This window comes from Callospermophilus lateralis, chromosome 10 (genome assembly GCF_048772815.1).
Source record: "Callospermophilus lateralis isolate mCalLat2 chromosome 10, mCalLat2.hap1, whole genome shotgun sequence".
Taxonomy (NCBI): Eukaryota; Metazoa; Chordata; class Mammalia; order Rodentia; family Sciuridae; genus Callospermophilus; species Callospermophilus lateralis.
In genome coordinates, this window is record NC_135314.1 from 23,299,058 (window position 1) to 23,443,236 (window position 144,179).

Sequence of the window (144,179 nt, forward strand, 5' to 3'; positions counted from 1 at the left end):
ACCCCAACTGGGGGTACAATTTAATTCTAACACTCTCTACCCAGTGTCAGCATAAAGCACAGATTTAAGGGCTTGATCTCACAGGAATATCTTCACTTCAGACTCCAGGAGCAAATCCTGGGTCTCAGAATTACTCACACTTCTGTCTGATTTGGTTACTAATCACAGATCTAACAACACACTCCACTTCATATTTATAACATAAAGTCATCAAGTTGCTAACTCTAGCAACTCAAGACAGAACTCGATTTACTATCATTAGCTCATTATAAAAAACACAAATCAGGAACAGCCAAATGAAAGAAATGTATGAAAAAGGTACTGGGGCCTGAGGTGGGAGGATCTGTGTAGCTTTAGTGGCCTCTTTGGCATTTCTACCCTTCCAGTACCTTAATGTGTTCCTCCACCCAGAAAGTCTCAAATTTACTTTATTTAAGTTTTTTTTTTTTTTTTTTTTTTTTAAACAAAGTTTGGCTATGTAGACATGATTGATTATACCGCTGGTTGCTGGTACTTGAACTCAATAGCCAGCCCCTTTCCCTTCCAGAATTTGAGGAGGATCCTGCTGAAAGTGCTAAAAAGTGCTAAGCTTCTACTGAAATTCTGTTCATTGAGGGGATTGACCAGCCCCCATCCTCAAGCTATGTTGAACCTCTAGTTCAAAAATATTTAGGGAATGAAAAAGAGTCACCTTATTAGAACAATGAGGCTCATATCACCTTTAAATACTCAAGAAATTCCCAGGGTTTTAGTAGTTTTATGCCAGGCATTAGGTCAAAGACTTATATACTTATGCTATATCAAAATTGTAAAAATTAATTTTACCTTGCTATTTGTACACTTTAATGTGGCTACTAGATGACTTAAAATTATATGTACATAATTTTATATATGTGAACACATATACATATAAAAATATATATGAATACCATTATATTTTTTACTGAAAAGCACTGTCTTAGATCCTAAAGGAATTTTTTGCTGGACATAAAATCTTATTAAAATTCTATGGTTTCTTCCATTTTATGCAAGTGAGAGCCATACATATGTTATCTTAGAAAAGAGAAAGAAAATGTTTCATTTAAAATATAAAAATATGTTTGAAATTCCTCTGAAAATCCTTGAAATTCATTTTCATTTTTGAAAACTAATATCATGGAATATACTAATCCTACTACATTTTCAAAAATGTAAAGAAAACGAATTCATAAGTATATATATAAAATACATAGATGTTCAATACTACATGTAAATTCTGTAACATCCTGATGGACTAAACAAATTATATAAATTAGTACTGTTAATTGTACTCCAAAGGGCAATGTCAAAATGATCTATGGGTAGGGCTGATTATTGAATGTTCTCTGTCAAGCATATTAGATCAATACAGCCAGAGTGATTTTTTGAAGTACCTAATGTTTTCATCAATATTTTTCTCTGGGTCCTTCCTTCTCTCTTAGTTTACTCCTTATGATAATCATTAAAATAAATAGCTCACTGCATCTGCTGATTGCTCTGCTAAATTTTAGAATAATTATTATTTAAAAGGAATGAAGAAAGTAATATTATCATTAATTAACATCTTATTTATTCTACAATCATTATATATTGTCCTTTGCTTCTTTCATTCATATTTGTCTTTTAAACATTGAAAAAGACTAATAAAATAAATCAATTATGTCTTGGTCTCTGTTAGATAGCTATCAATAAATATCTTCTATCAATATTTTCTGAATGTTGTTCTGCCTATGGAAAAATATTATGATATTTTTGAACAAAATTATAAAACCAATTAATTTATAACAAGTAAATTTCAGAGTTTTTAGGTACCTATCAGGCAGGAAGAGGCTGGTATGTCCTAAGTGACTGAAGAATAAGGAAAATCATGTCCTCTTATTCCTGACTGTGGAATAAACCCAACTCTTGAACTAAGTAATAGAATCCAAAAGTTAAACCCAACATGTGACATATTAAGAAGACAGAAACTGTCCAGAAGTTATACTGGCAAATAAGAGTGATCCATCTAAAAGAAAAATCAATGATGAATAATTGACCCAGTGTAAAATAAGCAAGAGAGAAGATTGGCAATATTCCATTAGATAGCCTTGAAATAGTAATTGGATTACAGAATTCTTTTTTGTATTACAACGTTTTATTTGGGCTGACTTTTACCTGCAGGAGTTAAGCTTCAGTAGCATATTACACTAGATGGTTTAAGAAACTTGGCTAAAATAGACAGGGTTTTAGTGATAGTATTCCAGAGATACAGAGATGAAAGCAAAGGAAGAGAGATATGTGGACATACTGGGAGGACTAGATGGAGCTTGCAATGGACAAATTGTCTATGTCCCCATCCAGTCCATGTGTTGAAATCCCAACACTCTAGGTAATGCTATCAGGAGATGGGGCCTTTGGTGGGTAATTCCTTTACTATTGGGACTAGTGTCTTTATAACAAAAGCCCCAGAATGCTGCCTTTCCCTTTCTACCATGTCTATACAATTTAGCAGTCCCTAGAATTCACTAGAATCTGACAATGGCCAGATCTTTAACTGGTTTTCTTGCTTTTAAAACTTTGATAAATATGTTTTTATTGTATATAAACCACCAAATATATGATAGTTTGTTATAACTGTCTGAAAAGATTAAGACCTGAGAGAAATTAGAGTAGAAGCAGCAATCTCCTTATGCTGTATTAGTATGTATATTGGGGAAGAAAGAGTAAACCATTACAAACACTGAAAAGTAAAAGAAAAGGTTCTCTTTTTTTTAAGGAGAGAGAGAGAGAGAGAGAGAGAGAGAGAGAGAGAGAGAGAGAGAGAGAGAGAGAGAATGAATCTTTTTCTTTTTTGTAGATGGACACAACACAATGCCTTTTATTTTTATGTGGTGCTGAGAATCGAACGCGTCCTGCCCATGCTAAGTGAGCACTCTAACACTGAGCCACGATCCCAGCCCAAGGTTTTTTTATTACTACGTTTTTTACATAATACTTCTATTTTGAATGCACATTTATTTCTTCAAGTCATTCTTATTGACTGTCTATTATTGATGCCCCCACACACTATTCCAAATGTTACAAGGAAAGTTAATTTTGAAATAATGCCTGACCTCTAGGAACATATGTGCTCAGTATACATGCTCAGCTCCTAATTATTCATTTTCCTAAAGTGTGGTAAGCCATTGTTGTAAATTGTGGCCGCCATTAGAAGATGGCGCCGGCTTCCACTGTGGCCTGTGATAAACAAATTCCTTTGTGGAGAGTTGGCACGCTATCTCTTGCAACCCTATAAGAAAGATCCACGCGGCGGCTTAAGATTGGTACGTGGGAGGCTTTATTAGGCTGTGCTTGGGCCCTCGGGAAGAAGAAAGAAAGGGAGTCACTAAAAGATACTTAAATCAAGGCCTGAATAAACTGCTGAAAGAAGATTCCTGAGTTGCGTCTTCCTTGCGGGCAAGGGGTCGCGACACTAAAGTAGGAATTTATGTTTCCATATGTAGTTGAATTAATGTCATGAAGTATTTTTATTGACCACAGTCAGTAAAACACTTTAAAAAGACAAAATATTACACCAAATGAGTCCACATCTCATTCCATTAATGTACCAGTCTTCACTTCTGACTTGGTACTAGCTAATACTTAGTCAGCCCACTGGCTTCAAGAGGACATCAACTAAGCTTAGGTTCATTTCCTGGAAATTGTGAAGCTGTGTTTAGCATTACAAAGGGCTAAAATATGGATGAAGATGTTTTGTTACAGTTTGGATCTGGAATGTTCCTCAAAGGCCCACATGTAAAAGGCTTAATTCCCATTTTAGAGCTATTGGTTGGTAGTGGAAACTATAAGAGGTTGTTCTAGTGGGAGGCTGCAGGTGACAATAGATGTTGCCCAAGAAGGGCATGTTGCTCCTAGTCATGAGACTAAATGGGCCTGTTGTGTTGTTCACTACAACCATCATGTACTGCACCCCCACAGACCCAAAGTGATGGAGCCAGTAGGTAACAGACTAGAAGATTTTAAGCTGTGAGCCAAATAAACTTGTCCTCTTTTTAAGTTTATTTTTCTCTTAGATATTTATTATAGTAATCAAAAGTTAATTAACAGATACTTTTTCTATTTTTCCAAGTTAGGTCATTCTGTCCTTCCTTTCTCCCTCCCTCCATTCATTTCTTCCTTCTTTAGTTCTTTTTTTTTTTCCTTATTTTTTATTTTATTTTATTTTTTTTTTAGTTTTTAAGAACTTTTACCAAAAACTTGGGTAGCAAAATTAATGTGGATGTTTAATAATAAAAGGAACTACAGAAATAACTTAGGTTAATAAGCAGATATATTTTAGTGATGGAGAAGCATAGTTTATTTAGATAATGACATATGTGTTCTCAATTTGTACTGATTTTTCACATAAAGTGTTAGATACAAAAAAGCAAAACAATTAGAAATTAGTTTTATTTTTTTGAATTTTACATATGAAAGTGTTATAGATCTGGATGGGGAGGCAAAGAGAGGGAGTATCAAATGAAAGCACGATAAATGCATATATAGAAATGTCATCATGAAACCTATTAATTTGTACAACTAATATGTGTTAATAATTAACCTAATAGATAGGTATGAAGAACTCTTTAAAAATATAGAAATGAAAACTTAAGTGATCAAAAATTACTTCTGAAATCAGATGACAATGTTATCTTGAATTTCAGACATACAATACTCTGCTAAAACTCTCTCTGCCTCTGCTTCTCCCTCCCCCCTCACCCTCTCTCTCTCTCTTAGATGCCTTCAGGAAATTCTGTTCCATTCTCTGAGTACTGAAAAACTAAATGATTTATAAACTCACTTTTTGAGGAGTGTGCTTTTTCCTTTGGGCCCCTACAGCGATGAAAAACATTTTCCAAAAAAAAAAAAAAAAAAAAAAAAATTAGGATTAAAGTTTAAGATTGCTAACAAAATGTTGGAGATTTTAAAGTCATTTCGACAAATATTAAGCTCTTTTATATAACATTACAGTATGAGTAAATCCATTTGACTATTTGAAAGAATATTTCCTCCAAATACTGCAATATTGCATGCTTCTTTAGAGAAACAGAAATATTCTTTTACCCTATATGATCTTTTGGAGAATATTCTCTGAGGTCCAATTGATTTCTTGAGATCCTTTCTTTTTTTAGAAGAATATGTCAACTCTCAAGTGTCCAGTAGTTCCTTTTTATCTGATGTGGCCTCTTTAAAACCTGCAAGCATGTCTGGGTTATCAGATTTGCTTTAAAACGCTGTCATTCATCTGTTCAATTTAATGCTAGCTCAGAAGGGAGTTGCTGTATTGACGAAAGGCTATGCCACACTGCAGCTTGGAAAATGAGAAAAGAAAGAAAGGCAGGCCCAAGCTAAATATACTATTAACTCTCCCTGAGACTGTGATACATCAATAGCACATTAGACCTAATCATGTTTTATATAGTTAGTCAAGCACAGAAAAGAATAATCTGTGATATTTATTCAAAATGGAACATCGTTTAGTCTTTAGACCATCTGCTCTTCTTTTCTCCCTTAAAAATGATGTGTAGTGATACGTTTTTATCAGAACAGGCATTTTTTTCTACTCTGAAAAATTAAAACATACCCTACTATGAAGAGTAGAATTCTAAAAGAAAGAAAAAGGTTTTAGCCTGTTCAATGTTAAGTGGATGCTATTACAATATAAATAGACTAAAGCCATTCTTGCTGGCAGATAATATTTTTGTGTTATATGTATTGATTGAAGAGGAATGAAAATGTGGTCCCTTTTCAATGTTCTATTAAATAGACCTACTTTGTACTCATTAATACCTAGTTGTATCTCAGGGTAGTAAAGCTGGATTTTAATTTAAGTCACCTCAATAAACTACTACTGTTATTCTGTTTGTGTTAGACACTTTTTCAACTTTCTTTAAAGGAGAGTAAGTCAAATTAATTTTTTTTTAAAGAAAGAAACTAAAGAGAGGAAGGAAGAGAACGTGGGATGGAGAGACAGAGAAGCATGGAATGTGCTTTTTCTGTGAAACTGGTTTAATAGACACATATTGAAATCTGTCTGCCAGGTCTGAGCAATTGCTTTACTTCTTTTAGGAAAGACAATCTGGGTTAAGCCATTTTCTATTAGTGTGTCATTCTATAATATCAGGGATTAAAGTTATAATAATTATTTTTATCAGATTGTTTTGAAGACTATGAGATTTTATATATGTATTATGTATGCATATATGATGCCTATATTATATACACAGGCATATATAGTTTATAGTTCATGAGATATAAATTGCTCTGCAGCACTTCTCAATCACTGCCTTCAAAAAAAGAGCAAACATACCATGAACTAAAGTGAGTTGTCCATCTCACTAAAATAGTCGAAGAAGAAAATTTTCTCAATTATCAGAAATAATCAATTGATGTAATGTTTTCCATTTTAACCTTTTAAGTTACTTTTTCTTATATAGTAGACAATTGTTACTTCTACAGAATAAATGCATAAAAACTAATAGAATGTTTTGAACTTGACAGTCTGAGAACACACTTGCATTTCTCCTTTCCTTTGTCAATTACAAACTAGGAACAACACAAAAAAACTGTTCAACACATCCTTGATTTAATATCAATGCAATGCTGACTCGGAAATACCCCCATCTGCTTAATGCAAAGACACAACCAATACATATATTCATGTGTACATTTGCACTCATTTTAAGTAATTATAAAGTCAAAATTTATTCTTTTTCTAATATAAACTATCCAAAAAATTAAAAGCATTTAGTTTTATCTTCGTTTTCCTGAGAAATATATAGAATGATTAAGTTGACATAAGGTAAAAAGACTGTTTAGAACTTTGTGGAAATAGTTTTTGGGGTTTGCCACATAGAATAAATGCTGCAATGTTTAATTCTTCAGAGATTTCTTTTACTTATAATTTTTATGAAAAGTGGCTACTAAATTATGTCAAACATCTTTTTAGCATTAATATGTACAGTCTTTTGATTTCCCACTTTATTTTCATACATTGTATAATAGTAATAAATGCATTGTTGTGAAACAAGACTCATCTTACGCAAAGTCCCTGCTTGCTCAAGTAAATAATTTTGGGGTGGTGAATGATGGTTGATTTTACTTTTCCATATTTAATTTTTTAAATAAGTTCTCATAGATAAGATTAGTCAGTATGTATATTTTTTATGGTAATACTGCTCTCTTGGAGATCAGGAGATTAAACACCTAGAGACACCAAGGCAAGAATAGAAAGGAAGATTTATTTAAGAATGTGATAGAGACAGGCCTTTCTGAAGAAAAGTGGGGCCTTGGAACCAGAAGCTTGGGGTTTTGACTTCCCTTTTTATAGGCCTCAGAACTTCCTTCTCTAATTATTGTCTCCTCTTTCTTCCCCATGTATGGGACTGAGCACAGGAAGGAGCAAAAGCATAGAGGTTAATTGTTAGCAATCCAGAGTACCAAAGAGCACAATCTCAGAGGTTGACCATTAGCAACCAATTGTTCTCTCTTTGATAACCAGTTTTCATACTCTCTCCACTCCTATCACTCATTGCCTGCATTGACTGCCTGACATTTACCCCTGCCTCAGTTTTCTGAGGAGTGTGACATATTCTGTACACACATTGATTTTGGGCAAAGAAAGCATGTGGGGTCAGCACAGTGAGCCCATTTTACAGAATTATTTCTTAACATCATGAACCTACCATCCTCATCTGTCTGTCCCTTCACAATAGTATGTCATAGGCTGAATTGTACTTTTTCCAACTGACAGAAGACATGATGAAGGAGAAAAATTGCAGCCTTAACTTATTATTTTAATGAAGTTGGAAACATTTTTAACAATTGTGCCTGGAAGAATGGAGTAGTATTTATGGAGGTAGCAAAAGAAAAACTGGGCAAGGAATAAGTTTGAAGAGGAACCTAAAGGGTTTGATTTGCAAATTTTCACATTTAGAAAGCCCATTCAATATCTGAGTTAGTTGTCTCAGAGTTTGTCAATGGGTGCTTTATTGGGCATTTAGGATCAGATATTGCTTCTTTGGGTGGTGTATTGTGATTGACAGTTGGATTTATGTGTCTGAGTTTCAAGGACAGGGTCAGGAGAAATGTAATAGTTACAACTCCTCTGATGGCCTTTAAAGCTGTGAAACTTGAGAGACCAATTAGTGGATGTAAATATAAAAGAATTCTAAAGGCTGAGCTCTGAAGTGCTTCAGTATCCTGAAATTGGACCAAAAGAAAGAGTAGGCACACTTTGTGAAGGGGGAAAACCAAGGTAGCGATTTTGCCACTTCCTGTAGGTACAATGATAGGATTAACCACAGAAGTATTCTTTTGGATAAAATAAATAAATAAATAAATAAATAGAACTTCTAAGATTTCTGATATGCATACATTTAAGTCAAATTTCAGTCAGTATCATCAGGTAATTTTATATACATATCTATAGATAGATAAATCTATATAAATCTATCTATATACCTGGAAGGATGCATTTCTTATTTAATTTTCTTGAACAGAGCATACCTTTAAAAGCAACAGTTCTTATTTAAATTCTTAGTAAAAGCTATGTATAATTTAAGAAATAAGTATGAAATACAAGCATCAATTTTTAATGAGAGAGCACAAATACAATTTCATGGATTAGTTGCTCACATTTAACAAGGTACTATCCCATATGGAGATATCACACACTCATTTGACAGTGAAACATGTCTTTTTTTTTCTTCTCTTTTTTATGGTTCTGGGGATCAAATGTAGGTTTTCATAATGTCTAACACAATGAATCAGTAAATATCAACAAGGTATTCTTTGCATTTGGATTTGAGCAATAATTCTTGTATAAGACTGTGTATTTCAAGGGGTTAATGTTTCTGATCTCTACTCAGTAGATACAGTAGACTCCTCCAAATCTCTAGGATGATCACCAATGTCCCTGTGCACTGTCAATTTTATGCCTTACTATTATTAATTGGGAACTTTTGAAGTGTACACTCAACTTTTCTTCTAGTGAGTTATTTAGTAACCAATATACTTATTAAGTTTAATTAATAAATCCTATGAAATAAGAAATTACACTGAGAATGTGTATTTTTAAATAGATATCCAATTTTGAACAAATATAAAATAATTTTAAAATATTTTAGGTTCCTAGAAAGAGGTATATAGGATAATTCATTCACAATTAAGTGGAACTGCATTACATTGAAAGAATATGCAAATAGCTTTAATGATGAAGAAATGGAAGGTCATTGATAACAATTGTTATTTAAATTATTTAATTAGCCATTGAAATAGTTTGGATCGGAAGTGTCCCCCAAAGGCTCAGGTGTTGAAAGCTGGTCTCTAATGCAGCAATGTTCATGGATGGGGCTCTTGGAAAGTGATTGGGTCATAAGGACACTTACCTTATCAGTGGATTAACTCAGTGAGAATTGAAGGCACTTCTCCTACCAAGGTCCACCTGTCTATGGTGGAAACTATAGGTAGGTGGGCCTTAGTAGGAGAAGTAGATAACTGGGGAGTGCCCAGGACAAATATTTGTTTTCTGTGGCACTTTCCCTGTGCCTGTCTCTCTCTGTCCTTCTCTCCTTCCTGGCTTCCACGAGTGGATCAATTTTCTTGTGCCATGTGCTTCTACCACTATGTCCTATCTTACCTCAGGCCCAAAGCAATGGAGCCAGCGAACCATGGACTGAAAACTCTGAAGCCATGAGATTGTCAAATATAAATCTTTCCTGTAAGTGTTTTATTAGTTATTTGTCACAGTGATGTAAATGTTGATATTTACCTGACAAATAAAGACATGTTAGCATTGATTGTTTTCAACATATTTGAAAATACATTTGGTAAATAGATGATGCATTGCTGATCCCTTTTGTTTTCCCAGATGCTCATATGTGGTCTCAGGGATTACTTTGACTCCGTACACAATTGTATCAGTCACCTTTCCTTCACTATAACCAAAGCACTTGACAAGACCAACTTAGAGAAGGAAAAGTATGTTTTGGATCAAGGTTTCAGATGTCTCAGCCCATGAATGGACAACTCCTTTCTCTGGGCCTGAGGTGAAAGGGAACATCTTGGCACAAGGTCTACTCAGAGAAAAAATGCTCAGCTCATGGCAGCCAGGAATCAAAGCGAAGGAGAAGAAGGAGACAGGGACAAAATAGGTAATACCCAAAGCCATGCATCAGTTACGGGCTTCCTACAATCATGCCCTACCTATCTATAGATATCACCTAGTAGTCTATTTAGATTCTTAATCCTAAATGGATTAATCCAGTGATTAGTTTATGGATCTCATAATGTAATAATTCACCTCTTTCATTAACACAGGATATTGGGGGACACCTTATATACAAACCATATTAAAAGTTAATGAACTGCAACATTAATTTCTGCCTCTATAGGGCATCTTCAGGACTCTGTACTAGTGTCAAGGTTGCTTCATTTCTGATTAGTTGCTTTACACTAGATTAGTTGTTGAATAAGCTCCTTGAATGAGCATCTCATTCTAGTAGGAATATAGAAAACCTAAGAAATTTGTTCATTTCGGCAGACACTTTTTAAAAGCCCATGTGCTTTCACATCTTTCTCAGTGGAAGACCAGGAATCTCTTTGTCCTCTAAGCTCATTGTTCCCTATGGCACCTATGATCCTGATAGATGTTTAAAAGTCTTTTAATAAAACAAACAAACAAACAAACAAAAATTCCTATTTAAAAATGAATAGAAAAACTACACTCTTCCATTGTTATGCACAAAATAACACTTTCTGAACATCAGATGCAGATTTCTCATAAGAACTAATGTGATTTGATAATACGAGATCATGATTTCAGTTTGTTCACCATGCTGAAAGCACACCTATGACAAAGCTATAAAAACACTACATGAATTATAAAAGCCATAGAAAAAATATTTCTAAGTGCATCAAATAATAAATGAAATAATATAATAAAATAAACTGAATAAACTTTGTAAAAATAATCTAGAAACAAAAGAAAATGATAATCAATTGACTGATGAAATTAGATTTGCAGGAAATGTTACTTTTTATACCATAAAATAAGAACAAATAATATTAAATAAAAAAACAATAACACAGGAATGTGGGTAAAATATATGAGCAGGTATTTTGTAGGAAAATACATTAAAATGTCAAAAGCACAGGAAAATAACTACCTTTCAGAGTTTGACTGACATTTTCATTTTATTTTATCACCTTTTATCATTTAATAAAATATAGTCCAATTTATTAATCGTTCTAATTTGTTCTTTTGCCTAATTTAAGAAATTCATATATACTCAAATTCTATTTTCTCTATATCTAGATTTGTCAAAGTGAAATATTATGTTGTGTTATATTAAAATGTATTAAGTGTCCTTCTCCAGATGGACAACATATATATTGGCATAATTTATATCTGAGCTATTTTTATATTGTCTTTGGATATATATATATATTACATACACACACACAAATATCAGATTACTCAAATTACTCACACTTTCTAAGCTTTAATAATTCTTCAATAACAGGAGATAAAACTAATCATACTTTGTTCTTCAAAATTTTCAGTTATTTTTGGCCCTTTTATTGTTCTTAGTAAAATATGACTACCTTGTTTATAGCGTGGAATTTAATTTGCTACATTTATTTTAAAAACAAACATATTTGGAATTATTTCTATCATATTATTTTAGTTTTTTAATTTACTATGTTTGTTTCCTCTTTCCTGGGAGTGACTCCTAGTTAATTTTGTTTTTAATCTTGGTTCTACTACTTCTAGTTATATTCATTTTACTCATCATATTTCTCATCATTTTTAGCTATCTCCAAAGGGATTCATTAATATTGAATTCTTGGTGGACAAGAAAATTTAACATCTGATTCCCTAATATAAAGATTATCGGGACTGAAGATCCTTTTATATTTTGAATAGGCTGAATCTCTTTTAGGACAAAGTGGCAACACTTCAGATGACATAACAACAGGCTATGTGTATACCTATCTATATCTTTATCTATATCTGTGTCTATGCATTTGAGTTCAATCCACACCATGTATCAAATGCCAAATTTACAACACTTATAACAATTAACAATTGAAAGTCATAATTTTCTATGCTAACAGAATTTCAACAAGGTAATATCTTTAAATTAAATGAAAGACACACCACACACAGAGAAACACACACATATACTTCAGAGGGTAGTGATACCAAATTGTACCTTGGAAAGTATAACAAATTGGAAAGATCCTCACAAAACCCCTCATATTTTTAAAACAAGTATATTTCTGATTAGGAAATAATTGTACAATGTAGTCGTCTGTGTTAAAATAGATTGCAGAATGTTCAATGTGTTTGTTATTACACATTTTCAATAGGAGTGGAGTCAATGCTATCTCACAAGTTGATTATATCTCTTCTGACAGGGAAACATAGTAGAGGATATTGATTAGAAGAAGAGCTTGGGGGAGTGACATTTACAGTACAATGGATTAAGTTTAATAAGAGGGCTTACTACATGTCAATAGAAAGCTTAACCTATTCCCACATCAGTTAGGCATTATTGTCCAAAATAATTTAAAGTAGATTAAATGATTTATTGACTGTACATAAAAGTCTGGAAGAAGATAAACATTAGTTTCCTCCTGATACAGAATTGTGTTCAGGGTCCTGAACACATTTCTCTCTGCTCTTACTTCTAATACATCATAGGGAATAAAATCAATTTTACTATTAAAATAAAACTCAATTTTAACTTTAGAATAGAGTACATTGTAAACTACAAATTCATTTATTCAATATAATTATAAAAGTTCTTCCACAGGAAGTTTGCAACACAATTTTGAAAAATTTGACATTTAATAAACATACAGTTCATAAAAGTATTTAAATGTTGAGCTATAAAACAAAAATTAAAATATCAAATAAGGTTATTATTTTTCTAAAATGATAATAGTTGCAAACCTTCAAGAGCAGACTAAGATTTGTAAAATCTCAGTATTACATAAAAATAATTAGGACGAATACATTCAAATTTTAAGTAAAATTAATATGCAAATGTCATGAACATCTTTCTTCTACTAACATATTATTTTTTCTTAGCAAGCAAAGTTTACGTTGATTCAAAGTTTATCTTTCAATACTAACTTCTTATTTTCCATATATTTAAGATTTTCTGACTCTTCCCAAGGTGTTAGGATAAAATCATTATTAGCCTTAATTCTCAGTTTTAAATATTAGAGAAAATTGTTCTGAAATTAAAATACAGGCCTCTGTTCTATAAATAACTCTACTTGTTTCAATTCTACTTCCTCAAAATCTCATTTCCTCTTATAACAAGTCTTTCTTATTTATTTTTGTTGAATTAAAATTTATATATAAAAATGTATACAACAAAATTATGAATATTTTTTGGCAAATGTATATACAATTATAACTGTTACCCTAATAAAAGTATAAAGTTTATCTCCATAGAGATTTCTTCATGGCTTCTTCTAGTTTATTCCCATTCCCTGACTTATACCACCTATGTTCTGATTTCTTGCATAGGTTACTTTCATCTGGTTTTTGAAACGTATCAACTGCCTAGTTTATTTCATTCAATATAGTATTTTTTATATTCATTCATACTGCTGATGGAGCCACACATTATATTTTTTATTATCAAGCTGTTTTCAAGTCTACAAAGATAAAAATTGTTCAGAAAAATCTGCTGATAAACTTTTGAGGTTTTTTTCAGTGTTTTTCTATAATGAATAAAAAATGTTATTAAAATGTTTATACAGTTATTTGTAAATATATGACTTAATAACTTTTGGAGTGAAATTGCTGGGCTATAAGGTAGGTAAAAATTTGACTTTGAAAAACAACTTTGAAACCTTTTTTTCCAGTGTAGTTGCATGACAAATTTTCCATAAGCAGTATGGAAGAGCTTCATTGTTCCTTATGTAGAACGAATGTTCATATTGTTAACATCAGAATTATAGCTACTCTATTAAGTGTGTGATGGTATCTCATTGGGTTTACTTTTTCTGATTATGTTTTTAAATTGCATTTTTTGTGATAACTAATAATGCTAGAATTCTGTTTTATATTTTGTTTGCTTTTATATTTCTTTGTAGAATGTTCATTCAATTATTTTTAACCTATTAAAATTTGGATTGTTTTATATTTTTATTATTGATGTATAACACAATTCTTTTTATAAATTTTGAATAGAAGTTCTTTTTCAGGTAGATATTTTGTGGATGTCTTCTTCAAGTCTATCACTTAACAACTCTCTTAATTTCTCTTAATTCATTTTCTCTCTCTCTCCTCTCTCTCTCTCTCTCTCTCTCTCTCTTTTTTTTTTTTTTTTTGTACCAGGGATTGAACCCAAGGGCGCCTAAACACAGAGCCAACTCCCCAGGCCCAATTTTTTTTAATTAAATTTAATTTTTTTTCTAAATTTTGAGACAGGGCCTTAGAGCCTCACTAAGTTGCTGATGCTGGCTTCAAACCTTCAGTCTTCCTGACTCAGAGTCCTGAGCCACTGGGATTATAGGCATGTACCATCATCCCTGTCTAGAAGTTTTAAACGGAGAGAACTGCAATTTAGGAATAGTATTTTAGGCTTATTGATTTCTGTGTATTCTATTAGAAAAGTTTTCAACAACAAAATGTTGAAGATATCCTGCTAATTTTTTTTTGTAGTCATGTATATTTAACTTTTTTTGTTTATCTTATCATCTAGCTTAATTTTATTATATAAGATAATGGTCTTAGCCATTTGTATGTTTACATACATATATACATATAAAATTTACTGTATCATGTATTTTACATTACACACAAATATATACATACCCATATATGGAACTGTTACATGTATTTTCAATTGTTTCATTAACTTTTGTCCAAAAGACTATCTATTCTTCATTAAATTAAATTTGTTGAAGAGTGAATTTGACTATAGAGTTAGTATTAATCTCTGGACCTTCTTTCAATTTTTTTTCCATTTCCTATTACTTAGATATATATGTTAATTCTATTTCTCTTGATCCTTTCATAATTTTCAGTATACAGGCCTGTGTCATCATTTTGTTAAAGATATTCTAAGAATTCCTTATTTTTGTTGCTTTCCTAATTTTATTTTTTACTTATTCTTTGTTTATATGTAGGAAAAGATTTGATTTTTGATAGTGTTAACTTTGTGTACAAATGTTCTTTTTTATTTCTATAGAATTTATCTAGTAACTTTCCTTCACTTTCCTCCATGATGATTCAATGTCAGGATTGCCATTTTTATACCTGAATAATATTTTTTCTTTTTCTTTATCAACATGTAGGTTGTTTCCATATTTTGGCTGTAATAATAATACTTCAGTTAAGTTAGGGTTGCAATGTATATATACAAATCAATCATGATTTCTATGTTTAAATGTAAATGTATTCACATCAATAAACTTTTTTAAAAATAAAATACATCAGGGACTGGGGTTGTGGCTCAGTGGTAATGCACTTGCCTAGCATGTGTGAGGCACTGGGTTCGATTCTCAGTACCACACACAAATAAGTAAAATAAAGGTCCATCAACAACTAAAAAATTTAAAAAAATAAAAATAAAATACATCAAATTTTAACTAAGAATAATGAAATACCAAGGATTATAAATAATAGAATTATTTGTGTTACTGCTGATAGAATGAGAACTGGGCACAAGCATTTTGTATAACAATTTCACAAAATCTGAGAAAATAAAATATCTTCCAGCAGTATGTCTCATCATTTCTGGATGAACCCTAGAAAAATGCTTATTTAATCTCCTTATATACATATAAATTTTAATGAAATCTATGGCCCAGAAACAATGTAAAATTTCATGAACTGAAATTGACCAAATAAATTATAACTTTTTGCTTATTGTAATATCAAACTGATGTGAAAGTAAAGGAACAGAATTCCAAGTGTAAATATTAAAGGCATATATTTAAGAAAAATAAAATTGTCAAAGAATTCACATTGAATACTAGGTACACAGCATAAAAATTTAAGCCATATCATATGATTTAAAGGCAAACATTAAAAGTATGCATGTAACAAAAATCATAAAATTATTTGGTTTTGAGGAAATAATCAGATTGCTTGAACTGTGTTTGATGTACAAGGTGGATTAAACAAAAGTTTTACTATATACATGGATGTTACTACACATAAATATTTTAGAATGAACGATATTGATGGCATGTTTAAGGCAAATCTTAATAAAATAATAAATAAACAATAATAAAGTGTAAAGAATAGATTTTATAGAAAGACTAAAACTGACAATTTTAAAAAGTATTTAGAGTAACATTAAATGACTTGCATGTATCTGGATGTGTCAGGAAAAACTATCATAATTATTAGCATGTAGTCGATAGTGGAGAAGTGTCACAGTCCTGCAACTAGAGGTAAATTTTTAAAAATGTGCACTTATATACTGTAATATTGTTTCATACTAGTGCCTTTGCTCCTATAAATGTAGTTACAATGGCTGTGGAGAGTATGAGTGATGTTGCTCTAATTATCCCATTAAATGCATATCATGTGTGAAAGGGAGCAGAATGCTCATTTTCTAGGTATTAATCCTGCTCAACTAAGAAAAGTGGAGAATAAAGAATTCTTGCACTTCCCTTACAAGTTGAAATTGATGAACTATGCATATGGAAAAACAAGAGTTTTGTGGAATTTCTATTTAATAGTTGTGTCCAGATTATTTATAAGACCAAGGAACAAAGTCAATTTAAAGAAAAGCAATTGCTACAGGCTGAAAAAAACAGGGACATTCTTTTTAAAGAAATCAGGCTGTTAAATAAAAATTTTGGCATATACATCCACAAACTACAGGAAAAAAATAGTGCTGTTATAAATGCTGCAGCCACCAACTTAGCATATCAGAGGAAACTGTTTTAGTTTCCTTAAGACACAGGTGTTTTTATCTGTTCCTTATTCTTTGAAAAGTAAGTTGCCAGCTGATTAACTGTTCCTCATTCCCTGGCTCTCTTCCTATGAGCCCTTTCTTATTCATTTCTGCATTGTAGGATTTCAGTCTGCTTTAGTGTCCTAGTACTTATTTCTAGTTGGTCTGCTTTAAAATATCCAACAAAATTTGGTTGTGGAATAGAAAATAATTACTTTTATATTTTCCTTCCTGTGAACCTTATGATAAGTACCAAAGTTTTGTTTTTTAATGAGAAAAGACAATTATAATATAAATATTACCAATAAAAATGGAAGTATACAGATTAAGGGAATATTAAAGTATCATTACACTCATTTTATTCTTCTGGGTCCCTTTTCATGAGGACCTGGAAAACTCTCTCCAAATAGTCTATAAACTAAGGTAAATGATAAATTTTTTCTTGCTGGCCTCAATTCTTACTTGCTTTTCTTGCAGAAATATGAATTTATTGACACATGCTATGGGTGAAGCATAATACTGTCAACTAAATAATTCTAATTAAATATGCAGTGTTAGGATGAAGGAGGAGAGCAAATAGACACTTGGCTAAAAATCCATCTGCAATCATTACTAAACATTTTTAAAATACCCTTCTTTCATCTTAGTTTTTTCAAAAGCCTTCATTCAAAGTCTGTTTTGCCTGATTAAAAACAATCCTTGAGATTATTGCATTTCTAGTTTAAGAAAAACCTCTAGTTAATGTATCATTTGAATAGTTAAACTATCAGCATATTCAGAGGCTAGTGAATGTGTATTTTCTTATTCAGTTTATCAAAAACAAAATCAAAAACAAAAATATGAAGATAAGACAATCATATATTCTCTTTCATCATAGAATCTTGCTTATGTGAAAAATAAAGCAATATTCTTTGGAAGTTAACCAATCCTAAAAAAAAAAAACTAAGGTTGAATGTTCTTTCTCCCTGATGTGTGGATGCTAACCCACAACAAGGGGTAGGTGGAGGGGAAGAATAGAAGTTCTATGGATTAGACAAAACGGAATGAAGGGAAGTGGGGGTTGATAGGTATGGAATGAATCTGACTTAACATTCCTATGTGCATGTAATAGACCACAGTGACTATCAACACTGTGTACATCCACAAGACTGGGCTACTAATTAGAATAAGATTTATTCCATGTTTGTATAATTATATCAAAATAGATTCTACTGTCAGGTATAACTAAAAGAACAAATGAAAATTTAAAAAATAAAACAAACTCTTATAGTTCTAAGTTAGATAAATGATTAAATATTTAATAAATCATTAAATAATAAATAATTAAATATTAAAAACCCTACCTTGTTACCCAGAACAAAATAGTTATTTAAAATTATGTTTACCAAACTTCTGTTTACTATAAATGCTATGGTTTACAGTATTATTGTCTCATGGGTGAGACAATGCAAGATTCAGAGGAGAAATGATTGGGTTATGATAGTCTTAATCCAATGGATTTAATCCCCTGATAGGGATTAACTGAGTGGTAATTGAAGTTGGGTAGGGTGTGTCTGGAGGAGAGGGGTATTGGGGGGAGTGGTTTGGGGGTATATATTTTGTGTATGGTGAGTTGAGCCTCTGCTTCCTTATCATCATCTAACCTGATTCCCTTATCACAGTCTTCTACAATTGATGTCCTGACTCACTTCGAGCTCAGTGGAATGGAGCCAGTCTTGTATGGACTAAGATCTCTAAATTAACTTTTTTCTCTTCTACAATTATTTCCCCCAAATAAAGTTATCCTCTTCTACAATTGTTCTGTTCAGGTATTTTAGTAACAGCAGCAAAAAAAGTTGACTAAAACAATAACACTGGGCAATTTGGAGGCATAAAATAATTACTATGTCAGAAAAAAGTCACTCTTCTTTGATCTAGTAGAATACAGGCAGACACAGAGATTTAAAATGAATTTGCTTTATCTTTTTTTTTTTTCCCCCAGAAGCATTGACCTATTGCACAATGTTTGCTTTTTCTTGGACCCACACTGTGTTAGTCACCTTTCTGTCACTATGATCAAAATACCTGACAATGTTATGAGCTGGTTCCAAAGTTAAGTCAGGCTAACCCCATTCTGCTCAGAAATCTCATCCTGCATGAAACTGGCCCCCCTTCCTGAAAGAGCCCACTTGCACAGAAGCTGACATCCTCACCTTCTTGCACCCAGACCACAGCTCCTGCAATTCGTAGAACAGTCGTCAGTCTACTCTGAGCATGTACTGAGAATCTTTCTGAGAAAAGTCAACCTGTTTTTTTTTTTTTTTTTTTTCCCACCCTGTGACACATGCTCTATAACAGTATTTGTTCCCCTGCCCCTTTGTGGCTTATAATCAGTCCCCGACAAACGCTCTGTGTCTTGGGCTGCAGAACTGTCTGCTTTCTGCTTCCTTGACCCTGGGTAGAATAAATCCTTTGTCTTTACTTCGAAAAGACCCGGAGTTTTATTTAGGATTTTGGAATAGTGCCTTAACAACAAGAACAACTTAAAGGAGGAAAGATTTATTTTGGCTCATAGTTTCAGAGAATTCAGTTCATCATTTGCCAGCTTCACTGCTGTAGGCATGAGGTGAGGCAAAAAAAATCATGGTGGAAGGACACATCAAAGGAAAGTTGTTCACTTCATGGCAGCCAGGAAGCAGAGAGAGAAAGAGAAAGTGGGACCAAGGGAAGAACATAAACTGTAACAGAACATGCCCTCAGTGACCTTCTTTCTTCAACTAGGTTTTGCCTCCCAGTGATGCATCCAACTATCAACAATGGGTTAATCCTGAAATGAATGGAAGGAAAAAAGAAACAAACATGTTCACTGTTGACAAAATTATGACATAAAAATCCTCTTGAGATATGAAAATTAAGCTGAATTTTGGCTTTTATGGCTAAAAATAAAATGCTTTTGGTTGCTCCAGCATTCAGATACAAAGAAAAGAAGCATATGTTAGATCCGAAATTTGTTAATTCACTGAAGAAGCAAGATCACATATTTTACAACAACCTCAGTTTGATTTACCACGTGTTTAATGAATTATCTTTCTCTAAGACTCATTTGCTCCTTGCATAGGCCAAATGAATAGCAAGTTGAATGGGGATCTGGTAGGTTCCCCTATCTTTCAGTCTTCAAGTTCTTGATTGTGGCATTGATAACTATAATTCTTCCATTAACCAAGGATTGGTTTGGGTTTATTATTTTCCTAGGTCCAGGCAGTTCTACTAGTTTCCACATTACAGGTCAGGAAATCCAGTCTAAGAATTTCACAAGTTTCTGAGTATGCCTAAACCAATTACACATTCCACAAGTGGAGAAATAACCATAGGTAGGGGTCAGGATAATACTGGACAAATTGAAAAATGCTTCTAAGTTAACATTCCGTTTATCACCTGACTTCTGTTAGGCCTACTCTACAATGATCTTTTTGGTCTCTCAGACTTTATATCAGTTCAGATCCAATGTTTTCTACCTTAAAAATGTGAATACTGCCTTATCTCCAGTGTAAAGTCACTAGTTAAAGATGGTAGGTCTCTTCTGGGGAGATTTGGAAACAGATTTGGAGTAAAAACTTGCAGTAGTATAGTAGAATCCTTCCTAAGGGCTTTCAGTCTTTTCATGCAAGAAGTTCTGGATCTATAATTTAGCTCCAGTATGGAAAGTGATAGAGGTGTACTCTCTTGTTTTTTTCACTCAAGTTAAACTTCTCCTTCCAGAGGTCCTCTGCTAAGGAAGATCCAGAAAACATTTGGTCAATGTATTCCACCTTTAAGGACATCAACCTCCTAAGCCTCTGTAGGTCAGACAATTATTGTAGCTTCCATAATGTTGTACACGGCAGTATCCTTTTACATTTTGACTGTTGACATCATGCCACCAGTGGGCCTAGAATGTCCAAGGATTCAATTATCCCCATTGCATTTATATTTGCATATTCAGTGAAAGACATCATTGTATTTTCTTATCTTTAGAAAAGAGTGTCCACAGAGCACCACAAGAATAAAGGGGCTCTCTAACAAATTTATTATTCTTACTTATGGAGAAATGTGTATATTCTGGACTATCTAGGAGATTACTAGATTTTACCTGATAAATCCTCTCTGATATTTCAACCTCCTTAAGAGCTTGAATCGCTATCTATGCAGTACACCAAGGCAGTCCTAGATTTTCCACATCATATATTATTAGTGTAGGCTACATTTTGATGTGTTTCAGCCAACCAGCTAACTCAAGTGTTAGGTCCATTTCTACCCTTCATGTTGCCATGTGACATGAACAATCTCTATTTAGCACACATAAATCAGTAAATTTGGCCTGATTCAACTTTAAGTCCCTTCTGCCAATATCTCACACCTTTCTCTGCATTCCATATATACTCCCATCTTTCTGCATTTCTAAATTGGAAAAATCATGTAGTTCTACTGAAGTGTAGTATATCTTCTCTTGGGTTACAATTTTATTTCATATTTTGGATCTGCTAGGACTTGAGTCTACACAGGATCTCTGATTTAAACTGGTTTGATCTATGATTTTTGAACTTTATGATAATGAAAAAGCAATATGCTTTTAGTAAAAATTATACTTTAAATTTTAAATCTTGGTCTCTTCTTGAACTAACAATATGTATTATGACACTTTCCCCTAAGGCCGGACAGGGACCACAAGCAGAATTCCCAGTCAACCACATGAAATATTCAGCATTTCATTATAAGCTTTGTGTTAGATGTTTCTGCCTAGTTGTTGGCTGATATAAGTACCCTAAATACATATAAAATAGGGTAGGCTAAGCTATGGTGTCCAGTAGATTCAGTGTATCACATGGGTTTCAATTTATCAAATCTTCAAATTTGGGTGGGTTTATTGGGACATAACTCCATCATAAGCCAAGAAACATTTGAAGTTACAAGTCTAGGATAGAGAGCTGGTCAGGATGGGCCCTGTGGAGACTTCACAGCACCACACAAAGCAACTACCTCAGGATAACATTTTCATCATGAAATGCAGATTTAATCTTCTACTGGAGGTGAAACAGATGCTTCTACTGGCAAGAAAGAGCAGTAGAATTTAGGAGTTCAGTGTCCCTTTCTTCATCAGAATCTTTCTAGATCACTCCTTAGAATATCTATTTCTTCTGAAATCTTTTTTCTTAAGGCCTTCCAGATATTGAATGAGACCTGATCACATTATGAAGGAAAATTTTCTTTACTTAAATGTGTTGGTATTGAATATTAATCTCATCAGTCGGAAACATCTAGAAGAATGTTTCACCAAATATCTGAATACTATAGGCAAGACAAGTTGACACAGGGAAAAAAAAACTCACAATGTATGAAGCATTCACACCATGGATGTCTGTTTTATTTTCTCTTATTATGTTTCTAATATTTAGGGACTTTTGTAATTTTACTCTTTAATTGTTTTCTTATTATAAAACATAATTGAAATGAAGTTGTAAAGTTTTCCTTCCTCCTGTTCAATATAACTTCATTCACATTTAGTAAATATTAATATTTCATATATTTGTCTTTATTTCCTACATAGACTTGATATTTCACCCTTTGTTAGCTTTAAATAATATTCTTTGACACCTAGTCATTACAATGAGGTAATAAGAAAACTAATTTTATGTTTTATCTTCTTACCAAAGCCTTCTGCTCCAGTTTAGTGTTAGATAAATGATTTCCAGGTTGTCAGTACATACACAATTTACAATCTATTCTGTCGACTCTATTTTTCATTTTATTTTATTTGTTAGATTACCAATTGCTCTTTTCACCTGTAGTTCATCCTACCATAATGTTCTCAAGAACACTCTTTGAAGCAGTATTCACAAAGTTTCTTGCATGTTCAAAGCATATTTTCATTTTAAACTTCAAAAGATCTGCTATGTATCACTCTTTCCTTCCTGAAGTGTCTTATACATTTGTCTATTTCTGGGTAGAAAGTTGTTGTGCTTCTGGCTATTTTTTGTTATAAAGTAATTATTATATAAATTATCATACAAACTGGAACAGTTTTGAGATTTAAATGTAAAATACAAATGTATACTAATTCTACCTGGATTACAGATCTAAAATCAGTCCTGTACAAATCAGAATGACTGAGATTTTATCCTGAGATTAGTTTGATTTATTATGTCATAGTCCTAATAAAAGTTGGTGGTAAAAGGGAAAATGTAACAAGAAATGAGAAGAGTCCAAAGGGTTATTGGAAAAGACCAACAGAGAGTAGCTTTAGGGCCATGAACTATATATAGAAATTGTGGTCAAACCCACAGAGTTTTCCTGATTAGAGTCAGACCAGAAACTGGGAGTATTCATCTCTCCAGACACATCTCTTATTGTCTAAAAGATATTGACAGGGAGGCAATAATACTGAGGCATTTGTTCTTTACTTGTGTAGACAAATCTGGTTCTAGCCATCTGTGCATAATTTTCTGATAGACAGGAAGGTGCTTACTATTGGGAATGGAACACTTATGGAGACTTTATGCAAAGAATTGTCAAAGGAACCTAATGGGATATAAGTGCAGCACTAAGAGCACAACTTCAATTTATAGGAGACTTATTGTCAGTATCTATTCTTCAGAGTTTGCCTAGTTACATTTCCCTTCAGGAAAACAGATTTATAAGAAAAGACGTAGCAGTAGGAAATATAGTTCCCATTGCTGAAGCAGGGCTCTATTCCTCAATTGATACATTTACCTTCCTTCAATTCCATCTGTTATCGTATTCCTCTCTTTAATCATATGCGTGCATGCTATAAGGTAAATATTCTTTTTCATCCCCAAATATATTCACTTTTGCTCCAGGACAAAATTACTTAGACTATTGTTCCCTTCATTGAATTTCATGGAAGCACTATTTGTGAATTTTCTTTTCCTTTTTCTTACTTATACATCCACTTGTATGCTTATGTTCCTGATACCTAAAACAACATATAGTGAGACTTTAAGTAAAAAGGTATTACTCATCTGACTTTGTTCTTTCTAATAACAGGTCTTTTGAATTTCTGTGTAAAATTTAGTGTCTGCTTAGAAATTCCTATGAAGACTCTGATGTGAGGCTGGATACCTGAGGATTCCAGATTCCAGACCCCGAATCTGGAAATTCTTTGAACTTTAAACCCAGTGAGTGGGAACTTAACAGTTACTCATTGTCCCATATTTTTAGGCTAGACAGAGGTTTTACAAGTTTTTAACAAGAACACGGAGATAGTATCTTTAGCATATGAATAAGCTCTCTTTGAGACAGACTCTATCATACCTTTTGTGTGCAAACCTGGCATTTACAAGGAAAAGGAAACTTCAAACCACACTGAGTTCTCTGCAGAACTCCTGTGAATCCTATTCACACTCTTTTTGGTAACAAGAAGCATAATTATGGGGAGTGTCTTTGGATAAGTTTAATTATGATAAGGGTCTTTTGGGTAGGGATATCTAGTCTGCTTCAACTCTGGTAGGATATTGATTGAGGATGCATAGAATTTTTAAATCACTTTGTATAGTATTAGCTCAGTAACAATATTTTAAGTCTTCTGATCTATAATCATGCTACATGTTTAAATTTATTGATGCCTTTTATTTATTCAAGACAGTTTTGACATCCCATGAGCACAAAATTCTTGTGAACCCACAATACACAAGAATTCAGCAAGACTCCAAATGTGTATAAGATAAGGGCCTTAAGTCTATAAATGAGCAGAGATTGACCACCCCCAGAGGCTGTGCTTCCCATTCAAACCAGAACATGCTCAACTAAAAGAATGCAATGGTTTTCCAATAAATACAAACAAGTAGAACACCTTGTTATAACAGGCTTTTCTTTCCCTCTGTTATTTTCCCATATTAGGCACCTATCTTGAAAATAATGATATAGAAGTTAATCAAAGGGTGATCCATGGTTCCCTTTTCTTGCAGTCTTCCTAACTACTTATTGCACCTATTTTTTGTTATTGTTTATTTTCTTTTTGTCAGACTTTTTGATTTATTGTGTTTGTATTATATTAATAAGCTATGTCTATCATTATGGTTGCCTATGAAACTAGTTTAATTTTACACAATATTGTATTATGTAAACAACACTCCATCATGTTCTAAAAAAAACAATTTTAAAAAATTTAAAGGAAACTTCCATATTGGTAAATTTTACATATACTTGGTTTTCCATCCATTATCAGTCCCCTTTTTTAAAAGAAATTTCATATTTTATCTGTTTCAATTTTTGTTTTCTGGAAAAGTATTACCCATCCTTTGATTCTGATGAATAATTTATTTGATATAAAATTCTAGGTTGCTTTTCTTTCAACATTCCATTGATGGCTGTCTAGCATAGTTTCTAATGAAAGATCTGTGAATATAGTTATCTTTGATCTTCTGTACACTGCAACTGGAACTTCATCCAAGGCCTGTATGGTTTATATTTTACAACAGAATGAAGCAAATGAAAGCTTACAGTCTGTAAATCATACTTTCTTCTGTGCAATTTTTTCATCCAAATCTACCTCTCTGAAAAATTGTTATTATCTTCTCTCACTGATGAGACTGTTGTACTGTGCTTTGGGTACCCCTTCTACTTCAACTTCTCGAAAGGCCTTTTGGATGATAATCATCAATTTCATATCAATTTTCCCTTCTAAAGTTTGTAGGGGTGTGTGTGTGTGTGTGTGTGTGTGTGTGTGTGTGTGTGTAATGTCTGAGAACTCTTTATATCAACATTTTAACCAATTTTGTAATTATTCATGGCAAAAGGACAATTCCATCCTAGTTATTTGATAGTAAGCCAGAGGCATTTTTTTTAACTTTTTGTTAATGCATTTTGTATTTTAAAGTTTCATTCTCATCCTCCCCACACATTTTTTTCCTTTCATGCTCTATATCTTTTTTTTCCTTTCCTTTTTAAGAACATGTGTTGGAATAGAAATTGAGACCAAATATCTTCATATCCCTTTTGTCTCTTCACACTTCTTTAAACATTGAGTCCTCAATTCCTGGCACTAATTTTATCAGTTTACCAATTAATATTCCACTCTTAATCTAATGACTAGAACTTTGTCTTTAACTTGACTTACCAATGGTATTCTTCCAAGCAAGAATTTTTTGCTGTTTAGAAGAATGTCTTCATTTGGATTCTAGTTATTTATTATTGCCTGCTTTCCTTCCTACTTCTCCAATATCTCTTTCACCTTATATGATAGTTCTTCTTAATTTTCTGGCCTGTTACTATTAGATACAATAGAATTCAGTATTCAATGTTTCTCTCTATCTATGTAACCATTTTTTGATGTAACAAAATTTTAAGATTTCTTTAATTGCAATCTGCATGCTAACACCTAACAGGTTGATATGTCTAGTACAGACTTGACCTCTCTGCTGCACTACCGTTCTGGGCTTCAAATGACTAGTGTTTTACAAATTCGATGTGTATTACTACGTAATACATAGGCACTATAAAATGGTGGCTTAACATTTACCTCTGTGTCTAAATTGTCATCTATACTTTATAATATTATTTGTATAATGTTTTATGCAAAGTTTAAATCATTAAAGCTATATTCTGTCTATAAATCAAGATAAATTTCATTGTTTTCACTGAGTTTGTGTATACGTACCAAATTCTAGGATTCTTATTTTCATTTCTTATTTCACATTTTTATTATCTACTAATTTCCAGAATAAGAAGAAATAAATGTTACTGAAATATTTCCTTTCCACTAAAACAACATTGTGGCTAATGACTAAATAAGGAACTTGAGGATATGGGCCCTACTTAAATACAACAATACATAGTATGAATAATAAATATAAAAGAGACCCATTATCTAGAACCATTCCTACTGGTTACAGAGCTTGACATGTCTGTATAGGAACATGAAGCAGAATAAAAAACCCCTCTCAAGAAAGGATTTGAAATATAAGGTTGTCTGTTCTGCTATTAAGAATAGTAGCAAATCAAATGCACATTTACATAATGAAAGTTTTTAATTGTTATAGGCATATCTCACAGAGCAATTAAAACAACTTTGGTTCATAAATTAAATATATTATACTTGAAATAAGCTTCAAAATCTACCTATAATGCTCACAAGTGAAGCTTCATGAGCCAAAAATAGTGATTTGGGTTCTGAAAGAAAAGTGTATTGACTTTAATATAATACACAGCTTTGTCTATCATGTTAAAGAATTTTCAGTGTCTTAGTTATGGAAAGATTTGGCCAACTCATACCTGTTTTATACATAGTGAGAAACAGTGGTATTCTGATAAAATTAGCAGCATTATTCTGAAAGACTGGAAACTGATTTATCACTTACAATTTGGAATGAGAAACTGTCTACATCAATCTTTTCTTTTGATCCTAGAATCATACCCAAAATTTAACAGTGAATTTATTTATAAAATTCATTTTTTACTTTTTCTAGCACAAAAATAATTTTCTTTGGCATTTCTGGAATTCTAAGAAAATTTGACTTTCCAGTGTTACGTTTTTATAAAATGACAGGTTATATCTCTAGACTTAGAACAAAATTAGAAAAAAAAATGATTTCTATGTTAAGAGAAGAAATTACTGTCCTAAATGACAGAAGTATGCTTGGTCAATGATGTACCAAATATGTGATTATGTCCTCATAAGATTATGTCGGTTAGGGACATCAAGTCACCTTACTTAGTGTAAGTACACTCTATAATGTTCACAGTGCAGCAAAATCAAGTGGAGAACACACTTTTTAGAACATGTCCACATCACTAAATGGCACATTACTGTACATTAAAAATTGTGACTTTCTTAAATCTCTTGGGTATTGCATAAATAGTTCTCTAATTAGTTTTAAACGGTGTGTTCAAATGAATAGCTGTGTTACTCCTATACATTAACAGTTGTCTCTTAAAATAATTACTATTTAGGTTTGTAAAGTATTCATTAAATGTCTTCCAAATTACTTAAAAATCATAATAGACATTTAATGGGTGATTTAAATCCGAAATAGAAATTACATTTGATTATAAGTAACTGTAGGTTTATAAAGCTATCATTATATGTCTATTAAGACCATTTAACTTAAGTGTTACATAATTAGAGAAGAGCCAGGATTTTAATTGCACATTTGCAAACTGCTTGCTTGCTTTGCTAAATATTCATTTTATCCTTTGCAGAAAAGTGTGAGTGAGGTATGAAGACTGCATTATTTCTTTCTTAAGCAATTGCCACATTGCATTCTATAACATTCAGTGATCCAACAAATGTATGTCATGTGTGATAATGACACCATATGCAAAGTGTAAGAAGAGATTTATTTGTATTATACATCTTCAAAACTAAGATATATATCACTAATCTCTTCTCCCCCATGCACTCCCCATTTAAAAAAAAATGTAGAAAAGGAAACTCTTCATAGGCCAAGAGTCATTTTCTTTCCAACCTTTCAGGTTACTGATGAATATAGGTGCTACAACGAAACAGCTGAGATAGAAAATAGTTAGTATTGAATTTTGATTCACTGATTATTGCCTCATTCATTGAAAGTACATCCCAAGTTGCCAATAAAAAAAGCACATTTTCCCATTAATTACATTGCTAAGCAGTTGCTTGTTATCACAGAAGTTAAGTGGGGATTAAAAGAGAGTCTAAATTACACTTTTATGCCTTGAAGTGTCAACTCATCTTGAAGTCAAGATTGGTACACAGAATTCAAAGGGAAGAAAGATTGTAATTTGATTGCATGTTCAGTTCTGTAGCTAAATAAAGTGCCTCAGACAGCCGACTCTTAGAGGCACTAAAACTTCTTTCACAAAGGTATCCAGTTTTAGTTCTTCAGTATATCTCCATTAAGACACCTGAGGTTGCCTCTTGAAAACATGAAGAAGAAAACATTCTGCTGAGAGGAAATTTATTTATATATCATTTCTTCTTAGAATGTTTCTTCTTCCTGGGAACATTTGCATTTAAACAAGCTTTTGAATTCTTTGGAATCCATCTGGCTACACTTACCCTATTTTTAACCCCTGAATAAACATCACCTGGCAAGTATATTGTATAACCTGCTATTCTTCCACTTTCTTAATTTTGCACATATCCATTTAAAATCATGATAGAGGCACAGCTTGATCCATTTCACTCGGTACATGGCATCAGCATTTTTATTCTCTTCATGTGTACTTAATCATTCCTAGTCATCTTCTCACTGATACATTGGCATTCAAAACCCACTTAGTATCCTTGGATAGGTTTTTTTAAAAAAACAAAAAACAAAACAGCAAAGATGGAGACAACTTAGATAACAATGCTACAGGCTCAAATTTTCATGGCAACCCATTCAACTTTTCCTGTTTGATCAGAATTCCCTAAATCTAAGATATTTAAGGTCTCACTAGGTCCCTTATCTTTTCTTTTTATATTTCCTTTGTCTACATTCTAGTTTAAACCATTACAAAATGAAACATACAGTGTCAACATTCTACTCACATTTAGCCTCTATGTTTATGTAGGATTAAGCATGGGATCATGGTGGGTGAGTTGGTAAAATTCCTATGTCTTATATTCAAAATAAGGTAATCTTTTAATTTGAATTGGTTCCTAATTTTTGACAGTACTGATCTTTTTTTTTTAAATAAAACTCCAATTTGTTTTAATTTATTCAACAAAGGAAGATTAAGCCACAGTTACCACTGTAGAAGAAATTGCATAGATTTGAACTTTGACTGTTCTCCATTATAGGAAGTAGATTGTTAGTTCCATGGTCCCTGGCTATTATCTCCTTTTCAACAATAAGATTATATGTGGCTATGACTGTCCCACATATTTAATTTCTCTTACTGTCTTGTTTCTTCCTTTTAGGTGACTCCATCCTCTGATATCTACTTCAGGTAATTATCTGGCAGTTCTATGGGTATTGCCTTGAAGAAATAGATTAACCACAAAGTAAATGTTGGAATTTATTTGTATGGGTTTTCAAAAGGGGACTTTAACATTGTATTAACCTAATACAGTGTTTATGAACAATTTATGACAAAAAATATGATTTCACTCCTTGTTTTGAAAGTTCCCTAAAAATTATATAAACCTCGATCTTCACAAAACCTGGAACTTCCAATAGCTGAGTGATAATGATATACTAAATACAGTCACCAACAGAATGAAGTAAAAGTTTCTAAGGCAGCTTTTTTTGTGTTTGATTTTAATACCTCAGAAAACAGTCATTGGTGACTCTAATAACTTAAGGACATGCTATTTTCACAAAAGAATCTGAAGAAATCAAATACCTGCCATTGGCCTATAGAACATATTATTTCTCACCACAGGCATATAGATGTTAGCTTTGACCTCTCTGCCAATATCAGATCAGAAATGTGTTCTTATAGAAATCAATAATTAGATTTTCACAAAACAGAAGTACAATTTAAATGAATCTTGAATGTGTATATTGTTTCCATTTTTATTTGACTTTTATTAGAATTAATTTTTGTATATGCAGTTTGATGCATGAGAGTATTGAAAGCAGATATATATATATATTAACATTATTTTTCAAATGATAAGAAGAAATGAGAGAAAAGGGTATACTCATATGAAGCCAAATAGAATATTTTGTCTAGTAATTTTAGAAAGAATTTCCTAGAAGTTACTAATATTCCCTCCTATAATCATTCAATGAGACCCATTCCTTTGGAAGAGTACATTGATGTTCTTGGGTGTAGAAAAAAAATCAAGAAAGAACTAAAGATAACTTTCAATAACTTAAAACTTGTTTTTTATGCTTTTAATTTTTTTGTGATGGTCTATAGAAAGAAGAACATAAAAATATTACAACTTACTTTATTACTAAGTTAGCATCTCCATGTAACAAGCATACAGTTCACACACTGGAACCTTAATAGACCCTTTCCTGCCCACTTTCAGTTCACTTCTATTTTCTTGCCCATGGTGACCACAACACCAATTTCAGTATTATAGAGTTGGCTTTGCCTATTTTAAATATCATCAAAGATTTAGGTATGAGTGTGGCAAGTATTTTTAGCAAATATATATTACACATGCAATTGTTGTATACATGTGAGCATTATTGTAAATAATATGCGTACTATAACTTAATTTATTCTATGTGTATGTATGGAAATTCATTAAATAATTTACAGTGATAATATATGTTCAAAAAAGTTATTTTAGGTGCTAGAGATCAAACCCAGGGCCTCACACTTTCCAGGTAAGCACTGGACCCCTGCGTCACATCCCCAGCCCCAAATGTTCAAATTTAATAGATAAGTACAAGCAAGTTTTCCAAAGCAATTGTTCCAGTTTACACTCCAAGCAACAATCTGCAAGAATTTCAATTGCTTCACACCTTCATCTCAACTTCATACTATTTTATTATTTTTATTTTGGATATTCATCTGTAGATATAGTGGCACTCCACTGAATTTCCATAATTACTATAAAACTTGAATACATGTGCATGTTTATTAGCTATTTGCATATATGTTTTTGATTGTTCTTTTTTAAAAGCCCATTTTTATTTGAGCTTGTCTATTTTTAAGCATTTATTTTGAAATAATTTTAAAGTTACAAAGAAAATTCAAAGAAAGAACAGAATACATAATTTCATGAACCTATTCTTCAGCTGACCCCAATATTAACATTTTATACATAGTACATTTATCAGAACTAAAAAATTACCATGGATGTGATAATGTTAATGATATTTCTAAGTTTGATCAAATGTCACCAGATTTTTTTCTGTTCTTTCATGTATGTATTTTTAATTGGTGCATTACAATTATTTGTAAAATTGAAATTCATTGTGATATTTTCATACATGTACATAGACTGCCCAATTTTTTACTCTGCCCAATATTTTACTTGAGAACAGGTACTAGTCCCTTTTCTGGATAAGGACTGGGTACTTTTCTCTGTAATACGTCTATATATTTTTTTCTCCCTCCAAGCTCCAAACCTTGAGCAGTCCTCTTAAGGTTAACACTCTTCTGAATCATACCGGGGGTCTTTTTCCCCCTCCCCTCCCCTCCCCTCCCCTCCCCTCCCCTCTCCTCTCCTCTCCTCTATGAATGCTACGCACTGTAGTCTCCTTGCTTTCTCAATTCTGTGTCCAAAATTTAAAATATCTAAGTTCCATCTTAATTCTTCCCTCTTCACAATAGCCTGAAGTCTCTATTAAGGCAGTAACAAAAAAATCCCATCATTTGTTTCCTGTCTTTTAGGATCTCTGTGCTAGGTGTACAGAAGCCCAATATCTTAAAAACTGTTCTAGCTCAAATTTGGTAATGTACTCAGGACAGAAGTGTAAATCCATTCCCTGCTTTTTTATCTTGGCTATAAGAAAAATACCATTATCCCTTTACTAAGATTAATTTATTATAGTAATAGTCAATTGTATGATTATTTTAGAATATCAAACTATTTTTTCTGGAAACGACAATTGAAATAATTCAGTTCTTATTCTGAATAAATTAAGACAATAAAGATTTACAAATCGATTATTGATTGTCATCTAGCATTCCTTTTATTTGTTAAGCACAATTTTCTATCAAAATATGAAGGAGCGGTTTTAAGACACACTAAGAATTGCAGAAAGGCTTCCTGAAAATTGTGACGCTTTGGCTAGATTCTGAAGGATATTTAGAAGTAAACTAGATAAAAAAGAGCAATAATTTTGAGAAAATAGCACACAGTGTTTATACACTGCATTTGATCAGAGGGTACTACAAGTTGTTGTTAGTGGTGCAATGACAAATATAGAGAAAGAGCCAGCAGAAAGGCCCCATGTAAATAAATCAGTTCATTAAAAAAAATTAGAACAGGAAATAAACTCAGTGTTAGAGAGCATATATGCATTAAATTCTCATTCAATTTTGTGTCTCTCCCTTCACATGGAATGGTATTTACTGAATTTAAGCATGCTGACAACTAGCTATGAAATATTGTGACTTACGTAGTTTAATGTATGAGCTAACGTGGGTGTGTTTGTGTGTTGTAGATAGAGAGCTACAAAGATAGGTACTGGTCTAAGAAGTGCTTCTTGGTGTTATGTAGCTGCAGAAAAAGTCTAGTTATATTCTTACTGAAGAACATAAAAAGGCCCATAATTTTGCTGAATATTAGGGGCCTGTGTGAGGAAGGTTAGCATATATGGAAAATTTTAGTTTTAATGTCTATGGGTGTATCATTCATTTCAATTTATGATTTACCTATTTGACTCTTTCAAAACAAAATGGGCAGAAGACTGTAATAAATGAACAGTTTTTATTATAAACTAATTTTTTTTAAAAATGAAATCTTTATGCTGACTTCTAGTAATGAAATGCTTTATTGTAAACTACTTACAATATGATTTTATTTGTTGCTATAGATGTACATTGATTACACTATTTTGAAATTATTTTCCATGATATGCTTAGTTTATGTGTCATGATAGTAGTTTTTATAAGTTCCGTAAAGACATGTAGGTTAGGAACATGACTTCTCATAGTCATACTTGAATGGATACAAGAAAGACTAGAAATTTCCTAATAGAATGTATTGCACAATATTTCCTGTTAGCATATTGAGTCTTTAATGTTCAAATTTATATATCAATAGCAAAGTAGAGTTTTATGATTCACTTGTTGAATACGTTTATATTATTTTCAAGAACACTGACAGAACACAGATTGGAAAATAAATTTAAAAGTCACTACTAAATAGTGATAGTTGTTGGTAAAGCAGTAATGTGCATGCGTGTGTGTGTGTGTGTGTGTGTGTGTGTTGCTATTATTGTTGTTTTGCCTTTCTTTCCTGAATCTGCATCATGGATATTTGAAATATTGCTACCAATTGAAATATTATGGCTAAAAAAAAACCCAGAAAGACACTGTGGAAAATATTTGAATTGATTTTTGAACCATGAAAGTTCTCAAGTTTTTAAATAAGATATACTGTGATTTTGGTATTAAATCATTCAGGAATAATTTTATAGAAGGAATGACAACCATGCCATCCCTTAACATAAATTTTTGTTGCATACCTTTTGGGATTCTATATATTCCCTTATAATACTTCTCTGTGTCCACTTTTCTACTCTTAAGCTTTTATTTTATTTTTTTTTTATTATTTTTTTTTTTTAGAGAGAGTGAGAGAAGGGGAGAGAGAGAGAGAATCTTAATATTTATTTTCTTTTTAGTTATCGGCAGACACAACATCTCTGTTTGTATGTGGCGCTGAGGATCGAACCCGGGCCGCACGCACACCAGGCGAGCGCGCCACCGCTTGAGCCACATCCCCAGCCCTCTACTCTTAAGCTTTTAAATTAAAAATGCAAACTTACATTCGGATTATTTTTTTAAAGTCCCTATTGGTGAAACTATATACTGTTAAGCTACTCAGCTTTGCTGGGATAACAAATCGACTCCAAAATCTCAGAGTCTAATAAATATTATTTTTAATTATGTAATTTAAGAATCGTTGACCAATTCTTGCTGTCCTTCATCTTATGAATCAATAGCGTTTCGGTTCTATGCAACTTTTGATCATGAGATTAAAGATTTAGCAGCAGCTGTTAGGAGATAATACAAAGGAAACAATGCCAAATCAAAATCATAAAACTGAGAGATATAAGTGTCAAGTTTTATTAATGGTTTTAAGGTGATTAGTTTAGTTTCAGGTGAAGAAGAAAGTGTTCCAGGACATGGATAGTAATACATGAATATTATTAAATGACTAATACATGTAATATTATTAACTCAGTGAGATTCATGTCTCTCCACTCCAGGTCTCACTTATGTTGAAGTTGTGAACCAACTCTGTTTTATATCACAAGTCATTTTCTAAAAAGTCATATATCATAAATCCATAAAGTCAGAGTTTATTTATGATTAATATTCTTATACCTACTAGCCTGCTAAAGGTTTTTAGTCTGCTAAAGACATCAAAAATCTCCTTGCAAATATATCAGCTCATTATCCACATGATCCACTGACAGAACAGTAAAAAGAGAGAACCTGCCATTTTATTTCATTTATTTATCTACATTCATGCTGGTATCATCCCATAGGGATTACTTTTTTGCATTTAAGGATTATTTTCCCTTATGTTTTTTCTTTATATATTTATACAATTTAAAAAAATAAGATCATTATTTCTATCACCCCCTTCAAAACAAAACAAACAAACAAAAAACCCTCAAAAGATATCCACAAAGGTTTGGTTTGAGATTGCACTGATTCTAAAAGTTCATTAGGAATTATTGATACTTTCACAATAGCTGGTCTTCTAAGAATATGGTATATTTTTCTCCATATTTTTATCCTTCAATTTAGGCAGCATCAGTCCTGAGCTGCTACCTTGTGATCAAAAGTGACTGCTCTAATATTACTCATTCCAACAGTTTGCCAGTTTCCAGGAAGAAACGTTAGAAAACAATATGGATTCCTTATAGATACTTCTTGAAAAACATTTTTTCATGTTCTATTGGCCAAAATTTATAGGCCAAGAGCCATAACCAAGGTTATCTGAGAAGTGCGACCTAAAATAGAATGGGTTTCAGCAGGTGAATTCTAAGTTTATAAAAACTTCTGAATAGATAGCAAAAAATATGTAACTTATCTAAGTAACCTTTACATTATGCAAATTTACATAAAATCCATAACAAAATATTAGGCAATAGTCCTTTTGTACAAAACAATAACAAAAAAATATTCTCAATACTGAGAGTGTTTCAATTTTTATCCTTCTCAAAATTTAAAACTCTGCTTAAGGTGTTCATTCACTTAAATTATGGATTAGTAAGAACATTAGAAAAGAAGTATTGCATCCCATTATTATAAAAGTTAACAGTCCCAGGGAAAGAAAACTGTTTTAAAAACTATAATCATATTTGATGGTTCAGTGTTTCCAAATTTCATTGTGTTGAACAAATTTATTAGGAAATCTTATTTGCAGAGTATTGTACACTTATCCTATTTTTCCTATCCTATCATCTCCTGGACAACTTCACAGTAGGTGCTATATCTACATAAGTCATTATAGACTTTAATTTCATGCCTTTTATGGCTGCTGTTAATACAAGAGCAAAAAGATTAATCACTTCTGCACTTAGTGAACATACTAGGGCCTTTTAAAGATTCTGTTCATTTTTCCTAAAAGGTTCATTGGGATGCCCAGAAATACATTTTCATTGACTACCTCTCCTCCTATTTCAGTGGTAACAACTAAAAGCCAGTAAATTCGTAAGAAAAAAAAAAAAAAAAACTAAGCATACAATATACTTGAGATTAGCAACACTAAGTAAAACCAGCTGCTATAGTTGAAAAATTTTTGCATTGTTTTAAATGAAATGGCAAAGAAATAACCTATATCAAGTGAGGTAAATATCCATATTTTTTTAAATGAGACAGTTATATATGTTTAGAAACAAAAGGTCTTAGGTCATGAGAAGATACATTGTTTTCTAAGGATACCCTTGATCCAAAGCACAAGCAGTTGCTCTATCAAAAGATTACAGGTACAATAAGCAGAACTTTTTGTAGATTATTCTTTTACTGTGTTCAATTCCGTGCTTGCATCTCTGACCTCTGGTTACTTTCTATACTTTTTTTGGCTTTCTTCTGGGACATATTTTATTGTGCTACTCAAAGTATTTTCAGTTACTATGGAGGAAAATAAAGTATTACCAAATGAAAAGTTCACTCATGATGCTCCTTCCTTCCAGATTCTTAGTGAAAGTGTACTACCTAATCTTTGACTCTTAATATTTAAAATAGATTCTTGCATTTCATTTTTGCTGTGTTCAATTGTCCCAAGCCATATTTATTTTTAGATTGCTGAAAGGAAGTACATATAATTATGTAGAACATTGATTGACCTAAGAATGGAAAATTCTACCTGTGAACAGAGAAAACAATCCAAGATGAAGAAAGTCACTGTAGACAGTGAATTAAAGCACCATGAATCCATTTCATACCACACTCACCCTGGCTTGATACCACTTCGTTTTTCTTGAAAAATTCAACATTGATATAAGTTCCAAAAACTTCTTACCTGATGGAAAGGGGCTATAAAAATCTTAAGGAGCTCCTCAGATTATCCTGTATCTATCCACAATACAGGTATGGCTTAACCATAGATCACAGATGAAAATTCCCTGTTATAACACTTGAGAAGGATATACTCTCCTTGAATGAGGATGGCAAATTTTAAGTGAAAGAAAAAAAGAACAGTCATTAGAAATGTGGTCTGAGAGTTCATTGGCATATCAATAAATCATCACCTGATAATAATTAATTGTTTTAGCCAGTGAGGGAATTAACCCAAATTGTGAACAGAATCTCTTTACCTCCTGCTGTATTATACCATGCTTATGTTCTTAAGAATTCAGATAAATTTTATGAAACTTCTCTCAGTCTACATCTACTATTAACTTCATGAACAAAGAAATTTTCCTCATGCCCTGAGGTAACCTTGTTTCTGTATATTAAATCTCCGTCATTCTGACTGACAGACAGTATTATTTTACAATCTTCATGGCTACTTGTTCAATTTGCATTGCTAGAAGCTGGAACACACAAAATCTCTCTTAGCTAACTTTCATTAAAAGAGTAATTAATGACTCCCAATAATTTCCCACATATTGTTTGGATCTCTAATGCCCCCTAGGGCCAGGTCTTAGGCTTGGTTCCCAGTTTTGTGGTGCTATTGGGATATAATGGAAGCTTTAGGAGTCATGGTCTAGTGCAAGGAAATTAGGTCTGGGGTGTGGCCTTGAAGGATATACTGGGAATCCTACTACTTCCTTTCTCTTTTTCGGCTTCTTTGGCTTCCTGTCTTCTGTGAGGTGAGCAACTTTGTGCCAGCACACACTCCCTACCTTAATGTCCTTCCTCATCACATACCCGAAAGCAATCTCCCATGGAGTGCAACCTCTGAAACCATTTTCAATAACAAATCTGTACTCCTTATAAGTTATTTATCTCAGGTATTTTGTTTCAGTAAGGGAAAGCTGAATGACACATAAGAAAAACATTCATAACAGCACCTTACTTAATGATGCTAGATAATATTCTATTTCTTTCAAAGACTGGAAGAGCTACCACATGTCTACAAGGTGGCATTATTATACAGGTCAATTAGAAATAAGTAGAACAATTGAATTTTCTTTTTTTTTTCCTACTTTAATGAGCTTTTCGGAGTCATGGATTCTGACAAAATTATGTATCCAATGCCCACATATCTGCCATTGAAGAGTTTTAGAATGTATATCCATCATCCCGAAAAAAAAAAAAAAATTTTTTGGTCCCCCAGCCAAAAGAAGAAAGAAAAAAGTAATCCGTGGGAAGTTTGGTCTTTTTTAGCAGCACCTTATCATATGCCTCAATTTTTCAAGGTCATACATTTGAAGACTGTCTTAATGAGTCATTGCATTTTCTGTCAAACCAGTATTTTATGAACACAATTTTATTTACATTTTGGGTCCCCCATTATGGCCATTTATAATCTGTGTTCACTATTTTTTGGGGGGGTGGGTACCGAGGATTGAATTCAGGGGCACTGAGTCACAACCCCAGTTGTCAGCGCACCCAGCCTGTGTTCACTATTTTACATACAATGTATAATAACACTAGATAATCCACTAACCAACTCAGTATTTTGATGCATTCGAAACTGGACTGGTAAAAGAACATCAGAACAACACTGAACATAGTTTTGAACCACAATACAGACAATCACTTGCAATTAGTGACCACATTGAATAGAGATGGCTCTGAGGAGCATAGTAAGATCATTCTATGATGAATGCAATTGGAGTATAAATAGAAATTTAATATGATCCAGGAATCCCATTTTGTATAAAATGAACAAATTACCATCACACATTTTTTTACAAATAGATGACCAGTGTGTTTTGGAAATCCTGCCTCTTGGAAAAGACAAACTATTCATTGTTGTAACCAAATAATAAAAAAATCATAAATATATAAAATGAATATTCTATCATTATAAAACCAAGGACACAAAACAGCCAGACCATTAGGTGAAAATATTTTTGAGCCGAGTTTTTTTTTTTTAATAAGTATCACTTTTGTTGTGCTCTTATTATAAATAAGACATTTTCTTTCTAGTTTATATACTACTGTACCTTTTAAATCTATATATAGAGAGAGATTCTTTGTAAATGAATAGCAACAACTATTTTTTTCAAAACTATTATAATGCATTTGCCTTTTGCAGTGTTATGTATCTATAACATTTAATGAACAGTGCATATTACTCTACCACAAAATTCTACCATCTATTACTCATTATCTATTTTTCTCCCTTTATTTCTACTATTCTACAGAGCAGACCAATAACAAATAGTTATATCTGATCACCTTGTTCAGAATCATGCAGCATCACTGAACAGTAGGTAGAGTTTTAGATCGTACTTATAAAATATTTAGCAAAGCAAAGTTTGCATCTTTGTTTTCCTAATTCTCCACAGGGTAAACAGACAACTGTATAAATTACATAGTATTGTTTTAGGTAGTAAAAAAAAATATGGCAATAAAAGATGCAATAAAAGATTCTTATCTTGAAAGCAAGATAAAAATCAAATCTTGCAGTGCTAACTTTGAAAATGAGAGAAGGTGATGGCTATGTTTTGAAGGTTTCCCACCAAATTGTGTGTGTAAGAAACTGGATCCCAGATGCAAATGTGTTTGGAGGTAAGACCTTAAGAGGTATTGGGTCATAGAGAAAATGCCTTCATAAATAAATTCATGCCATTATCATGGTAGTAGGTTTACTACTGTTGGAGTGGATTTCTTATGAAAGGTTGAATTGACCCCTGCTTGTGCATTCTCTCTCCCTTTCTCTTTTCTTCCATGAGAAATGTAGCATGAAGGATCTCCCCAGATATCATCCCCTTAATTTTAAACTTTCTAATCTCCAGAAGCATAAGGCAATAAATTTGCCAATCTGTGGTATTTTTTAATAGCACAATATGGAATAACTCAGTGGTGAAGAGCCATGTGATGATGTGTATGGTCTAGAAGCTGAGAGGAACAAACAAACAAACAAACAAACAAAGTGCTACCTGGAACATTCAGTTTGTAAGACTTTTAGCAGAGACCCAGTGGAGCAAGGCTATTCCTGGGCTTTTCTACTCATGAAAATTATAGATGAAAATGGAGCTTTTTTGATAGATTAAATTTGTGATAATTTGTTATAGCACCAATATAGTATAAAAATTTTCAACTTTTACCCTTTATTGTTAATGGACAACTAAGAAATAATGATACAGATATCTTTCTTAAATTATTCTCTAATATTATTAAGCTCCTACATTGAAAAGGAAATCCCATCAATTTGGGGTGAGAAAACATGAATTTATTTGTAGTAATAATTCAATTATATGAAACTAGATTAAATATATTTGTATATAAACTTTTATTACTAATAATAAATTACCACAAACGCAGTGGGCTAAAATAACACAAATTTATTGTCTTATATTTATATGGGTCAGAAATCTAAAACAATAGGTTAAAACCAGCATGTTATCAGATTTATTTTTTTTCCTGTATGTTCAACATGAATATCTACTTCCTTGACTTCCATATTCTAGAGGCTTCCTGCATTCCTTTGGTCATAGTCCTGTTCTACCACCTTCAAAGTCAGAAAACTAGAAAGTCTATCATCATTTTTCCATAGTCACACCTCCTCAGACCACAGTTGAGAAACATCTATTTTTTAAATGATATAGGTTGATCCCACCCACCTGGTCCAGGACAATCTATACAACTCAAAGTCCATGTTCATAATGAAATCTGAAAAGACCCTTATGCCAAGTAAGGTAACACAGTCACAGGTTTTAGAAACTAGGATGTGGCTACTATGGATGAAGACCTTTTTTTTTTTTTTTTTTTTTTTTTTGAGCAGCACAGTAAAATAAATAAATAAAATCATTACACATTCCAGAAAAGCTAATAATCTCTCCAGATTTTTCCCAAAATGCAAATGAGACAACTTGCAAAATATGCTTAAGCAAGAATTGATACATATTCTTCATATTCTTCTTTTATCACTTGTTTTGTGTCTGAAACTTTCTTTATATAATTTTAATCTGTGTGAGTTTTCCAACACTACAGCAAACACCTGAGATAATCAAATCATAAAAAGGAAAGGTTAACTTTGGCTCACAGTTTTTGAAGTTTAAGTCTATGATTGGTTGGATTCATTGCCTTCAGCCTGGTGATGACACACCATGGTAAGAATATGAGTAAGAGCAAAATTACTCACCATGTTGCTGGAAAGCAAAACAGAGAGAAAGTGGAAGGGGTCATTGCCCTGAGTCCTTTTCAAGGACTTACACCAGTGACCTTATTGTGATAAGCCTCTGTTTTATCAGTTCCCAGTAGCACTATTGGACACGGGGAAAAGTGTTATAGTACTTCAAAGAACATTAACTACACAGACACATAAAACGACATTATAAAGGCTTATTATTTCAGTGTCATTACATTGATTAAACAAACTGCCTTTATATACAATCTTTGTTGATAAAGTGCATGGAGAGTTTTGCATACTTGATTACAGGATGAAATAATATACCTTATTTTATTTGTAATAATGACATTAACTCTAACTTATGCACACATTTTCTATTTCTCTTTATAAAACTTACAGACCTGTCTTTCTAGGAATCTAAAATTTGGCTGGTTTTTAACCCTAACCTCTGTTCAGTTTTCTATGTTGCGCTAAACAGTCTAAGCAAAAGTGAGTTCCCTATGAGGACATGTATTTGTAACCATGATGTTCAACAGACTTTTTAAATGCAAGAAATGGAAGAGACAGATTTTTATATCATTATTTTTGGATTCATTCCTTGTACATATGTGTATAAATGTACATCTCTCCACATACAAACAAATCCACATATAAATACAAGAACTTTCCATTGAGATACATATATAGAAAAAGTCAATAAGATATATATATCTTATTGACTTTTCCTCTTTCTTTCTCTCTCTCTCTTTCTCTCTCTTTTTTTTTTTTTTTTTGCATTTCAAAAACTAAGTTACTTCCTCCCAGCACTGTTGCTGTGCTACACATGGCCCTCACACAGTTTATATATTGATTGGTATTATTGAATGTGTATAGTAAAAAATTCACAAGACCCCCTCTCCCCCATCATCTACAGAAAATAATTTAAGTATGCAGTATATTAAATATAGAGTATACTTCTCTGAGGTAATAATTTCTTTCTTTTTATTTTCTAATTTTGTACTGGGGATTGAACCCATAGATGCTTTACCACTGAGTTGTGTCACCAGTACTTTTTATTTTTATTTTGAGACAGGGTCTCTCTGCAAGTTGCTTAGATTGTTGCTAAGTTGCAGAGCCTATCCTTGAACTTGTGATCCTCCTCTTTCCTCATCTTCCTGAGTTGGTCAGATTAGAGATGTATGTCACTGTGCCTGTCTGTGAGGTAATACTGATCTTAGTAATGTTTGATATTTTAATTACTAGTTTATTTTCTATAACTTACTCTGATAATCAAAATCAGCAATGAGGTGAGGTAGAGATTTTCTTTTCTTTTTGATGTACTACATTTGACATATTTTTCATAGTTCTTGTTGAGGAACTATAATTGCACATAATAGTGAGATTTGTTGTTACATATTTGTATATGCAAACAATATGACAATAACATTTGGCCATTTTTAACAAGTAAGGATAAAACATGCTTAAATGAAAAATATGTAATGTCTTGATGGACTTCGTAAAACATTATGTTCCATTTATAGCATACTTTGTACCAAGTAGGTTAAAAATTAATCACAAAAAAAGAAAAAGAATCCTACTCTATGATATTTAAAATTACCAATTTTTAGTATTTTAAAATAACTCCAAACTAGAAAAGTATCATGTTTTCTTCTATAAAATATAATTGGACATAGTCAATTTTATGCACCTCCTAGTTTCAATGGGATATGCTTTGCCCTGTATTTATTCTAACCCTACATTAAAATGATAATAAAAACTTACCTATATAAAAATTTATGGGGAAATTGAGAATGAAATTATTATTATTATTATTATTTAATTCCAAAAGAAGTCCTAGTAACAATTTTGTTTACACACACACACACACACACACACACACACAGGATTTTAAAAAGCACACATTCAGAAAAACAACTCATGATATAAATAAGATTTTCCCAAAGAGATAGAAATCATATAAAATAAGCAATCAGAAAAATTGAAACTAAAAACTTCAATTAATGAAATGAATGATTCAAGAGAAAGCTTCCATAGCAGAGGAGAGTAGTAAAAATAGAGAATTTCTGCACTTGAGGACAGATCTTGTGAATTAGCCTAGTAAGATAGAAATAAAAAATAAATAAATGTTACAAAGAAAACCTATGAAGTTTATGGTACAGCATTAAGCAAACAAATATTCACACAAGAGAAATTTAAGAAGGTGAAGAAAATGGGGGAAAGTATTGAAAGTTTATTTCACAAAATGAAGCCAAACACTCCCAAATTTTCAAAGAGATATGGACATCCAGATTTAAGAATCTCCAAGCACCCCAAGTAGATTCAATAAAAAAGAACTTTGGCAGGGCATACAAGCATCAAAAAATAATACAAAGTAAAAGGAAATCCTAAAAAGAAGAAGAAAAAAGCATCCAATCACATATGACACATTCAAATACTGAGAGAAAATAGAAATGCCAAGCAAGAATACAGAGCCCAGTAAAATTATACCTCAAACTGAAAAGAACTAAAGTCTTTCCCAGATAAATAGAAACTGAAGGAATGAATCACCAGTAGACCAGTACTACAATAAATCACCTTAATTAGGGGCCCTACACTAAAAGTATACTAGTAAATATACTAGAATACTAAAAACACTAAAAATGAAAAGGTGATCACTATCATCATGAAAACTCATGAATACACAAAACTCGCTTGATAGATAGAAAAACAAAAGAAGGGAATAAAAGTAGTATGACAGAAAACTTCCAAATCACAAAAATAAATAATAACAAATATGTAAACAAAAAAATACAAAGAGAGCAGAGTACAACTGTCAACATAGGAGGAGGAAGTTCACAGTAAATAACTTTGAATGTAAATAACTTCGATTAATCAATCAAAAGACATTAACTGGTTGAATGGGGGAAGAAAGATCTAACTCTAATCTGCTTACAAGAAACTCGTTTCACTAGTAAAGACACATAGAACTAAAAGTGAAGGGTTGAGAAAATATATTTTATGAAAGTGAAAACCAAAACTTAACAGGACTAACTATATTCATATAAATCAGACTTTATGTCAAAAATTATAAAAAGAGAGTCATTATATATTGATAAAAGAATCCAGGAAGAAAACATAATAATTGTGTGTGTGTATGTGTGTATATATAAAATGTATATTTCCACCACAGTACCACCCATATGTATTTTAGATCTAAAGGGAGAAATACACTCTCATACAATAATACTGAGGGTCTTCAACACCCCACTTTCCTCAATCATCCAGACAGAAAATCCATAACAACAGCAAAGTCAGAGTTGAAACATTCTATAGAGAAAGTGGACTTAACAGGTAGTTCCAGAATATTTCATTCAACAACAGTAGTTTATGCATTCTTCTTATCAGCCACATGGGAGATTTTTCCAGGACAGTTCATAGGTTATGGACAAACCAGGTCTTAAAAAAAAAAAAAAAAACTTAATGTGGGAATGGTGTGGTTGAGCAAGGCTGCCACCTCATGGCATCTAGAAAGGAGAGTGAGAGGATGGGATCAGGACAAGATATAGCCTTCAAGGAAATGCCCCAAAGAACCTATTTTCCCCAACTAGACCCCACCTCCTAAGTTTCCCACACTTCCCAATGTTTGATTAAATTATGAACCCATCAATGGGTTAACTCATTGATAAGGTTAAAACTCTCATGGCCAAATCACTTTTGAAAGTACCCCACCTTTGAACACTGCTGCTTTGGGGACAAAGTCTTCAACACACAATGTTTTAGGGGACAATTAAGATGCAAATCATAAGATCTATAGTAACAGAAAGCTTAGCAAAGATTCCCTGAGTTTGAGGTGGAATGGAGTACACTTAGGCAGGAGGGATTACTGAACAACACAAAGACACTTTTACAGCTGATGGATATGACATATTCATTATCTCTGTGTTGTTATCTGTCAAATATTTTCGCATGGGCACTTTAAATTATGTACTTCATTAAATGTTAATTGCTTCTTCATCAGGTCAATAAAAAATCTGGTAGTAAATGATAACTAGATATCTCACTTAGTAAGATGTTTCTATATGATCTTAAATGAAATATGAATTGTAAAATGTTTCCCCCCTATGAGAAACATTTTTTTTGCTGTGGAAAATAAGCTTTTTTGTAGGTTTTATTTTGAATATCCATTGACTGTTTTATGATACTACACAGAATTTTAAAATGGTCAGAAGACTGCTGGTGGGACACTAAAAAAACACTCTCATTTCCTTGGATGAAATCTCTAGTGAACAGTGATCGCAGCAGAGAATATTAGAGTGTTCTGTTCTAAAGGCAGTTATATTTTAGTGGTGAGTGAGGGGCATCGTTATAGGGTCTATGGGACACTATAAAATTTTTTCAGCTTAGAGTTTCCATGTAATGAATTAAATTTATTATGCCAAGGAGACATTTGGAATTGTCCATTTCCATGCCCTGGTCATAACTTGGAAATTCATGTTTTTTTGAGTCACAGAGCGAATTAACAGAATATATCATTTTAGAAAGTATGTTCTAGTATTCCAATAGAAAGATTAAATCCATTTTAACTCCCAATTTTAGAGACAACACATTAGCATAGTTTATTTCACATAAACAAATGTTAGTACATAATGTAAAACAACTGTAAATTCAATAATCTTATTTAAGACTAAAATAATTTCTTTAAAGTATCGTATTTCTAAGTTTTAAGCTTTACTAAATTGTGTTGACAAACATTTTCACAAAAAAAGAATGCCAGCCTCTCAGTTGTAAATTATCAGAAATATTGAATATTGGGCATATATGCATATATACTATCTATGCTTTTGTGCCACTGTGTTTGCACACACACATGTATAGCATACATATGCTTTGACTTGGATATCAGGTGTCCCCAAGAGCTTACATGTGACACAATGCAAGAATGTTCAGAGGTGTCATGATTAGGTTATGAGAGCATTAAATTAGTCAATGAACTAATAAAGACTGATAAAGATTAACTGAATAGCAACTATAGGCACGTAGAATGTAGCTGGAGGAAAAACAGATCACTGGGGTCACACTTATGGGATATCTGTATGTATGTATGTACATATTGGTACTGGTGATTTAACACAGGGGCACTTCACTACTGAGCTACATTCCCAGCCCTTATTATATGTATATTTTTGAGATGGGGTCTTGCTATGTTGCTGGGGCTTCACTAAGTTGCTGAGCTGTCTTGAACTTGTGAAACTCCTGCCTGAGGCATTGGAGTCACTGGGATTACAGGTATGTGGACTGTGCCTGACTGGGGTTTATGTTTTGCTCCTGATTAGTGAAATTCTCTTTATTTCCTGGCTGTCCTGACCTGAGCTGCTTTGCTCTGCATATTCTTCTACAATGATTTTCTTCCTTACCTCAGGCTCAGAGCTATGGAGTTGGCCAACCATGGACTGAACCTGTGAAACCATTAGCCATAATAACCTTCTACTCCTCTAAGCTGTTCTTTTCAGGTCTTTAGCCCACAGTCTTTGGCACAAACATTGTTTAAATACAGATGTTCAGTACTGTTAAAAGTAAAGAAGAGAAAATTTGACATGAAGGAGCATAATCTGAGTTACTTTGAACTTTGTAATTATATGTTTTTATTCTCCTTTTAATTTACAGTACAACCATATTTTAATACATGTACATAAAAAGTTTCCTTTAAATCATAATAAATTTTGTTCAACTCAAAAGAGTTTTTGAGAAAAGAATAGTTCATTTTTCAAGTGTTTAAAGTGGATATAAGATTAGATACAAAAAAAGTGTCTAATTCAGTAGTCTATCTATATCATCTACTTTTCTATAAACTTTATATTTCCTGACAGTCCATACTTTTCTTATATCTATTATGATGTGATATTGGAAACATTTGGAGACTCTCTGCAGTTATTGTTACTTACTGCAGAGAGTTACTGTTATTTCAACTGTTGAACAATATGTGAGCTGTTCCTTGTAATCATCACAAGGATTTTAAAAGCAGCAAATCATTACCAACAAAAAGAGAAACAAACAGTGTTTGTTACTTGTATTGTCTATTTTAATTGATCATTGATATTAAATGTATAAAAGAAATTTTAACAATAGTGCTTACAACCTCCTAAGAACACTTTATTTATTTACAAGTTTTTCTATCTACTCATTTTAACCTTAATTGATCCCTCAAATCTGAGAGCTGAGCTAGGTAATAGAATTCATCTTTCAGAGTAACTCCAATAAATTAGTAGAGATTGCCAGCATAGTGTCTTGATAAAGATTCTATAGTCCCAATTGATTTTGTGCTGTGGAGAGGAAGGTGGTGGTCCATGTGATATTAAAAGTCCCTGTTTAAGATCTGCTCACTCTTGACTTAGTCATTTGGTTTGCACTCTTTACATCAGGGAGGATTACGCATCCGGTGAATGGTGTCCCAATTTGTTTACTGTTATATTCTAAAAATTAAATATCATAGTTCTACCATCTGGGAATGCTTCTTTAAAATATCATGAGCTTAGTATTCAATATGAAATACTGGAAGGAACAGCACAAGTGTAAAGGACTTGAAATTCAGAAACCCCAGGGGATTCAGTCACTAAGAAAGGATGACTATTTCTCAAGGGTAGCCAAATTTCTTTCCCAGAGAGTAGGGAAGAGCATTTGTCAACCCATATTCATTTTAAAAAATGAACCAAAATTCTCAGGTCACCACAAACACAATGATATATATTTTGAAATTGCAATTTAGTTTATTTGAATAAGAGGTAAATATGTTTTACTAATTTTACCTTTACTGATACTTATCAATTAAATATTTCCAAAGGTTAATATAAAAATACTCTCTTATTCCCACATAGTACTACTTTGAAGCATAAATTCCTCCCTATTGTATAATATATATGCAATATATATAATATATAACACATATTATATGTATATTATATACATATATTAAATTTAAACTTGTGTAAGATTGAATTGGTTAAAAAGAGTTCGTGGAGGAGAATTCCATAGTTTTACTAATAATTGTCCTATGCAAATATTCAAGAGAATTTTTTCCAGTTTCAAATTTGATTCTTATTTCAGTTGGTTCTAATTAAAATTTGTTTCTGGGGAATACTTCTAAAAATAAACTACTTAGAGAAAGCTTTCCTGATATATGAATATTTGCATTTCATCCTACAGCTTTCTGCTTTCTTATAAAAGCATCTTATGATTTTGTAAATAGTTTTTCTGTATTATTTTAATTTTAAACAATTCATCTCCTAAAATTTTTTATTAATCTGGAAAGATTATCAAAAAGTATTTTTTGTGTTTAACCTCAGTACAAATTTTGTTCTACTGTATAAATATTGCCATTTCACATTAAACTATGAAGAATTCTTCTGAAAGATTCAGTATGATTTTTTGATCATTTTAGGATGTTTACTTTCCATCATTCTAAATGTTTAAAATCTGATGTAAACTGCAAACTGGAGACAGATTTATGGGGACACTTTAAAATACATTTTCCATTTCTCTGAATAACAATTCACTTGGCTTTGCAATATATCAAGTTTTGACATTAAAATGTGGATATGATGTTGCATGTTATGGCAATGTATTGCACTTATCAAAGTCTATTTTTTGAGGGAAAGAAATGAATCATATTTTTAAGTTAAAAAAAAACCTTGAATCCTATTTTAAGGTACATAACTAAGAATGAGTTACAAATATAATACTCAAGAAATTTGAAAGTGTAATAAGTTGAGAATAATATGATCTTAATATCATAGAAACAGGATTATCAGAGGGCAGTAAGACAATAGATTTGAAGAAGGGTGCACTTACCAGCAGTTCCTCATCTCATGATTTTAAAAGCAGGAAGACTGCTGCTCAGCAAGATTAGAAACCAAGGGAACTTACTAAACTTTATGGCTGGACAATAAAAAACAACCAACCCAAACACAGAAAGTCAGAAAATTTGAAGGTAATATAAGAAACAATATGTTACGGGTGAGCCAGTTTGACTGTTGGTGGCAACAGTGGTGACAACACAGACTGTGGCTGCGGAGGTGAGTTGGGGGGGGTGGGGGGAGCACAAGCAGAGACAGAGAACAGCACAGTAGAAAAATATGGCCTTTGGAGATCCTGTAGAATGGAGAGGGAAGATGTTATTAATGGAACCACTTTGAGGAAGGGAGTTGTTGAGTGAAAAGTGATCAAAATAATTTGGCCCAAAGACAGAGAGCCTGGTGGGAACCAAGGTCCGAAACATGGAAACCATTTGAAAGCACCACACAACAGACAGTAGGGGTAGGAGATCAGAAACTCATAAAGTTGCCAGTCTAATGTAGCAGTTGCCTAGGTGGACTCAGAATATTCCAGGATCAGTGTGACTGAAGCAGGCACACTGAGAATTGTGCCTAGTGTGATTCACATCACAACATGCTGAGGACAGAGAGGTTCCTTTGTTGCCAGTGTCCCATAAGATAGATCTACTAGGAAGATGTCAATAGTTGCCAGACAGGAGCATCTGCACTCCAGATCTGATCCTGGGTAATTAACATCCATAGCAGTTAATGTACAACTTGTGGAACTTTAGACTCCATACCCTAAAAATGAAATTTATAAGGGGCCTGGAGATTAAGAAGTCCAGGAGAGATTAGCATCTCCCCGGCAGCAAGAGATGTGGATCAGCAGCAAGGGATGTGGATCAGATTTCAAAGACACATAGAAAAATTCCAAAGGTGAGCTAAGACTAAATCCCAACTACCGGAACTTCCAACTTATAACTCAGCATCAGTCCGGGCTATAGAAATATATACAACTAGTCAACACTTCCCAGTCTATCCCAACCTATACAGCGAGACAGAAAGCCAAAAACTGCTAAACCCAACTTTGGCTCCTGACAACAGTGGTGGGCATTTTGGTGAGACACAAATATGTTCAACTACCCTTGCACTAAGGGATACAGACACCAAAAATGAAAAACAAAGAATGAAAATCCTTTTCAAGTATTTGACTGACTCAGCAAAAACAAGCCTTTTGTAGCTCATTAAGAATTTTTAATTTTTTCCTATTTCCTGTTGGTATTTTTTCCTCTCATTACCCCTTCCTCACTCTCTTCCCCACTAATTGTCAGATTTTACTCTCCCTTCTTCCTCTTTTTTTATTATTATCTCACTTTTAATTAATTTTAGTCCTTTTGCTTTGTAGCTGTCATCTGCTACCTATTTCCTGCCTATCGTTTGTTCACTTTTCAAATATTTGAAACATTTTCTTGCTTCCTACCCTATTTTCACTTTACTTAATAAACTATAATCCTGCTATCTGATAGAGTTCTATAGTTTATGTAATCCCTACCCAATTCATGTGATTATTAATACAGTGGATGATGTAGTAGACAAACAACATTTAATGTCTGATCTAGTTTACAGTTGTTTATTGCTCGTGTTTTCTTTCTTAAATGCTGACCCCACCAATTCCAGACAGGTATTAAATAGTAGTAGAGATTTTAAAGTAGTAATATTACTAACATTATTGCTATTCTTGGCTTCTCCTTCCTCTAAGAGTGGCTAGAAAGTCCTTGGGATACTTCAAGTTCACAGAGTAGAGATCCTACTGCTGAACAATACTAATAACTCTGACAATAACAGCAAACTTCACTCCACATGTGACCTAGTGCCACTCAGCTTTCAATAATATTTCACACATTTAGAATAGGAGAGACAAAAACCACAAACCCCAAATCAGTTCACAAGGAGGAATAATTAGAAGAGATATCAGGTCCCACTCTTGAACATCTACTCATACATCAAAAATACAAGTTCAAGAACAAGAAAGATTGTTTGTCCATGTGAATGATCAAGGCCTTTGAAAACATAAGGAAAAAGTAAGTGACCTCCCATCAATAATTCACAATTCCCCAAGAAATTAATCCACAGATAAGGAAGTGGATAAATGATGAAGACTAAAAAATATCAAAGAATATCTAAAGAATGAAGGAAGAGAAAAAATACAAGAGATAAAAGCCCATCTCAATAAATAAATAGAAAGATTGAATAGACACCAATCATAACTCCTGAAAATGAATCAAATTAAAAATTCATATCAAAACATCACCAAGATATTAGATTTCATAGAAAATGAAACTTCAGACCTTGAAGACAGGGTTATATGAACTTGAATATTCAGTATGAAATAAAGGGAAAAGAATAAAAGATATGAGAATATGCAAGAACTTGTGTCATCATAAAGATAACAAATCTTAGAGTCATTGGGATAGAAGAGAAGATAGGGACATAGGCTAAAAGCACTAAAAACCTCCTCAGTGAGATAGTAGCAGAAAAAATTTCTACATATTAGAAAATGAGATAGACATTCATATGCAGGTGGCATATAGACAAAATAAAAATAACTTCTCTTTTTTTAAAAAAATTTAGTTGTAGATGGACACAATACCTTTATTTTATTAATTTTTATGTGGTGCTGAGGATTGAACCCAGTGCCTCACACATGCTAGACGAGTGCTCTACCACTGAGCCACAGTCTCAGCCCCAAAATAACCTCTCTATGCCACAACATAATCAAAATATCTAATATAGAAATTAAATATTTGATATTAAAAGATGCAATAGAAAAACATTAGGTCAGATTTTGAGGCAAGCCAATAGGGCTTACTTCTTACTTCTCAACTCAGCCCTAAAGCCATAGAGGGCCAGGAATGAGATATTACAATCTCTAAAACAAAACAATTGTCGGCCAATATTGCTATATCCATCAAAGCTACCTTTCAGAATCAATTAAAAATAAAAACTTTATATAATAAGGATAAACTAAAAGAATTTTCATGACCACAAACCAGCACTATAAAGAATACTTAAAGATAAATACTCCACACAGTATTTATCTTTAAAATCTCAAAATCTAGCACCAAACCTCCCACTTAGATGCAGATCACTAGAAGAGCAATCAACTAAATGAAAATGAACACAGACTTGAACAAAACAATACAGTAGAAATAATACACATCTACTGATAATAACACTAAACGTGAAAGGTCTTGACTCCCCAGTTAAAACACATAGATTGGACAAATGAATTTAAAAACAAGATCTACTATATACTATTTTCAAGAGACTAATCTCATACACAAAGACACACATAGGCTGAAAATAAATAATGGGAAAAATATTCCATTCTAATGGAATCTTAAAACAATCAGGAACAACTATTTCCATATATGACAAAGGAGATTTTAAATGAAAATAAAGTTTTATAGAATACTACTACATACTGGTAAAAGGAAAAAAGAGCAAGCAACTATAGTAATAGTAAATATAATTGTCCCAAATGTCAGTGCACCTAATTACATAAAAAGAAAAATACTTCTTAACATTAAATTCCAGATAGACCACAATACAGTTATCACAAATGGACAGATTATCCAAACATAAAACCAATAAAAATATTTTGTACCTAAACAATATTAAAACTGAAATGGACCTAATAGAAATCTAAAGAATATATCAGCCCAAAATAGCTGAATATACTTTCTTCTTAGCAGCTCACAAAACATTTTCCATATTATATTATATTATAGGTCACAATGAAAATCTTAAAAATAATAATATAGATAGATGTAGATATAATCCCATGTGTCATACCAGATCATAATAAAAGGAAACTAGAAATCAACAGCAAGAACAATAATAGAAACAACAAAAACACCTGGACATTGAACAATACCCTTTATTGTTTATAGGAACAAAATTTGCAGTAGCCAAGGTATGAAAAGATGCCTAACAATAGAAGGATGCATTAAGAAAATGTGTTATATATACACAATGTACTTTTACTCTGCCATAAAGAAGAATGAAATTCTGGCATTTGATGGTAAATGGAAAGAACTGGAGAACATCATGCTAGGAGAAAATACCAGACTCAGAAAATCAAAGATTGAATGTTTTCTCTCATTTGCAGATGCTAAAGCAAAATAAGGGGGAAAATGGGGGTGGATGTGGATCATATATAATAATGATATTAAGAAGATCAGTGGAGTAGAAGAAGGAGATTGAAAGGGAGGAAAATGTGGATTTTTAAAAATTAATTTTCAAAAAATCAAACTATGTACATGCATAAATGTTCCATAGTGAATTCTACTTTATACATATCTATAAAGTGTCAATCAAAAAGAAATAAATAAAAGGAAAACCGGGAGCATAGAGGGCGGTGAATAAGGGAAGGTAAGAGGGGAGAAAAAGGAAAATCACCGAGGACTGAAATGGAATAAACCAAATTCTATGTAGGTAAGATTTTTTTGTGAAAATGAACCCAAATAGTATGATAGTATGTCTAAATATAATTGTGTGTGTGTATACATACACACACACACATTCTATTTAGGAGATATATATATATATATATATATATATATATGACTGGGGTGATCTAAAATTTATCAAATTCCAGAACACTTCTAAAAACTACATTCTGCTTCTTCTTTCTTCCCCACTAAGTGTTCATTGGGGATATCATTGATCACCATCAGCTGTACTAAAATCAATGTTTTATCAGACAATCATTGCATTTCAGCACACCCTGGCTGCAACCCCTGGGAAACTTCTAACCCATAGGACCATACAAGTCAAGGCAAAATATATTTCCTCTTCCATCTGAGAACTCAAATATTTAGAAAGCATCTCTGATGAAATATTTTAGCATGTTTTTCTTTGTAAAGAGTGTATTAGAAGCTCTTTCCCAGTAAGTTTCTTTTCCTTTAAATATAACCCAACTAATCTAGATGTCTTTAAACCTATTGTGTATATTACTCAGAGTGTGTTCCCCATGAAGAGTTTAACCAACAGCAATTATAGGTATAAAATTACTAACTATGAATGCCATGTTTCTTCTATGCTCATAGACTAAGATCACATTTAGTCACACAGTGACTGATTATGGTGCCCAGTAAAATCCTTAAGTGTCTTTCACATGTACTTCCAAAATCCTGTATTTCTCACATTGTGAATCTGCATGATTGATATTAGAAAACTGAGAAGAGAAGCAGATATTTTTCATTATTTATGAAGATTACTTAGTAACAAAATTGAGGATTCTATACACAATAATTTCTGATTCAAACCTTGGCTTCAGAGAACATATTTTAGTAAGAATATAGAATCTGAAATTAATCTGCATGAATCTCTAGATTCAGCTTCATCCCCTATAAAGTGAGGATAATATTTCTCCCTGGCCAGAAAAAATACTGTTACATGGATTAAAAAAGATGATTGTCAATAATTTTTTGTATAATGATTGCTATACTGAAATAAAAATCAATCCTAATGAATACTATGGTGATAATGGGGTTTGGTGGAGAAAAGAATCTTATATTCATCATCTAAAGTTATTTAACTATGTGAAAGCTGAATCATCATACTAAGTCTATAATCTCCATAGCAGCAGAAGGAACACACTGTATGTTTATCAAGAGTGATAAACAGACAGTTATAAAATCAAACTTGAAATTTAAAAGAAATGGATGTGCAGTAAATATTTTCAATAAACATGGAACATTGATGTGGTTGTGTTGTTCAGGTTCATCTGGAGAAATCAGGGTCTACTACACAGAGATTATACAGTTTGAATTCAAAACAGAAGATGAAAAGATTTAAAGAAAGTCCGCAAAAATGATATTCTAAGAATAGAGTAATAATTTCTTAGAGCTCTAAGAAAGCCTAGTATTGTCAGGGATGAGGAATTGTGAAGCATAAACGGTGAGGAAAGAAGGGGAGGGGAGCCGACTCTTAAAGGGCTTGCAAATCATGCACAGTGTGTTAAGTTTTCATCCTACATGCCAAAGGTAATTCTGGGAAGAGATGGGGGAGGACAAAACCATATTAATGTCATAACCACATTCAAAAGTTTGCGAGATTAGAGTGGCAAGAATAGAAGATGTAAGATTGGACAAGAGTGCACTCAGTGGTAGGGCAGTCTACATGCCAGAAGTGAAACAATTTTGTTGAGAAAAGATGTGAATATCACACAGGAGAACTGACACCAAGCAACAAAATATTTTGGAATAACAATTGTGGAATCTTAGAACCAGGGATTTATGAAAAAAATTAAGTTTTTTTGGTTTTTGAAACAGAAGAAATGATGGTTTCATTCTGAGAAAAATGGAATGAAGGAGGGAATTTTAATCTACCTGGTACTGCAATAACAGAAACCATAGACCAGGTAATTTATACAGAGTAGAAATTTATTTCTGAGTCTTTGAACATAGGTAGTCCAAGATCAAGGCACCAGTATCTTTGGAAGACCTTCTTACTGTGTGTTCATATGACAGAATGTCGATAGGAGCAAACCCATGCCTTCAATCCTTTTTTATACCAATTTTAATTTATCGATGAAGCCAAAGACCTCACAACCTAAACACCTCCAATTAGGTTACAGCTCTTAACAGTGTTGCATTGATTATTAAGTTTCCAACACACACATTTTGAAGAACATAGTCGTAACATAGCAAAAAGTAGGAAGGAGCTGGCAATTGCTAGATTAGGATCTAAACTAACTCACTTGGAGTATTTGAGTCACAAGTGACAATATGTGAGAATGAGAAAGATTTTGAGAAACAACCCTAATATAACTGAGAGCCCAAGATACCACTACTAAATAAATTGCCCTGATGAAATATTCAGAATAAAAAGATCTATCTCAAGATTTAAGGAATGCCAAAGTCCATGGGAAGTTTATTGTGTATATTTGTATGCCAAGGGAAAGATGCCAGTAGATCCAAAAAACTAAGTTACATTTACAGGGAGAGAGCGGAGAATGGCATTTCAGGACAATGAGTGGTTTTCATTTAGGAAAAATAAGAAAAAATACTTTCTTTTGTCATTTAATGGAAGAAGGCACATTAAGGTGTTAGTACAGATAAATGGGTAGTGAAGTTGGTAGAATTTGATTTAATTCCTGTCTGGTTAACTTCATTCTCCTGTATAAAAAAGAAAAACAAAATGAAAAGCAGAACAATTTGATAAATGTAGAAAAATAATAGAAATTATAAGATTTCAGAACATCAGAGATACAAAATAATTGTTGGGAGCAGTAAGACAGATAATGTTCCATGAACACACCATAGGATGATTCAAGAATGTTGAAGACTCAAGGAAGGTCACAGTCTTTATACATATAATGACTGATGAGAATTTTTTCAGTAGAAATTAAGGACATTTTTTTAACAAGATGTATTTTTTATTTTTTATTTTTTTCAATACCAGGAATTGAACCCAAGGGTACTTAACCATTTATCCACATCCCTAGCCCTTTTTATATATATTTTATTTTGAGATGGGGTTTGGGTAATTTGCTTAGTGCCTTGTTAAGTTGCTGAAGTTGACTCTGAATTTACTATCTTCTTACCTGTTCCTGAACTTCTTGCTATTATCTGAAGTAACACTTATCCCCTGCTACATCTACCCAAAGATGTCTAGCCATAAAAGCACATTACCTCTGTATGAAGTTTTCCTGAAATATGTCAACAATGATCAGAGACTTTCATAAAATTATATTAAATGTATTATCAATACTAAAATGTAATTGTTTTGAATATGTTAGCTTTGTGTCTTTATTTAATGCCCAGTTATTTGTCTTAAATTTGGTGTCTCTCAATGTCCTTGATATTTTTTTTATACATGATCATATAAATAGTTGTTGATCCACTATGATTAACTCAGTACAAACCATTATTTTCTGATGAGTGTTACAGATAAGGGATGAGTAAATATAATCTTACAGAACAATATAGTAAATATTTTCAACTTTCCAATGTAACTATCAATGTCTTATAGAAAGAAAACATCCATAGACAATATGGAAATTAATAGGCATGGCTGTTTCAATATCATTTATGAATACACATTGGCTTTTCAGATTATTTACACCTATGAAAAACATTATTCCTCTTTTGAATTTTTCCAAATCACTGTACAATATAAAACCATTCTTGGTGTATGGGACATACAAAAGTAGTTTGTAGGATATATTTTACCTATGTTGCAGAGTTGAATAATTTATATTACAAAATTTCCAAAATATAAAGTATTGAAGATTGCTAAATAATATATCCTTATATGTGTTTGTACTCCATTTTTTATTTTAAATTTTAAAGCTAGAAGGTAGCTGAAGAAATTGTTTTTTGGTTTTTTTTTGTTTTTTTTGTCTTATGAGGCAGTGTAGCATGTGTGTTTAAGCACATGTTTCTTGTGACAGTATGTACCTGCAAGTCATGAATCCTAAGGCATGTCATGTAATATCTCCAAGTCTCAATATGAAATAAGAAGAAGCTATCTAACAGGATTTTAGAAAGCATTCAATAAATTAAGACCATAATTTTTCTTTGACGAGTGCTTAGTACATAATAAATACTATTATATATATTTAAATATATTACTCTCATTTTTTTTCAGCAAATATGCGATATTAAGCATTAGACACTCATCACTCAATGATAAAACTATTATTTAGGGCATCTTAATTTTATTCACATTCTTTAATAAGAAAGTTTATTTTTAGTTTATCTCCTAATGAAATATTTAGTGGTCATAAAATATAAAATGTCTTTGGTTTAAATGCATTCCAGAAAAATAGTTTGTTTTGGTTTATCTTGAGACATAGCTCATTGTATAAAACCTCCTAGATTCGGTAAATAATTTTAAGAGTAAAAATTTGGAAAGTAGGTTTTCTTGGAGAAAAATGGAAAAAGAAGTGAGAAATTTATTTCTTAGTATTAAATATTAGGAAATCATAACCTTTACAGAATATATTATTAATTATTTATGTTCATTAAAACTAATGCAATAATATAAAGATTAAAAGTACTTGAATTCTATAAAGCTTCTTTTTGACTTAGTTGGATTAATTGAAGCTATTTATAATAAAAGGGTACCTTAAGATGTATTCATTAGAAGGTGATAGAAGAAAGATTGATACAGAGTCCAAAGATATCACCTATGTTAATTCATATATAAGTTGTTGGTATAGTTAACTTTGTACCTAGAACTGTTTTTTAGCTCTTGAAATTCTGAATTCTTACTTATCTGTGAAAAATTTAACCCTTTAAAAATATATTTTGGAAAGAATTATAGACATAAAAGTGGAAGCAAAAACAAAGCAGTCTTGAGAAATATGATACAATATTTAATGCAATACTAATCTCTGTCATTGATTATATCTACCACTGAAATATGAAATGTTAGAAATAATGTCAAGAAATGTGGCAAATAAAATTTTTTATATAAACTACTCAAGACATAAGTATAAATGATGTTTATTCAGTGATGCCAAAAATATACAGCCAGGAGTCTGATACAGTAAACTTAAATTCAAGAAGTGGGAAAAATATGTTCGAGCCTGTAGTTGATTCTTTATAAATAAATCATACTTCTATGAATAATTGTATAAGCAGATCAATTTGTGCAGCATAAAATATAAGGGAACAGCTTCTTGGGTTTGTATCTATTTTATAAAGCACTCTTTTGACCAAACATGTGCAGTTCTTCACTTTTTAAATCATCTGTAGTAATAGATGTGTGACCTTTGAAGAAGTGTTTAAGGTCTAGAAATGTCTTTCCTCAACATAGATGAACAAAAATAAAAAGAATCTGATGGTTATTAAACAGTCAAAATCATGATTTTAACAAAACTGGATAGTAAGCAATATATCTTTCCTTTTGTAATTGCTCAATGTCAGAGTTCAGACTAAAACTCATATCTAATGATTTCAAACTACATTAACTTATTTTTATAAGATTCTGCTTAGTATTAATAAATGTATTGTACATTCCAAGTAGAAGTCACCAAATTATCCACATAAAATTAGTGAGTTTCAGAGAAACCAGGGATTAGGGTAAGCAGGAAAATAAATGATTTTCATAGTAAGACCCATGGCTACAGTGAACCAACTACAAGAAAATGGAGAAATTTTTATGGCAACATATTTTTAAGTGCATAAAAATTGCTGCTTATAAACTAACAATCAATTTTAAAATTTTTCAAATATTTTAAAATTATTCAAAGATGAATCAATGTATGCCATAGGAAAGTCTGACAAAAAGGCAGCTTTTTATCTCCAATAAACTATTTTGATAGATTCCACAGGTACTATCATCAAAGTCATTAAAATAAAAACTTAAAATAGTTAGTATAGAAAGATCTAAAGATCTTTTGACAATGTAGATGACAAGATTTGGTTAGAACACTCCTCCCTTTTGAACCTCTGTATAATGTTATAGTTAATTTACTATATTTAATAACTAATTTTTCAATGAATTCTAGAACTTTACTACAAGTTTACACATGGATTAATGGAACTTTAGAGAACATTATCATTAAGAGTTGTTATTTCTTAAGGTTGATTAGTATACTGCTTTTCTCTAAAGTTATTATCGTAAGTGGTGTTTAGTGTCTTCTCTGTAAGTAGTGCTAATACCACACACAGAACAAAATTATCAATACATGGATATCACCCAGCCTGGGCCTGGGCCTCTTAAGAGAAAGATGCTCACTAAATATTCTTTGCATTAAAGAAGGAAGAAATAACAATTACAATAGATGGCAAGACATACAAGCAGTATGAAAAAAAAAAAAAAAAACAAGGGGAAAGAAGACTCCAAACAGCCAACAACACCTCTACCACTGATCGCTTTGTCAACAGAGTATACAAAATTTCAAAGAGCCAGCACAGTGGCACACACTGCAATTCCAGAGGTTCAGAAAGCTAAAACAGTAGGATCATGAGTTCAAAAGCTAGCCTCAGCAAAAGTTAGGTGCTAAGCAACTCAGTGAGACCTTGTTTCTAATAAAAATACAAAATATGAAAGGATATGTGGTGCAGTGGTCAAGTGCCCCTGAGTTCAATCCCTGGTGACCCCTCACCCCCAAATTTTTTTTCAAAGAATAAATTTAGAAAGTTCACAATCAAAATGTTTAATGAGCTAAAATAAGATATAAGGAATAAATCTAGAGAGAAATTATAGAAAGTCAAAGATCATTTCAATAAAAAGATAAGAGATTCTGAAAAAGAACTAAGTAGAAATCCTGGAAACGAAAGCCTCAATCAATCAAATTAAAAATTCAATGGAAACAATCACCAAAAGATTAGTCCATTTTGAATAGATTTTCAGGCCTTGGAGATAAAGTATATAGTCTTGAAAATAAAGTCAACAATAAGTAAAAAATGTTAAGAGAACACAACAAGAATATTCTAGAAATCTAGAGTAACATTTCTTTTTATGGGTCAGACCATAAAACCAAAAGCAGTAAAACCAAAAATAGAAAAAATAGAATTATATCAACCTAAGAAGCTTCTGCCCAGCAAAGAAAATAATCAAAAGAGGAAAGAGACAACCTAAAGAATGAGATAGTAATATATTTATTTACAAATTATATAAAAAGAATGAATATCTGGACTATATAAATAACTCAAAAACTCAATAAGGACAATCAAATAATAAAATTTAAAACTGAGCAAATGTACTGGGAATGAACCTCATGCTTGCCTAGCATAGTAAAGCCAGGAGTCCATACCAAGCCATAAGAAAAAACAATTCTAATATATATTCCATGAAATGGCTAGATAGATAGATAGATAGATAGAGACACACAGGAACATATATGTGTATACATATATATGTTCCACATCAAATGTCACCAGGAAAATGTAAATAAAAAAACACAATGATCTTCACTTAGAAAGGACTATTATTATTATTTTTTTACAGTTTCAAAAGAATTTTATTTTCATTATTATCTACTTTCTCATACAATTCAAGAAAATCACTCCAATTTACCCCTGATATTATGTTCTGTTGGAAATATTAGAATCATTTTTGTAGGAATATTTATGAGTATCTGATTTGATCTGAAGCAGTTCTAACTCTGTCAAACAATATCCGCTCTAAATGGAGTGGTAGAGACTCAACAGAAGAGCAAGTTCAAACTGAGTGAAAATATTGACACTACGACATTTGCCAAATCCAAGATACTTATAAAAGGAAAAGAATCTTGCTAAAAAGTCCCTTATGTGAAAGTAAAAGAGATAATCATCCCCGTAAATGGGTAGAAAAGCTAATAATATAAAAAGTCCAGGAAACAAGCCACCTGAAATTGTTCACAACATGACATCAATTGACCCATTGACACCACAGTGGAGGAAATGCCAGAAAAATAATTGAGAAAGTTGAAAATTAAAATGATCAATGAAATTACAGAAGATATGAAGAATAAAGGAAGACAGAAACCACAGTAAGTGAAAGATTATTTTTAAAAAGAAGTAGAGATTCTGAAAAAAAAAAAAAAACAGAAATCCTAAAAATTAAAGGTTCAATAAGTCAAGTTAAAAATTCAGTTGAAAGCACAATTAATAGATTAGATCACACATAAAACAGATTCACAGACCTTAAAGACAAATTACAATCTTAAAAATAAGGTTTATGAAAAAGTAAAGATAAAGAGATCATGAAAAGCATATTAAAGAAATTCAGGATCACATTAAGAGACTGAATATAAGAATAATTGTTGTAGAAAAAGTCTCAAAATACAAAAACATAGGTTGGATTTTGTTTTTAGTCTATCCTTCAAATCTATGAATTTGATTGGAGAATATAGCCATTTAATTTCATTGTTATTATAGAGAAATTATTTTATTTCTTCACATTTTGATTTATTTCTAATGTTTAATTCAGACTTGATTCTCCTTTAATTCACTATTTTTCTAGTGAGAGCCTTCTATATGGATGGCTCTGATATTTATTTTTCATTTCTTCTAAATGAAATATTTTATTGAGTATCTTTTATATTGCTAACTTAGTGATTATTAATTAACTTAGTTTCTGCTAATCATGGAAATACTCAATTCTTAATTATACTTTTCTGGATATAGCAATTTTGATTGGAACCTATTATCCTTAAATATTTAATTCATTTATTTATATGTGGTAATGAGAATCGAAACCAGTGCCTCACACATGCTAGGCAAGTGTTCTACCACTGAGCCATAAACCCAGCCCCTATTATCTTTATATATTATTCCAAACCCTCCTCCTGGCTTTTAGGGTGTCTGGTCTAAGAAATTAGTGAAAAGACTAATTGACTTACCTCTAAATGTGATCTCCCATTTTTCTCTTGTGACCTTTAAATTTCTAGCCTTGTTCTATATATTAGACATTTTAAAGGTAGAGTGTCTTAGAGAGGATATTTTTTTAGGAAACTTCTTTTACTTTGTATTTAGAAGGACTATTATTAAGAAAGCAAAAATTAACAGATGTTGAGGATGCAGGAAAAAAAGAGAACATTCAGTGTTATGGATGGAAATATAAATTATCATTGCTATTTTGGTGACCAGTATGGAGGTTCCTCAAAGTTCTAAAAATAAGATGTGTCATATGATTCAACTATTCCACTTCTGGGAATCCTGCACTTGTGTGTTTATTGCAGCACTTTAAGAATATCCAAGAAATGAAAACAACTTAGGTGTTCATTGAGAAATAAATAGATAAAGAAAATGTGGCATATGTATACTATAGAGTATTATTCAGCCATCAAGGAGAATGAACTCCTGTCATCTATGGCAATGTGTACAAATCTATAGAACATGATTCTAAGTGAAACAAGCCAGTCACACAAAGACAAGTAATTCTATGTTCTTTCCATATGTAGATATTAAAAGATATTAATCTCAAAGTAGAGGAGAATAGAATAATAATCGTTAGAAACTAGGAAGGATAAGGGATAGAGGGAGGTTGAATAATTGTCAAAACACAAGAAATCAGTTCTAGAGTTTTGTAGCACAGTAGGGTAGCTAAAGTTAGCAATAACTTATTGTGTATTTTATGAAGCTCTTTTATTATTAAAGGAGAGAAGGTTCTAAATATTTAGCAATTACAAAGAGATGGAAATATTAATTGCCCTGTTTGATTAATACACATTACTTAAATGCACTGAAAATCACACTATAGACCATTATTAATATGCATAATTAAGACATGTTAATCAAAAATAAAATTTTAAAATTGGTTTACAAGAACTGACAGGTTCATTTAATGAGTGTGACATGGCTATTGGATAGCAAACATATAAGAATTCAGCTCAAAAATATTATATTTTCACAATGGAAAAGGATTTGGATCTCAAGGCACAATGAATTGAGGGGAAAGACCTAGGTTAATGGGGAGAATCTAATAGAAAATAAGGGCTAAATTAGCAAGTTTTATTTATGCAGATTTATGCTGTTGCCAACCCTCTATCTTTGATGATAAGAGTGGTCCTTGTTTTCTTTATACCTAAAAGGAGGATACATTCACAGAGAAACTTTGTCACCTTCACAAGGCAAAATTTTGCCTTTCCTAAAAAGAAAAGGCAGAGGATCTCTCTGCATCTAGTGAGTATCAATTGTTCTTGGCTCAAAATAATCCTATTCCAAAATGTCATATTGTGAGTTGGTAGATTCTGGACCCCTTGAGTCCAAACAAACCATCTTGCCTAAATTTTGTGAATCATGAAAAAATTAATCAAGAATATAAATATACATGCTCACACTCACTACAATTTTTATGATTGTTATTCATTTAATGTATAAAACTAAGATTTTTGATTAAGTATGATTGGTTACCCATTGACGCAAGGTCAAAATGATATTTTAAAGATATAGCCAACACACACATTAGCACCTTTCTGAATGAAGTTTGCTCTGAATCACTCCACAATTGATGTGTAAGGCAGTCCCACATTTATGTAGCTCATTGTGAGACAAGCTGTAATGAATCTCAGGGAAAAAAAAAATGTCATTTACATTTTCATTGTATTCTTATCATATTTAGTTTTCATTTATTTCCTCATGAACCCAGCTGTAATTTTTGTTGTTACATGGTTTAAATGCCAGCAACCAGATAAGTGATAAACACATTGACACAAAATTATCATTTCCTCTAGAATGATATACTTTAAAAATATTCCCTAGATGTTTAGGCAGCAGATGGTATCTTATAAGTTAAACTTCTATTGCAGTCATGAGTGAACAATGATTAAATTTTAAATCAAATCATATTCTCAGAAGTATCTTGATATCTCATTTTATTTGATAATCGCAGTATGAATAGTCCAAGTCTTAGAAGTAATCAGTGCAATTCTATGTGCCTTTACATTTGATAAGAAGTATTCATTTATAAGCTTTTACAGATAATCAGCAAGACATAGAATTACACAAATCTGTTTATTATTCACTTAATAACCCCCAAATATATTGAGCTCATAACATGTGTTAGGCTCTAAGGCAGTTGATAGGAATAAATAATAAATATGATTTTGCCTACAAGACATACTTAATCAAGTAAAATAGTCTAAAAAATATGTTTGCTATTAGCATAAGGAATTGAGAATATGAAGAACAAAGAGCTATTATACAGGAAATAATTAAAATATAATTTGGAGGTAGATCAAAGGTTGATCTTGAGAGGTAATTAAAAATTACAGAGCAAAGGAAGATATTTAAGGCCAAGAAAATTCTATAAATTGGATCCAAAATAGAATAGATAAGTTTGAAGCTCAATATATATATTTTTCTTCTTAATGGGAAAAACCTAACATTTATTGCACATTTACTATGAGATCAGAATATGGAGGTACTAGAATTCATACACACAATTGGTGGGGAATGTAAAATGATACAAGAACTATACAAAACAGTCAGTGATTTATCAAGGAGTTAAACAATACCTAAAATGCAATATATGCATTCAACTTCTCAGTATTTATCTGAAAAAATATTATAGGATATGACAAGATCAAGGAGTCTACAAAAAGTTTTACAGCAGCTTTATTATAAAACCTTTCCATAAATAGGTAAGTCCATTCATAAACCTGTCTATGAATAGGTAAGTGGATAAAGGCATTAACTGTCCATTATTAGGTAAGTGAATAAAGAAACTGTGAAATTTTCATAAGGTGGAATACTAGTCAGTAATAAAAAAATGACCTATTAAAGTCTGGGGATGTTGCTCATTGGCATAGCTTTTACTTGCCTAACATGAGAGGTGTCTAAATAAAGACAGAAAACATATTAGTGTTTTTCTGGGAATACTATGAAGGCTGATAAAAAATTCCTTATACTGATTAAATAAATGATTCAATAAAATTTTAACAAACCTTATAATGGTAAAATCCTGAGTCCTTAAGAAAATATGTCTTAAGAAAACATGTCTTTTTTGTTTTTTAATACATTATTATCTTTGAGATTCTATCAAGTTAAAAAAAAGAAAAAAAGAAACAAAAACAATAAAATCAATAATTTTATGTAAGAATTAATTATTTCAATATTATAGATGATAATATATATATAATCCTAATAATCTAATGAACTATGATATTTATAGATTTATATTCTTAGAAAAAAAGGCTTCTCAATATATCATGTTTGATCAATTAGTTTTTCAAATAGAAAAACTAAATATTGTCTCTTTTCTGAGATCACCAGAAATATTTGTTTTGAAGAACTAAACAGTGAAAAATAAATCAGTAAAATATCTAGACCAGAGTACAAAACCATATTTTCATAGCTGTGTGATAGACTGGTAAGCTCTAATAACCATAAAAATATAGTGAAAAAATAGTGACCAATGTTAAAAAAAATAGTCTATTAAGTTAATGACCAGAAAAACTGAGAAATACATTTGCATCACAAGCAATTAGGAAAGGATTATACTGAGAATATAGAACAGATTCTTTAAACATTGTAAGAAAATACAAAGAAATTGAAAAGTAAGTAACAACACCCTTGAAAGGCACTTCACATACAATAGTGGACAATTTGAATATGTTCTCAATATTTTTAAAAATTGAGGATATATGAATTGAAACCACAATGAGACATCACTCCACACTCAACAAGTGATGAAGCTGAAATGATGGGCACTACTGGCTTTTATCAAGGGTGGAATGCAGCTGGAAAACATAATATCCTGTTTTGGGAATGCATATTTTTAGAACCACTTTGGTTCTTTCTAACTCTCTCCCTCTCATTCTCATTATTATCTCTCACCCTCCATTTAACCATCCTGTTATACAATAGCCATCTATATTTCAAGATTAGGGTGGATTGTGTGGGCATATTTTGTTTTTTTATATTTACAAATATAAATATTAAAGATTGGAATACAATGATGAAATTAATCAACAAAAAAATGGATGATTTATTTCCAAAAATATTGTTTAAAAGAACCTATATAAAAAGAGTACATGTTGACATACCGCAGGAGCACAGGCCCAACCCAGATCAGCCCACACCACTCTGAGTGGGACCCAGGATCAAAGTAAGCCTGGGTCTACCCCTTTACCAGCATGGCAGACACCTGCTTGAGCCCAGCCTCCACAACAGGACCATCTCTTCCTACCAGCAGACTATCTTGTGAGCCCAGGCCCAGCCCAGATTCTCCCACACCAACTTGTGCAGGTCCTAGGTCCAGGGTAGGTCAGAGTTCGCGCCCCCTCACCAGAGAACCTAAGCCTAACCCATCTTGGGACACAGCAGTCATTGCCATAGCTTTCCCCATGTAGTAGTACCTAATTTTTTGACAATAGACAGGGCCTAGAAAAAGCTGCATCTCAGAGCAGATTTTCCAAAGAGAGTGTGAGGCCCATCCTTTCAGCCTCATCTCTGTAAGACATTGCTTCCATCTTTGGGCACCTTAACTATATTATCTCGAGTTACCTCTGCTATTGCCACCACCAATCTTACATGCAGTAACTTAGCATACACTGAGGGACACCAGCAGAGTCTGGAAGCCCAAAATGAAGGTGAGGTATAGACAATCTGCATGTGTACTACAAGAATATAAGAAAAAACTCTAATGTCTAAGATGCACACTTCAAGAAAGAAAGACACATGAAAAAACAAGGAAATAAAGTGCCCTAAAGTGCCCTAAACAAAGCCGGACACTATAATAACAGAATCTACAGACAGTGAAGTTGATGAAATGTCAGAGAAGGAGTTCAGAAGGTTCATAATTAAAATAACCTGTGAATTAAACAATGACCTAAATGAGCAAATATAGGCAAAATTGATCGCTCCAACAAACAGATAAGAGAACAAAAACAGTAGCAAAAGATTACTTCAAGAAAGACATAGAGACTGAAAAAAATGTAAGAAATCCTTGAGATGAAGGCTACAATAAACCAAATAAAAATCTTAACAGAAAACATAACCAACAGACTAGATCACGTGGAAGAAAGAACATCAGATAATGAAAAGAAAGTATACAATCTGGAAAATAAAGTTGATCACAGAGTAGATAGTAAGAACCCATAAACAGAACAACCAAGAATTATGGAACAGCATCAAAAAACCAAATCTAAGAGTTATTGGGATAGAGAAAGGCACAGTTTCAAACCAAAGGAATGCACTGTTTTTTCAATGTGATAATATCAGAAAATTTCACAAGCATGAAGAACGAATTGGAAAACCAAATATAAGAGGCTTATAGGATACTAAATGTAAAAAATTACAACATATCTATACCACATCACGTTATAATGAAAGTACCTAGCATACAGAATAAAGATAGAATCTTAAAAAACACAAGAAAGAGGAATCAGATAACATATAGGGAGAGGTCAATTTGTATCTCAGCAGATTTTTCAACTCAGACACTGAAAGCCAGGCAATCATGAAACACCCTATACCAAGCACTGAAAGAAAATGGATGCCAACCAAGAACCTTGTATCCAGCAAAACTAAGCTTTAGACTGATGATGAAATAAAAACCTTACATGATAAACAAAAGTTAAAAGAATTTACAACTAGAAAGCCTGCACTACAGAATATCCTCAGCAAAATATTCCATGAAGAGGAAATGAAAAACAATGATGAAAGTAAGGAAAGGGAGGGATTACACTAAAGGAAAATCTAATCAGAGGAGGCTCACCAAGTCTCTTTAAATACCAAAAATAAACAAAAATGGCTGGGAATTAAAATCATGTCTCAATAATAACTTTGAATGTTAATAACCTAAACAAAAGACATAGACTAGCAGATTGGATTAAAAAAATAAGACCCAACAATATGCTGCCTCTAAGAGATTCATAGGGAAAGACATTCACAGACTGAAAGTGAAAGGTTGGGAAAAATCATACCACTCACATGAACTGCAGAAGCAAGCAGGGGTTTCCATCCTCATGTCAAATAAAGTAGACTTCAATCTAAAGTCAATCAAAAAGGATAAAGAAGAACACTATATACTGAGCAAGGGAACCATACACCAACAAGACTTAACAACTATAAATATATATGTTCTCAACAATGGAACACTTACATTCATCAAACAAACTCTTCTCAAGTTAGTACTCAAAGAGACCAAAACACAATAATTTTGGGTGACTTTAACACACCTTTTTATCACTAGATAGATCTTCCCAAAAAAAAAGGTAAACAAAGAAACTATAGAACTCAAAAATATAATCAATAACAGACTTATCTGACATATAGAAAAGTTTCATCATTCAATGAGAGAATACACTTTCTTCTCAGCAGCACATGAATCCTTCTCTGAAATAGACTATATATTATGCCACAAAGCAACTCTTAGCAAATATAAAAAAATAGAGGTACTACCTGCATTCTATCAGATCATAATGGAATGAAATTAGAAATCAATTATAATATAAGAAATAAAAGCTACTCCAACATCTGGAGACTAAATAATATGCTACTGAATGAACAATGAGTTGCAGAAGACATCAGGAAGGAGATTTAAAAAATTTAGAGGTGAATGAGAACACAAATACAACATATTGAAATCTCTGGGACACTATGAAGGCAGTTCATTGTATGGAGTTCATTCCCCAAAAAAAGAAAAAGTCAACAAATAAATGACTTAATATTACATCTTAAAGCTCTAGAAAGAGAAGAACAAATCTACACCAAAAGCAGTGGAAGATAGGAAATAATTAAAAGCAGAGCTGAAATCAATGAAATTGAAACAAAAGGAACAATTGAAAAAATTGACAGTACAAAAAGAAGCTTCTTTGAAAAAAATAAAATTGATAGACTGTTAGCCATGCTAAAGAACAGAAGGAGACAGAAAACTCAAATTACTAACATAAGTGATAAAAAAGGAAATATCACAACAGACACTACAGAAATCCAGAAGATAATTAGAAATTATTTTGAAAATTTGTACTCCAATAAAATAGAAGACATTGAAAGCATCAACAAATTTCTTAAGTCATATGATTTGCCCAGATTAAATCAGGATGATATACACAATTTAAACAGATCAATTTCAAGTGACGAAATAGAAGACACCATCAAAAATCTACCAACCAAGAAAAGCCCAGGACCAGATGGATACACAGCCAAGTTCTACAAGACCTTTAAGGAAGAACTAATACCAATACTCTTCAATTTATTTCAGGAAATAGACAAAGATACGGCACTCCCAAACTATGAGACCAATGAGAACAATTGTATGGCCAATTCTTTGAGACCAAAACCAGGCAAAGACAAAATCAAAGAAAGAAAACTTCAGACCAATATCTATAATGAACATAGATGCAAACATTCTCAATAAAATTCTGGCAAATCAAACACAAAAACATATCAAAAAGATCGTGCACCACAGTTAAGTGGGATTCATCCCAGGGATGCAAGGTTCATTCAACATATAGAAATCAATAAATGTAATTCATCATATAAGTAGACTTAAAGATAAGCATCATATGATAATCTCAATAGATGCAGAAAAATCATTGATGAAATATAGCACTTCTTCATGTTCAAAACACTAGAAAAATTAGGGATAATAGGAACACATCTTAACATCATAAAGGCTATCTATGCTAAGCCCCAGGTGAACATCATTCTAAATTGATAAAAATTAAAAGCATTCCCTCTAAAAACTGGAATAAGACAGGGATGCCTTCTTTCACCACTTCTAGTTAACATAGTTCTTGAAACACTGGCCAGAGCAATTAGACAGATGAAAAAAATTAAAGGGATACACATAGGCAAAGAAGAACTCAAATTTGCACTATTTGCTGATGACATGATTCTATACCGAGAAGACCCTAAAAATTGCTGCAGTCTGGCTGGGCACAAATCAATAGGCACTGAAGCAGAAACAAACTTTATTTCTGAACTCCACCAGCACACTCCACACATGCTCCCCGGAATTCTTCTGAATGCCACCCATGTGGCTCCTCCAGGAACCACCAACCAGAAAAATCCCTCCTCCGGCACTTCCCCAACCATTGGAAACTCTCCAGGAATCCCTGAGAGAACTCTAAAGTAGCAGGCTGAGGCGGACAGCAGGGGTCTAATATACACAGCTTAACATAACCATTATCATCTCAATGGTTTGCTGGTGTCACCTCTCAACCACTCCATTCTGGCAAAAATGCCATGTGTCATTCGGACTTGGCTATGGCTCTCAGCAAAAAGTTCCACCAGAAAACTTCTAGAACTAGTAAATAAATTCAGCAAAGTAGCAGGATATAAAATTAACACCCATTTGTCAAATGCATTTCTGTCTATTATTAGCAAATCCTGTGAAAGGGAAACGAGGAAAACTACCCCATTTACAATAGCCTCAAAAAATAAAAATAAAATACTTGGAAATACTTAATGAAAGAGGTGAAAGATCTATATAATGATAATTACACAATCCCAAAGAAAGATATCAAAGAAGACCTTAGAAGATGGAAAGATCTACCTTGCTCTTGGATAGGGATAATTAATATTATCAAAATAACCATGCTACCAGAAGCACTATACAGATTTAATGCAATTCCAATCAAAATCCCAACGACATACCTCATAGAAATAGAAAAAAGCAATCATGAAATTCATCAAGAAAAATAAGAGACCCAGGATAGCTAAAGCAATCCTTAGCAGGAAGAGTGAAGCAAGTGGTATCAATGTACCAGACTTTAAACTATATACAGAACAATAGTAACAAAACAGCATGGTATTGGCACCAAAACAGACTGTTAGACCAATAATACAGAATAGAGGACACAGAGACTAACCCACAAAATTACAATTATCTTATATTATACAAAGGCACCAAAAACACACATTGCTGAAAAGATAGTCTTTTATGGTGCTGGGAAAACTGGAAATCCATATGCAACAAAATGAAATTAGACTCCTATCTCTCACTATCCACAAAACTTAACTCAAAATGGTTCAAGGACTTAGGAATACAACCAGAGACCCTGCATCTAGTTGAAGAAAAAGTAGGCCCAAATCTCCATCATGTGAGATTAGGTCCCAACTTCCTTAGTAAGACTCCTTTGGTGCAAGAATTAAAATTAAGAATCAATAAATGGGATGGACTCAAACTAAAAATTTTCTTGTCAGCAAAAGAAACAATCTGTGAGGTGAACAGAGAGACTACATCTTGGGAGCAAATCTTTACTTCTCACACATCAGATAGAATACTAATCTCTGTGGTATCTAAAGAACTCAAAAAGCTAAGCACCATAACAACAAATAACCCAATCAATAAATGGTCCAAGGATCTGAACAGACACTTCTCAGAAGATGATATACAATGATAATTACACAATCAACAAATATATGAAAAAATGTTAATCATCACTAGCAGAGAAATACAAATCAAAACTACTCTAAGATTTCATCTCACTCCAGTCAGAATGGCAGCTTTATGAATACAAACAATAATAAGTATTGGCAAGGATGTTGGGGTGGGGGAAGGTACACTCATACACTGCTGGTGGGACTGTAAATTGGTGCTGCCAATATGGAAAACAGTATTGAGAGTCCTCAGAAAACTGGGAATGAAGCCACTATTTGACCCAGCTATCCCTCTCCTAGGTCTATACCCAAAGACCTTAAAAACAGCATACTACAGAAACACAGCCACATCAATATTTATAGCAGCACAATTCACAATAGCTAAACTGTGGAACCAATCAAGATGCCCTTCAGTAGATGAATGGATAAAAAAAAATGTGGCATATATACATAACAGAATATTATTCAGCAATAAAAGAGAATAAAATCATGTCATTTGCAGGTAAATGGATTGAGTTAGAGAAGATGATGCCAAGTGAAGTTAGACAATCCCAGAAAACCAAATGCTGAATGTTTTCTAAGGAGGCTGATTCATGTTGGGGTAGGGATTGGGAGCATGGGAGGAATAGATGAACTTTAGATAGGGCAGAGGGTGGGAGGGGAAGGCAGGGGGCATGAGGTTAGAAATGATGGTGGAATGTGATGGACACTATTATCCAAAGTACATGTATGAAGACAGGAATTGATGTGAATATATTTTGTATATAATCAGAGATATGAAAAATTGTGCTCTATATGAGTAATAAGAATTGTAATGTGTTCCACTGTCATATATAAATTTAAAAAAATAATTTTAAAAAGGAGTACATGTTTCATCAGTCCAGTAACATGAATTTAAAAAGAAAATAAAATGCTAATTTGGAATTCGTCATTTTATATGTGATGTGAGTGGATGTTATTGTCAAAAGGAAGAGGAACAAGATTCAAGGATGCTAATAATGTTACATTTCTGAATCTCCTTTTAGATAAGTGGGATATTTTTGGTTTTTGCTAATATTCTTGTACTACATATTTTTCAGTGTTCTAAATATCTGATTATTAAATAAAACTTATTTGGCTATGCTAAAGCCCATTTGGGGTTATTTTTCTAAATACAATGAAATAGAAAAAACATAAACAAAGTTGTGAGAGAAAAAATTAAAATTATGAAGACAAAAAGACTGATATTAAGTCTAAGGAATATAGGTATTTTAGAGGCAGAACAGCTAAGGAAGAAATAATAAGTTAAATGATATGTAAAAACTTGCAAAGGTTAAACAACTAAATATCTGATTTCACAAAGCAAATAGCAGGAAAATATGAAGCATGGTTTGTTTCACAAATCCATACCATTCCCTAGCATAATATTGAGCACACAGCATATACTATACCATAACTTATTGCACTGTCAACGTTAATGGTTATGCTAAACATGAAAAACAAATGTTAATCAATCTATACACTCTTGCTTATTATCTGGTTTTGAATGCTTAAGCTGTTCTCATTAGAATGAGTTCAAAACTGCAATTATAATTAGAATTATTTCTTGGGACTTGAACCCAGTATATACTTTGATATAACACTAAACAAATATTTGGTAAAAAAACTAGCAATTGTTCAAAGATTGCACAGTGATCAATAACATGTAGTGCATTCTTATTCATAGTTTTTAAAATTATTGGCAAAGCTCTCAATATTTTTAGAAGCATAGGTTTATATTATAGAATATATGCTCAGGGGAATAAAGCAATACATCAATTTCTGATAATAAATATCAATCGCCACTTTAAATCTCACATTTCTTATTTTTAACACTTTAATACAAGTTATCTTATGTTTGAGGTACCAGTGTATATATAGATCAATTGCTGTCATCTACAAATCCTAAAACTAATTATCCTCTGGGAAATAAGCAGTGTAGGATTTTGGGAAAACCAAAACCAACAGGATTATTTAGGTAAACATATAAAAGATGTGATATAAGTAAACTGTGAAGGATTCTTATACATTAAAATCCTCTCTGTGTAATGAAACCAAAAAGGAATTATATATAATCCCCAAAAACTATTATGGGAACGGATATATATATATATATATATATATATATATATATATATATATATATATATATAATATAAAATCTCTTGTAATCCCTTGTCGGCTTTGTAACACAGATGATATAACTATACTCTCTGTGTAACTAGTTTTATATATGTGCATATATATAAAACACACATATATAACATTCATATACATTATATACTTTCGTATTAATATATGTATATATTTATATATGAACGGCATAATTTTTCTTTAAGTAATGAGTGTTAAATTGTATTTTCTGAAGATCACAATACTTACCACTCATCAAGATAACTTAGAACAGTGCCATAACCCTATAAGCATACTTAATTCCATACTCTTAATTGAGTACACTTGTGACTTGCTTCTGACCAAGAGAACTCAGGGCAGAAGTGCTGCTTGCTCATTGGCTGCCAAGCCTGAGTACTGTCTTGTTCACTGGAACTCCTGACACTGGAGCCGAAATTGTCAACAGAGGAAATCAAATGACTCTATGTCAACTATGCAGAGAGTAAGCCTAGGTCACATGGAGAGTTCACATAAAAGTGTTCACCCTGAGAGTGCAACTGATATCTAGGCTAGCAAAAACAACAATAACCACCAATGTGACACAATCTTTCTGCAGGTAATTCTAGCTGCAAGCAGCCAAACCCACCCACATTTTAAGTCTTTTGAACTAAGGGTCCAGCTTCTCTAGAAAAGGGACAAGCCATATCCGCTGCATTTTCTCTGAATTTTTAGTCTCCGACTAGATTAAGAACAGATGTTTTAATAAGTAACTACGATTTAGAGTATTCTGATTATAACAAAATTCACTAAAACAACAAAACAAAAATTTATTAACTAATCATACATTTGAAAATCAGTCATGAAAAATCACTGAACTCTGACATTTTTCAGAAGGTCCAGTACAAGCTTAAAAGCATTATTGTGTGATATTCTTTGCCAGTGACAACTACCTGTGTGAGGCAGTGCTACCAGCTTCTGGTGAACAGTTCATGTGTTTAAATTATTATAAAAGGGCAATGTGAAGATACTATAAAAATTTAATAACTAAATATAAGGATGGACTTACCTTTGATTGTTTTGTTGTTGTTGTTTTGGAGGGGTACCAGGGACTGAACTCAGGGACACTCAACCACTCAGCTACCGCCCACACCCCACACCAGGACCTAACTGAGTTTCTTAGTTTCTGGCTTTTGCTGAGGATGGCTTTGAATTATAGATCTTCCTGCCTCTACCTCCCAAGATTACAGGCGTGCAGCAGCACAACTGGCCTGGAATTCCCTTTGAAAAGAAACACATAATTTTCAGTTAAGTTTATACATTAAATACCTTTCCAGTCTCAGAGATATGAAAGTAAGCTACCTGATACTTCAAACTAGATAAATGTCACTATAACACATTTTATTAATAATAAATATACCTGAATACTGAAATAAAGTTAAAATAATGTATAAATTTACTTTGTATGATAGAATCCATGCATCTTACTTGGAAGAAAATTATTTTTTTTTCAAACAAAAATCATCATTTGTTTTTGAAATACACACTAAAATTGATTTAACATATACTAAAATTATTTTAGTTCATTTATAATGTTTTCTCTATTTACATATTAGAAAGAATAACATGCAAGAAAATATACTTCATGATGAAGCTTATTATCTTACTTTTCAACAAGATGAATATATACACACACAAACTCAACACACACAATAAGGAAATCTGGTAGTTAAGACAGTGATGTATACTCCAACTTAGCCAATTCTCACAATTTTAGAAATTCAGACATGATGTGTCCAGTTTCTAGCTTCCAAAATAATTTTTAAATCAATAATTCATTATAAAATTGACTATTTTAATTTTGAACCAATTTGTTATTTAGTTCTGTAGTGTGACTCATCGAATATAAGACTAAACATGAGCACTAAGTGTCAAAAGTAATATAATTGCAAAAAAGAAAAAAATAGCATGGTGTGAGGAAGAAGCCCATTTGTTTAGATTCCTATTAATTATTTCATGTGCTTGTTCATTAGTAAAAAGGAAAATTTCCCCATCTTAGCTGAAAAAAAAGGATGGTTGAAAATTAATAAAACATTAATGCAGGTAAACCATTAAAAATGATTTATACCACAAATAAGTAATGATGGCAAAAAGGAAGTAGAGCACAAATGACCTGTCGAATTTGCAATTTAAATTGAGCATGTAGGTAATGAGAAGCAGCATTCTCATTAGGCCAGATATTTAACGTAACTAGTTGCAAAATAAAAGCTGAAGACCCCTGGGTAGTAATGCAATCCTATGCATATTGAACGTCTATGATGCTTTCTACATACCTCTTTAGAAATATGTATAAAATTAGCTTCATAGTCAAGGTAATATCACCTTTGTGTTTATTTTACCTGTATGTGTGTTTGGTGGGAATTTGCAAAATTCATGAGAAAATGGTATTACTTGCACATGAGGATAATGTAGCTCTTCTGTACAGAAACCAAAGAAAAGAAGATTCTTTAATCTCTGCATTTGAGGTGATTATAAATGTGTATTTAGGAGAGTTCTGTGTGTACTCTACATGAACCACCATGAGTTATGATGGAATTTTGCCCTGAAAACATCAAAAAGTGTAAAAAATAAACAAGTAGGGATCATAGTTTCAGTGGCAAGGAAGGAACTAGGAAGTTGTCATTTCATCTTTACAAGACATTTCAAGAAATAAAAACTATAGATTAAAATCTCTCATGAATAGAAATTTTTAAAAAATACTTCAATAAAACATTGGGAAATACATAAAACCACTTATTAAAAGAATTGCAAAAATCAAGTGAGGTTTAAGCCACTATGCAAAACTGGTTCAGCTTTTGAAAATCAATTGACATAATCCACCATCCTCCATATTGATTGACAAAAGAAGTAAGATAATTTGACCATATCAACTGACAGAGAATAAGTAATTGATAAAATTTCAAAACCATTTGTGATAAAAAAGAGAAAGTCTCAGCAATGTAGAAAAATAAGAAATCTTCCTCAGTTGAAAGTATTTACACAATGCTTGAGGTACTATGATAGTTAATGAGAAACTAGACACCTTCACCCTAAGAAAACAAGGAAGTCCCATCTCAACAGTTCTATTAAAGATCACATCAGAACATTTCAGTAGTGCAATAAAAAAGAAAAAGGAAATAAGAAGTATATAGATTGAAAAGAAATTAATATTTTATTATTAATGTAGAAAATTCCAAGACTAAAAAATCTCTTGAAACTAATAAGCAATTACAGCAAAACTGAAGGATAGAAGGTTATATATAAAAGTCAATTACTTTCTATGTCAGCAGAGAGCAATTTTAGTTTTTTTTTTTTTGAAAAAGAATTTATAATAGCACTCCCCACAGCAACACAGTGAGACCCTGTCTCCAAATAAAATATTAAAAAGCTCTGAGCATATGACCCAGTGGCTAAGTGGCTAAGTGCTCTTGGTCCAATCCCCAGTACCCAAAAAAAAAAAAAAAAAAAACCTTAAAAAAAGTAGCACTCTGGCCATTCACCCATGCAGATGGTTATATATATATATATATATATATATATATATATATATATATATATATATAGAGAGAGAGAGAGAGAGAGAGAGAGTCTCAGAGAGAGAGAGAGAGAGAGAGAGAGAGAGTCTCAGAGAGAGAGAGAGAGAGAGAGAGAGAGAGTGTCTCTCTCAGCCACAAGGCTGAGAAGGACCCTGCATCAGAACCCATGCAGGACTCCCAACTACCCACCTGTGCAGGTCCCCAGGCCACAATTCCTGTGTGGACCCCATCTACCAACATGGGGCTCCTCTTCCCCGCCCCCCATACCCCCCCTGCCACCTCCAACTTGGGACACTGCAACCATGGTCTCTTCCATGCAGTATCCTGTACCTGGGGACACACAGACAGGGAGGGTCTAGACACAGCTGTCTACCACAGCACTGCATGCCACTGAGTTGCATCTCTATGCACCCTGCCAATGCCACAGCCTGGCCTGCTCTGATGGGCCTTTTCTGAAAGTAGCCATCTCCATCTGGGGACACATTTGTCACCATCTTGGGTTATCCTCTCTACTAACATTGTCACCTTTAGTTGGGGCAACTACCAGCTTAGACACCAGCTGGAGCCTATAAGCAATATCAAGGTACCTATAGTCCCCCAAATATCCCCTTTTCCCTGCAGCCGCTAACCTAGTACAGTGCTTGCAACTACATTTTTGGTCTGTAGCTCTGGATGCCTGGTTATGCTCTTCAACAAATGGTGCTGGGAGAACTAGAAATCTATAGATAGCAAAATAAAACTAAAATCCTACCTCTTACCATGCACAAAACTCAACTCAAGGTGGATCAAGGACGTAGGAATTAGACCAGAGACCCTGAAGCCTAGTAGAAGAAAAAGTAAGCCCAAATCTTCATCACATCAGATTAGGGTCCTACATTCTTAATAAGATTCCTAAAGCACAAGAAATAAAATCAGGAATCAATAAATGATGGATTCAAACTGAAAAGCGTCTTCTCACCAAAAGAAATAATCAGTGAGGTAAAGATAGAGCCTACAAAATGGGAGCAAATTTTTACCACATGCACGTCAGAGAATTAATCTCCAGAATATATAAAGTACTCAAAAAACTTAACACCAAAAACAATCAAACTAAAAACAAAACAAAAACAACAACAACAACAAAAAACCACAATAAATAAATGGCTAAGGAACTGAACAGACACTTCTCAGAAGAAGATATATGAGAAAATGTTTAAACAAATATATGAGAAAATGTTTAAAATATCTAGAAATTAAATACATGCAAATCAAAACTAAGGTTTCATCTCACTTCAGACCGAATGGCAGTTATTAAGAATAGAAGCAAAAATAAGAATTGAAGCAAAAATAAGTGTTGGCGAGGATGGAGGAAAAGGCACACTCTTACATTGCTGGTGGGACTGCAAATTGGTGCAACTAATCTGGAAAGCAGTATGGAGAATCCTCAGAAAACTTGGAATGGAATCACCATTTGACCCATCTATTACACTCCTTGGTTTATACTCAAAGGACTTAAAAACAGCATTCTACAGGGGCACAGCCACATCAATGTTTATTGCAGCAGAATTCACAATAGCTAAATTGTGGAACCAACCTAGATGCCCTTCAATAGATGAATGGATAAGAAAACTGCCATATGTATATGACAGTTTTATAATATATATAAAATATTACTCAGCATTAAAAGAGAATAAAATCATGGCATTTGCAGATAAATGGATAGAGTTGGAGAATATCATGCTAAGTGTAATAAATCAATACCAAAAGACCAAAACCCAAATGTTTTCTCTGATAAATGTATGCTAGGCTATAATTAGGAGGGGAGCATGGGAGAAATGGAGGAACTTCGGATAGGGTAAAGGTGAGGGAAGGGAAGGGAGGGGGTATGGGGGTAGGAAAGATGATGGAATGATATGGACATCATTACCCCGAGTACATGTATGAAGACAGGAATGGTGTTACTCTATTTTATGTACAAACAGAGAAATGGAAAATTGTGCTCCATTTGTGCACTATGAATCAAAATGCATTCTGCTGTCATGTATAACAAATTAAAACAAACAAATAAATTAATTAATTTAAAAATTAGCATTCCCCCAAATTAAATACTTTCTGATGAGACTAAAACAATATGTGCAGGGAGTACAGTGGAAAAACAAAAATCATGAAAGTAATTTAAATAAATGGAGGAAAATCCAGGTTCATGAACAGGAACACTCAAATTGTTACCTTGGCAATTCTTTCCTACTGTGAGTCAATAAATTCAATGCAATTGTAATCAATATCTGAGCAAACAGCTCAGATAAACATTATTAAAAAGGTAAATATTTTCATGGCACATGCCTATAATCCTAGAAACTTGGGAGGCTGAGACAGGAGGATCATGCCTCAGCCACTTAGTGAGGCCCTAAGCAACTGTCTCAAAATAAAATATTTTTTAAAAGGGTAGGGATATGGCTCAGTGTACAAGCACCCCTATGTTTAATCCTCATACCAAAAATACATATATACATATATATTTATATATATTTATAAACATAGGGTTATACATATTTAACTCATTATAAACTGATGCTAAAACATAGGAAAATACAAGAATAGCTTCATACTAAAAATGAACAACAAAGTTGGAGTGCTGATGTTACCCATTTCAACAGTTCCTATAAAGGTACAGTAAACATGGCCATGTGTTTTTAGTAAATTAATATACAGGAACATCAATGCAATGGAATATAGAGCTCAAAATAGATTCACACAAATATTGTCAAATTAATCTTTGACTAGAGGGCAAAGGTAATTTAATAAAGAAAAACAGCATTTTCAGCTATTAATCGTAGGAAAAGTTGTATCTTCATATGCTTACAAATGAATTTAGGTGAAAATCTTAAAACATTCACAAAAATTAATTCAAAAGAAGTCACACAGCTAAATATAAAACAATTTTTTAAAAAATTAAGAAAAATTCACAAAAAATATTTAGTTTGACTCTGAAGATGATGACTTTTTGGTACAAATACCAAAATTTCATGAAAGAAAATTATTTATAAAGTGGACCTTAATCAAGTAAAACTTCAGTTAAAAGATAAAAATATAAACCACAGACTGAAAATAAATATCTGGTAAAGGACTTATTTTTAAAACATATAAATTAATTTTTGAAGTAAATATTTAAAAAATCATACAAAGTATTCTGAAAATATATAAATATCTGGAAGATTTTTAAGTGGCAAGCAAGTCTATGAAAATATGCTTACACAATTTATCATTAGGAAAACAAGTTATATTAACAATGAGATCCCATTACTTAACTTTTACATTTTGTGCATACCATAAACATAACTTTTGGAATGATTTAACAGAAAAAAAAAATCAACTATACCAATGCTAGACAAAATGCTGACCAATAGAGATGCACTCATTGATTGCTGTTGGGAATACAACAGCTAAATAGTACAGACACTTTGGAAGGACATTTGATAGCTACTACTTAAAAAGTTAAATAGAGATTTGGTGTAAAATCCAAAAAAAAAGTATATAATCCAGAAATTCTATCCCTAGATATTTACCTAAATGATTACAAATTTTATCATTATATAAAAATCTACACACACATATTTATAGTATTAGTATTCATAATCCCCCAAATCTAAAAACTACCAAGATGTTTTTGAAAGAATAGATATATGCATGGTTTTAATATATATTATTCAATGATATTTAAAATATATTATTCAATGATAAATATAAGTGGAATAGCAAATTCTAAAATTCCATCAATGAACTGTAAGTGAATATCACAAAATAAATGAAGTCAGTCTGAAAAAATTATGTAGTATATTATTTCAATTCATATGACATTTTGAAAAGGCAAAATAATAGACACAATAGAAACATCAATGGTTTCTAGGAATTTGAGAGAGGTTTGAACAGGTGAGGCTCAATAGTGTACAGGATAGTGAAATCACTCTCTTTGGTACAATATTTGTGGATATATGACTTATTGATTGCTTTTGGGATTACAACAGCTGAATGGTATAGATACTTTGGAAGGACATTTGATAGCTACTTACAAAGCCAAATAAAGATTTGGTATATTTACCAAAATCCATAGAAATTTACAGCACAAAAAAAGTTAATCTTAATATATGCAGATTGATGATAATAATTTTGGAGGTTGGGGAATCCTTGAAAGGAATATAAACTGTCAAAACTGAATAACTCTATTACAAATACACGGAACCTCAGTGAAGGCGATGGGGGAAATTCAGGATGACAGATTAATTTGCTAATGGATGCAGTAGGGAATGTATTTGGGGTAGAGTAACTACAATGAAAAAAAACCTGAGAAACACTTCAGGTGATTAAGATCAACATCAGTGATGACATGTCATGAGTATGTAATGAAACCTTCATGTGATGTGACAAAAATAGCACTTTACCCTATGGTCTTTCTCCCCCAAGCTGATAAACCCATTCTAATAATGGGAAAAAAAATCAGATAACTTTTTTTTTTTTTTGGTACTGGGGAGTGAATCAAGGGGTGCTTAACCATTGAGCCACATCCTCAGCCCATTTTTTGTATCTTTTTTAGAGACAGGGTCTCACTGGGTTACTTAGGGCCTCAATAAGTTGGTGAGGCTGGCTTTGAACTTGTGATCCTTCTGCCACAGATTCCCAAGCTGCTTGGATAACAGGTGTGCACCACCACTCCTGGCCAAAATTTTCAATAGAGGGACATTCTACAAAATATTTGGTTAATGTTCCTTGAAAGCAGCTAAGTTATTAAAAACAAGAAAAGACTGAGAAACTATTAAAATCTTTACTTGCCTAAAGAGGCATGGAAAGCAAATAAATATGCTACCCTGGATGGAATCTTGGAGCAGAAACAGACATTAGATAGCAACTGGATAAATGTCAATAAACAATGCCCTTCAATTAATAATAATAACTTGTAATGTGGGTTCATTAATTTTAACAAATGTGGCATTTTAATGGAAGATGTTAATAATAAGGTAAACTGGGATTGTAGATATAGAGGAATTCTCTGTTAGCTTCTCAGCTTTTCTGTAAACTTAAACAGTTCTAAAAAGAGTCTGTTTAAGAATATTTTAAGCAATGAATAAATTATAAAATGATTAAATCATTCTCTAAGTGTCACAAAGGTGTCCTTAGGTTACTAAGACACAAAGAAGAGTTTAGCATTTTGCCATATCACCACACTGAGATTTACAGTAAAATAACAAAAAAGTTATCATTATACTATTCAAGTTTGAAATGGGTGATAACTCTCTTTTTACTCCTGAAACATGATGATTATAAATAATCATTTTAATATTACCTACTTCATTCTTTAGCTAAAGAGCATTGATTTTAGTTTTATACTTTATTTTCTTTTTCTTTTTCGTTTGTTTCCATTTCTGTCTGCTTAATTGAGAAATATGTTCCTTACTATAGTTTATTGGCTTTGTGAAATATTTTGTGAGATCAGGGGACAGACCTTGCATAATTCTTGCCTGAGTAATGGTAGTCTCCTTTAGTGGTTTTAATAACTTGTTGGCACAATGTAGTAATTGTGGCAGCTGTTTCTCCTTTTGCTGTTCTGTGTTAAAATAAAGAATACAGTAATTTAATGCATTATGGGAATTACTGAGAAGCAGGAGCAGTAATATACAGTTTCATGGTGGCTTATAAAACATATAAAATGCAAAATTTGTGACAGGTCATCTTCATTCTGATGTAATTGCATCATTGAATTAAGTACAAAACTATTTTGTTCTCTACCAAAATGTGGGAAATTTTTACATTGCCTATAGATGCACAGGAAAACTCTAGGTCACTCATTTGGCAAAGAAAAATGTTAATTCCTAAAGTTATTTTTTTCTCATTAATAACCTTGTTATAGAATCTACAAAAAAAGGAACTGAAATGATTCACATATAAGGAATTAATATTATCTTATATAATATAAAACTGACAAAATTCACTGGTACAAGAAAAGTAACTTCTAGCATTTTAAAAGAAGAAAAGTGCCATGTATATAAAAAATTTAAGTGTAAATAAACAGCAGAATTTTTTAACTGAAGGATGCTTAAAGCTAGATTAAAGTAAATATATTCAGGAAAATAAAAATACATTCTTAGGGACAATTTCAACATAAAGTTGTTAAAATAATTGAAATGTATGAATACAATTTTTAATTTAGAAAATAGATACAATATAATAGATATTATGGGAGGAAAGTATTGAAAATATGTAAAAGGAAATATAAGAATTTTAAAGAATAAAATAAAAGTTTATGGAGAAAAACTTAATTCACACTAACAATTGTTTAAATTGTAGGTACACAGAGAATATTCTGGTGGACATCTGAAAAGTAGTATAATATTGTAAAAAATCTTAACATCAAAAAATTCAGAATACAAACCAATATATTTATGAATATAATTGATTAAATACCACATAAATATTAGAAAGTATGACATATGAGAGCACTCTTAACAAAAATTATTTAATCCAGAAATGAAAAAGCATGCATTATTGATGCACCAATATCTTAAATAAAAATTTAAGTAGGAAAATACCCTCCACCAAAAAGAGTATAAGTAGGAGACATTTTAAAAACTCCAATTTCTTAAATAATATATTTTCTTAATAAGGTATTGAATAAGTATCAGTAATGGAAGAAAATAAAATAAAGAAAAAGTCCATTCTTAAATGAACAAACAGAATCATAACATTGCATTCACAAAAATCAATAATCACCAGTAATCCAAAATTTCTTTAAATATATGTTTATCTCCTTTCTTACATCAGAATAAATTCAAATGAATGAAAGGTGATTATGGATTTTTGTTAATAGTCATAATAGAGTAACAAGAATAAGATTTAACTTTTCACTGAAAACAAAAAACTGTGAAATTATATAAAACAATTGGTTTCAGACAGTGTACACAGCAGCATTGGACTGGGACTCTTGGCAGAAGGAAAACGAATAAGGACAGTCCAATTACTCCAGCATTCTGCCTGCAGGCAATTATTGGTCTGCAAATACAGGGAAATACCACAAAGCTGGGAAAATCACTTCAGTCATAAACATAACAACTCCCAAAGCTTGCACAGTTTGGGATATATTTGAGCTCAGAAAATAAGAGTGGAGAGTGATCACATTAGAGTGCTTTCTTTCGATTGAATGATTTTTCTATTTTCATGTTTTTCTTTTTTTTTTTTCTCTTTCTTTTGTCTGCTAATTAATTTATATTTACTCAGTTAGTGCAACTTGGATTTGACTCCATGACCTGTAGACACAGATAATTTATCTGGTCAGCATTTCTTAAGTAGAAACTGCCTAAAAAGGAAAATAAATCCCAAACTCCTCCCACTACAGCACATTTTTATACTAAACATTTCCTCTCTCTGATGATGACCATCCAGGTCGTTCCTTGGTTACGAGCCTTTATGTAACAAGACAATGGACTAGTTTTATACTCACGTTGAGGTTCAGAAGAAAGTGGGACTTTGTGTAAGCACAGAAGCCTTTCTATGCCAGTGCTGAAACTGGCACTCTTAATACTCAGGAATTTGGTTTTTCAAAAGGACTATGTAGTCATACAAAGTAACTTAAATAAAGATTTAAATGATACTATGAATATTTATTTGCAAAAGTGCCTGAGATTTAAGTTGAAAAAATGAGTTTTAAAACACCATGTTTAGAAGGGTGTGATGGGGCATGTCTGTAATCCTAGTGGCTAATTAAGTGAAACAAATAACTATATCTAACCTACTCTCACCTCATAAGGATCTACTCTAAGGTACTTGCTAGAGGTATTTATGAATTTATAGGTTGGTTTGTTTGTTTTACAAAATATGCAAACTGACAAATCATAGAAAAAAAACTACAAAAACTACAATCATTTTATTGAATAACTCCTTAGGTAATAAGCCAGATTACCTAAATAGTTATGAAATTAATGTTAATATCAGCAAAAGAGTAATAGTTAAAATAATAGCAAGAATGAAAAAGATCCTGTGGGATTGGCAGTATTAGTATAATATTTCTGTAGAGGAAACCAGGGATATGTATCTATGGTAAAGCACATTTATCCCTCTCTTTATAGTAATGTAATTTTATATTTTTGTTTTAAGACAATAAATATCTTGTAAGAACCTACATGTAGAGAACAAATAATTACTTTTTGTGTCCTTGTCTTCTGTTTTTCCTCCTTTTTCTAAATGGCCCATTAGGATTGGGCGGTGGGGAAGAAAACAAAATAACAACAACAAAAACCATATAATTATCTTCAGGACAGCAACCATGTCTTATCACTCTTTTCTTTGATTGGTTTTCATTAAATCTTGTCAAAATCAGTTGGAATTTACTAAACTCCTGTGTTCTAAATATAATATCCGAATAGATTAAAGCTTCTTGACTATTAAGAAACAATGTGTATCAGTTTCCTAAAGCTGTTGGAACAAATTACCAAAAAGTTGGCTTATAACAACAGAAATTTATTTTCTCACTGTTCCAAAGCACTGAAGTCTGAAGTCATGAAATTGGCAGGGTTTCTTCTTTCCAGATGCTCTAAGAAAGAAACTCTCCCATATGTCTCTGTTAGCTTTTTGTGGTTGTAGGCGTTCCTTGGCTTGTGAACACATCACTCAAACCTCTACCTCTATCTGCTCATAGCATCCTTCTCTGTACCTGTATTGTCCCATGGGCTTCTCTGAAGGACAAGAGTGAACAAATTTCAGCCCTAATCTAATCCAATATGACCTTTTCTGAATTAATTACTTTTAGAAAGATTTTATTTCCAGAGAGGGTCACACTCTGAGCTTCTAAGTATACATGAATACTGAGGACAATTATACATTTTCAGATTAGAAATAAATAAGTCATGGCTTATTTTACATCTAAAATGTGACATTAGTGAAGTCACATTGTACTTCAGTATTCTTTTGTTTAGTCTATAAAGTCACATTTTATAAATCTGAAAAAAACTTATAACACATGCTGTTTATAGAGGTCATTCAGCAGATCTAATGTTTAATTTATTGTTGGGCATTTTTAATTATTCAAACTCTAATATGTTGTCTGTCAAACAATTCAGAATATGCCTCCTTCTAGGCAAGATATTACATGATCTATGTATTGTTTGCTGGTGAACATTTATTCTCTTCTCCTTTGAAATCCACATCTGAATACCAAGATCACAAAATAAAGTGGAAAAATAAATTATTTTTATATGTTTTAGGATATGATTTGACTGAGTCCAAAAGTTTAAGAGCAGTTTTAACTTTTAGTCTTGTGTCACATCTACTTTTATACTGTATATTTCTTTCACACTTACTTATGGAGAAAAATGATCTCATTTTTTAAAACATTCATTTAAACTGAATAACTACATGAAATTAGTTTTGTTTTAAACTAATCTTCAGTTGATTTCTGGACACTAGTAAAGTAATGAAGTATCACCATAAATTAACACACAAAGTTTTTTTTTAATTCTCTTGTAATTAGATTCAATTATTTTATCACATTTTCCTTACTTATATATAGATATATGTCATATTTGCAGAGCTTTAACTCTAAAATTATAATCTTTTAAGAGATCTAATCATTCAAAATAATTTCTGTTTTCAAAGTACTATTTATACAATAAATCTGAAAAGTCTGCTATTAAGTCATTTTAAAGTACTCTAATTAAGTATTTCCACAGAGTTGATTATCACTTAAATTCCAGATTCATGTGAGTAGAAAATTAGCCTATTCATTTACCATTCTGACTGAACAGGGAATTATTATAATAGCATTTCTAGTGTATTTGAGATAGAGGAATATTGATTAGCTGGGTGAAGACTTTTTCATGTTTAAATATAATATTTCAGTAGTTGTCAGGAACAATTGTTTAGCTATTAGAAATTATAATAACACTTGCTACCTAAAATGGCCATATGTTCCTATTTGCATTGGGACAATGTTGGTGTATACCCAATATTCTTGGTAACCATTAATCATACTTCCATCCTCACTCCAAAATATGTCTTGGTTTGGGCAATAAATTACATCTTCACCTACTAATACTTCAGACTTTCCTTTACCTATCTATGTATGAAGGACTTGATTGAGTGCCAAGGATGTGCCTTAACAACTGGTGAATTAAATACATAATAAATCTCACTTTTCTGAAAGAATTTTCCAGTATTGGCTGAATATTAACTACATAGTCACCTTTCCCTATTCAGCAGCACTTGCATAGATTCCCAAACTTGTTACATGAAATGAAACTGAAGAATGATGCCTTTTTAACTAAGATTTCAATCTAATTTAATGGGAAATAACAATGTGATTTTAACTGGAATGTCATTGAATCTATATAGTGCTTTGGGTAGTATGGCCATTTTGACAATTTTAACTTTGCCTACCTAAGAGCATGGGAGATCTTTCCATCTTCTACAGTCTTCTTCAATGTCTTTCTTTAGTGTTTTATAGTATTCATTGTAGAGATTGTTCACCTCTTTGGTTAAGTTGATTTCCCAAGTATTTTTTTTAAGCTATTGTGAATGGGGTAGTTTTTCTAATTTCTCTTTCAGAGGATTCATCACTGATGTATAGAAATACATTAAATTTATTGGTATTGATTTTATATCCTGCTACTTTGCTGAATTCATTAATTAATTCTAGAAGTTTTGTGGTGGAGTTTTTTTGGATTGTCTAAGTATAGAATTATATCATTAGCAAATAATGATAGTTTGAGTTCTTTTTTCCCTATTCTTATTCCTTTAATTTCTTTCATCTGTCTAATTGCTCTGGCTAGAATTTTAAGTTGTTTTAGTTTTTACATACAAAATTGTCACTTATTCCTTTAATTTCTTTCATCTGTCTAATTGCTCTGGCTAGATTTTTAAGTTGTTTTAGTTTTTACATACAAAATTATCACCTGTTAAAAACAGAAAAAAGAAAATTACATTATAAATAACTTGTGTTTCTAAATGTTCTGTCTAAATACCTCTGAAATCCATGCCCTGAGACATCTCAGTCTGGTCACCAAAATTTCATCTGAAATTAAGGACTTGTCACTATTTGCTGGACACACACTCTAAGCCTCCTAAAGTTTTTCCTCTCTACTACACTCATGTGATTTAAAATGAAGTCTGGTAGTATTATGTTCTTTCTACCCTAGATCTTAATCACACAATATATCCATTTATTATTATTTATAACCAAGAGTTGAATTTTGGTTGATTCAAGTCCTATATGATTTCATACTTATGTGCACTCTAGCTCTGTGTTCCACACATTTCCACTCTCTTACTCCAGCCCCCAATCTTCTTGCTACTCCTTGAGGTACCCTGCTGTCTTCTACCTTTGCACATCCATTTACTGGCATTTCACTTTACCTAAACATTTTTTTGTTGTTGTTTCAAACCCCATTTCCTCCAAACTTTTGCTCCAACTTTTATCTCAGCTCAGCGCCTTTCCTAAGGGAAGCATTTCTTAACTAGGTAGAATAATTCTAGAAGGACCTGGAGATTCATTTTTCAACCTCTTTTTAGTAGCTTTGCCAAGATCTGGCACAATTTACCTTAAGAGTTTGGATGTTAGTGTGCCCTCTGTAAAGTATGTTTTCTGATATGAAAACTTGGTATTGGTATGCAGACACTGAAACTTAAGGTACTATTTCTTGGCCTGAGAATCTCTTGACTTATGTCTTGAACATAGGTGTTCTTGACTACCCATAACCAGATATCACACACACACACACACACACACACACACATGCACAACTACATAATATGGTATATTTATATGCAATATATAGTTATAATTCAGGATGTGGTTTGTTTCCATACTTAGAGTAATCTTAGTTATACACACAGGCTGTATTTTCTCTACTAGAGCTTTGACCTGAATATATGCAGAGCATCTGTGCTTGTCCTAAGATGTAGAAAAATGAGAGTTCGTGCAAATCTCTATACCTTACTACTTCTACCCATGCAAGATTTCCTTAATATATTCTATGCTACATGTCATACCAGGGATTTCTGTGCTATGTTCAACATTCAGTCCCATCTATTTTACATTTGGCATTTTATGACTGTTATCATTTGGATATGAGTTATATCCCCAAAACTCCTCTGTTAAGGCAGGAATGTTCAGAGGTAAAATGTTTAGATCATGAAAACTATAATCTAACTGGTCCATCCTAGTTTAAATGCACTAACAGGGTGGTAAGTGTAGGCAGGTGGGGCATAGCTGTTGAAGGTATGTCATGGGGTGTGATCTGGAAGGATTCATCTTCCCTGTGGCCCCTTCCCCTTTCTCCTCTGCTTCATGGCTACCATGAGGTAGGTAGTTTCCCAACCACTCCTTCTGTCATTGATGTTCCACCTTATATCAGGCCCAGAGCAATGGAGTCTAATGACCTTGAGGCCCCAAAATATGTTCCTCTTCTAAATTTTTGTTGCCAGATATTTTGGTTGCAGTGACAAAAATCTGTCTAATATAGCAATATTCCTCTTTTATTTTGTTTGTTATCTATGCTTCATGAAGGCATGGGCATATAGATGATTTTGTTTTGTTTTTAATTTCAGTATAAAGTGACCAATTTCTGGCATATTGCCTAGTACATAGGAAAATTTAAACATTCTGGAATGAACAACATATTTGATAAACATTTTAACCCAATGAAATGGATGATGTAATAGATATTTGGGGATATGACATTTCAATCTCTCATGTTATCCCACAATGACAGTGATTAATTATATGATTCTGGCAACAGGAAGGACAGGCTTAAGTATTCGGTGTTATGAACCCTTTCTAATAACCCAATGTTACATAGATCATTCAAATTATGTAATTTATCAGTTGTAGCTATAAAGTAGGAGAGATGATGCAATATTTGTCTTCATTTCAGAGAACAGTGATAATGTGAGTAGAATGTTAATGAAGTATATTAAGATACCTTGAGGAAGGAGGATGAGGGCAACTCATTTCTTAAATATGCCCAAATTTATTTATTAAATATGCCCAAATCACAGGCTCTAGAAATTTCACTTTTCATGGATTCTCTCATTTGTAGGTCCTCAATATTTCTGGTTTTGTCTTAATGAGTAAGGTATATCATGGATGTTTAGGGAGAAGGTTTTAAGAAATATTAAAAAATTAAATTTTAAAAATGTAAAAAAGTTCTCTAAAGTGTTTGTATCTGAATTTAAAATTTTTTCTTCTTTCATCTTTTCATCCAATTATGAATCACTAAAATAGAAAATAGATACTAAAAATCATAAAATAGCTTTTTAATTTGAATCTAATAATTGCTAAAATTATTAATCAAGGAAGTTCTGTCATTATAGAATTTATTGTGGAAGACATAGTATATATTCAGAAAATATTATTTGTATATTGACTATAAAACTCTACAAGTATAAATGTTTATACATTTCTCAAAATGGCTGCTAATATTATTGCTAATATTGTGAAAAGACCATATTCCTCCATATTTATTGTTTTAAATATTCTTGCTACTTTTACCAATCTCCTTTTTAATCAGTGATTATATATGAAATAGTCTTATTCTATTTCATATTTCATTATGTCAATGACAAATAAAGTATGGTACAAAAATTCAGAAATCTGAAGATTTGAAGAACAGTAAAAATGCATGTATTAATTCTCGTTATTTACTTGTGATGTTAAATTCCATCTATAATGTTATTTGTATTGTCTAAGTTTTAAAACAAACATGAATATTTTATTATCTCCCTTTTCTTTTTAGAAGAAAAAGTCTAAATTTTTAATTGCTAAAATATAGGAAAAAGGGACTGTTTGGAATCTTGCCATCCAATTATGAATCACTAAAATAGAATATAGAAAAATAAAAATCATAAAATAGCTTTTTAAATTGAATCCATCCCACTTATTGATCCTTGATTTTACTTGCACTTTAGGGGTCTTGTTAAGGAAGTCAGATCCTAGATTGACATAGTGAAGATTAGGGTCTAGTTTTTTGTTGTTGTTGTTTTTGTTTTTTTGTTCTATTAGGCACAAGGTTTCTGTTCTAGTGCCTAAGTCTTTGATGCACTTCGAGTTGATTTTTTCTGCAGGGTGAGAAATAGAGGTTTAATTTCATTTTGCTACATATGGATTTTCAGTTTTGCCAGCACCATTGTTGAATAGGCTATCTTTTTTCCAGTGAATGTTTTTGGCACCTTTCTCTAGTATGAGATAATCATATTTATGTGGGTTGTCGCTCTGTCCTCTATATTGTACCATTGGCCTACAAGTCTATTTGGTGCCAATACTATGCTGGTTTTGTTACAATAGCTTTGGAGTACAGTTTAAGGGCTGGTATTTGATGCCTCCTGTTTCATTTTTCTTGCTAAGGATTGTTTTGGCTAATGACCTATTTTTATTTTTCCAAATAAATTTCATGATTACTTTTTCTATTTCTATGAAGAATGTCATTGGAATTTTAATAGGAATTGCATTAAATATGTATAATGCTTTTGGTAATATGGCCATTTTGACAATATTAATTCTGCCTATCCAGGAGGATGGGTGATATTTCCATCTTCTGAGGTTTTCTTTAATTTCCTTCTTTAGTGTTCTGTAGTTTTCAGAACACTAAAGAAGGAAGATGTCTTTCACCTCTTTTGTTAGATTGATTCCTAGGTATTTTATTTTATTTGATTTGAGGCTATTGTGAATGGGATAGCTTTCCTAAATTTTCTTTCATGTTTTCATTGCTGATGTATAAGAATGTGTTTGACTTATGGGTGTTGATTTTATATCCTGATACTTTGCTTAATTCATTTATTAGTTCTAGAAGTTTTCTGGTGGAACTTTTTACATCTTCTAGATATAGAATCATGTCATCAGCAAATAGTGTTAGTTGAGCGCCTCCAATATAGCATTAATCTCTAAGATATATAAAGAACTCAAAAAAATTAACACACACACACAAGAAAAAACCAACCCAATCAATAAGTAGGCTTAAGGAACTGAACAGACACTTCACAGAAGAAGAAATACAATTGATCAACAAATATTTAAGAAAGTGTTCAACATCTCTGGCAATAAGAGAAATGCAAACCAAAACTACACTAAAATTTCATCTCATTCCAGTCCGAATGGCAATCATCAAGAATACAGGCAACAATAAATGTTGACAAGGGTGTGGGGAAATAGGTACCCTCATACATTGCTGGTGGGACTGCAAATTGGTACAACCACTATGGAAAGCAGTATGGAGATTCCGCAGAAGTCTTGGAATAGAACCACCATTTGACCAGTTATCACACTCCTTGGTTTATACCCAGCGGACTTAAAATTAGCATATTACAGTAATGCAGCCACATCAGTATTCATAGCAGCTCAATTCACAATAGATAAATTGTGGGACCAGCTTAGATGTCCTTCAATAGATGAATGGGTAAAGAAAATGTGGTATATATATCCAATAGAATATTACTCGACTTTACAGAAAAATGAAATAATCATGCTAAGCAAAATAAGCCAATTCCCAAAAATCCAAAGGCCAAATATTTTCTCTAATATGCAGATGTTAATTCACAATAAGGGGTATAGGGCACTTTAGAAGAATATAATTAGTTAGATTAGGTAGAGGAAGTGAAGGAGGGGAGGAGAGAAAATGTGGGAACAGGATGGATAGTAAAATGAAACAGACATTATCATTTTATGTGTATATGTGACTACAGGTACAATGCGATTCTATAACATGTAGATTCAGAAAAATGAGAAATTATATCCCATCTATGTATGATATATCAAGGTGCATAAATACATTCTACTGTCATGTATAACTAATTAAAATAAATAAAAAATTTTAAAAAATCATAAAACAAATAATTTAAAATAAAAAAATTATTAGACCTAATTTTAAAAGTTTCCTAGAGAATTAAAAAATAAGATCCATAATTATGAAATTTCAGAATGGGAAAATATATCACTAAAACAGAAAAAAAATTCACAGTAGAGTTTCCAGTATCTATATAATTTCAAAAAGGATAAAAATAATATCTATAATAGTATAAATCTTTTTGAACATGGAATAGAATAAATATCAAGCTTTTAAAATCCAAATATTTTACCCATCATTAGTTGAATTAATTTACTTCCCATGAATTATTTCTTGTGATGATGCTTGAGATATGAGAGAGACCGGTCAATCCTGATGTACATCAGGGTTTAAACCAAGAAAAAAGAAAACTTAGAATTAATGAAAAAATAGACACAAAGCTTCAAGAAAAGCTGAAGCTGACACTGGCACAGCAGGTTTGGAGAGAATCCAGCACTAGAGACCCCTTGTTACCTTATGCCAAACACAAGGTCCATTGCAAACAAACAATAGGTCCAATGTGAACATAAAACAGCACCACTTCTAGACAGTCTTGTAGGATGATAACTTTAAACCATTGGTCAGGTCTATTTATTAAATAGGATACAGATGTACAAAATAAAAAACAAATGATAAAATTAACTGTAGTATATTAAAATAAAGAAATAAGCACTTATGAAATGGCATATTTTAAATGAATAAAAATAATCTAGAGAATAAAAGTCTTTTTCAACACACTGGGTAAGTTTATATGGAGGGAGTATTGATTATTAATAATAAAAGTGATAAGCAGCCCAATTTAAAATGTGAATAAAAAACTTAGACACTTTATAGAAAGGTAAATATAGCCAGGCATCATGACACATGCCTGTAATCACAACAGCTCAGGAGGCAGAGGCAGGAGGATTGTCAGTTTGAAGCCAGCCCCAGCAAAAAGCAAGGAACTCAGCAACTCATTGAGATCCTGCCTCTAAATAAAATGCAAAATAGGGCTGGGATGTGGCTCAGTAGCCAAAAGCACCTGTGTTCAATCCTCAGTACCAAATAAATAAATAAATAAATAAATAAAATGTTAAATACGAAAGCCAAGCGTATCAAATGATGTTCAAATATCTACAGAGTATCACAAAAATAAGCCTTATATACCACATTTTTTTATTCATTCAGACTTAGAAAGTCAAAGGTCAAATGTTTTCTCTCATATGAAAAAGATAAGGGGAAAAGGGGGATAACCTATGAAAATAGAAGAGAAATCACTGGAGCAGAGGAAAAGGAGGAAGGAGGAAGGAAGAGGTATGAGAAAAAAAGGAATGGTGGAAAGAAATTGACCAAATTATTCTACATGAATATACCATAGTGAATTTCACCTTTATGTATATTAAAAATCCATGAACAGAAAGAAGACCAGTGGAGTAGAGGCAATGGAGCAGGGAAAGGGAAAAGAGGAGGTAAAGGGGAAGTACTGGGGACCAAATTGGGGAAAATTGTATTCTATGCTTGTATAATTATGTTAAGATTCACCCCAATAATATGTGTAACTATATGCACTAATTAAAATTATACTAATTAAAAACTAAGACATAATATGCTTTATGTTGATGGTGAAGTAGTGCCCTAAAAATTCACTTATAAATTCCTCCACAATAGTGGACTGCTTGAAGTACTGCTAAAGCTAGATCTGGATGTTTACAGCAATATTTATTTTGGAAAAAATCCATTCTTGGACAAAAAGTGGACTAGCATTATATTTGGAAATTAGGGAAGATTACTGTTTTGGCAATTCCTCTTTGTTAAGGCCACTGAGGGAGTTTTTATATCACACAAAATAGATTTAGGAAATTGGAAATATAATGATATAAACTGAAACACTGTAATATAGTTAAACATCAGCAAGGGTATTAAAATTTTTATCAACAAATCAACTTGGCCATCTCCCAGGGTGTCTCATACACAGAAAGCTTTGGGCCTGCAGTAAGGGGTGGGTGGGGAAAGCAGTAATGTAGACTTTTTACTCAATTGGAAATATGTTCCCTGTCCTCATGTGCTAGATAGGTCCAAGGAAAATAAACAGCATTCAATATCATAAATCCTACATAAGACCCTTCTACATAGATTAAATCCTGGATTCTGAAGAAGAGGTGCTATATACAAGGTGCTATTTGCCATGCATTATAACTATTTGCTTGAGGTATTCCTCTAACAACTAGAGATCATCTGCTGTGTTTAGTGCAGCCTGACAATGTTGGGAAATTAATCCCACCTGCCACCAGCCAGTCCTCAAGACCAATGGCAACTGGTGAATAAATCTCACACTGACTTGTTCCTCAAGTCAGAATACTCTGTCTCCTATGTTCTACTGTATCTCCCAGGTTTCCACTGTGGGATTACACTCCAATTGCCCACAGAAGTAACTTGCTTGAAAATAAGTCTTTTTTGTTGATGTTGTTATCTTTTTCTTCCCTTTTTTGATTGACCCTTCTAGCTACCTAATGTTTCTAATGATTACCTGTGAAACAAATAATTTCTATTCAGGGCCTCCTTGTGTAGAGCACAAACTCAGATGAAAGAGGTCATTATGTAAACAAGTTGACAATCTTTGAGAATTCTTAATTTGTAGTATTATGTAGAAGTGCTCTGTGTTCTATGTTTTGTAGAGAAGATGTTAAGTTTTATGGATGAAACCAAAGTTGTATTTTATTTACTTAATTTTTGCTGGTGAGGGATTTTGCTACCCCAGGGGAATCTGTATATACATGTTCCTGGACCTTAGCACAGTATAATAGCAAGAGATTTAAAAATGCCTCTGAACTGATATGCCAGTGTAATGTTAGGATTTTCATAACAGATGTTGCTTACCAAAGTACAGATATAAGGTTAGACTTGGGAATAATTAAAATTTCATAGGAGTTATCAGAGACAGTTACCTTCACTTGTAAATGATAAAGAAAAAAATTAAAGGATAATTAGTGGTTACATTATTTTTTCACTTCTTGCAGATTCATATTGTCTAAGGTAATGAGGCAGAAGCAAGTAATTTCCTGAATTTCTTCGTATATGTATATATTTTCATATATAGACATATAGACACACGTTATATTATATATAAATTTATTTATAACACTCTGTGTTTTTGCTTGTTTTATTTTAGTGTAGTCATTAAGGTGAAAAATCAAGATCGAGATCAATTTTACTAGTTGTTGTAATGTGCTGCATCTGCTTTAAATTCCTTTGAACATTGTTCTTATACTGTGAGGATTATAAGAACAATTATATAGATAGTTTTTAAAAATCACTGATTTGTCTTATCATCTGTCCTGAGGCCCAAAGATGGTACTCTTACTAATAAATAATAAGAAAATTCTGAGGAAAAAAATCAAATGATTTTTAAAACCACTTTGTCAAGCAACCCCACAATGAGAAAAAATATGCAACTGCTTGAACATATTCAGACATTTTCCAAGAGACATGAAAAGAATTCTATTAGAAGAGACCAAAGCCTTTCTCTGTGCCATAATCATTTTATCAGTTCTTCATTGTGATTTCGATAGAGTATCTCATTTCACAGTCATGAGTAATTCTACACAGATTAGGAAAACCATTGCTTCCTAACAGGGTTTATTATTCCTTTCTTCCTTATGTAATAGAGAATAAGTAAGCAAGGTAGAGACAATGAATCTTAGAAGCAAACAGGTGACTACTTGGTGTTCAGCATAGATTTATCTGTAATAACATAAAGCTTAATAGAATAAAATTTAAGATATTTCAAATGCAGAGTTAAATTTTCTAAATTATATTTAATTTTAATAAGCATATGGTCTTAATTAAAATACAAGTTGTGTATTTTTGTGTGTGTGTGTATATGTATGGGTATATGTATGTGTGTGTGTGTGATGGTGGTGTTGTTCCCAGACTAAAATGCCAGTTAATACATGTTTCTTTAGAGATATCACTGGTAATCTTCTTTTATTTATATTTAGTTCAAATATCTGGTAATTTTCACCATACAGATAGAGAAAATCCTATGTTTATTATGGGAGCACAGCATCACTTTACAAGAAAATATATCTCTACAAAGGCTTTATCAGCATGATCCTAGTTAAGAACACAGAATTTGTGAGCTGCAGCCCTTGGAAAATGTCTCATAATCTAAACAAGTCTCTGGGATTATAGAAGGAGATTTTATAATTTAAAATTTCCCAGCTACATAAAGAACTCTGAGGATATCATTACAGATCTTATTTATTCTACACCAGAAAAATATATCCAACATGGAAGGGACACAGTTGCTTTCAATGTTCAGCCTTTGCTTTCCTTCAGCCTCTTGATTGTTTATTTGAAATTTTTAGTGAAACTGATTCATTCTGGAGATCTCTAATTTGTGTGAATCTTACAGGAAAATATGATTCTATATATTAGCTCAGATTTGCATAGATACTAAAATTCTTTTTTAGACCCAAAATAATATGAAGGCTATCATGACTTTGGGCAAGAGAAAGGGAACACAGGAAAATACGGAGGTTCTAATGCTTCACATTGAAAAGGCAAATTATTTGGCATTTATATTATTTTTTTTTTCATTTTAACAAATTTCAATAAGATTCTTCCTAATCTAGCAGGAGGTTGATTTTTTTCCATTCTAGCAGAAAGTCATGATGTACAGGTGCAGAGTTAGCCATGAACCAATTTTCTACTTTGTGGACAAAGTGAAGTACAAAAAGCCAAAAAAAAAAAAAAAATCCAGAAATTGTTAAATGATTGCTTCTCTTTGTGGTAATATAGCTGCAAAAAGAACTCTGGATATTTCCCAAGACACGTTTAAGCATGTCCATATCATTACAAATATTATCTCAGGACAAACTGTACATTTGATTGTCTTCTTCAGAACTCAGCTAGGCAAGAATACCTACCAAAAACTGTCATGCCCACCTCTAACTACCAATCTTAAAAACAAAACTAAATAGCAACCCAAGAAAACTGCATAATAGCTTAGATTTCCAAATGGTGTCTGCATAGGCAGAACTAAAGATATAAGTTTTTAAACTTCATTCTTTTTTACTTTCCATTGCTGTCTTGGATATGTTTAGGGTTCTTCTCTTTTGCCCTCAGAACTAAGTAACTTTGGAGAGCTGAGCACCACACCCAGTTTTAGCCAAAAATTTACCTTGCTCACCCTTTTACCATTGTAAAGCTGAAATAAAAATGAGTTGGATGCATTGACATATATATAAAATTTTATTTGTTTTTTTTTTATGACAGTAGGCTGATTTTTGACATATTATACATACATAGAGTACAACCCCTTTACAATTTTGATCTGATTCTTGTGGCTAAACATGATGTGGAGTTACACTAGTCATGTGTTCGGAAATGAGCAGTGTGAAAATTCTGTCTGATTTATTCTACTCTCTTTCCTATTCCCATCCACCTTCCTTTCCCTTTACTCCCTATTGTCTAATCCAATGAACTTCTATATTTCCCCACCTACCCTCCCTTGATATGAGTTAGTATCCACCTATCAGAGAGAACATTTGGCTTTGTTTTTTGGGGGACTGGTTTATGTCACTTAGTATGATAATCTCCAGTTCCGTCTATTTACCAGCAGTTTCCGTAATTTCATTCTTCTTTATGGCTGAGTAACATTCCATTGTGTATGTATGCCACATTTTTTATCTATTCATCTGCTGAAGAGCACCTAGGTTGGTTCCATAGAGTGGCTATTGTGAATTGAGCTGCTATAAATATTGATGTGGCTGCTTCTATGTAGTATATTGATTTTATGTCATTTGGAGTGGGCTAGCTGGGTCAAATTGTGGTTCCGTTTGAAGTTGTCTAAAGATTCTTCAATAGTTCTCTCCAGAGTGATTGCACAAATTTGATTTCCCACTAGCAATGTATGAGTGAACCTTTTTTCCCACATCCTCAAAAACTTTTATTGTAACTTGTATTCTTGATAATTGTCATTCTAATTGGAGGGAGATGGAATCTTGGTAGAGTTTTAATTTGCATTTCTCTAATTGTTAGAGAATTTGAACACTTTTTCATCTATTTTATGATCATTTGTATTTATTCTTCTATGAATTGCTTGTTCAGTTCCTTTGCCCATATATTAACTGGGTTATTTGTTTTCTATGGTGTTAAGTTTTTTGAGTTCTTTTTATGTCTTGGAGATTAATCCTCTATCCATTTTTTCCCATGATAAAGATTTTTTCCCATTCTGAAGTTCTCTGTTCATTCATGTTTTCAAGTTTTTCTTTTTTGTGAAGAAGCTTTTTAGTTTGATGTCATCCCATTTATTTTTTTCTTGATTTTCTTTCTTGTGTTGTAGGAGTTTTGTTGAGAAAGTCCATTCTTGAGTAAACATGATGGACAGCTGAGCCTACTTTTTCTTGTAGTAGGCACAGATTCTCTGGTCTAGTGACAAGGTTCTTGATCCAATTTGAGGTTAGTTTTGTGCAGGGTGAGGTATAGGAGTTCAATTTCAATCTACTACATATATATTTCCCATTTTCCCAGAAACATTGAAGAGGCTATTTTTTTTCTCCAAAGTATGTTTATGGCACCTTTGTCTACTAGGAGGTAACTGTATTTGTGTGGGTATTTCTCTGTCTTTTTTTTTCTGTTTCATTGGTCTTCAATGCTATTTTGTGCCAATACCATGCCATTTTTTGTTACTATACCACTGTAAAAAAATTTAAGAACTGGTATTGTGATGCCTCCTGCATTACTTTTCTCACAAAGGATGGCTTTAGCTATTTTGGGTCTCTTGTTTCTCCAAATGATTTTCATGACTGATTTTTCTATTTCTATGAATAACATAATTGGAATTTTAATAGGAAGTGCATTAAATCTGTACAGCACTTTGGGTAGTATGGGCATTTTGACAATATTAATTCTGCTTATCCAAGAACATGGGAGGTCTTTCCATTTTCTAAGGTCTTCTTCAATTTTTTCTTCACTCTTCTGTAGTTTTCATTGTCAAGGTCTCCCACCTCTTTTGTTAGATTGATTCCCAAGGTTTGTTTGTTTGTTTTTGTTTATGTTTTGTTTTGTTTGAGGCTATTGTGAGAGGGATAGTTTTCCTGATTTCTCTTTCAGCTTCTTTGTCATCAGTATATAGAAATGCAATTGATTTATGGGTGTTAATTTTATATCCTGCTACGTTGCTGAATTGAATTATGAGTTTAAGAAGCTTTTTGGTGGATTTTCTGGGGTCTTCTAAATATAGACTCATGTCTACAGCAAATAGGGATAGTTTTAGCTCCTCTTTACCTATTCATATCCATTTAATTTCTTTCTTTAGTCAAATTGCTCTGGCTAGGGTTTCAAGGGCTATGTTGAATAGGAGTAGTTAAAGACAGTATCCCTGTCTTGTTCCAGTTTTTACAGGGAATACTTTCAATTTTTCTCAATTTAGAATGATGTTGGCCTTCGGTTTAACACAGATAGCTTTTACAATGTTGAGATATGTTCCCACAATACCTAGTTTATCTAGTGTTTTGAACATAAATGGATGCTAAATTGTGTCAAATGCTTTTTCTGCATCTGTTGAGATAATCAGGTGGTTCTTTTCTTTAAGTCTAGTGATGAATTACTATTATTGATTTCTGTAGGTTGAACCAAACTTACATCCCTGGAATAAACCCAACTTGATCACGGTGCACTATTTTTAAAATATATTTTTTGTGTCCAATTTGCCAGGATTTTATTAAGAATTTTTGCATCAACTTTTATGAGGGATATTAAACTGAAGCTTTTTTTCCTTGATGTCTCTTAATCTGGTTTTGATATCAGAGTGATATTACCTTCATAGAATGATTTTGGAAATTTCCCTTCTTTTTTATTTCATGGAATAATTTGAAGAGTATTGGTGTAAGTTCTTCTTTGAAGATGATGTGTAGAACTTGATTGAGAATCCATCTCTTCCTTGACTTTTTTTTCTTGGTAGGCTTTTGATGGAGTCTTCAATTTTATTTTTTGAAAGAGATTGGTTTAATTGTCTATGTCTTTCTGTTTCAATTTGGGTAGGACATATGTCTCTAGAAATTTGTCAATGTCATCATGATTCTCTATTTTTCACAATACATATTGATCTTAACATGTGGAGTGATTTAAATTTGGGGGTCAAAAATTTATGCAGCCAATGTGACTCTGCACTATGTACAGTCGGAGGAGTGAGAAGTTGTGCTTCATTTGTGTACAATGTGTCAAAATGCATTCTACTGCCATATATAATAAATTAGAACAAATTTTAAAAAAGAAGAGAGGAAAAAACATTTATGCCAGCATTATAAGATAACAGTGTGAGGAGATATAATTTTAACATTTTGATAGTCATCTGACTTTATTTTCAAGTCATTCTAATGAATATTTGACACTATGAATGTTATATACTAATGTTCACCTAATCAAAATTTAAAAAAATCCATCATACTTTATGTTAGAGAATTTTGGAAAATTTTCTCTAACTTTTCCCCTTCATGTGTCTGGAGAAATGTGTTGGGGTCAGTTTTGATGCCTTTGGGTAATAAACTTTTATCTTGTGTGTGATCAGGAACTTTGACAAACCAAAGCAATATATATATATATATAATATATATTATCTAAAGTCAGCTAGAAGAAGTAGATAAGCAAAGACAACAGATAAAAGAAAAGAAATAATCCATATTTTTAAAAAAATTCATCAAGGAATGCATGCACTATCAAATATAATATATATGTATGTGTGTGTGTGTGTGTGTATGTGTGTGTGTATATTCTTCTCCAATAAATATCATTAGTCTCGCTACTGAGAAGTTCAATTACCACCATGCATTGAGAAGTCCAATTACCACCATGCATTCAAAGTTAGATTGAATTGCTTACCTTCTTGTTCTCTTTAAAGTGATCATAAATCCCAGTAGTTAGGAAAGATATAGATTATAGGACAGATATTTTAATTTTTTACTCTTCTAAAGGAAATAATTTGTAATCTCAGTAAACATAGGTGATTTCTTTTTCCCTACTCTCTTCATTAACTTTTTTCCTCAGATACTTTTACAAGTTAATTTATTTTGACTGATAATCATTAACTTTTTAATGCTAACCAATACTTCAAATATAAGATTCAAAAATGTTTGTGTTTTTGAGTGGGTATTTGTAAAAAGGCTACTAGTTTAGGAGGCTCAAATCTATATGGTGTTCAATTTAATTCATTAATAAAGTTATTCAAATCTCAAGATCAGTCTGTACAATTTTCTTTCCTCTCATGCTTGGTCTGTCATGTAGATTATTAGAATCTACCAAAACTGGACATGATAATATTAGGACATTTATCATTCTACAAATACCAGAAGCAACTACTCAAACAGTAAAATGGTTGTGCCAAAGCCCACTTATATTTTAAGGTACATCTAACAGTGATCAATTATCTTTGCTTATCAAACTGAATAAAATTCAATTGTAATTACAGGTAAGAAACAGAAATCTGAAATCTCAATAAGTCTCATGATTAGGTCTATACTCAAAACAGAGACAGCTATTGATATCTCACCATGTGCTTCAAATGGAAGTGAACTGAAATGATTTAAAGAAATATTGATGGGCTGGGGATGTGGCTCAAGTGGTAACTTGCTCACCTGGCATGCGTGGGGCACTGGGTTCGATCATCAGCACTACATAAAATAAAGATGTTGTGTCCATTGAAAACTGAAAAATAAATATTAAAAAATTCTCTCTCTCTCTCCTCTTCTCTCTCTCTCTCTCTCTCTCTCTCTCTCTCTCTCTCTCTCCCCTCTCTCTCTCCTCTCTCTCTCTCTTAAAAAAAAGAAATATTGATGTTTTTATACACTCAAATTGGTGGATCAAAGGAGATTTTCCTTAAGAAACACAAAATTTGAGGAGATAAAGTTGTCTGTGTTCAAACAGAATTAAGTTTTAAGAGAAACACGGGGAAAAAATATTAAATGAAAAGTCCAGAAGTTAAAGGGACTAAGATGAATTTTGGAGTTAAAGAAAAATCCTAGTAAAATCTAAGAATAGAGGATCAAATCCTATCATTCACCTCTATTCGTTATTCAGGATATGGTGGACCACTTAGTGATTTGAAAATATTTAAAAATATCAATAGAAATGTATCAAAAGATAGTAAGAAAATATATCTTGAACCAAGTCATATTCAGTGAAATGTAACTCTAGCTCTTTAGGAAGAAAGAATACAAAGGAATAATGGATATCTTTAGAGCAGATAAGGACAGAGGTAAAATTGGCTTCCAGTGAGATGGTATATTAGTCTATTTTTCACTACTATAACAAAATACCTGAAATATCTTAACTATAAAGAAAAGAGGTTTATTTAGCTCACCTTTTTAAGAGGCTAAAAGCCCCTAAATATGATACATTTCTGATAAGGGTTCCATTGTAGGAGGCAGGGGCAAAGGTGTGAGTAAGAGATCACATTGAAAACAAAAAAGCCATAAAGAGATCTGGGAGTTAGGCTCAAAATTTTATATCAATTTGTTCTCATAGAACTCAGACCAGGAGATCCTTATTCTCTTTCAAGGACAGCACCCCCAATGACCAGAAGACCTCCAACTAGGCCCCAACTCCTAAAGGTTCCATCAGCTCTTACATCCCCAGTGGGGAGGAAACATCCAACATATCAACCCTGGGAGACAAACCATGCCCAAAACACAGGAGGTGATAACTAAATATTCAGTATTAGTTTAAAAAAAAAACAATGTTATAGTAAAATCAAAGCAACAATAACTTCTATTAGGTTATTTTAGTTGTAGCTTCAAGATATGATTTCCAAGTTTCTACAATTAAAGAAGTTGTGATTTTTTTTTTTTACTTAAGACAAAGATGACAGGTAAAACAATGGTATTTCATAATCTGGAAATGCCAAGGTTATTCTGTGAAGCTGAAATCAATGTAAATATAGAAAATAATTTGGAAAAAAAAGGAAAATCAATTATAATTATATTTAAACCAGATAACATGTTGGGTAGTTCAGTGGCATGAGGGAAAACACAAACTATTTTTGAGTAAAACTACACAGGTGTACATCATCTTTTGAATGTGGCAGGTGAAAGTGGGAGCAAATGTCCCCCACATTCTTTTCATTAGAGTGGACATTTAACACACTCATAGCAAAATGGAAAACATGACAGGAGGGGATTAGGTCTGCATGAATGGCCATAAGGAAAAAGGAATGACATCGTAAGCTTATTTTGAGAAAAAATGTTATCTTAAAAAATAAATAGCTTGTGGTACTATAGGTTATTCTTGCTTTTCTTAACCCCATACATTTGCTAGTCAGTGTTCAGTGAATAGGTGGATATAAAGTAAGAGACAGAGAAATGTTGCCACATGGTAATGAAAATTTTTCTTTCCATTATAAAGGAATTGATAACAAAAAATTATTGAATTTACCAAAATAATTAGAACTATTAGTTTCAATGAAAATTACTGGTGTTTGGATTTAATAATAAGCATTAAAACAAAGCAGGGCAGAAATGTCTGCACATTTACTACAAGTGAAGGACAGATTTATAATAATTATATCACATATTATTCATCTATTAGAAACAAGGAAACAGTTTGGGGTTCTGATATGGGAAAACCACATTTAAATATTTTAGGATATTATTCAGAAACAATTCAGAAATTTAATATGAGTTTATATAAAGAACTACTTCTAATAATCATGGAGACTAGCCCTGCAAAAAAAATATACAGTTTTCAAAATTCTATATTTCTTCTATTGAATTAATAAAAATTAATAAAAATACATGTCTTCACTATGTTAGAAGATTGAGAACTGTCAATGAACTCATAATTCTATAATAGAAAGTATTTCTTATTTGATAACATTGTGCCCCAATTTTCTGTATAAGAATATTTCGAAATTTTAGGAATTAAATTTGGTTATTCACCACAATAGTTTTATTTCTGCACACACAAACACACACACAGTTATTATGTAGCTTTTGACTTCCACTACTCACTTTTTTCAGCCATGCAGTCATTGATAATTCTAGGCATGATGCTCTTATATACTTAAGAGTAACAAGCCCCAATTATATGTTCTCCGTATTGCACTATACTAAAAGACATTGATATTTTTTTAATAGAAGCACATTTCATGTCTTATTCAGTAATAGTTAACTTTCATTAAAAGTGAACAATTTTTCAGCTGAATAAATTATCATAAAATCTTTTAAAAATTTAGAATTTTAAAAATATTTAGATGTTTTATTAATATTTTATCATTTTTGAGAAATTAGAAAAGTGGCAACATAGACCAAACTTTATTCACTGATGTTTTATATATTTGAAGGAAATCTGTTAATCACGTTTTCCTAATTTTAGTATTTCAATCATCACTTCCTATCCCTTTGTTGATAATGAGAGGAAAAAATTACAGTACAATTCTACAGCTAACTCAACTCTGCAAACATTTTTCTTAAAAAAGATAAAGAACTAACTTATGCTGTTTTATTTAGTTGTCCATAATCCTTTAACTTATCAAAATACAATGATTTCTTTCAGAAGTCCAAACTAGTTCCTAAATGCTATTTGACATATAAATACACATTTGCCTGAACCCAGCTGCTTACTTGAAAGGAAGGAAAAAAGTCACATGACTTTCTTATCTGCTGATTACACAGACACATTCTCCTTTAAAGGTCAAATGCCTATAAGTGTGTTGGTTTCTGGTCAACATGTTTCTCTGTAGAAAGCAGAAAGGGCATAAGGACTACCTGAAATAAGACCACTGTGACTGCTACCTGTGAAGTGAATATGTGCTGATTGAAAAACAAAAACTGCAGCAGCTCAGCTAATTTTTCTTATTCAGGACCTGCAATTGAGACAGCATCTGTTCGTTATCATACCAATATGTGTATCTTCAGTCTGGATAGAAATTTCATATTGGATATTCAATTATAATGGTGTAAGGGTCAAGAGAAATCTAGTAAGCTTAATAAATGGAATTTGGAGACCTTGAGATGAAGAGTTTTTAGTCCTTTTTAAAAAAATTTTAATGTGATTTTTAAGTACCAATTAAAGATTTTGACAAATTCTAAATAATAACAACATGAACAGGAATATGTCGATTTCATTCACAAAGAACAACTTAATATAAATCTAGCATATTTTGAAATTCAACCAACTGCCAGGGTAAAATATTGAGTGATCAAGAATATACACAAACATTTAGGTCCTTCCCTAAAAATATGTGTTTCTTAATCACTGGATACTCAACTATGGATAAAAACATAAAAGATCGTATTTCCTTTGAAAAATACATCTCAAGCTTCAGTTAGTATTGTACTAAGTAATCATGGATTCATGATTGTGTGAATAGCTCTTTGCAGGATATTTGAGGTTGCTATAAATATAATGCCAAGAAGGAAATGTTTATTAAGTGTCTGGTGTATTTTGTCTACTTGAGGTACTCACTGAATTCTCAAAATAAAATAAAAATTTAAAAGAAGCATCAATAAAAAGAGAGTTTTCTGATTCTACATATTTTCTGGTTAGATCAAAAGGCAAGAAAATATGGAATCAATATCTAAGAATGCACTTTTTCAGAAGTCAAAAAAAGTGAAAGAAAAATGGATATAACAAACTTGGGAAACATTAAAATACTAAACACAATCTCTAATGCATCCCTAAATCAATGTCTATTTCACTACTGCCATCCTTTATATGGAATTCATGCTTGAAATAAAATTTTACATTTGTTTTGTTGTCTCTTAGTAAAGTTTAAAAATTTGTCATTAATATTTAATTTTAGTGGAGGTGTTTTATTTTCCTCAAGTATAATATGTATTTGATTTTTGTTTTGGAGAAAAATCTTTCATATAGCTTTGTTTTTATTCGAGAACCAATTAGGATATTTACCTTTATGTCTTAAGGTAAGGAAACAAGTACAATTCAATACTGAAGTTTCCCAAGGAATGAAATATATATATTATAATAAGAAGAGTACAGAAATACAATTAGAAAAATTTCTTGTATTATTTATTTAACTACTTACATGGATAAAGTTTGTACTTAAAGATGAATCTATGGATACAAGGCACTCTTGCTTTAGAATTAAAATAATGGAATTACACTTAATCTACAACATAAACTGTTTATAAATGCAAACCGTAGTACAGACCAGGTAAATTTCTTTATAGCTGACCATCTTAGAATTTTACTGAAATTCATTGTAAATCTATGAAATAAATATGCGAAAGTTTCTGTAGGCTTGTCTACAACATTTTTCTCTTTGGAGATGCTTTCTAAGCATATGTGAAAAGAAATAAAAATTTATCCAATGTAATATATAAAGAAAAAGTTGAAATTCCTCATTGCTTTAACTTTAAACAGTGTGTTCCTATGATAACTATTTTAAGTAAAACATTATTACAGCAATAAGTTTTCTTAGAATTTATCCTAACTTGGTCAGATATAGCATTCGTGAAATCTTAAAACAGAATGAATATAAAACGATGACATTTTTCTATTATTAAACATGGCACTAAATGTTTTAGCAGATAAATCATTATGCAAGAACTGAGATGAAGCCTAGAAAATAAATTTTCATAAAATATAAATCCTGGAAAGTAGTTTTGAGACCATCCAGTTTCAGACTTGTTCCCTATTTTTAAAAAGAGTTACATATATATAAGATCCAGAAAGTTTGTTTAAGCTGATATGGTAACATATTTATTCTACTGCAGACAAAATATATGGCAGTACTTTTAAAATGAATGCTTTATGAGATTTTAGAAAGGATTGTTACTATAAACCTGAGGTTGAATTTGGCATTAATATTAGGGCAACAGTGTCATTATTTATGTGGAATGAGTTGATGAGAAGGACAGTGCTGATGAAGATACATTTTTCTATGGTTTAATGCCTTTTCCCTCTTAGGAAATGATATTTTGGCAGTTCTATAATAATCAACCTTTCAAGAAACTTCACTGCCATATGAGAAATTTAAAAGGCTTGTACATATTACTGACAAGGTAGCAATTTAGTATCACAGTAGATCTGCAAAAAGCAAAAGATTGAATAGGCAAAAAAATGAGGAGGTGTGAGAGAGCCATAGTACTGGAGACTTGACTAGCTATGAAATGACTCACTGTACTGCAGGGATGAGAGCCTCAGTGAACCCTTCCTAGCGCCTGCTGACATGATGACATGCCTTATTTCATGCTCCATTGAGAGAGGATGCAAGAGCTCAGCGTTAATGTTCATTGTCACTTTCCTCTCTCCTGCTGATATTAAAGCCTTCATTACTGTGTGTAAATGCACTGCAGCATGCAAAGTAATATTCTGTGGGTCATATTCTCTGCTGTCATTATTTGGCCTCTGAAATGGGTGCACAGTTTACTATACAAGCTCACTTCTATATTCCATACTTGAGAAAAAATGGTTATAGACTGATAATAAAAAGTGCAAAATGACTTTTCCAGATGGGAATTGCTTTTTATCAGTAAAGTTTCATCTATATATATACACATATATACGTATGTATACATATAATCCATACAGATTAGACACACATATATATGTATGTATATATATAATCTATATATGTATTTCATAAATATTATACATACACACACACACACACACATATATATATACACACACACACATATATATATATATATATATGTGTGTGTGTGTATGTATATATTGTTGGGAGTCTCCCTGAGAACTCCCTGGGCCTTTCAAACATGGCGGCAGGCAAGTTGCCAGTGGGCGGATAACAGTTGTTTCGAAAACCTTCTAATTGGCCCTCCTGTCTTCCGTACATGTGGACAGTTCGTGCCCCCCATGAATCTTATGCAGGGTGGACGTGGGTGCACCGTAGGTGATGAACTGACCTTTACTATGATTGGCCTCGGGAGTTTCCTGGTTTAAGATAACTGACTCTCACTTTCTATATAAACTAGCTTGCAGTAAAGTGCTTCATCTTTGTCACTGCTGTCTGTGTGTGTGCATTTTAATCTCCGATGACGAACCTTGGCCTTTCATATATACATACATATATGGAGAGAGAGAGAGAGAAGGAACATAGCGGAACACAGGAACACAAATTAGAACTCACAAAGACAAATTGGAGATTTAAACTGACCTATTACCATCTGATGCATTCAGATGCAGACAACCACGCAGGAGAAGATGACACCTTTTGCAATAAAGCTGCAAACCTTTACCTCAAAACTTTGAGAAGACAGAAGAAATGATATGTGCTGGAATCCAAAACCATGTAGGGATGAATGTTCCTAAATTATAGTTCCAACAAGCTGAATTGAGACAAGATAAAATTACTATGATATCACATGATTAGTGTAGAATAAGTGACATTATTCTGTGGAAATCACCACCAGATCAAAAACAACAAAGATTTATTGTACAAAAGTTATATGTTCATAGTGACTCTGAGGTAGCTCTGTCCCATGTAGGAGTTTATTCTGGACTCAATCTGATAGAGCAGCTTCTAGTTAGAACTTGCCACTCATCATGAATGAAGAGGAAAAAAAAAAAGTGTCAGACAATGCACTGCTCACAAAGCTTTTCTGCTGATGTGACCTACAGTACTCTTGCTCTCTACTCATTGCTCCAGAAAGTTCTAGAGCAAGCTCTGATATCAGTGTACCTAAGGAGGGAAAATGTACTTTAGGGTGGGGTAGCAGAAATTCTTAAATGTTAAAACAGTCTTCTGTAGTTGACCCTTCTTGTAAAAAATCCTTCTGAATTACTTCTTCTACATGGAAGTACCCTCGAACAATGCTACGATTTGCTTGTGGTATCAAGAGTGCCAGGTTTTCACATGCTGGAATGATGATATGAGGAGTGATGGAAATTCTAAGTGGTAGGACTTAGTGTAAGATCATTGGGTCATGGAGAAACTGCCCTTGGAATGGATTAATGAGACCCTGCTTCATTCTCAAGAGAAATGTTTGTTTTAAAGGAGAGAGACTAATTAGCCTGAATCCCTTTCTGACTCCTTGTCTATGAAATTCTGTACTGTATTTTTATTGGAGGACAATTTTCCTTGAATCTTTTTTTTTTTTATTTTTATTTTTTGACATCTCTTGCAAGTAAAACACTTGTTTTTGACTTCTTACTTTTCAAGAATATTCATATAATTAATGCTTGCATACTTACTTTCCATGAAAATGAAGATAAATTCCTCCTCTAGAGCAAAGGGCAAATGTATTTACTCCCTTCCCTACAATATTAGCATTTCCTAAGCTTAGAGTTTCTCTATTGTAATGCAATGTAATGCTTGCACAGATGCCATCTGGCCCTCTTCACTCTGATGATAATCATTGCAAAAAAGAATGGCACAAAATGCTGGTACTTTGGTTACTAATATTTCTATCACTGTGTCTCTGATCCAGAAGTCTCATGTGTTCTGCCAGTACCCACCCATGAAATTGTGTTGGGATAATTAGCTTGCAAGTAGTAAACAATCTCAGATCCATCAGAATTTTCAGCATAATACTATTTCTGCAATGCAAAATGGCCATATCTTGAATGAATTTCTCTTCCATCAATGCTCTTCCATGATGGAGCTGAGAAAAACTTGGCACTTCACTAATTTTCGTTTTTCAGTTTCTTAGCCTAAAGATCACCCAGTATATTACTTTCCTTTTAAGTTATCACTAATGTTCTGTCAAGTGAATCACATGGGATTATGTACTTTTTTATCAAATAAATTCCTCATTACATTCTGTCTGACCACACAAGGAATGTTACACTTATTTTTTTTTTTCTTTTTACATTAGAAGCTCATCCCAAGTACAGTTTGCCTGATCTACTGAGTTAATTTCCACTTCATCCTTCACTACTTCCTCCAGAAAATCTTAAAATATAATTCTAACATTCTCTTTATTATTGTGTTTATACCCTACTGAAATATCATTTTCATGGATTTTAATGGGGAATGTTAATTAACGCCTATTTTTTGGTAAAGCTTTGTCTTGATTTATTAGTCTATTAAATATTTCTCTCTTTTTCTATTGCAAAAAATTCAAGTACAAGATCCTTGCTCTTGTTAGCACAGCTGAGTAGAAAATAGGATATATGTCTAATGTATACAAATTATTTTATTTTGATGGTATTTTCCAGCAGAGGTTTGAAATTAAACTCTAATTATAGATAGAACCAAGCTTTTACAAAAACTATGTCAAAAAATTTTAGTAGCAAATAATCTTTGGTGCTTTCACGGTACAATACTCACCTCTCATGGTTACTTGTATTTGTATGTTTATAATTGGGGCTTCATTTTTTTTTTTTTAATTTTCCATTTAGCTTTATTTATTTCATTTATTTAAAGTTTGAACTTCACAATTATTTATGAATTCCAACCTTATGCTGAATGAGGCAATTAAATAAAGGATGTATAATATTTCAACCACTTATAAATATAAATGCATGAAAAAAAGAACTAAGCAAAAGTTTTTAATAGTAATCATGAAACTTTAAGAAACTTAGACTCCCTTATTCTGATTTATTGCTGCCGACCTGGAAACCTCATTCCCAGGTTGTGTCAATCAGGATGAGTCTTACCAGCACCAACACCAGAAACAAAATGTTCTTCTTGTTGACTTTTTAAAATTTTGTGCAGGAAGCAGGTGGGGAAATGTCTCTTTCAAATCTTAAGCTAGAGAAACACAAATTTCCTAAACTTCTGTGAACTTGGTATTGGCTTTTTCAATTCCATCAACCAAAAGATGACTGGACTGGGGTTAGGAGTTTTGACATCTGATCCTGACCTGGAAAGGAAGTTTACAGTGAGGTAGAATAACACTGATAAATATAGCAATGAGGGATTGATAATCGATCATTATGTACTATATATACATGTGGATATATATACATATATGCACATATATATTTACTATTGTGTAAAACTGTGCTCATTTTGTAAACAACTAAATTATAATAATCCATGTATCTTATGTTGCTTAATTGCTTTAGTTCATCAATTAGATTCTTTCAAAATTAAGGAATGATCATTAAAATTTCCATTTCACTTCAGTGGCAGAATATGGCCTGGTTAAATTGAATTATATTAATAATTATTAAAAATATAGAAATAGTATGTAAAATTCACATTCACTTTAAAATTAAAGTTGAAATACATATCAGATATATTTGAAACTAGCTGTCCTTGAATAATGTATAATTTTCTAAAAATGGTATACTGATTTGCAAATTTTTCATTATGAGCTTGGTAATGAAAGAAGTATTTCTATGTTCTTTGTACATATATTATCTGCCATTATTTATTATCATCACCACTTAATTATTCCACTTTCACAAAAACTTCAAGCTGTTTTTCCTTACAAAGAAAAGCAGCTTTCTAAACATCTTTTGAATCTATGTCAAGCTTAGCATTGTATAATACAGAATTTCCTTCTCATCACTACAAAATCTTAGATTCTTATAGCTAAAAGTAAACTTTTAATAATATCTGGCTAGCCCTCCCTTTATAATTCTTTCTAGTATGGCAAAATTATGAAAAATATTTCCCAATTAAAGTGATAGTGCTTTCCACACTCTTACAAGTTTTTCGTCAACTGACAAATTGGCTCTGGGAATATTGTGCTTTTTTTATTCATTATTTAAAACTAAGCATATCAGAGCAGCAACTTTCAGAATGTAAAACACACGGCATCGCACAATCTGACTCTGGTAATTGCTCCTCATAAATAAGATTACTGTTCTCTACCAATTTTATCATAGACTTCCTTTACTCAGGCTTCCTTCCAGGCCTACCTCTAAAAATGTGGAGCAGGAAAAAAGGAGATAAAAAGTCCACTCAAAGGTCCACCTCTCAGAGATATTTCATTTCTGAGAATCCTGTGCACAGAGCACTGAGATAGAATCTGCCTTTTCTTACTCCAGAGCTCCCACTGTGTGTAGAATTTGTAACAATTTGCACATCTATAACAAATATTTTTACTAATATTAACATTTATTAATTGTTCAAGGTAAAGGTTTTCATTGTGACATTTCTATATTGCACATATAGTACCTACGTTTTCTTCTTGTAGTTTCATTGTTTCAGATCCTGCATTCATATATTTCAATAGTACTATACTACAAGTCTATTGTTTATTTGATTTTTTTTTTGTCTGGGTAATGTACCTGTTGATGAGAGTGGGGTGTTGAAGTCACTATTTTCATATTGGGCCCTATCACTCACTCTGTATCTGCTACTGTTGCTCTTATATATTTGAGTACATTTGTAATTACTACAACTTCTTTTTTTTTATTTTCTTTTTTTCATCTTTCATACATTTGATTCAAGTGAGTTATGCACTTCCATTTTTATCCCAAATACAAATTGCAGAATCACATCAGTTACACATTCACAATGTTTACATAATGCCATATTAGTGACTGTTGTATTCTGCTGCCTTTCCTATCCCCTACTATCCCCCCTACCCTCCCCTCCCATCTTCCCTCTCTACCTCATCTGTTGTTGTTCAGTTCTCTCCCTTCCCCCCCCCTTTCCCCTCACAACCTCATATATGTGATTTTGTATAACGATGAGGGTTTCCTTCCGTTTCCATGCAATTTCCCTTCTCTCTCCCTTTCCCTCCCATCACTCATCTCAGTTTAATGTTAATCTTTTCCTCATGCTCTTTCCCCCTGTTCAGTTCTTAGTTGCTCTCCTTAAATCAAAGAAGACATTTGGCATTTGTTTTTTAAGGATTGGCTAGCTTCACTTAGCATAATCTGCTCTAATGCCATCCATTTCCCTGCAAATTCCATGATTTTGTCATTTTTTAGTGCTGCATAATACTCCATTGTGTATAGATGCCACATTTTTTTATCCATTCATCTATTGAAGGGCATCTAGGTTGGTTCCACAGTCTAGCTATTGTGAATTGTGCTGCTATGATCATTGATGTGGCAGTATCCCTATAGTATGCTCTTTTAAGGTCCTCAGGGAATAGTCCGAGGAGGGCGATAGCTGGGTCAAATGGTGGTTCCATTCCCAGTTTTCCCAGGAATCTCCATACTGCTTTCCATATTGGCCGCACCAATTTGCAGTCCCACCAGCAATGTACAAGTGTACCCTTTTCCCCACATCCTCGCCAGCACTTATTGTTGTATGACTTCCTAATGGCTGCCAATCTTACTGGAGTGAGATGGTATCTTAGGGTGGTTTTGATTTGCATTTCTCTGACTGCTAAAGATGGTGAGCATTTTTTCATGTACTTATTGATTGATTGTATGTCCTCTTCTGAGAAGTGTCTGTTCAGGTCCTTGGCCCATTTGTTGATTGGGTTATTTGTTATCTTATTGTTTAATTTTTTGAGTTCTTTGTATATTCTGGAAATTAGGGCTCTATCTGAAGTGTGAGGAGTAAAGATTTGTTCCCAGGATGTAGGCTCCCTATTTACTTCTCTTATTGTTTCTCTTGCTGAGAAAAAACTTTTTAGTTTAAGTAAGTCCCATTTGTTTATTCTTGTTATTAACTCTTGGGCTATGGGCGTCCTATTAAGGAATTTGGAGCCTGACCCCACAATATGTAGATCGGAGCCGACTTTTTCTTCTATCAGGTGCAGGGTCTCTGCTTTGATATCAAGCTCCTTGATCCATTTTGAGTTAACTTTTGTGCATGGCGAGAGAAAGGGATTCAGTTTCATTTTGTTGCATATGGATTTCCAATTTTCCCAGCACCATTTGTTGAAGATGCTATCCTTCCTCCTTTGCATGTTTTTAGCCCCTTTATCAAATATAAGAAATTTGTAATTTTGTGGATTGGTTTCTGTGTCCTCTATTCTGTACCATTGATCCACCTGCCTGTTTTGGTACCAGTACCACGCTGTTTTTGTTACTATTGCTTTGTAGTACAGTTTGAACTCTGGTATCGCTATACCTCCAGATTCACACTTCCTGCTTAGAATTGCATTTGCTATTCTGGGTCTTTTGTTATTCCATATGAATTTCATGATTGCTTTATCTATTTCTACAAGAAATGCCATTGGGATTTTGATTGGCATCGCATTAAACCTGTAGAGAACTTTGGGTAATATCGCCATTTTGATGATGTTAGTTCTGCCTATCCATGAACAGGGTACATTTTTCCATCTTCTAAGATCTTCTTCTATCTTCTTCTATCTCTCTCTTTAGATAGTTTTCATTGTATAAATCTTTCACCTCTTTTGTTAGGTTGATTCCCAAGTATTTTATTTTTTTTGAGGATATTGTGAATGGAGTGGTTTTCCTCATTTCCATTTCAGAAGTTTTGTTGCTGATATACAGGAATGCCTTTGATTTATGCATGTTGATTTTATATCCTGCCACTTTGCTGAATTCATTTATTAACTCTAGCAGTTTCTTTGTAGACCCTTTGGGTCTGTTAAGTACATTATCATGTCATCCGCAAATAGCGATAATTTAAGTCTTCTTTTCCTATTTTTATGCCTTTAATTTCTTTTGTCTGTTTAATTGCTCTGGCTAGTATTTCAAGAACTAAATTGAATAGAAGTGGTGAGAGAGGGCATCCCTGTCTAGCTCCAGATTTTAGAGGGAATGCCTTCAGTTTTTCTCCATTTAGAATGATGCTAGCCTGAGGCTTAGCATATATAGCTTTTACAATGTTGAGGTAAGTTCCTGTTATCCCTAGTTTTTCTTTTTGAACATAAAGGGATGCTGTACTTTGTCAAATGCTTTTTCTGCATCTATCAAGATGATCATATGGTTCTTATCTTTAAGTCTATTGATGTGGTGAATAACATTTATTGATTTCCATATATTGAACCAGCCTTGCATCCCAGGGATGAATCCTACTTGATCATGGTGCACAATTTTTTTGATATGCTTTTGCATTCGATTCGCCAGGATTTTATTGAGAATTTTTGCATCTAAGTTCATTAGAGATATTGGTCTATAGTTTTCTTTCTTTGAAGTGTCTTTGTCTGGTTTGGGGATCAGGGTTATGTTGGCCTCATAGAATGAATTTGGAAGAGCTCCTTCTTTTTCTATTTCTTGAAATAGCTTGAAAAGTATTGGTATTAATTCTTCTTTGAAGGTTTTGTAAAACTCTGCTGTATACCCATCCGGTCCAGGGCTTTTCTTAGTTGGTAGTCTTTTGATGGCCTCTTCAATTTCTCCTTTTGTTATTGGTCTGTTTAAATTGTGTGTGTCTTCCTGACTCAATCTGGGCAGATCATATGACTTGAGAAATTTATCGATATCTTCACTATCTTCTATTTTATTGGAATATAGGGTTTCAAAATACTTTTTAATTATCTTCTGTATTTCTGTAGTGTCTGTTGTGATATTGCCTTTTTCATCCCATATGTTAGTAATTTGAGTTCTCTCTCTTCTTTTCTTTGTTAGCATGGCTAAGGGTCTATCGATCTTATTTATTTTTTCAAAGAACCAACTTTTAGTTTTATCAATTTTTTCAATGGTTTTTTTTTTTTGTTTCAATTTCGTTGATTTCCGCTCTGATTTTAATTATTTCTTGTCTTCTGCTACATTTGCTGTTGTTTTGCTCTTCCGTTTTTAAGGTTTTAAGATATAGTGTGAGTTCATTTATTTGTTGTTTTTTTCTTTTTTTGAGGAATGAACTCCAGGAAATGAATTTCCCTCTTAAAACTGCTTTCATTGTGTCCCATAGATTCCGGTATGTTGTGTCTGTATTGTCGTTTATCTCTAGGAATTTTTTGATTTCCTCCTTTATATCTTCTGTAACCCATTGATCATTCAGTAACATATTGTTCATTTTCCAGGTGATGCAGGATTTTTCCTTCCTTCTTTTATCATTGATTTCCAGCTTCATTCCATTATGGTCAGATATGGTGCATGGTATTATCTCCACACCTTTATATTTACTGAGAGTCGCCCTATGGCATAATATATGGTCTATTTTTGAGTAGGATCCATGTGCTGCTGAGAAGAATGTGTATCCACTTGATGATGGTTGATATATTCTATATATGTCGGTTAAGTCTAGGTTATTGATTGCGTTATTGAGTTTTATAGTTTCTTTCTTCAGCTTTTGTTTAGAGGATCTGTCTAATGGCGAGAGCGGTGTGTTGAAGTCCCCCATAATTATTGTGTTACTACAATTTCTTGATGAACTATTACCTTGACCAATATGTATTGAAATTCTTTGGTTTTTTGTAAATGATTTTGGCTTAAAATCTACTTGTCACATATAAGTATAGCTACTCTTCCTTGTTTTAGATTCCATTTTCGGGGAATATCACTTTTCATCCTTTCAATTTCAGTCTGTACATGTCATTGTAGGTGAGGAGAGTTTGCAAGAAGCACATTTGGGGGCCTTGTTTCTTAATCCAATCAGTCAGTAAGCACCTTTTAATTGGTGAATCAAGACCATTTACAATCAGGGTTATTATCAAAAAGTATGTAGTTGTTCCTGTCACTTTGCTGATTTTCTGTTGGTTGTTTTGAATAGTCTATGTTCATATGTATTTGAAGAGAATATATGCTACTCGTAATGATAAAATGCAAGAAAAAGAAAAACATTCTACATAGGCAAATAAAAAGATATGCTTTTCCTAAATTGAACTGTAAATAATTATTAAGGAAAAAATAGCCTTCTGCCACCAGTTCAAATGAAAATTTCCCTAATTGGGTTATCTTAGTTGAGTTTTTTTATTTATTCAAAATGCCCAGTAACATTGTGAATTCCATGAACTTCTCATTATCTTCATATCTCTTTTGACAGTATCAGGCACATATTTTATAAAGGCAACTGGCACATGTATTTATGCAGTCCTAGTGTTTCTTCTGATGATAGATTCAACCCTACATTTATTTGGAATAATTCATATTACCCAAAGTAAGAGAAATGACACAACGTAAAAACAATTTTAAATGAATTAAGTTGATTATTCATAGAATCACAATGTAATTTAAATAGTTTTAAATGTTATTCATCCATTCAATAAATATCATTGTGCATACTATGTACCAGATTCTGTGGTAGGTGCTAGGGATATGAAGAAAAATTAAATTAGTTTCATGGAGAGTGGATGGTCTAGTACACAAAATAAATCAGAAATTTGAAAAATATAATATGAACTGAGATGGTTAATGTTATAAAAAAGAGTTGTATAAGTGCATTTAAAGAACAACGACATGTGGAGAATTCATGGAAACAGATATGTTGAAATTGCTATTTCATTACACTTTTCTGCACAGGTTCTATAATATTCACATATTAATTTAATTCTTTATAAACATTATTATCATCTCCTATGTGAAGAGGAGGCTACTGCATGCAGCAGGAGCTTTATCTCAGTTTTGTTTAACTGAAATTGGTAAATTCCTGCACTTTTCACCATCTGAATTAATCACTTTCTAAAAGTAGAACACACAAATTCTGTTTTGATTCTTCTTTCCATGAAAATAAATATTTATAAGCTTTTATTTTGTTTCCTATGACCTTCATATTTCTAGTTCAGACTTACTTTTGCTCTTCTTACATTTCATGCTTTCAGTCATTACACACACACACACACACACACACACACACACACAAACCCTCCTTTGTGGATACAAGACCTTATTATATGCCATCATCATGAATAAGGTGTAGACTTTCTATCATTATTTTGAGTCTTCATTTCTACTAACCAGTGTCAAATTAAGTACTCAGACCAGAGATACTGAATGGATCTCATTTACAAATTCACACTTGCACTATGCATGAGTATATGTTTGCAAGGTCTGTGAAATATTTAACTCCTTTGCCTGCAATCATTTAAGAATCCCAAGATCAGAATCATGTATTTTCTCTGTACATTTTCCTTGATGCATCTCTACATTTCCCATACCTAAAGTATTGCTAAGAACCATAAACACTGACTGATACATATTCAATGATGGCTGTGACAGCAAAGTACCAAATGTCCTAAGTAGGCACTTGAACTTCCTAAAGTTACTCTCTTACTGAATCTGGACACATAGAAAGTGTTTTTAAATAGTTCTAAGTTTATGCATTAATATTAGGGTATCATAGAGCTTAGGATCAGGAAATTCTGTACATTTGTGGGACTCTTTATTTGTTTTGCTTCTCACTCCAATAGTCACTGAATTTCATCTATTATATATATTAATTCACAGGTAAGTTTCTTGTAAATCATGTCATATGGTTTCAGGAATATAAGAAAAAGGCATGCAGTAGATGAATCAAATTCCTCAAAAAGTTTGCTTCACTTTTAAAGAAATCCAAATCTACTTTGCCAGTTATAAATTGAGCATTGATATTGTTTGTTTCCTGAGCACATAATAATAAATTATTGGAGCAGGAGTATTTTTTTCAAACATGTATAATAGTTGTGATAATAGTTGTGATAATTGTGGCTGCAGGAAGTAACCTAAATGATTATATATATACAATGTATATACACACTTAGACACATGATTCATAATAGTGTGCTTACCAAATTTTTACAAATACATATCTTCCAAATAATATTTATTTTTGTTTTTCTCAGAAGTTCTTTGAATTATTTCTAGAGGCAGCATCACAGATTTCTAGTGATTAAAAAAGTGGAAACTAACAATAACTAGAGATAATTCGGTGGTTATCATTTGATTAGCAATATTGTAAGAAATAAGTAACATAACAAAAAAATCTTCAATTCATTCAATTTGTTGAATTTCTCTAAGGATTTACTTTTCTGAGAAAATACTCAAGGAATAAATGTTGGAATTGAGGCTCTTTGTTACCTAATAAGTAATATAATTTTAAAAAAGAAATAAAAATATTCTGGGGAAAAAAACTTGTTTAAAAGTATGAGCTAAAGTATAAGAATATTAAAATAGTAAAGTAAATATATTTTGATATCATATATTTTTAAAATATCATTAATTTCCTCAGTATCTTCTTTATAATATCATAAGTTATATATAGAATCCTAAACTCAGAATTTTATTTACATATCTGGAATCCATAAAGCAACAAAATACACAGTATTTAAGTACATTTGTTTCTAATATAATTAAGATTTTAAATAATTTCATTTTATTTTTATAAGAGATGAAATCTTATTGGAAGACCCATGATTAGGGTGCCCACATGCATTGTTTCATGATGCAGTGGGTGTAGGTCTTAAAAACATTCAACCAACAGATGGCCAGCCCTCTGAATAACATTACTCATGTTAAGCAAAATGGCTTTCTGACAGTCATTATGTAGCACCCCCTTTGGTGTTTTTCTTCTAAGGGAAGAGGAAAAATGGGAATGGGTGAGTTTGTCAACTGCACTATAAGGCTGACAGTCTTATAACAAAGGCAATTGCTGATAGTAGCAACTCTTCACTTTATAATGCTTATCATAAAAAATGAATAAAATTTAATTTGTCAAATTGTGCATATATGCTTGTTTATATTGATGAACACAAAGAATTTGTGTATATATTGGTAAATATAAGGGAATATTTTCCCCAGTGTACTAAATAGTCAAATAGAATAAATTACTAGTGATATTTTAAGTGTAAAAAAATACGATGATGCATGTTACTAATTACTAATTATATATTTATTATTAGTTTTCCAATATTATCTCAAATATCTCTTATCATAATACTTTACAATCTACACTGGATGAGTTTTTTACACTGCATGATTTTATGAGTCAAAATTTCTCCAAAATATATTTTAGATTAAATTACTTTTCCATCTGCTTCTTAGATAACTCCATTTCTTATGCATCCTTTCAATTAACAATAACCTTCCCCAAAGAAATATAAACCTGCTTCCTAAGAATTTATTATCAAGAGTCATGAAATATAGTTACTGTATCCATGGTTCACTTCTCGTCACTAATTGGTGCATATTCTGCTATCATATTTTCACAGTTAAATTTCTCCAATTCTTTATTCATTGCCAGTCTGTTCTTGGGCTGGATCTTTGGTCTGTTTCTGACCACTCCTTACTATTTCTCATATATATGGATGTATCATTATCACCAATAACACATATGAAAGAAGAATCAGACACAAGAATTTCTCCAACAAAGGCTAACTCTAAAAAGTCTTCAATTTTGTTTGACTATGAAGTGTGCCCCCCAAAGTCCTATGTTAATGCAGGGGATGAAATGATCAGATTATGGGTGTTATAATGTGATTAGTGGATTAATTTATTTGATAAATTAATAATCTACATGGATTACCATGTGGCTAGAGGAAGTGGGTCACCAAGATAATTCTTTGGGGATTATTTATTTTTTCCTTGGCTTCTTGAGATATGTCTGTTTTCTGGTTGCTATGAGCTAAGCAACTTTTCTCCACCATGCCCTTTTGTCATGATGTTCTGCCTCACCTCAGGCCTAGAACAATAAAGCCCCAGCAGATCATGGACTGAATTTTTGAAACCATGAGTCCAGAATAAACTTTTTCTCTTCTAACTTGTTTTTTCATGTGTCTCAGTCATAGCAATGAAAAGCTGACTGACACAGATGTTGACTTTGTATTTAATACTCCTGCTTACTTCATTAAACCAAAGGTCATCAATAGCACAAATAAATTATATATTTGCTATACTTGATGATTAATGCAAAGTTTATTTCCTGGTATCTTTCCAGACATAAATAAATTCACTGAATTTAAAAAGGTATTTTATTATATGAATGTTTATAGTTTTTTAGCTATAATTCATAGGAATATTTTAAACTAAATTTAATATTTTACATATATGATACTAAAATTATTTTTAAATAATTTTAAAATGATTTTATGTATTATATATGTAAAATATTAAAAGGATAAATGAACTTTCATATAAGTAGAAATTGCCCACATCAATACTACTTAGACATTCTTTAAACTTAATGTCTAATTAAGCTAAACAAAGAAAAACCTTAATTATATATTGGGTTTACCATAGTGGACACACACTAGTTTACTCTCACATTCTGAAAACCTAAGAAAGTAGAGAGTGAGTCATCCATGGAGCCAAGCAGATGGTCGGCATGTATGTGATTGAATGAAAAATTGTTCTCATCAATCTTACTGCTTCTAAGTTTTTACTGTTTGGAAAGATTCTCAACCCATTTCCATACTCACTGGAATTGTTTCCACCTTTGTGTTACTCATTAATGTGTTTTATAAGTAGCAGTGCTGCTAAATTAATCTTAACCTTTGCCTTCTCTCAGAGACCAAGCCGACTCATGCAAGTAAAGCTGCTGACTTTCAATATATCACTTGCCACTTTTCAAGTCGTTAAGCTCAGAGTTGAGAATATTCCATTTGGGTTGGTTTATATCTCCTTTGATTTTTTTTTAATTATTAGCTTATTTGAGATGTCCAATAATCTCAGATCTAAAGCTACCAAAAATAATCTTTATAAGATAGAGGACTTGGACATTAATATTTATCTAAATATATGGGTTGCATAATTGCTTTTTTTTTTTCAAGCATTTTTTTTTTTCAGTCAGCTTGATACCAAAACAAAATAACATATAATGGGTAGTTTAAACAAAGGAGATTTATTTTCTCACATTTCTGGAAATTGGAAATTTGAGATTAGAGTGCCATTATGGTTGGGTTCTTGTGGGGACTCTCTTCCTGGCTTACTGTTGCCTTCTCACTATGTCCTTATATTAAAGACGGCTGTAGTATCTCTTCTTCACCTTTATAAGGGCGCTCATCCCTTATAACCATGGCCTCATCTAAATCTAATATTTTCCCAAAATCATCATGTGCAAATACCATCCCATTGGGGATTAGAGCTTCAACATATGAGTTTTAGGGGGATACAATTCATTCTACAGCAATAATTATGCAAAGAAAAATTTAGAAAAAAGTATAAAATACTTTCCCAATGTACAAATATGTGACAATTGCTTTATTTTTTTCCTTCAGTATTTTTTAAATACATAAACCTTCCAAATTAATCTGTAATGATTATTTATTACATTGGTATTTATACTAATATGTTATTACTATTTAAACATTCATTTTAATATATGCATAGTTTTCTAATAAGAGGAAGAACTTACACAAATATATTTTTGTTGCTATTTTCCCTAATCTATCTGTTTATAATTCTTTCACTATTTTGCCATTGATTCTTCATATTTCAGGAAGGGGTTAAGATGGCTCATCTCCTAATTATTGGATTAGTCAGCTATCATATTTCAAATTTCAAATAATAAGAATTATTACTCCATTTACTTAAAATCAAGAATATTTAATGCTCATAACTGAATTAAAATTTAATTTTAATATATCTATACAAGTTAGAATAAGGGTCTCCCACATATTCCCCCAACAGATTATCTTTCCCATAGGTACTATATTCTTTTCAACTTTCTATATGTCTGCTGTTATAGCCATAGTCCAGATCATGATCACATTTTTCCCCCTAACACACAGAAGTTAATCCTGAGCAGTTAAAACTTTGTTACTTCTTTATTCCAATAATTTTTTTTTCAAATAACATTCAAAATGAGCAGACAAAATACAGCAAAAAGAAAAAAACATGGGTTGAATCAGGTCAATGACCTGCTAAAACTGCTTTCACGATCTTCCTTTCACTCTATTAAGTACATCTCTGGGAACTCACCTTGAGCTACTCTTGCCCACCCCAGTTGTTGCTGCATACCAGCTCTGTTCCAAGAAACTGTGATTATGCATGTTTTTTCTTCTTTTTGCAGGATATTGGACAGATTCTTAGTATTTTTTGTGCCTTACTTACATGGTGTTGGCTGTAGTCCATTTGGCCAGTGGTATAATATTGTGGTTGAAGTGTGAAGACTGAAATCAGACCACCTACACTCTAACCCTATCGGAAATTTTCAGTACCCAGGTGGCCTTAGGCAAGTTACCCCAGCTTTGAACTGCATTTTTTTCACCTATAAAATGAAACTTCCTTTTTCTAAGTCAAAGAATTAAGTAAGTTAATATATGGAAGACATATAAACAAGTGTATAATGTGTTTGAAATCCTCAATAAAGGCTTTTCTCTCTATGAAATATCCTTGTTAATATATTAGTAATTATTATAATAAGAACACCATATAGCTAACACTTCAATAGCTCTTAATAAGTTTCAGGGATTATTCTAATTATATTTTTTCTCTGAGAATGTATCATACAATTCTGATTGGTACCTTTTTTATCATATTAAGATCTTAGTTGCATATATATTTATCTATGTATATCTATAAAATCTATAGAATTTACTAATATATCTTGTCCAGGCAAGTAAATAATACATCTCTTTTGTTCTTATAACATCATAACTGACTAAAGAATAGATCCACAACTATTTTTAATGAATGAACATAATTGCTAGAAGTGAATTTCATTAAGCAACTCAGTGGGGCAAGGATAAAACTTAATAAATAATGTAGATATCTGATCATTTGAGTTCTTTGGTACTGGGTTAGGTTTATCACTCACAAGAGGGAAAGAGGCACCAGGAAACAGTAGGAATAAGTATATGAAGTGAATATTTTGTTTTAAAAGGTGAAATAAAAGCCCATAGCCCTAAATATATTGTGATGGTGACTTAATGCTGACTAACAGGATGAAAAGACTATGATTCCTTAAATAGGAAATTGGAAAAAATTACCTTTAATTTTCTTATATCCTCAGTGAGAGATATTTAAATTTTTTAAAATAAACTATGCTAGACACACTGAAAAGCAAATTAGACAAACTTTCTTTTTGAAATGAGTGAAGTTACGTTAATGTGTATTTTGCATGATGATTTCACTGTGTTTCACTTTGTCTTTGATTTTCCCACTTCACTTAAATCATTGTAGCAATTTTTCTTTGCTCTGCCAAACAGCTGATCTTATTTGAATTAAAAATGCAGCTGCCTTCATCAATCTTTCATGTTATATATGGATTTAAAAAATAAATTTTCAAGTACAAAAACTCATGACATTATTCAGCTCATGAGCTAATTCAAGATGTTTGTCATGATGTAGCTGTTTCCATTCCTATGCAAATTCTGCTTCCTTCTTAATATTGACATTTTCCTCTTTTTCACAGCTGGCAGAATTAAAAAATAAGACTAAACATTACAAGTAAACTCCTCTTATATTAATGCAAAAGCTCAAATTATCCTAATTATAACCATTAATAAAATTAATCCACAAACAAATGCTAATGTCTTTGCTAGTTTATGTGGCATGTTGATCAATTCAATTTATATATCTTCCTTTTTATTTTAGATTTCAGATTTCTGAAATGAGCAAGGTAATGCATAAATATTCCAAAGCTTCTGTGAATAAAGTTCTAAAGATATGATTTAAAGTAATTAAGCTAATACTTAACATTAATTCCTTGATGCATTAAACAGTGATTTTGGAAGATAGAACCTATCCTATGCTTTTGCTTAAAATAAAATGTTTATTCTGTTTCTACTATAGCTAGCTATATAGTGGGGGGAAATAAAATTATTTTGTCTTGTCAGGTAATTATATTTTATATGACTGAAAAATTGTCAAAATAATGCATTTCTAAGTGGAAAATAATTATAATACCCATTTTCAATTTGCCAGTGCTACTGGATCTGTGAAGAAAACCATTCTTGAGACATGTTCTTATTTTCAAACTTTTAAACAAATTAGAATGTCACTTTATAATATCACAGCTCTCTCATCTCTTGCACTCAATCATAGCATTAGTGCATATGAAATTAGTATTAACCTTGTCCCTACCATATATAATTTTATGAAGAATGATATTCTTACATATAAACTAATTATATCAATAGACTTCAGCAATGTAAAATAATTAATAGACTATCATATTTACAAAGGTGACACACTTCTCAATTGTTTTGAACTCTTGACTTAGAATTTGAAAAGGAGAATAAATTACTGATACCAGGATTTTAATCTAGAGTAGTATCTTGTTGGCAGTTAACTGAAATAGCTTTTTTTCCCTCAACAGCAATAAAATAGAAAGGACTAATTGCCCCTTTTTATAGGTGCAATTGGAACTTAAAACTCCAGAGACGGTGTGAGCTGTAAACCACTGTTAGAGTCTATTACACCATCTGCACCTTAAAATTCCAAAAACCAAATCAACAAACACAAGAATCAGTCCTGCTAAGTATCTTGTTCTAAGATTTCTAATTATTTATTAATATTCTCTAGTGAGTCTGAGTAGTTGAAATAAATTTTTATTTAAAAATGATCAGAATTTCAAATAATTTGTACCTTTAGATAACTGGAGCTTTGTAAACTAAATGCCAAAGGAATTCATAAGTATGTTTTAGAATTTTGAAGAATAATTTTTTTGTCTTTCATTGCCTGTTCTAAGAATATTAACTTATATTTTCCAAAATCTGATATCTAGAATATTTCTTAAGTAATTATGATGCAGTGCCCTCTTCAAAATATTGGCCAAACACAATGGTCAAAAAGTGCACTTATGCTGGTGACATTCTCACTGTTTCAAAGATATTCATCCACACCAGAATAAATTTCAAGAAATGCATTTTTACATGAACCAATTGTTATAGAAAAAAAGTGTAGAATCCATAGATTTGGGATAAAAAGACACATGTACTTGTGTTGTTCTAAATAAAAGTAAATCTATGTATGCATGATATAGATTTTCAAAACTGGCAAATTGTACAATGCAATGTGCTATGTAATTATTACATATATTATATATAAAATGACATTCAATATGAAGTCCAACAGGTTTTCAAAATCTAACCTTTGAACACACTAAGTTAAGTTTAAGATACAGTTGTTTGTGTTTTTTTTTTTTTTCCTACTTAACAAAATCTAAAATTTAAGCATAAAGATAGGTTTTGGGAGACTAAACAAACATCTTAAATAGTTCATTTTAAATTTCAAATAAATGTGATATGCTTTTCAAATGTTTAATGAAAATGTCCTTTTAAATTCTGAAGCTACTATTCCCTAGAATCTTTTCATAATTTTGAAAATTACCATAACTTAACCATTTAAAAAGTTAACCATACTATAAAAATTCCCAGAAAGTTCCTTTTCTGAATCCTGTTGAATACTAAAATTCACTCATTATTCAGAGGCAATACAATGACCTATATTTTACTCATGTGAAATTAGATGCAAGTCATTTATTGAAGTAATATTATCAGTGTGCTATGCATATTATAATAATTACCACCTTGGAGGTTGGGGTTGTAGCTCAGTGGTGGAGAGCTTTCCTAGAACATGTAAGGCATTGGGTTCAATCCTCAGCACCACATAAAAATAAATAAAATAAAGTCATTGTGTCCATCTATAACTAAAAAAGAAATTTAAATTACCACCTTATGTAAGTGCTATATTCTCTCTGAGTGAATGTATGGCCTGTCTTTCTTCAAATCACACCATCCTATGAGCAAAGGACAAAGTCAAAATGTTACTTAAGGTGTCTCTGATATGCTGAGGACTTAATTCAGATAATCTGGGCTTCCTATTTGACCAAGTTTTCCATTAAGAATTTTTTTTTTCTCATCTCACTGAAAAGAAATTAAATGCTCTATTTATGCTTTGGTGCCCATTAAATATTAGAGATATGATGTGATGTAATGTTCAGAAGGTGTAGGAAATAGAAAAGAAGTAAAAAAAAAGAAGGATGAGGAGTCTAAAGAGAAGATGTAAGCCTTGACTCTATCTCAGTAATATAAACCAGATCACATTTTACACTGCATTGAAAGATAATATATGGACCTAAACTGAGGGTGCATTTGCATTAAGCAGGAATGAAATTATTTTCAAAGAATATTATGAAAAGAGCACATAACTATTTGAAGTTTTGTTGGTTGGTTTGTTGCTTGGTTACCCTGTGGATTACCTTTTAAGAACATACTATTTTGAGAGCAGGTGAGGGGTTTTGCAACCTCCAACGTATTTGAATGTCTTCAGATGTTTTTGTGCTTGCCTAGCAATCTCTGAAGACTGTCATAATAACTAAGCTTTTAAAAGTTTTTTTGCAAGCCATATTTTAATATTTGGAAGAAACATAGAAGTAAGTGTGCCAAAACATGAATCTAGAGTGTGTTTCCAATTTTTAAATGCAGAAATCAAAACCTCACTAATTACCTCATTTACTGGTCACTCATATTTGAACTCCAGAATACAACATGAATGTTTATTCAGGTACTCCAAAAAGGCTTGATTTGTGATCCTACCACATATTTTACTTTCTTGGTATAAAACAACTCAATAATTTGTAAAACATTATATTGCATTAAAAAATTTTATGCCAAATTATATATTTATATATATAATCTATTGATTAAATTCCTTCTGTTAAAAATGTCTTGTGGCTTATAGTAATTTACTCTTTACCTGACTACTCAAAACTCAGTACCCTGTAAAAAGTATGAGTTTTTAAAGCAATGCTAGAAATTAGAAGAGAGTAAGATAATCGCTTTTAAACTAGTTTTGATCTAGAGAAGTCTAAACATCCAATATATTAAGTCTGAAATAGTAAAATTATTTTCAGACATATAAGTCCTGAAAATATTAACCTTCCAAGCAATTTTTTTCAAGAAGCTTCAGAAGGCTATACTCCAACAAGTAAAGGAGAAAAAATCAAGAAAAAATTAAATATATGATAGTCACTGGTGGTGATACAACATAACAAAGATGCCAAAGAAAATTTCAAGTACGTAGCGAAGAAAATTTCCAGAGTAATAGCAGCATGACCAACCTAGATTTTAGCCAGCTCAGTCTGGGACATGGTGCTGATCAATTTCAGAAGGAAAGTCCTCAAGGAGAGAAGACAATGGGAACCTTGAGACTTCATAGATGTATGTACTGTTTGAAGAGATTTACAGTTCCATTTAAAAGTTTGAAGGTGATTTAGTGATAAGAAAATTGAAATGTAACCAAATGATTAATTTCAAGAAAATAAAATCAGTAAGTAAGAATGAAAGAACCCTAATGATTTGGTCACAGAAATTTTTAGGTAGTCAAAATTATTAAACAATAAATATTGGCCAACATAGTTTATGTATCAGCTGAAGATGTTAGAATATTTCAGTTTCTCTTGGAAATCTTGAATGAATTCCCTTGTTGCCAGACTCAGATACATAAGATTCATGTTTACTTTCTGCTGCTACCTTCTCCAGAACTTGAGATATCTATTTTTTTTAATTAACAAATTATTTAGTCATTTCATTTAAAAGAGCAGAGACTTTCAAATTAAGTTAAAAAATTATCATTTGTCTGAGAAAAGGCAGCTGGGAAGAGGCATGCACAATTTTTCTTTTATATAAACTTTACCCTAATTGCAATTCCCTTTCTCACATCTTGAGCTCATCCTCTGTTATAGATCAGCCAGACATTTCTACTCACAAAGTCTTTAAGTGTTTGAGGAGTATATTCTGTGGGTCTCATAATAGTCCCTTCCTCAGATACTTAGATTTTAACTACCCTTCTGTTAAATGTTTCATCTTTCAAAACTACATTATTTTACTTCTCTTCTCCATTTTTCTTTTCTTCTTTTTTGATCAGATATTTTTAAAAATGTATTTATAATCATTATTGTAGAGTCCAGTAAAGTATGTAGATAATCAGACAAGAAATTTAATAATACATTCTTACAAATTAACATATCCCCTTTGGAAAATTTTCATGGGACCATATTTTTGGTTTGACTCAAACTTAACTTATAAAAATCATCTTCCTCCTGGATATATTTTACGTCTAGAAAACTGAATTAACATCAAGTGACTTTTTATAGAAATGAAACTACATAATTAAACCATATCAGCATTTGATATGAAATTGATAGGTCTCACAATATTTGGGTCAAAGGATCTTAGAAATTATCTACTAAATTTCATGTTTGGGCCCTCCCTCTGTAACTTTCTTTCAGTACTTGTGCTAAGTTTTCTTTTATAAACTAAAGAATTAACAACTTTTTTGCTATATCATATTTTGTTTTCATATACTCCAAATTCTGAGATATATCTTTTTCTTATGGGTTGGAATTTTCTTCTTTGCTGTTTGTTATTTAAATGTATCATTTTAGTCTTAATACAATTAAAATTTAACAAATATAATTATAATTTCCCATGTTGTCTTTATTGTTTATTTTGAAATATGCCCATGAAGTTCATACTTTACCCCATAATTCTTCAAAATAACCAGACTTAATTTCAACTGTTGGTACTAAACATGAAAGATTTCCTATGAATTCATGAATTAGACTGTCCTTCTCTAGTTTGGAGCTATAGTTTGGAGCCTACTGTTGAATTTATGTTCTGATTCTGACATTAGTCTAGGCATCAAACTTTTATTAATATGACTGAATACCAATTTAGAGTTTCTAGTAGCCTTATCATATTGCTGAACAAGGGGAGCTCAACTTTATTCAAAATAAATTAATACATTTTTACATATTCTGCTGTTTAGATGTTTTTTCCCCTACTCATTACTTGTCTTTGGTATTTTTTAATCTTAATTAAAGTATTTGCAATTATTTTTGCTAGATTTTAATGAAATGTTCAGTATACTAAAATTTTTTTCCAAATTACTTATTTTGCCAATTTATTTTTCTATTCTTCCCACCCATTCTTCCCACATTGTTGTTTTGTTTGATTTTAACAAGCATATTACCAGCACCTTCTTTTAAATTATTAATTTAAAAATGTTCAGAATAACAAAGTTGGGGGTGAAACCTTATAATATAAGGTTGAAAACTATCAAAAGATTAAGATTATTAACTTGCTGTTTACTAATTGCTACAGAAACAGTGAGATATTGATATCTCTGATTTTAATCATCTCTTATTTTCCTCTTGCAATAAAAAAAATGACAAATTTGATGAAATGCTTTTGTTGAGACACAATTTTATGCCATTCTATCAGTTTTATACATCATATGCTTTATTGGCACCCAATAAACTGCCCCATAATTAGCTTCATTTTTGGTTAAAACAAGAGAAACCTAACTAAAACTTAAGTGAAACTAAATAGATTTATTAAGAGGGTAGTAGAACTTTTTTATGCAATACCACTAGGGACCTCAAGAATAAAACTAGGTCTTGGAGGGAGAATAGGAGGTCATTTTCTTTCTCATTTTGGGTTGGGGCTGGTTACCAGAGATTGAACCTAGAGGTGCTTAACAGCTGAGCTACATCCCAGCCTGTTTTGTTTTGTTTTGTTTTGAGATAAGTTCTCATTAAGTTAATGAGACTGGTTTGGAACTTGCAGTCCTTCTGCCTCAGCCTCCCAAGCTGTTGGAATTACAGGCATGTGTCAGTCTACCAGGCAAAAGAGTTTATCTTTTTCTTTGTTAACTTGTTTCTGCATATTGGTTCCATTCCTCTCAACTTGGACCTCTTTCTAGATGCTGAAAAGGGGCAGCCCAAAGCACAGAAGAGTATAGATGTTTCAGCTGTTACCTCCCTAAATAATTTTCTCTTACTAATTCCAAGTTTTAAATTAGCAGGAAAGTATCTCTAAGTTAGGATGGGAGCCAATCATTAAGATATCATCATTGATTAGAGGAATAGACTTTCCAAAAGGAAAAATGATTAGCTAAAATTCATGCAGTCTCTCTCCCTAAACCAGTCAGAAAAAAAGTGTACAAGTACTACCTCTCACAGCATCAAACTGAGAATGGCAGAAACTCTAAAAATTAGGAATCAGACACATTTTCCAAAAATGTAACATAAGAAGTTGAGGGGGGGGAAAGGTTAAATAAAGTCAGTCATTTAGTGTTCATGTAGATACTTATTTCTGGTAGTAAAATATCCAAATATTGTCATATGCTAAAATCCAACTATTCAGTATGCAACTGCAAATCCTACAGAATCACAGTTCTTGACTGGGTGTAGCAGCAAGAGACCATGTCATGTATCTATCACTTCAGCTTGCTGAGAAAATGTCCATTTCTCCTCTATTTCACCTTTATATCTGTATTAGTCACAACTCCTTCTTCAGTAAGTGACAGAAACCTAACTCAAACTTGAAACCAGTTGGCACAAATAAATGAAAATTCTAGGAAGAATTACTTAGAAAGAGCTAAAACTAGTTTCTCAAACAATGTTCTCAGTAGTGTGTTTTTCATTACTCTTTAAGATTTACTGATTTGATTAGAAGATGATTCTTCGTATGCAATAGTAAAATGTAGCCACCAGAAAATCCCCAGTTATATTCCACTACCTTGTCATCTTTAGAAGAAAAGTAGTCCTCTCTTTAGAAAATAACAGCCAAAATTATGATATTGATTTTTTTTTGGCCTGTCATAAATCATACAATTTCCTTTGATTGCTTCTCCAACTAGCACAACCCAGAAAATATAGGCTGACATCAAGGACTTGAAGAACACCAAAAGGAATAGTTGTTTTCAGTACCAGAAGAAATGACAGTTAAACTAAAAGTATAGATTCATCCCCCTCTAACCACAAAGTCTGTCATGCTTCTGTGGAAGAGAAAAACCATAGTTGTATACTTTTGATACATCTAGTAGTAGTATCTGGGCCTCTAGCCCAAGTCTTTCTGGTTAATATTCAAACCTCTTTTAAGTTGAGAGTAATGCATCATAACATGCACTATATGATCAACTTAAATATGTCCAAAGCACCTAAAAGGGAAATCTCAAAGTAACATAAATTTCTCATCAGTCTATGACTAAACTTATTAGACCCAGTGTAAACAGTGGGAATCAATTGGTTACTTTCTTTCTTACAAGAAAGTCAATTTTAATTGGTTACTTTTTTTTCTTTCTTAGAAAGAAGCACAAATATTGGAATGTCCCATTGGGTATATACTTCCTTGGAAATGAAAATGGTGAGAAAGAGAGGTAGGTAGAAAGGAGGTAGAGGGGGAGAAAGAAAGACTATGTTTCAAGGACACTGTCCTTGAGAAAAATGGCGAAAAAAGGATTTAGTCCCAAATAGAGGAAGTGTTGATCTTATATAAGCTAAATTATTTTATCAGGGGAATTCAGAGTATGGAAGAATATAATACAAAAGAGTTTTGTTTGTTTGTTTGTTTGTTTGTTTTGAGTAGATGTGTTTTAGTCAGCTTTTGTGGCATTAGGACCCAAAGAACTGACAAGAACAACACAGAGAAGTAAAAGTTTACTTTGGCTCATGGTTTCAGAGGTAGACTGCAGTCAGCCAACTTCATAGCCTAAGTGAAGCAGAATTTCATGGCAGAAGAGTATCTTGGAGGAAAGTAGCTCAGAAAATCACAACACGGGCAAAATATAAACCCCAAAGGTATCTTCCAGTGGTCTCCTTCCTCCACTACATCCCACCTGCCTACAGTTACCACCCAATTAATACATATCAGTGGATGAATCTGGTGAACAACTCATGTATAAACAATAACAATGTGGAGGTGCACATTTATGAAAGTAAGCCATATTTTTCTTACCTCAGTGTAAAAGGAAGCAAAAGCACTAGACATGAGAATTTTGAGTAGGGTTGTGAAGCCAGATTTAAAGATATGTTTTAAACTAGTTAGTGTAGCTAGGTATCTGGTCCTAATGGAGAAAATGAAGTCGGATTTGAGTCCAGGATATTGGAAACAGCCCCTGGGAGAAAGGAATGCTCAGGTCCCCAAAGACCTTTCAGATTCTTCCTCCTAAAAAGCTTGTTAATGAAGCAACTTCTAAGTAGACCAGAAGCTGCTTATCAAGGTCCCCAGGGCTGCCACTCCCTTCCGGGCTACCACTCCACCTAGGCCCTTCCAGCCCACCTGCACACCCCCTGGCCATTCCCCCGGCATCCCCCAGTCACTATGAAGGATGGGGGGAAATGAACAAGATAAGGGAGAAGAATGCAGGAGAACAAGGGAAACTTTACATGAATAAAAGGGACAGGACTTCCTCATCCCATGGATTCTGCTTTGGGTCCCCTTCTTATACCTGGAGAAGTCTATTTTACTATCCTTTAATAAAGCTTCTTACTTTCTACTCTTATGCTTTCCTCAGTGTGCTTCTGTGGTGTTATACTTCAACATTTGAGGAAATAGGACTCATCAAGGTAACCAGTAACCAGTGGTATCTGTTGGAGGTTGGAAAATAATGAACAAAAAAATGAAGATGATGGTTAAGAGAACAAAGAATTACCGGGTCAATGAAATGCAGGACTGTAGCCAGGAGCCACTGTGTGCTTCTTGATGAAAGTAAACTAAGTCCAGACTGCTTTGCTTAGTGTTCTTCACAGCCACACAGAAAAATGAAGTATTTGATTTTTTTTATGCAACAAGTGAAATAAAAGGAATAATAGGAATTCCGTAAAATGTTCCACTTAGGAAGTTGAAAAATAAACTATAGGGTTTAACACATGTGAGAGAACATTGGGGTGTGAGAAGTCTCAATGAAAATATAGCTAGATCATTGAATTGTAGGTGCTAGTGATGTCTGCAAAACGGGATATTATAGAAAATTTCTGGAACATTAAAAGCTGGCATTCAGGGTATAAGTAAATAATTTATTCTGAAGTGGATAAAGAATTGTAGTTATTGTTGATAACAACACCTAGGTCAGTGCAAGAAATGAGGATAGACTGATAGACTGGTTCACTAATGGTGAAAAAAAAAGTCAAAACACCTTCACTTGATTCGGAGGATCATGAATATTGATAATAAGACCAGCATTGTAAAAGCAATGGTATTGACATGACAGTGACTTGGGAACAAAAATCTTCACAAAAGTCAAGGTTTATGTTTGTCAGTAAAGGAAAGGTAGTGCAGGCAGTGGATAGTACCTGGAAAAAGGAGGGTATTATCTGGAATAGTCAGATGTCCTGAAACTCAAAGCAATCAGAAACAAGAAAGGTCAGAATGTATAAGAAAGGACAATAAGAAATGCTTCTTCTGAAGGACCTATGGAATTAAGTATAAAAAGCTGGGTGGGGGAATTAAAAAAAAAAGAGAGAGAGAGAGAGCTTAAAGAGAACCAGTATCCACTTAGAACAAAATTATCTAAGTGCATATAATGCAAGTACATTATATAACATATGTGCAATTATCATTTATTTCTTTTAAAACACTGAGCTTTGAAAATGATATCTTCATTTGAGCTGGCTTGGACGCACTTTATAAAGAAAGAAAAACTATTTTAACAGAGTAGATGCCAAGTTTATCAGAAAGGGAAATGTAGGCGCCTGTATCTAAGCTTATAAAAACATCTCTTTGCAATGATGTGTTTTGACATTTTTGAAATATAAATTGCTTATGAGTCATTAATCAACTATTCTTTAATTAGGAAATTTAAAAAATAACTGAACAGCAAGAGAGAACAGAAATGAGACTCCACATAGATATATCCACAGTCACTTATGGGTAGTAAGGATAGAACTAAAATTCAAATGTTTATGATATGTTGCATCTGGATGTGAACTTAGGATAAACTTTTATGATGGGGGATTCAAAATTTACCTTAATTCTTCCATTGTTCCCTTTGTATTTCACCACTGAATGAAGCTTCCTGAAAATTTATGGTAATCACCATTATTTTCCTTTTTGTCTATTTTTAAATGTATACATTCACTTTCATAAAAGGAGTGTCTCTATATACTCTTCATCACATTGACAAATGGTGATAAATGAAAAAATAATATAGTTAGTAAATACTAATGTTCAGTGAAATAGATTCTTTAATAAATTATTTTTAATAAAATCATTTTAGCTGTCTTAAATTTTTCTAAGAAAACAAAAATAAATAGTATTCAGTGATACATTTACATTTAATTCATTATTTTCCTGTTTTGATTGTTGAACCACACTTATATTTGCTTCTTCTAAAACAAGATTTCTTTTTCAGGTTAAATAAGATAATGCTGCAGGACGTTGACACACAGTTCTCTTTCCTTTAGACTAAGCACTTACTGACCCATATAACCATCTCAAAATTTCTTAAACAACTTGCTATAACAAATAGATAAATAATGAACTTGTGCATTAGCCTTGCAACAGGGTGATGTTAGAGATGAAGCAAATTAGAATTGGAAAAATACAGATCATAATAGCTTCTGCCTGCTGTAAATGGAGGGCAGTACCCACCTGTCTAGGAAGCTGAACCAATCAATCTGAGAGTCTTTGAAATTATGAATGTTATTTTTTTTCAGCATGCACCTCAGCACATTTTCAGCTTTTAGCACTGACATTTCTGCCTCAGAGTTTTTTAGCTATAATTCTTATTCTCAGTAATAAATAAACCCCTGGGATAAAATGACTCCCTGGGCATTCAAATTAATTTGTAGTTATTCTAAATCATTGTGCAAGGGAGACTCTGTTAAATGTTTCTTGTGGCTTTTTTTTTTTTTTTTTTCAGAACAATCCAACATGGGATCAATTCAGCAATTACACACCAAGTGTCAGTTTTTTTCAAGTCACTGGATACAGCAGGGCAGTGAAAATTCTATAAAAACATATGCATACCTTAAAGGAACTGAAAATCTCTTTTTGGAGATAGGAAACACAATTTCTGTCTCAGATTCCCCATGTCACTTATCTGTGTATGTGCTAATCAGTTTATGTCTTTTATAAATATATTTAACTAATCTTTTACCTCAGATCCTTTACTAGTTAGAATTTCTATTTCTTCTTCTGTTTTCCTTTTTTTCCAAAACACATTTAAAAATATGCCTTGCACATAAAGAAGTTAATATTTGCATTACAAATACTTCCATATTTTAAATGAAAAATGAATGACAATACAGTTCACATTCCCCAAGAAGCCCATTAGAAGATAAAGAAAACACATAGAGGATTTTTTTAGGATTGACACCTGTGGAAGAAAGGGGAAGAAGGCTGGGGAAGATCTCTTCTGTGATATAGTTTCTTTGATGGACTGAGAAGCTGGTCTATGAAGATCTTTTAACCTCTGATGACTTCATTTGTCTTCATTTGAAGGAAACTGATTGGGTGTTCATGTGTTCAAGTTGACCAGTCATGGGAACAGGCAGCCCCAAATGGGCTATGCCACTGAGCTAAGCTCCAGTTTCAAATGAAGCAATTCTTAAAGAGCCTTCTGGAGTCTCACTCCCAATAGCTAAAACCTTAAAAGAAAGAATCTGTTATTTATCCTTGACTGGGACTCCCATAGCATCTACATCAGTGAGTAAAATATGGGTTCCTCTTTTCTTTGGCTTTCTCTTTGGGAAAGATCTCCTTCCAGTGTATGAGAACTGACTGCAAAGTTAGAAGATATCACAAGACTGAACAAAGAGGGAGATAGATCCAGGACAGTGCAAACTGCAAATTATTTGGACTTACATACATAAACATGTCTTGGGCACTAGTAGTAAAACCGTAGATTCCCACACCTGTAGCAGAAAAATGGTGCTAGAGTGCTAAGTTAGAAAAAGGATGGCCACAGGCAACCAGAATATACCTATCATTTTCAAAAACTGTTCACTTGCTCAAGTTCAGATAAGAAATAGTCTAAATGTCGGTGACAGGCACAACACATTTGACTGATTATCTGAAGGACTTTGGGATGCATGCCAGGGTCACTAGTCAGGTAAAATGATAATTATAACCAAGATGGCTATGGTCACATCAAACTGAATCCCTACATATAATAACAGATATGCATACAGTTATGCAGAGTCAAGTTAGAGAAAAAAATATGTGGATGGAAAAAAGAAGAAATTTCAGGTAGCCATATTATGTTTCAGATGGCTATTGAATTATAGGAATGAATATAATGGGTGCATACCCCAAAGAGAATTATGATTAAGTAAACAGCATGAGCCAAAGCACAAAAGTTAAAATAAGCAAAAATTGAGAAGATAAAAAGTAGTTTGCTTTAGCAGATGTAGGAAAAATGTTTTATGTGAAAAATTAGTAATTATAGTTATTTTGTGTGATAACTGTGAATTACAAATCTATTCATTTTCTTTTCCTTTTATTATTTTATTATTTTAATGGATAATTGTTATATTATAACTTCACATATGTTGAGGTATAAGTAATAATTCAATAAATTCACTTTAATGAGAATGATGATAATTGGAATAAAAGGAAATAGAAGGGAAATGAGACATTGCAGGGGTGAAACATCTGTTTTAATTGTACATACATATACAAAGCAAGTGTGCATTCAAACAAAGTTTCTAATTTGGGAACTAGAGAACCTTGCCATCATTAGGAAAACAGTAATATCAGAACCCAAGTCCCAGGCCCAATTTCCAGAGGTCACATTCTTACCTGAGGCTATAACTACTTTCAACTCTAATGGGAATCTTGGGAATTGATGGGTCAATTGGGACCCCGCTTGGACCAGAATTTCATTAGTAGCATAATTGCCTAGGTCAAGCCTGACTGCTAAAGGTTTGACTTCTAAAACTCAGAATTTAAAAAATTGCTAAGTCTCAGTATGCCTCCCCTCCGTGTTCTGTTTTGTTCCTGTCCATGGCTAAAAGATTTTTCTCAGTTTTCATTTCCATTCTGTATTACCCTTGCAGACTTTTTTTTATCTTAAATCATTATTGTTTTAGAAGATTCATATGATTTGGTACTCTCTTCTCAGCTGTGATAGAACCTGATCTCAGTATCTAAAAATCTTCTTCAGCAACCCAGGAGGCTGAGTCAGGAGGATCACAATTTTGAGACTAGTCTCAGCAACTTAGGAATACCCTGCCTCAAAATTTTTAAAAATTTAAAAGGCCAAGTAAGAGGCTCAATGGTTAAGTGCCCCTGGGTTCAATTCCTGGTTAATAATAATAATAACAATAATAATATAACTTCTTGTTAAAACAACAAGGTAAGCAGGGGAGTCTATACCCAAAGGACTTAAAGACAGCATACTACAGGGACAAAGCCACATCAATGTTTACAGCACCACAATTCACAATAGCTAAACTGTGGAACCAACCTAAATGCCCTTCAGTAGATGAATGGACAAAGAAAATGTAGTATATATACACAGTGGAATATTATTCAGCATTAAAAGAGAATAAAATCATGACATTTGCAGGTAAATGGGTGGAGCTGGAGAATATAATGCTAAGTGAAATTAACCGATCCCAAAAAACCAGATGCCAAATGATTTTTCTGATTTAAGGATGCTAATCCACAATATACTGCCTGGGAGTGGGGAGAGGTGATGGGAGGTTAAATGAACTCTAGATAGGAAAAAGGGGAGTGAGGGAAAGGGGGTGGGCATAAGGGTAGGAAAGATGATGATCATCATTACCCAAAGTACATGTATGAAGACACAAAGGCTATAACTCTACTTTGTGTACAACCAGAGATATAAAAACTTGTGCTGTATATGTGTAATATGAACTGCAATGCATTCTGTTGTCATATATAACAAATTAAAATTTTTAAAAAATACCAAGGATCTTGAAGTTTAGGCAACCCCATTTGAAGAGATTCCCTATAATTTTACTAGCATGACCTCATGATTTTCCAAATGCACCATGCTTTGTCTCATCTGGACTTTTTAATGAGATATTTTCACCTCCAAAAACTACTCATATTTTCATATTCTGGCTTCTCTCATGTCATTTAACTAACTCTTTCATTGCATTATTCACATTTCAAATTTAATGAAAATTCCATTTAAGTATTTCTCTTCTCTTAGGATTAGGTTTCCTTTCTTTATGGTTGAGAACACTACTCAGAAAACAACTGTTTCCGTCTTTTCTGAGTTAATTTTTGCTAATAATGCTTAAAAGTACTTTGAAGGAGGAAGACAACCTCTAATAAACACATTTCTATAACAATATAAACAAAAGCATCTTGATTTTCTGAGGGTAACATACAATGTGTGAATTATAAGTATTGGTCTGAATGGAATTCACATTTTAACTCTGGCTCCTGCCATGGAATCTCAGCCAGCTATTCACCTAACCCTACACCCCTATGCTAGAGGGGACTGGAGGTTTCCATTGTTATATGAGGCACATGGAGAAACCATACAGGAGATTTGCATTCTCCTCAAGCTCTATTTTATGGCAAATTTGGCTTCTATGTTTGTGTCAAGGAACTTCCACAAAAATATCTAATGGCTATATCATGGTGTAGTTTTCCAAAGAACATTCATATGTGATGAGGTGATTGGTTATGAAGCACAGAATCATTGCTAACTGGTGAGATGTTTTCTGCACCTCTAATTCCCTGAGCATAGTGGGAAAGGAAGGAAAAGCTGTCCCCAGAAGAGATCATTATTCAGTTAGTAAGAAGGTCCTAGATGCCCTTCTGAGACAGAATGTGAAGGAAAGGCCTGTGTTCAGCTGATAGCCTAGAATTAAATTTGTTCAATCACAAGATCTGGCCTCATGGCATGACTATCATATTCTAATCACACTTTTGCTCAGAGATCAAGTCTCCAGTGTTATTTTGGGGGTCCAAACAGAACACACATGTAGAAAATTCAATTCTAGGACGTTAGGAGGGATAGAAACTGGCCAGGACCAGACTGGGTAGGGGTATACAGCAGCTGACTATATTGACAAGGAAGTAAGGGAAAGAGAGTTGTATAACAAAAGCTTAAAGTTCATATAAGTCCAGTTTGTAAGACCCAGATGAGTCAAGGATGTCTCAAATCTTTCAGGGTAGATATTTGTCCTGCTAAAACATGGCCCTATTAAGTCAGCCTCTCCTGCTAAAACATGGCCCTATTAAGTCAGCCTCTCCTATTAAGTCTCCTCTCCCTGACCACTATTAAAGAGCAAAACTTGCATCTGGATTATGATTCACTAGATAGACCTTGGAAAAGACTTCTATAGACCCTGAATAAGGATCATAGAGGGTTTAATATAAAGAGAAAAATCTAAAAATAAACAAACGAAAGTTGCAAATTAAGGTTCAAGCTGGGCGTGGTGGCATGTGCTTGTAATCCCAGTAGCTAAGGAGGCTGAGATTGGAGGATCACAAGTTCAAAGCCAGCCTCAGCAATAGCAAGATGCTAAGCAACTCAGTGAAACCTTGTCTCTAAATAAAACACAAAATACGGCTGGGGATATAGTTCAGTGTTTGAGTGCCCCTGAGTTCAATCCCAGTACAAAAAAAAAAAAAAATTAAAGTTCAAATAACTCCATTCTGCAAACAGCCACTTCTGCCTGTTTGGGCACTGACTACTTTACATGCTCCCAGCAGCACACATGAGACCAGAACCAAGAAATGGCTCAGAAATCCAGAACCCACAGGTTAATCCATTGGCCAACAAATAACATGAGTCTGAGTCTGTTTATGTAAACTCCACATTTCATTTGAAACTAAAATGTGAAATTCTAACTCTGTTTTGGTTTTGAGCCAGCACATTTTTGACATGAATTAGAATTTTATGGGTTCTCAAATCAAACATTTTGGTTTTGAATTCTAGATAAGAAGCTTCCTGGCTATGAGACTACTGCAAAATTTTCTGTAGTGCCTATATTTCAATTTAATTGTCTATAAAATGGGACTAACAGGAAGATTTGAATGATGGCATGGGGTAAGCATGAGATGAAACCCTTAATAGCAAGTATTTAGTATAAGAATTGTCCAATTCTAAATGTTCAAGATGTATTAGTAAATATTCTCAATCAGAAAGCAGAAGGTTGCTCAGAAGCATTTTTTTTTTTTTCTTGTCAAAAACACAACTAGGAGGAACTGGCTATGGCATGGTAGATGAGACCAGGAAAGGTTACATAAATCATGGGGCATAGTAAAAAATGAGAATGTAGTATCCTGGCCAGAGATGGGAAAGTTAATCTCTACTTCCCACAGGTCCTCTTCCCCAAAGGACAAAGTGAGGATAAATGACTAGTGAAACACAGTGAGAATACAGTAGGAGAGTCTAGGATCAACTGCATGCTCAGGCCTTTATCATGGGTTTAGTTTCAGCTAAATATCACAATTTTTTTTCTTTTTTCTTGCATTGCTCTCTTGACTTTTAAGGCATGATTCATTTTTTCATGTTTAAATGTTTTATACATTTTTCAGGTATAAATACATATAAATCATATGTATTTATATTTATATGTATTTACCATCAGATGTATTGATGTGTATTTATATTTATCAGTATCATTTCCTCTCATTCTAGAATGCCAAAACAGAAAGAGAAATGTCTTTAAACTGTATGACTGAAATTAGATCAAGAGAGGAAGAAGCAAGTTAAGAAAGAAAAAAAAAAAAAAAGAGTGGACAGATACCACGGGAACCTCAGTGAATGGGTACTGAGAGGAGAGCGTAGGGCTTTAACTGAGGAGTCATTAGTAAGTAAGAGAGCAGCCTTACTGCACTGGTTGGAGGTAGGTCACAGCAATGAGGCAGGGTTAAGCTATTCTTGGACGAAAGACTTGCAACAACTGTGCTTTTGTACTGACCATTCTGTCAACTGAATTAAGGTTTTCTAAATTTGTCCAGACTAGAAGTATGTTTGATCCTAAACAGTGGGCAGAACTGAGCCTGTGGACAAGGGTCAAACAACAAAAGCGGATATACCAGGAGCTCAAGCCAAATCATTTAATTTACAGTCCTGATCTTCCTGGGATTCAGTTTTCCTTTCTATGCATAGAAAACTGACTGCTGCCTTCCCTCTAAGAGAGCTATCTTCATACACAATGTAAATGTGATAAATCCATTGAAAATATAACTCAAAGAACGGGTTCTCTTGATGTAGACTTGGCTATGTGACCTCAAAGCCCTGTCAATATTCTTACAGAAAACCATATTATGGAAAGCTGATAGTTCTGTATTCATTTAAAATGCTCATTTTCCTGATTAAGATTCTTATTTTTGTCAGTTCATGACTTTAATGGTTTACCTCTTTCATGAATCTGGCTTTGATGATCATTTTGTAGTCACACATGAGTGTTTTTTTCCTTCCTTTCTTTCTTTATTGAGTCTTATCTTTAATTCTGGATTTTTTTCTTATAGAGAATATAATTTATTCAGTCAAACATATTTCTATCATTTAGACTCTATTAGAAAATTAGTCCAGTAATAAATTATGAGATAACGGTATCTTAAATAGTGTTCCCCCAAAAGGAGTTTCTAAAACAAGTGATTTTTCTTTTTTCTTTTGCTAATAGTTCATTGGGAAGTAATCTGGAAGCATAGTAGAAGTAGAAAAGTGAGACAGTAATGGAGGATAAGCAATAAAGGGTACATTAAAGAGCCAGTAACCACTGCAGGTAACCAGGGTTCAAACCCAGTGAGTGATAACTGTGCTTAAAATATCTCAAAATTTTGTCCCTGAGGAATGAGTGAGTTGGTTTTCTCTAATATTCATCTCCATTGGGTGAGGGTCGCTACTGCTGTCATTAACCCCTTGACACTTCTGAACTGTCCCGTGGGTACGTTGATCTTGCTCATATATCCAGATGGAGCCATTACATTGAGAGATATAGGTGCATAGTGTAGAATACCATTGACATATAAGAAAATCCCAGCAAACTTTCAGTTATCTTCTGGAATGGGCTAAGGGTATTTTGATGGAAGACTGACTACATCACCTTGCAGCATTGAGATCTCATGGATAGAATTAAATCAACTCTGCTCTTCACTGATTCTTCAAGGTAATGGATGATCATGATTCCTAAAATAAAAAAATAATAATAATAAAAAGAAGAATTACAGCATAACAATAATCAGGGATTGAACCTAGGGGCACTCAACCACTGAGCACACCCCAGCCCATTTTTGTTTTGTTTGTTTTTATTATTATTATTATTATTATTATTATTATTTTAGTTTGAGATAGAGTTTCACCAAGTTTCTTAGGTCTCACTAAGTTTCTAAGGCTGGTTTCAAATTGTGATCCCTCTGCCTCAGCCTCCCAAACCATGGAATTAGAGTCATGTGACATCCTGTCTGGCTCAAAGAAATAAAATTTTAAGTGAATAATGATATTCATTTCCTCTTTCTTTTAGCACTACTTTTAGTGTCCCTGCACATTCACCCAATGGCTTGCACTGATCTAGATTAGTTCCCTAGT